Genomic DNA, 106,778 nt, shown 5'->3' on the forward strand with positions numbered 1-106,778 from the left:
CTGAACAGTATATGCCAGGCTTAAAGTTATCCAGTCCTTATTTGCCTTAGCTTATTTTTAAATTTTCTGGAAAGGAACATCAAAGTTTGAGGGAGATAATGAGTAGACCCACCAGACAACTGAGAAACTATAAAACGAGCATGGAAGTGTTAATTTGATGGTCTACTCTTTGTTTAACATTTATATGCCATTTGTTTTCATAGGACTGCTTGGCTTTGGTGATAGGTGGCGGATTGGTATCTAATTTTTTATTCTTTTGACACGGTTGTCAGAATAAACCAAAACAGGAGTGTGTACGAATACATACAATGACTCGACCAATCTTTAAAAAAGTAATTAGCAGTTAGCATATTATTATTATTATTAATTTCTTACATTTCATGTATTTACCCTCAATTTGAGTTATTAAATAAGATGAATTGCCAATTGAATGAGATTTTTTACTCTTATAATAAAATAATCATATAATATGCACTTGAAATAAGACAATGCAATTGTTTTTCTTCTCTTGTTTTTTCTTCTTCTAAGTGTAAATTGTTTTGTTCCATTGGCAACGTGTCTCACTTACCTCTTCAATTCAAGAAAAAATGCACTTAGTTTAAGAAAAAAAGACTTATTTAGATTTCTTTTTTTTTTTTTTTGCAATGAACTGGTCAAAGTCTGGACCTAAATCTAAGAGATTCTGGGAAACTACGTTGAACTCTGGAAAAACGATCTAGAAATAAGTAAAGATGTCTTAAATTTGTCATGATGGGTACACTGAAAGCGACCCAAGAATGCAGAACACCACTGACGGACACAAGGATGAAAGTTTAACAGTTTTATTTTGCACAAACACACTTAATATTCTGGTTCAGGTTCGGGGCCTGGATTCTGGTTCACCGGAGTCTGCGTGAGAGACAGGTCAGTTAGCGTTGCCAACAGAGGTTTGATTTCCAGAAGTCTACTGATTGTACCTTGAGGGTTCTTGAGGTTAGTTTTGGGAGAGTCACTGTTGGTTCTGGAGAAGAGTTCATCAGCAGAGTCCGTAGCTGCTTCAGCGTCTCACGTCTACTTAGAACAGACCTTGGCTTAGGGTTACCCAGCTCAAGTCCAGAGCTGCTTGGAGGTTCTCTGTGAATCTTCGGGTTTGGCTCAGAGGGTCGGCTCGACAGGTTAGCTCTTCCAGAGCTTTCACAGAGGAGGCACAGGTTTCCTGGAAAACAGACACAGGGGTTAGAATCCAAGCTGGATTCAAAAGTCATAGATTTACACTGAGGATCTAGGCTTAAGCGCTGACCAACTGGAACAACACTGCGGCGTTGAGGCAAGGTCTGAAGACAGCTTAAGTAGTGGATCCTCTGATGATCTAGACGAGCTGCAGCTGTGCAGGAGGCTCCCTCAGAGGATCCACGGCGGACTCTGCTGGAGAAAGGTGGAATTTCTCCAGCTTCCAACAAAATTAATCGTATTTACCCTTATCTTGAGTAGGTAAATGAGATGATTTACCAATGTAATGAGCATGTTTACTCTTAAAATAAGATATTTAGATAAAATGCAATTGAAATAAGAAAATGTAATTGTGTTTTCTTATTTCAAGTTTAAACTATCTTGTTCCATTGGCAAAATGTCTCTTTTACCTCGTCAATTCAAGAACAAATGCACTTATTTTAAGAAAAAATGACTAATCTAGATTTTGATTTTTTTTCCAGTGAATGAGCAGTCCATGATAAGAGAACCCTTCAAAGTTACTGAGGAAAAAGATTGTGCCAAAATGATTGAGCAGAACTCATGTCAAGTGGTATAAGAGATTCACTGTTGGTTGTCCAAATGCAGGAACTTCAATTTTTGTGTGTACTCTGTCTCTATTTATCTACAATGAGCATGTTTGATGATGTTTTAGAAATGCAGAAAGAAAGGGAATCTGTAAAGAGGTTAAAACACAGGAACAAAATTAAATTCATTCAAGCAGAAGTAGATAAATAACAGATTTTGAAATGATGATAAATAACAGAAACAGTTGGTGTATCTGGGCAGCTGCATTGATTTAACAGTAGCGAAGCTCCAGGCTCTTTTACCCACTGATAAAACATATGATCTCAGCATATACTGCAGATACTGAACCCTCTGTTGCAGATCTACGGGAATACGTTCACATACACCACAAGCATGTGGTTACCACAAAAGAGCCCTGTCACATGTTGAACAGATACATACCAACACACTGATGTCAGTTTGTTCATCTATTCATCAGAAACGCTGCAGCTGAAGGCCACAGGCAGCACAGTCAAGGCTTTTCTTCTACCAAATCATTTGTTTTCTGGATCTTCTGACGTCAGGAGAAGCTGTGTCAAAATGGCCACACATGAGGTTCTGAACATTCTGGATTGTTTTTCTTATACTTATGATTTCAGATGCTCTAAGGAGTCAGAGTGACTAAAGTCTTTGTCCTGAGACCTAAAAAAGATAAAGATCTATTCTCTTACGAGACAAAAAAACATGTTTTTTACATGGTTAAATATAAAAAATAAGCCAATTATCCAGCAGTCACTTTTTTGTAATCTTTTAGAAATATATTTCAATCTGAAAAAGTCACACGGAAAGTAAAATACAATTACAAGAATTTTATTAATACTATTATTTTAAATATTTGGCGCTCAGACCTCGGCAGGATACATTGGTGCTGAATTATTATTTAATATGCATAAACAGGTTTATGAGATACTAGTGATACTAGCGCTTCACTCAGGGACCTGGGAAGATGGAAGTCCAGCTTGGATAAACACAGGTTGCATGAACCTGTCCATGATGAGCAAGCATGAAGCGAGAGTGGAGAGGAAAAACTCCCCATTGGGAAGAAACATCTTGAGGATCCAGGCTCAACATGGCGGTCCTCTTCCGGACCAGCTGAGTTCTGGCGGGGGGGTGCAGTAAGAGTCCGGAAGGAATTATTCTCTGACAGGGACGAGTTTGAAGAGGCACCATGCAAAAGCAAGATGGAGCTTAGCTATGATGGTGGCTACGGGGATAGAGGTGGGTTGATTCAGGGGTCATCTGAGTCAAGATCAGACAACCACTGCTTGCGCTTGGCTTGGTAGCAGGCTGAGTCGTGGATTTGGAGACCTTTTAAGATGAACTCTGGAAGCTGATTGGGCTTCGTGGAGTTGCGGTTCAGGCTGATTGGTTAGCGTCAGAGGCAAGTGAGCCTCTGATGATGAGGAAAGTAACGTTGGGTCCACAGGGTGTCAACAGCTGTATTAGGGTTTCTTACCTTTTCCCTCCTCAGAAACTTCAACCCAGGCGAGCCTCCAGCTGGATCCAATTGGATGCAATCGGGGAGCAGTGTTTAGAGGAGAGGATTCTCTGGGACAAACGGCAGTCGGTTAAAATTCCATATAGCGGTAACCTACCTGCTAGCTGTCCTCCTGGATCCTTCCTCGAATGCTCTGCTGCCTGTCCACCCTCTGGAACTCTGGAGCCATAAGGCCATCTCTGCCTAACTCAATCCCATGGAGTAATGAACATTCTCCCCATCCTCTCCCCTCTCCAAGGAACTGTAAGAAATCAGCATCTTCACTTAAATTTCTCAGTTCCTCCTGGGAACGTCCTAACAAATCTCTCTTCCCGTGCAGTTCCAGTCTGAGTCTCTGTTCACTGAACTACCACGCCGGACCCAACCAGTCTCTCTGTACATCATTAAATAAACATCTTAAAGTGCTTTCTGACTCGAATTGTGTCTTCACCACAGTCCATCCTAGAATCATGTCAAGTAATTTAATTTCTTCAGTTGAACATCTGCCTAGGCTTCATTAAGTAGTCTGCAGGCCTCATGTAAGATCTTTAAAAGACCTTTCTGGATTTTTCAGTCCAGTTTATGTATCCTAAAATGCTTACAAATTGTAAAAATGTGATAATAAATTAAGGAATCGTCTTAAACGTCCTGTTTAAAGTTGCCTATTAGCTGAGCTAGCATCTACAGATGTGGATGAAATTGTTAAAACGCCTTGTTTAATTAAAGAAAAACCCACAATGATAACAGAAATAACCTGAATCTGACGAAAGTAATGAACAAGATTTAATAAAAATAAACAAATGAAAGTCAGACATTACTTTTTAACCATACAGAACTTGAAAAAATGAACTCATAAAACAGGCGAGGACAAACTTGATGGTACCAATAACATCCTTTTTTTTTGCACAACCTTTTCTGCCTGTCACTGCAATCAAGGGATTCCTGTATCTTTCAATGTGACTTCTGCACCTCTGAGCAGAACCACATGTAGAACCGTTATCTGCAAATAGAGAAAAACAAAGCAGTATTTGAGAACCATTTCAGGAGACTGACTACAAATATTACTCCAAGAATGTACTAATGATTCATCCAGAAGGATGTCTAAAACTATAATTTTTGACATGTGTGATTACCTTTTGAGGCAATGACTGCAATCAAACCTTTTGTGTAAATGTTACCTAGATGTCTGCTCCGCTCTGCAGGTATTTTGGTCCCCTCCTCATGACCAAATTGTTCCAAATGTCTCAGGTTTGAAGGCTTCCTGTTCCAAGCAGCATGTTCAGCTCCTTCCTAGGAGGCCTCTCCAATGTTTTCCTCTTAGCCTTTCTTGGCTGTTTTCAGCTGTGTGCTTTGAGTCACGATCCTGTTGATCTGCGATAGAGACCCAGCTTTCTGACACTGCACTGCAAAAAAAGTAGATCTAAATAAGTATAAAGAGACACTTTGCCAAAGTAATTTCCCTCTGGGATTATTAAAGTATGTCTGATTCTGAACGGAAAAAGACAATTTTCATTTATATATTAAATAAGAAAAAACAATTACATTGTCTTATTTCAGATGCATATTATCTAATTATCCTATTTTATGAGTAAAAAAATCTCGTTCTATTGGCAAATCATTTTATTAACCTTCTCAAATTAAGGGTAATTACACATAATTAAATTTTTTTGACTTACTTTTAGATCGTTTTTGCATTGTGGGCAACACGTATTTAATCCCTTGGTAGTCTTTAGAATTCATTGTACCCTGTAGAAATTTAAGACACCTTGTAACAGATGAAGCAAAGCAGTCCCAGAACATAACAGAGCCTCCTCCATGCTTTGCAGTAGGGACAGCATTCTTTACTTGATATGCTTCATTCTCCTATCTGTGAACTAGGACCTGATGAGCCTTGGCAAAAAGCTTTTTAGCTTGTCAACATGTAGTTTGGTAAACAATTGTGTCCTCTTTTGTCATCTCCTAATAAATCCACTTTAGCTCAAACAAGGATGGATGGTGCAATCTGACACTGTTGGTCCTTGAGCTTGAAGTTCACCTTTGATCTCTGTAGATGTTTTTCTGGACTCTTTTGTTATCATTCATCTCTTTGATTTTTCATAAATCTTCCTCCTGCAGCCACATTCAGGGAGGTTGGCTAATTTATTATTCCTCATTAATATGTGTATCTGCAGTCAAAGGAGCATCCAGCTGCTTGGAGATGGTCATATAATCTTTACCTTGATCACTTTGATACAATTTAATAATCTCCTTAAACAAGTATTTCTTTGCCTCCTCTGGTCCATGTTGAGTGCGGTATACACCATGTCAATAAACAGCACACTGACTGTCTGTACACTATATATATTGGCCCACTGACAGATTACAAGATTGTAGACCCTGTGATGCTAAATAGAGGACAATCCTGTATTTAACCTTTAGCCACATTATTTTCAGCCTTTTTAGGGGTCTCATCATCTGTCATCATTTCCCACCCTGTCTGCTTTATGAATACATTTTTTAAAGTCATTCTGTTGAAGCGTGGTTGTAAAACAATGTATGAGGACTGAGGATGTTTGTCGTTGTCTCCCTTTTATCTCTTCTTTCTTTCATCTTTTCTCCTTTTTTCTGTTTTTCTTTTCCTGTTTTACTTACATTACAGTGTCCAATGTACTCCCTGCGTAATTATAATAAAGCAATTTATATGCATAAAACAAGCGGAACACTATGGCGATAGCCGTACTGCTCCTCTTGTGAAAATAAAATCTGTTGGGCTCTTTTTGGCATCAAGACAATTATTCTTATTGCCACATTGCCAGACAGGAAACTGTAAAAAAAAAAAAAAGAAAAACAATGTCTGACTTTCATTTAACTTTCATACATTTTTTATTTCTTATTACTTTTGTCTGATTCAAGTTATTTTGATGACAATTGTGGGTTCATTAAAAGTGGGGTACCAACAATTTAGTCTACATCTTTATCCCATCCTATTAACTTATGTTCTGACTTGAAAAATCATCTATAGTGCAAACAAAAAAAAAAAAAACATTTCTATGAAATTAGACAGAAACAGGTCTGAAAATGGTGACAAAAACAGCCAAAGTCATTTATTTATTAAAAAAAAAAAAACTGCACACTCAACACATGCTCGCTCACTAAGGTCTGCACTGCTGTCTACTGTTTTCTATTCTTTCTAGTTAAGAGAGAACGTTTGACTGCAAGAGTAAAATGCAAAGATACTGAGATGATAGTGAGAGCTGCAACAATATATGGCTTGTTGGTGTCTCTAAGCCAAAATAAATATTATTTTATTATATAGAGCAATCACATTAAACATATCAAACTTGTTTATACATCCATTACATACAAAGCAATGTTTAAATACTTTGGGTTATAGCAACTGAAAGCATAACATTTTGTTTCCCAGAAATGATAGAATAACACATCAAACATAAGAAAGGTTATTTAAAACAAGCCTCTAGAAAGTATGATCACATTCTCCACAATATGTGGCCCCAACACTTGGTTGGACAATTGTTTGCATGAACTACTGGATCAGTGCTGATGTGATGTGGTGAGATGTTCTGGAAGCACAGGTTCCTTTATTTGTGGCATTTAAATCATTTGCACTGTTGATAATGTTTCTCTTTTCTTCCTCTTGACAATATCTCGTGTATTCTTAACACACCAGTACTGTTTACTAGCCAATTAAAGCCAGAGATTGCATGATCGGTATCCCCATAAAACAGAGGAAGAGCTCTGAAACTTCCTGCTATATAGCTGCGCTGGTTTTGATAGAATCACCACAATAAGCACCTTTGTTTCTTTTACACATTACGACATCCTATTAATTTCATCCATCCTATAAGGATTAGTGAGCAGCTTGCTGCACCTGGGGAGCATTGTGAGCATTTAGCTCACGGACCTACAGTCTGAGGGATTTTGAGCTTTCATCACTTCCTATTATTATCTCATAAAACAAAGTGATGCAACACCTGCAAGAGACATTACTCTCCAAACCTTTAAAGTCGTAGGGAAATCATATTTAAATGTCAAATCATTCTGGCTTAAACATGTATATAAATGTACTCTTTATCAGATATTGTCGCAAAAGTTAGAACATTTCTATATATAAAAAAAAAATCCTGTCTTAAAATCTGTGTTTGTTTGTTTTTTTCGCTATCTTATGCAGGCCGGTTAGTTATACGTCAGCCTGAACACCTACATTCGGCCAATCATATATCAACGATCATCTGTCAATCAAATTTTTTCAATCATAGCATCTTGATTCATATGTTGCAGTTAATATTCGCAACATTTGAAATAAGAAATAAGAACCATTTATTCTTTATTACTTTCCCATTGAGTTCCGTCCCAGTGTTCATGGGGATGGACGTCTGTGTCTTCTGCAGGCGTAGAGCTAACAGAACTGGCAGCATTGCGAGGCAAGGGCTCAAACATGTACGGCTGTAAGCCTTCTACACCAAACCAAGCGTCTGCTGCCCTGGCGTCCTGTTTGACAACAACTTCGTCCCCGCTTTCCTCCTCTAAATAAAAAAAATTATGATGGAGGAGACTCATCCATGACCTCCGACACAAAACTCTCCTCCTCCCACATGTTTCCAGATTGGAAAGTTCTGGTGGCTGCCTTATAGTCTGCACCTTTCCTCCTTCCACTCAACTTTCAGGTAACACGCCTAGACACACGTACACTTTTAACAGGCAGCTCCTTTAACTGTGACCTTTTGTTGCTATCCTCATTGTGGAGTCAGTGACTGTTTAACTGTCAAGTCATCATTTCTGTATTAATAGTCATTTTTTTGGTCTTACACAATAATCTAATAAAAAAAAACTACATGACTGTTTAAAACATTTTAATAAGAAACAGAATAACAAAATGGTTTTATGATTTAATATTAGCCAATACTAGGCAGCAGGGGGGGATTTACCATTAGGCAATACTAGGCAGTTGCCTAGGGCCCCAAGTTCCTAGGGGCCCCATAAAACTCTGTTTACATGTATGATGAATACAACAATTTCTTATTTGTGCACATTAATTATGTTTTTGATAAACATCCTTCTGCTAAAATGCCATCAGAAAGCTTATAATATTGTGTCTCAGCTCCCCCCTTCAGTGTCCACCATATTGGATCAGTCCATTTGCTGCACATGTTCAGAAAGGTCCAAACAGACAGCAGCAAACCATTTGAAGACAAACGATGCGAAGAGCAGTGTTGAGAAACTTAGTGCTTTTCTTGCTATATTCAGCGACTTTTCAGACCCCTCTAGAGCCTTTATTTTTATTCAGTCCAATTAAAACATTGCTAGCGCCAAATCTAGCAACTTTTTCCTGCTACTGGAGACTTTGGCGACAAGCAGCGAACTCTGCTCTCCAGAGCCAGTAGATTGGTAACCCCGCCTCCTGCTCTCCTCTATCTTGTTTGCTGTCATGATTCATGCAGCTATTATTTCAGAAAAATGTAAAATGGAGAACAGATAAGCAGATCATGGCTTGTCTACAGTGATAAGGACTCATATTGACTTTTGCAATTTCCTTTTTGGAAACACAGGAAGGAGCAACCCACTAAGTGTGCTTAGTGCTTGAGACAGCATGAAAAGTCAGCAGAGTACAAAACATAAAGAGGAAAACAACAAGAAAAGAGGAACAAAACGTAGAAAAAATAATGTATGTCTATTAAAATTCCTATATCTGTAAAAATGGGTCTGTTTTATGTGTTGTCTTCCCAGTTCAGAGGGCCCCCTGCCATTCTTTGCCTAGGGCCCCAAATTTTCTAAATCCGCCCCTGCTAGGCAGTTGCATAGGGCCCCAAGTTCCTGGGGGCCCCCATAAAACTCTGTTTACATGTATGGTTAATACAATTATTCATTATTTGTGCACATTATGTTTTTGATTAAAATTCTTTTGTTAAAATGCCATCAGAACTTTTATAATATTGTGTATCAGCGCCCCTTCAGTGTACCCATCATTGGTTCAGTCCATTTGCTGCACATGTTCAGAAAGGTCCAAGCAGACAGCAGCAAACCAATTGGAAACAAATGATGTGAAGAGCAGTGTTGCAAAATGAGCATTTATGTCACCATATAATTTCAAAAAAGTGCCTAGTGACAGATCTAGCGACTTTTCTGTTACTGGAGACTTTGGCGACGACATATAAAAGCAGCGAACTCTGCTCTCCAGAGCAAGCAGATTGGTAACCCCGCCTCCTGCTCTCCTCTATCTTGTCTGCTGTCATGATTCATGAAGCTATTATTTCATCCAAATGAAAAATGGAGAACAGATAAGCAGATCATGGCTTGTCTACAGTGAAAAGAAGGACTGGGTTATTTACTTTTGCTGTCATCTTTTTGGAAACACAGGAAGGAGAAATCAGCTAAGTGAGCTCAGTGCTCGGAAAAAATATTTCATTCCCTTTGAGACAGTCTTCTGTCTGTCTTCTCAATTCAGTGGGCCCCATGCCTGTCTTTGCCTAGGGCCCCAAATTTTCATAAATCCGCCCCTGGTCAAGATAGGCTGTGTGGGAACATTTTGTTGCATTTATTAAGCTGAAATCCCAACGATAAGCCCCAGAGAAACAAACAAGCAGGGAGAGACATAACACATCCTCAGACCGGAGTCTGAAGGTTCAGCAGAGGCATCAACATTGCTGTTCACACGCCACGCCCTCCCCTCAGGAACGCAGAGTGCCCTGCAGCTTTCTGCAGGGCACATCTCCAATCCCAGCTGAAGTCATCCTTTAAGAGGATCAGCTCTTCTATATATACACACACAGACAGGTAACCTCCCTCATGCACACCTAAAAGTAGATTAATGATTAAAAGAAAGTGGTTCTAGGAAACCAGAAACAGTAGGATAAAAATAACCATTTGTTGTCTTATATTCATCTTAATTAAATCCTTTAAAGATCTGTAATTCAATTTGGAGGCAGATTTTTCTAATATATCTAAGTGATAAACAACAGATGTGCTGAAGGTCAGAATGAGCTGGCTGGCTCCAGCCAACTGCTGGCCGGGCGTGTTTGTGTGCGTGATAGGAAGCCTTTGAGGTACGGGATGAATGGTGTCCCTTCCTGGAGCCAGCGTTGCAGGATGGGAGTGGAGCAGGAAGCTGGTCGTCAGAGGGATCACGGTGAACCTGGAAACGGGCTGCGTGCCGCTAAGGGGCTGATCCAGCCCGAACAGCTCAGTCACTTCACGCTTTGATAAAAACATCTATTCAATACTTTACAATTCAATCTCAACTGCTGGGTGAAGAGAGAAAAAAATAAAAGTTTCACTTTACAATGACGTCAGAGAAAACAGTTTTATTGTGATTTTAGGCATTCATACAGAAACACGTCAGATGAATCAGCCGAGGTAATAAAAATACAGAAAATAGAGTTTTAACCTTCTGATCATGTACGGACTTTATTTAAATACTTACAACCTCACTTAAAGAGTACAGTTAGAAAAACTCTCCGGATGATGTTAAAGATTTGGCTCAAATTTACAAGGTGAGGAAAGTAAAAATGTAAAAATTTACAAAAGAAAATCAAGACAAACAATAAATTGCCCTTCCTGGTGAGCTTCCACCACCTCAGCAGCTCTTCCCACCCTGTTAGAGAGCTCGAGTTTTTCAATCCTAATTTACATGGGGATTCAGTTCAGGAACAGGTGTGTTTAATTATGAGTGTATAAAACAAAGAAATAAATTAAAACCATTAATATTTCTACACAAACCATTGTTAGCAATGCTTAGAAGAACTCTACTGATCACTAACTGTGAAAATTGGTGAATTTTGAGCAAACAAAGGAAAAAGACCAGCCTTGTATGAGGAAGTGGAAGTGATGCTTTAGCAAAGTGTCCAGGTACATTTTCCTAATCCTGGAAAAAAAAGCCGATTTTAATCAGGAATTTTCTGTTTTTACAACCAGTGAGATTATCTACAAGGCAGATGGAGGCAAAGGTTTTAACAAATGTGTGAAAAAAAGAAGAGATAACAGCGGTGGCACAGAAAGAACCGAAAGTTAAGAGCTTAGATCGGACCTGGAAACGCGGAATTAGAATATAACAATTAACCTTCGGGCAACACAAGCTGACAGTGCCAAGAAGTATAAAAATAAATACTAGAAAATAAATCAAGCAGATTATAGATTTATATTTAGATAGTTGTGTCTCTTTCTCCAGAAAACATAAAAAAAGTTAAAATAATTCACTAAATGCGATTTTGGTGCTGAGAATCTGTTTTGTTCCCACAGAGCTGCAGACATGAAGACTGACAGTGCAGCAGAAAAAAAAAATCCTGAACAAAAAGAAAGAAGCTTTAAAGCTAAAATATTTGCTCTATAGAAACGTTTTCTGCTGATATGAGACAAGAGAACACATCTTTTTATACATCAATAAGTTTAAAATAGAAATCTGATTTTTCCCATCAACACAGAGTCCACAGCCTTAGCCGCAGTGCGGCTGCCCGGTCACAGACGTTTGTGTCTTTCAGGCGGTTTGTCAACGACCTCTTCGGCATCGAAATAAAGGTTCAAACTTGCGAGCCACCTGATTGGCCCTCTGTTTCTATGGTATCACTGACAGAAGGGCGAGGCTGTTGGATCGAAGCCTTTGAACACTTCCTTCAGCGAGCCGTTGTCCTGCTCGGCGGTTGTCTGTTCGGACTGCGCCGGGCTGCTTCCTCCAAACGGGCTGCTCGTCCCGCCTGGTTTGGCCGCCTGTTTCACCACCCCGAACAGGGAGGACACCGGTAGGTTGTGGACCCCTGCGGGCCCCTGTTCTCCAGGCCCTCCAGGGGCATTCTGAGCTCCAGTGGCAGCAGCAGGTGCCGTCTGGGCCGTGGAGTTAGGCGAGGGGGCCGGTTTGGGTCGGGGTCTGTTATAGCTGTTGTATCGATCAGTTCCTTGCTCTACAATTTTCTCTGGCTCCGGTTGGTCCAGAGCAGATTTCCTAACAAACAGCGGCTCCTTGGACTTGGGTTTACTCGCTGTGGCGTCACTGGGTTTGGATTCTGTGCTGGTTGAGTTGGGGGAGTTGCTGGAGCCACTGCTGGTACCAGGGCTACCTGGTTTGTTAGTCCTTGGGTCATACAGGCTGATGCTGCTCAGCACGCTGGCTCCCCCTGGTGCCCCTGCGCTCCCACTGCGGCCTGCCCCCCCTGATGAGAGCAGCCTGGGGTCGTAGGGGGCGATTGTTGGAGGGGGGGAACCTGAGGAAGCTGCTGGAGACGTAGCAGGAACTGGGACGGAGGGGACCGGTTCTGATGGTTGCTTCAGGGCTGACTTCTGCGGCTGCAGGCGGGGGTCGGACGGGGGTTTACGTAAGCGAGGGTCCACGGGTTTTTCTGCGGGTGAGGTAGTCGTGGGGGGCGGTTGACCGAGCAGCGATAAGACAGGAGGGGGAGTGGGCGCGTGAGGAGGGGAGGTGGTCTGGGACGGGATGGAGTTCACAGTCTTCAGGATTCGAGACAACAGCTCAAAGTCTGGAAGCGAGGAGGATGCAGGAGGGTCCAGGGAGGGAACGGGCTGAGCGTTGGGGGGCGGCGACGAGTGAAGCTGCTGCGGCTGCTGGGCTCTGGACAGGCGTGGACCCAAAGAGGGTACGGGAGGGATGCCTGGAGGGAGAGGCAGGGGGTCCTGCTTGGGAATGGGGAGAGGGAGGAGGTCCTCTGGTGACCAGGTGACGGTTTTAGAGAAGGCGGGCATGTGCAGAATGATGTCCTTCTTGATGTGACTGAACTGCTGCAGCTGAGAGCGAGGGTCTCTCAGAGCCATACCCATCAGCGGGTCCAAAGGAATCGGCACAGGCTTGTCCCGTAGAACCCGCTCCGTCTCCTCCTCCTCTGCGGCTGGAGCGGTGAGCGGGGGGGGCTTGTAGACCATGGCAGGTTCTGGTTTTGAAGCAGGGGGTGAATGTGAGGCGGAGGCAGCGAGCCTTGCTAGCCTAGGGTCCGTGGGCGGCCCCAGGGACGAAGAAGCCGAGGGCTGAGCGCTGTCGGCCGCGTGGGCTGACTCTGCAGCCCGGGCCAGGCGGGGGTCTCGCGCTAGGCGGGGGTCTGCCGGGCGAGCTGGAGGGTGGGAAGAAGGTGGCTTCGGCAGACGAGAGTCACCGGGAACGCCGTCCGTTTTCAGCGGAGCCTGGGTCTGCTGCCGGAGTGTCTTCAGGATGGAGGTCACGCTGCTGCCACCATCCTCATCCTCACTGGAGTACCAGTTCCCTGAGTCCCCTGGAGGAGGGAAAGAAACAGATCAGGTTATATGTGAATGATTAGGAATAAATTCTAAGTCAGATCGGAGCAGTGAGAGGGAATTTTCTTAACATACCTTCAACGGTTTTAGGATTTTCTGCCCCTCCCTCGGCCATCCTGCGTGCTCTCTCCTCTTCCTCCTGCTGTTTCTGCTGTATCCTCATGAACAGGACGCGCTGAGCGGGCGGCAGAAAGTCTGGAACAGAGATGCCCCCCTGACTGGCTGTGGACCCGTTAGAAGGACCTTCTCTGTTTCCAGTTCCTCCTCTGTCGTCCATGCCAGAAAAACTCTGAAACCTGTCATCTGAGGGGGATAAAAAAAAAAGGTTTCCGTTAGCGGATAATGTTTAATCAAAACATCTAAGTTAAATCCGGGATCCATCCTGACCTTCTTGCGCTCCCTCCATCTTCATCCCGTCCTGCTGATTGTAGAACTCGTTGTAGAAGTTCCCTCCACCCTGTGGAGGTCCTGTTCCTCCATGGGCGGGGCTGTCGTTAAATCCCCCCATCATGGGGGCTCCGGCGGGCCCCATGTTCTGTGATTCAGGGGACATCATGCCTGCAGGACCAGGGAAACGGGGTGGGGGAGCCCCAGGTGGGCCCTGGGGTCCAGGAGGTGCGGTCTGAGCCTGACCGCTACTGGGAGCCTGGCTTCTGATACAAAGAGGGAGGGTGTGATTTAGCAAATAGAAAGCAGCTTTTCTGATATAAATAATCAAAAGCCACAATGTTTGTCAATAAAAAAGCCAAATAAGAACTAGTGATGTCATAATCTGACCCCAACTGTGGATAGTAGTAGTTATAATAAAACCCATACTAAGCTTCAAATTAAGCCACCCCAACATCATTTTTGAAACATTTTTATCATCTCTATTTGTGTAAACAGATAAGCTAAATTATCAACAACTGAGGAGCAATCATGCTGATATTAGCATAGCACTTCAGCCAACTGAAAAAGCAGTGAGCAGGATTGGGCTGTTAAATGACCCGCATCAGAATCATGTTGACTAAAAATGTTTTAGATTGATTTTTGAGGCTTTAAAGGCAAAGGGTGAACTATCAAAGACCATGTCTACCAAATTACTGAAGACTTTTTCTTTTTAAATGTGTGGAAAACAAGATATTCTTGGTCAAATTTCACAATTTTTTGTTTTATTTAATATGTTTTATCCCATTTAGATCAGAGCATGTGAGCGGAGCGGAAGAAATATGGTGGAGCGAAGAGCGATTTTCAATTCAAAGGCTGGAGCGAGGATTTCACTCCGATGGGCTCACAACGTCAATTAAAAATGTTGGATTATAAAATTTGTAAAATAACATTTATTTGATTTAAGGCAGATTTTTTTTTACATGTTTTTAATTGAAAAACAGTCGCAGTTTTTAATCCTTAAAATTTCTACTAAAGTGATTGTTATGGTACATTTTTTTAAATGGATCGCATACAACTTTTTTAATGTAGTTTTTTAAAATAAATAATTAAATAGGAAACGCGGGTCAACATGAATGCAGCGAGGTGTTACGTTCACAGCTGGGAAACAGTGCAATAATTTAACAGCCAGTTAAAGAAGACTATACACATATAACGGTCACATCAGTAAATCAAACGCCGTGTGTCATAGTGCCCTGGAATAATTACATGAAGGAAAAATGTCTGAAAATAACTTCTCCTGAAAATCTAAGCGGGCATGAAGCGATTTCTCCAGAGCAGCAGGAAATGAAGGTGAGCGCGGAGCAGATTTTGAGCGGAGCGGCTTGGTGCAACTTCGAGCGGCGGAGCGAGTGAGCGAACATCCTCCTGATGGGGGAGCGGGAATTGCGCGGCGCTCCGTTCACATGCTCTGTTTAAAATTATTAAAGTGTTTGCTCTTCATTAATAAACAAGCTGGAAATTCTTCCTGTGGCTTTTCTGATCTCCTACCTGACGGCCAGTTTCTGAGCCAGTTGTCCTGTTGGCTGAACTTTAATCTCAAACAACGAAGGAATCTTCTTCCCCGCTGAGGCCGCTGCTACACCACCAGGCGGGGGAACCATGTGTGGAGGAGGGCAGTTGGGATTTGTGGGTGGTCCACCTTGGAAGGGGCTTTCATCCGGGCCGTGGACTGGACCGATGGGGGGGTTCGGTCCAGGGACAGGAGGTGGAATCGGTGGACCTTTGTGAGGAACCTGACTGGGTCCATGAGGACCCCCAAAGTCTCCACCTACAGGCCCACCAAAGTCCACAGCGCCCATGTTGGTGTCCATGGATACAGGGCGAGGGGGAGTGGGGAGGAGACCGACTCCAGGGGGCGGTTTAGGAAGGGGGTTGATCCCCTGCTTCTTCAGCTCCTCCACCTCCTTTTCATCCTCGGCTCCGGCCTCAGCATCCTCTGCTAGCATCTGAAACACGAATCCAAAAACATCCACAGCTCAGTCACTCCCATTTTTTCCAAACTATCAGCTGTAAAAGTTAATTCAATGAAGAAATAACAGAATATGTAACCGCATCGGAGGCTCCCACCTTGTTGAGCAGCTCCTGAGTGTCGTCATTGAGGGCTTCATGGGAGAACATGCACTCGTCTCCATTAACACAGTTTCCTGTGGTGTGAAACAGCTTGCATGGGAATTCCCGTGAAGAGGGAGTCAAGGAGAAACAAAGACGTCCAGTAAAAAGCACAAACGACTCAACAGAAGCAAAAGCATTTCAAAGATCTCAGTGAAGGATATCATGCATGTAGGGACAGTGGTCGCCACGGGCGCAGAAACCAGTGATGTAGAATTTACACAGCTCCTTCTTCTTGGGCAGCTCGATGTCATGGCTAAAGTTGCAGTGGTCCCCCTGGTGGTTAGAAACGGTCAACGTGGTTATTTATTTTTTTTAAAGAGAAGCGCTTCAGAAACCTCACAGCTCCGGTGAGAGTAAACACAGTGAATGGACGGCGTGGGGTCTTACCCAGGTGCATCTCCCCTCGATGTAATACTTGCAGAGGGCTTTTCCTTTCTTATCCTGGTGCTTTTCATGATGATGTCGCCTCCCTGCTCCTGGACCATCACCTCCATCCTGGTTTGCAAAAAATAATAAGAAACTCATTAGTGGAAACTGACTTTAAAGCATGCGCATGTTAGAGATCCGGCAAGGAAAGGTAGGAAAGGTACCCCGTTATCCATGTCCCCATTGTTGTTGTCGTCGTCGTTCCCCATGTCGCCTCTTCCTCTCCCTCTGCTTCGGCCTTTCAGTCCTCGGATCATGCCTCGCCCTCCTTTACCTCTGCCTCGTCCACGGCCTCCTTTAACACCTGGATGAGAGAAGCACAAAAGGAAGAAACCTTGGATCAAAACACACTTTATCACCTTTTAGTCTGTTATATAAGGCAGCAAAATGAAGCCACAAACCTCTGCCTCTGTCTTTAGACCTTTTGTACTGACTGAGTTCTTTAGAGTAGTCATCATAGTCATCCTCTCCCATGTTGTCATAGTCTTCCTCTCCATACTGCAAAGTTAAAGAAATCGACTCATGAGAAATTCAGCAGATCCAGTCCAGATTTTAAAGTATCCTTACTCATGAAACTTCAAGTTTTACAACTTCAGGTTTTTTAATGGGAATTTCATGTGAAAGACCAACACAAATTATTAAGTGAAGTTTTATAAAATAATCCTGAATGTGAACCGTTAATTCCATCCGATCCCCTTTACTCTGCTACAACTACTGTGAGATAAGTTCAAACTTCAAACAATGATCAGAAACCCACTGTGTTTAATTAAATCAGAGTATAAACCCAGCTGTTCCGTTTCTGGCCTCAGAGGTCTGTAGGAGAATGTCCACATAAAGCATTGTGAATAAAAAGGAGCACAGCTGATAGGTCAGGCAGAACGTTCCAGAGGCAGAGCTCTGTTCAACCGTCTATCTAAACATGGGGAGATAAAGAAGCAGCTGCTAAACCACAAAAATACAGGCGGGGAAGTCCAACCTAACTAGCAAGCCAACCCACACACACCCATTACTCTAGAACAGTGGTCACGGATTAGCGGACCGCGGTCTGGATCCGGTCCTACCTGCTGGCTAATCCAGACCCAACCTGATTTAAAACATTTAGAAATTACTGCCTGTTGTCGTATGACGGCGTCTAATTTCAGTTGCGCCACTTCTCCAGTTTGTACGGTAAAGCCCTCCAAAGCACCTGAGACCAGGCTACACATGATACAAATGATCCAATGAGCTGCTGTCAGTCAGAGCTGCTGCTGCTACTTTAAGACACAGCAGGCAAACCTGTGGCAAGCCGGGTGATGGGAAAGAAGGAGAAGATGATGAGAAAAAGTGAAATAAAGTGTGCACTACTGGAAGAACTGTAGTGAACTGGTGAAAGAAAAGTGAAATGGTGCTCAAAGTTGACCCTGCACATTTAGAGTACATGTGCTGGTCATAAAATTAGAATATCATGAAAAAGTAGATTGATTTCAGTAATTCCATTTAAAAAGTGAAACTTGTATATTATATTCATACATTACATACAAACTCATATATTTCAGATGTTTATTTTGTTTAATTTTGATGATTACAAATGACAACAAATGAAAATCTCAAATTCATCATATCAGAAAATTAGAATATTGTGAAAAGGTTCAAAATTGATGGCCCCTGGTGCCACACTCTAATCAGCTAATTAACTCAAACCACCTGCAAAAGCCTTTAAATGGTCTTTCAGTCTAGTTCTATAAGCTACACAATCATGGGGAAGACTGCTGACTTGACAGTTGTCCAAAAGACGACCATCGACACCTTGCACAAGGAGGGCAAGACACAAAAGGTCATTGCTAAAGAGGCTGGCTGTTCACAGAGCTCAGTGTCCAAGCACATTAATAGAGAGGCGAAGGGAAGGAAAAGATGTGGTCGAAAAAAGTGTACAAGCAAGAGAGATAACCGCACCCTGGAGAGGATTGTGAAACAAAACCCATTCAAAAATGTGGGGGAGATTCACAAAGAGTGGACTGCAGCTGGAGTGAGTGCTTCAAGAACCACCACACACAGACGTATGAAAGACATGGGTTTCTGCTGTCGCATTCCTTGTGTCAAGCCACTCTTGAACCACAGACAGCGTCAGAAGCGTCTTGCCTGGGCTAAAGAGAAACAGGACTGGACTGCTGGTGAGTGGTCCAAAGTCATGTTCTCTGATGAAAGTAAATTTTGCATTTCCTTTGGAAATCAAGGTCCCAGAGTCTGGAGGAAAAGAAGAGAGGCACTTCATCCACGTTGCTTGAAGTCCAGTGTAAAGTTTCCACAGTCAGTGATGGTTTGGGGTGCCATGTCATCTGCTGGTGTTGGTCCATTGTGTTTTCTGAGGTCCAGGGTCAACGCAGCCACATACCAGGAAGTTTTAGAGCACTTCATGCTTCCTGCAGCTGACCAACTTTTTGGAGATGCAGATTTCATTTTCCAACAGGACTTGGCACCTGCACACAGTGCCAAAGCTACCAGTACCTGGTTGAAGGACCATGGTATCCCTGTTCTTAATTGGCCAGCAAACTCTCCTGACCTTAACCCCATAGAAAATCTATGGGGTATTGTGAAGAAGAAGATGCAATACACCAGACCCAACAATTCAGAAGAGCTAAAAGCCACTATTAGAGCAACCTGGGCTATCATAACACCTGAGCAGTGCCACAGACTGATCGACTCCATGCCACGCCGCATTGCTGCAGTAATACAGGCCAAAGGAGGCCCAACTAAATACTGAGTGCTGTACATGCTCATACTTTTCATGTTCATACTTTTCAGTTGGCCAACATTTCTATAAATCCTTTGTTTTTATTGGTCTTTAGTAATATTCAAATTTTCTGATATGATGAATTTGAGATTTTCATTTGTTGTCATTTGTAATCATCAAAATTAAACAAAATAAACATCTGAAATATATGAGTTTGTATGTAATGTATGAATATAATATACAAGTTTCACTTTTTAAATGGAATTACTGAAATCAATCTACTTTTTCATGATATTCTAATTTTATGACCAGCACCTGTATGTTTGGCTCAACCTGCTGCTGTGAAGCAGGATTCTCCACCATGGACAGAATCAGAAATAATTATTGAAGCAGGCTCAAAATGAGCACCTTGATATGTGCTTTAGAATGGCTTTGTCTCCATTCAAACCCAGGTTTAAAGCCTTGCAGGGCAGCATAAAGCCCACTGCGAACATTAAGACGTAAAAAAGAAAAGAAATAACAAACGGTCAGTTCAGGTGTTTCATAAAATATGTGAATCAGGAAATTGTCTATATACCAAACTGAACGATTGTTGTTCTCTACTTCAAAAAACACTGTACATTTTAAAAAGGATTTTTTTTTCTATTTAAAAAGTCCTCAAAAAACTCATTTCTGTGTTAAATCCTGTTTAAAGTAACAGATTATAATTGAAAATGTCTCTGGACCTTTACTGTTTGTTGATTTTCTTTATTCGGACCCCACTAATTTCTAATTGGTGACTCCTGCTCTAGAAGGTGTGAAATTTACAGATCAGACTAAATCAGGTAAAAAACAAGCATTAGTCTTCTGAGCAACAGATCTGGCAGAAGAAAACTACTGTTGGACTGAGCTGTCCAGTTTGCTAGAAGCTGGGAGGAGGCACAGACAGCATGTATGTGCAGTAGAGATGGAAAATCCTCCACACCACCCTGAAACATGGTGGGGGAAGCATCATGCTATGGGGATGTGTGTGGGAAGGATGCATAGAGCAAAATTGGACTGGGATTTCACATTTTATTCTACCTTGCGTTGGTCTAATCACATGAGATGCTTATAAAACACCCTTTTTACAAATGTTTGGTTCAGATTTGATAAAGTGACAAAGTTTAAGGAGGAAGACTTTTACTTCTGCATGAAGCAAACATGACAGTTTCAAACCTCACCTCCATATCGTCTCCGTAGCCGTCCCCATCGTCGTCTCCCCCCATCCTTCCTCCTCGCCCCCCTCGCCCTCTGCTTCCTCCTCTCCCTCTTCTCCCTCCCCTCATTCCTCCGCGGCCTCTTAGGCTCTTCATGCGACCTCTGCCCCCTGCAGGTGAAAAAGAGAAGCCAGACAGCAGTTAGTAAAAACCAGGATGTCTACTTTCAAAACTAAAACAGAACTTCTCTGATCATTTCTTCATAAAAATAAAATAGTTGGATGGACAGACATCTGCATTTTGATCTAAAGAAAGAGCCAGAGCTCTTCAGTTCTCACCTCTCCCACCTCGGCCGCCCTCCTTGGCCTTTCTGTACTGGTTGAGCTCCTTTGCAAAGTCGTCATACTCCTCCTCTCCCATGTCTTCCTCCTCCTCTCCCTCATACATGTCATCTTCATAGTCGTCATAGCCCCCATAACCCTGTTTGTCCATCTTCATGTAGCTGCCTTTCTTTGGCCCACCGTAGCCACCGTGAGACTAAGGACACAAAGGATCCAAAGAAATTAGTGAATGAATGACATTTTCTCCCCTTAGTGACGCTACAGACATCATTAAAGTGTATAAATACTAACAGAGGATGTGTATTGTGGACTGTAATCTCTTTCTCTGTATTTTCTCTTCTCGCTTGGACTGTAGTCGGAGTCCTCACTGAAGTCAGAGTGGTCGTCGTCAGAAGATGCATGACGCTGGGAGGAAAAATAAACAATGATTAGAGAAACATCAAGGATGTTTCCAACAAAACGGACATTTAGCTCAGGATCTGAATCTCACTTTATGCTTTGATTTGCGCTTCTTTTTCGCCCTCTTCTTCTCTCTTTCGCGCTCCTTCTCTTTCTTCCGCTTCCTCTTGTGCCTGTGTGCTCTTTCATCGTCCGAAGCGCTGCTCGGGTGGCGGTCCCGGCTTCGCCGAGTTCTCTCCGCTGCTGCCGCTTCTCCCCCTTCATCACCTCCTCCTGCATCCTCGCCCTTATCTACACCTTGTCCAGCTGCAGCAGACACCTGGCCAGTTTCCTCCTCCTCCATCTCATCTGCATCATCTTCCAACTCTCCCTCCTCCAGTTCTCCATCTTCAGGCCTGCGCATGAGAAGCAATCAGACATTTACTCCTCTAGTTTGTCTCAGTTTAAGGTCTAAAAAACAAAACTTGAGCCCAAAAAAAGACACAACTGAACACAGAAATGTGTATCATCAAGTATGAACCCAAGATGTTCAGTTGAATAAGGTATTATTGAAAGACTCTGGTCATTTTGGTTATGTAAAGTGCTTTATAAATAAAGCTGGATAATATTTGAAGATTTTGACTAATAGCTGGACAATATTGACTTAATCAAATGTGATTCAGGAAAAAAAGAAAATGGAAACAGCATTAACTCTAATCTAATCTTTTGGAATCTGCATTAGCTAATTATAGAGCTATTTCACAATTTTGGTCAGGTTTATACCAAGTTTTTTTGGTTAAAAATGAGCCGTCTGCTACAGCAGTATGTGTCTTGGTTCTGCTAGTTTCTGTGAGGAAATGCAGGCCTTTAACTCCAAAACAATACCAAGAGGATGAGGGAAATGTTTGGTTAATCACATTATAGGTCATATCATCCAAAAAGAGCAGATGGCTTAAATAATTAAATGATAATGAAATAATAGTTGTTATTCTGAATCAACATTTTTTTATCGGGAGAAAGAAGCTTATTATGTATTAATTACAAACGAGAAAAAAGTGTGTTTTTAGAGTGCAAATGGAGAGAAGCTAAATGAGGATACAAACTAAGGGGTGAAAAAAGTTGAAGCCCATCTGGAAATCTGAACAAAGAGCATCAGCATTGGCCTTGAAACTCTCCTAAATCCCAGCCAAGACCCAAACCAACCTGTTTTTGTATTATATTGGCATTTGGGCTCTAACTGTAGCTATAAACATGATCAGCAACAGCTGCTTTAAAAACATTTACAAATAGGCTACTCTTTTTTTCTCTCTTGCAAGTTTTCACATATTTGTACAATCAAACTGACTTTCAGTTTTTCTGGTCCATATTTAAATGTTTTTTTTATTGATTTTTTTGAAGGGGAAGGGGGGGTCTGGATTATTAAGTTTACAGACTAACCATAAAACTCCTTAAGTTTTTATTCACATCAAAGACAAATTTCTATAACAAAGACGCAATTGAGTATAAACACTTTGCTATTTAATACCTTTCTAATTAACGTGCGATACAGACCAACACCACCGGCAGATTAAACATCCCTGTCTGATCACAACAAACTGAGAAATCTAGAGGTTCCTACGCTTGATCTACTTTGGGGCAAAACGTCACCCGCAGCTTGTGAGATCTCTGCAAAACGCACCACATCCTTCATATTCAGAGCACTCCTCTGCAGACGCATCACAGAACGCAGCTTGTTAGCAACTTTTACTCCCCTGGTGTAGATGAAAAAAAATAAACCAAATACATTCAAACAGAAAGTGCCACCTTATGATTGCAATGAGGTTTGTATAAATTGTGGGTGTTAATAATCAGAATCCGTACAACTAGATCAAATAATAATAAAAAAGGTAAACAAATCCATGTTGTTTTGGCAGGGCTTCCTAATTATAACTACTAGTTAACTATTACCCCTCAGATCAGGAATAACATCTCTGATTGCTCCAGCAGTGGGCTCTCTAACAGGACAGGGATTTAGCTGTATTATATGAGTGGGTGTGGAGTGGAGCTGGGACCAACTATGGACAGACAGCAGTGGTATCATTGACCAGAGATGTTATGCACACATCACCTGGCGCCAATCCAGTTAAAGGAAAACTGCGAATGTAAACAATGTCCATCCAGTCATCTCAAACCTCAGCTTGGAAACCTAACAAGTCATTGATGGATGCTGCAAAAGTAAAAACGCTTCACCTTAACCGACCCAGGCTTCTATAAACAAGAGCTGCAGAGAGGAAAAAGCTGATATTTACTTAATGAGTTATTTATTTGTTCCTATCCAAAAGAAGCAAATAAGTCAAGGAAGTTTTTCCACCAGGTTTCACTAAACAGTGCAATAAGCGTTATCCGCCTCACTCATTTTTTGCTTTTCTTGTTTCAAATCCTGATTACTGTTAGAATCTATTAAGTACAGTGAAGTACCAAAACCAGGTAAGAGTGCATACCTGAAGTAATCATCCAAGCAAACGGTCTTAATTAAAATGGGGATATACTTACTGCGACAGGTTTTTCTTCACAAAAACAACAGAGAAAAAGTTCGCCCTTCATTTTCTAAGGACTCTGCTCTGATAAGGGGGTGGGAAAGCTTTGTTAAGTTTGCACTTTTGGAAATGGGAACTATAGTGTTTGACTTCAAACACTTGGGATGCTTTGCAAACATTTTTTTGAGGGGAAACTTATGGGGATGATTTGGCACGATACATTTGGTGCACGACTGTGGATAAAAGGGACATGTTAGGCAAAAACACATCGCTGAAGTTGGCCTCTGATTAGGGTACTGATTTAACAAAGTCAACCCTCTGCTGTTAGTAGAACTAAAAAACTTTTGGTCATTTTAAAGTCACAATTGTAATAATTTAGACAACTTTTCATTCTACACTGATAAATAATTTAAGTCCACAGTTTGACAAAAAAAGAGGGCATTTGGTATTTTTCAGTATTTGACCACCTCAATCACGTTTTGGAGTATAAGTTTTCACATGAAAGATTATATTATAGAGTAGATTTATCCCGTGTTAATATTTCACAGTTTTAATTAGAGCAGATCAATCCCCTAAGACAACCAAAGAGCCCTTTGTACAAAGTCTAACTAAGAAGCCAACTTCGGAATCTTCACAAATGCCCAGAATGAATCTATTCATATCCAATGAAAGGGTGTAAAATATTTAGACCTTAAAAGGTTTAATAGCGCGAAAAATTTGATGGTTTAAATGGCCTAAATATCTTTCCTAACATTCCTAAGCGAGGATACATAGCTGGAAAAGAAGTGCGTAGTTTTTTTTATAGCGGCAGTTGGTTCCAAACCGCCGGAAAGTGTCATTTAATCCGATCTAATGTGTTATTTTAGGGCTCCCGTTGATCGAAAAAGGTCGAAATGTGAGGAAGTTTTTTTTTTTTTTTTTATAACGAAACGAGTAAATAACGCAGCGGAATTAAATGTGGACGATTTGCTAATTCTATTAGGATTAGCGGCTAACTTAGCATTTAGCAAGTATATGCTAAGCTAATGTTAGCTTAAAAACAACTTGCCAATTAGCGAACCCAACGGTCGGATTTGGATTTATTTTTGTCTGCGACGTCGAGTTTAACTCCGCAACAATTAAAAAAAATCCGACTTTATATTTTTAATCTTTTAAGCGAGATTATTATCCGAACTTGGCGATTAAGACTGTACCATGGGACGAAAGGAAAACTAATTTATCAGGTTTCGCGATCTTGTCTTTTTCCCATTTGACAAGTTCGCTTAAATCGGCTGATTATAACACTGTAGTAAAATAAAGGGAATAACGTTGGTCCAGTTTTTAGGCCTCCCAGAAAGCGACGTCGTGTCAACATGGCCGCTCGCTTTACCTCTGTACTCGTTTTCCAGAAAAGACGAGTTTAATCCCTTTGACAGAAAAAAAACAACAAAAAAGAACCCCTGGGCTTTTGTGTAAAAGCACAGGACAAATAAATGAATTCATTTAAATATGACTGTAGAATTACTCGACCTTTCGTCAGTCAGAAGACTGTTGTGTTCGTGGTTGGTAGTTGGGGAGTTTGGATGGACAGTCATGCTTTCCACAGCCATTTCCTCTAGCTACATTGAGGAGCAAAAAAATTACAACTCGACGCTGAACTACTGGCTTATGCGTCACTTCACAAGGATCTACTTGTTTTTGTTTTAGGAAGAGATTCAGTTCATAGTAGGCAATTCTCCACTACAGTTGTAAGAGAAATATGCTGAAATTGAATCCTGACGTTCTCCGTCCTACTGTAGCGATGTGAAATGACGACTGATACACTTAAAATGGCCGACCGTCTTCTCCAAAGAGAAAGGGGTGGGGTTTCCGAGAACAACGTAGGCAGTTTCACGGATGTTACCGAAAGACGTGTACAGCTAACCCCGAGTTTGACTCGCAGGCACTCATTGTTTTTGTTTTTTTTTTTTTTTAAGATATGTGATTGAATTAAATATAAAAAAAAAATTTTCACCCTAACACAAAGCTTGGACCGAATGCGTTTCTGTTTTTTTTTCTTTTGCTTGCTCAATTGCTTAATCAACCCACACACGAAAGCCTCAGAATCAACATAGAGAAAATTCTTACAAAGACAACTACTTGGAAAATATTTACTTTCTTTGTTTTTTTTTTTTTTTTCAAATCGTAATATATTAAAAAATATAAATGATGTGCTCTTACTTTGAATTTTATATATTTTTGTCTCTTTTCTGAGAACAGTATTTAGGAGAAGGAAAGGAAATAAACTAGTTTAATATGAGATGTTTAAATGGCTTATTTTCAAATACATCACGGTTCTTATGTGTATTTAGCTACAGCTCGCTGCTTCTGCAGTGAAACAGAGCAAATTGTTTTAAATAAAAACAGCTTTTCTGATTTTGGTTAGATTTGTATTATGTTCAAGTTTTTCAATTTATACTGTGTGATGTATGTTTTTATCAATAAACAACTTTTGTTATTTAATGAATGATTGACAAGGCCATTAGAAAACAACAGAGGTCGGTTTAGGATTATGGATGCACAATATTAGCCTTAAAACTCAGTATCTGACAGCAGCCATCCCAACAATATGACTTGATATAAAACACGCCGTTTATTGATACAAGGAAAGAAGAAAGTCGCATGCACCAAATTTATGCCTGAGTCTGCCACTCGAGTGTAGCTGAAGCAAAAATGTTTATTTGATGTTTAGTTTCAGAAAAAGGATAGCCTATCTGCTATTTTCGATGACTAGATGCATGTGGCTGAAAGTTGAGTTGCCAGGTGAGTATTAAAATATAGGCATGTCAGAAATTCATCAAAGCTGCAATATGAACACTCTTAATTTAGATATAATTTGCCCTGGTATGAACTAATGACGATTCCCACATTTCGGAGATCTGTAACATTTACACAAAAAAGCTGGAATGTTGCTTTATTATAAATATATAAATTTTATAAAAGTGAATTTTTAAGTATAGTGCATGCAGTTACTTGTGTAAACAATTAAAAATATGTTTTCCATTTTATCCTCTTTTTAATGACAATATTTTCCATAATTTTACTTCAGACAGCACCTAGGTGCTTAGTTTCTGTAAAGAAAATCATTGCAAACAGGAAGTTAAAGCTATATTAAACATATTTGTCATCAAAGTTATATAAAATCAACGATACACAAAAAATATTACACATTTTGCTCTATTTTGTCACTGACTTTATATGACATTAGAACAAAGACACAAGCCTGTTATTTGAGTCTTTCAGTCCTGTTACTAATCTTACTGAGACTCACGTCAGTTTCCTGAAAGACAAGACCGAGGAAAAAGATATCCCTATCAGTCCCGAAAAAGAATCAGTATCGAAGAATCCTAAAAGGCGATCTGGCTTTACCCACGAACAGTGGTAAATCATTACACTGATAATCTGTATTTTAATTAACAGTATCAATTAAATATTAAAGCAGATCACCGATTTATTCACAAAACAGCCATCATCACGAAAATCAAACCTTAAGCTTATAATAACTTCAAAGAAGTTATTTAAATCCACTGATTATAAATTAAGGTTTTTAAAAACGTTCCCATCAAGGAAGAAAATGGAAATAAATGAAGTATAAATATAAAATACTATTGTTTAAGTTTGGAGGGTGGCGCTGATGCTCTTTCAGGTTATTTACCAAACATGGGGGGAAAAAAGAAGAAGAGTGCTATTGTTTCTTTCTGCCGACGTCACAATTCAGCGTCCATTCAGCGGGACTACCGCAGCCTTTTGAACCGTTTGGCCGTGTTGCTACAGAAAGGAGAACACATTGCAACTTTATCAAAGCTTTTTTAGGCACCCCGAATTGCTGATATGATCGAAAAAGAGGACCCGATTATCAGTGAGGAGGAAGCGGCGCAGTATGACCGCCAGATCCGGTTGTGGGGGCTGGATGCCCAGAAAAGGTGAGCTAGCTCAGTTAGCTTCTTTGGCTAATCAAAGCAGCGGATGGTTTAGCTAGTTCTCTTCTTTCTGCTCCGGATCCAGACTAATGAGACTAATACCAGCATCGGTAGGGTTTAAATTCTAATCGAGTTGCGTTATTGATTAGATTTCAATCGATAGATTCAAAATACGTTTGATTTTATTTGATCTTTACAAGAAACAGCTGGAAAACTAGTCAGGTTGCACTTAATACAGCTTGCCTATGATGGAGCATTTTAATGAGTTGACTGAATCGCACTTCAATATTTGAATGTATAACTGGATTTATATCCATTTTTATTTCCATATCATTTCTTTGATTTCACTCTTCTTCGTTGTTATGTTCACCTTTATAAAGTGGGTTTTTTAAGTTATTACATTGGGTGTCAAATATAGAGAAATGGGTTATTGCACAGGGTATTAAATAGTAATTGCACATTATAAATTGCACGATTTATTGCCATTGTAGTGTTTCATTGTATAGCCTGGTTGCAGCAGGGATGAATAACCTTCGCTAGCGCTCCTTTTTGCAAACAGGGTGTAAAAGTCTTTTACTAAAGGAGCTGCTCGGCTCCTCCACAGTCCGGTGCAGAGGGTGGACGGTGTTTTCCATGATGGATGGAAGCTTGGACAGCACCCTCCTCTCAGGCACTTCCTCCACTGAGTCCAGTTTGCAGCCTAGGACAGAAGCAACCTTTCTCACCAGTTTGTTCAGTCTCTTTCTGTCCCACTCTGCGCTCCTAGGGGATCAGCAGACGACAACATAGAGAAGGGCTAATGCCACCACAGAGTCATAGGTTTTCAGCCGGGTCCTGCTCTCTCCAAAGGACCTCAGCCTCCTCAGGAGATGGAGGAGCCTCTGGCCCTTCTTATACAGGCCGTCAGTGTTATGAGTCCAGTCCAGTTTATTACTGATATGAACACCCAGGGATGGTTCTCTTAATTTATTTTCCAATTCTTTCTTAGTTAACATGTTTTAAGTTAACTTTTTTACATTTTCTAATGATTTTATGTAGTAAGATATTTTAAAATCTCGTTGTATTTTATCATCTCCATGTGGGTGACATTAGATAAACAGTGATTTCCTCTAGAGTTGTAGTGAAGAATAAAAAAAAAAAAAAAACAGAACCCAAAGATGATATGTTTGGTTTGTTGTCATAAAATACAGTGACTGTATATTTAAACTCTCTCCTAAAGCATTTAATGTATTGTATGTGTATTTTTCAATGTAAAAGGCTGCGAGGATCCCGGGTGCTACTGGCAGGTGTCGGAGGTCTTGGAGCTGAACTGGCTAAAAATCTGATCCTTGCTGGAGTGAAAGGACTCACTTTGCTGGATCATGAGCAGGTAAGTCAATTGTCCTCATGCAAACCCAGAGGTTAGATTTCAGTCATTGTTCATAACCTGCAGTATCATTTCTGTACACTAGATGGCCATAGTAGCAAAGTCATCATTAGCCAAAGTTTGTACTCACTACAAGAAACAGTTTACATCCAGATTCACAAAACTCCACTAAAACGTTTTAGTCTGAATTGACCTATAAAGGTGGTAGACACATGAGAGAAATATGCTAATATAATTTCTGCATGGTTTTGTACCTTCCAGGTCTCAGAGGAGTCATGTCGAGCCCAATTCCTGGTTCCAGTGTCAGCTAAAGGTCAGAATCGGGCTCAGGCCTCTCTGGAGCGAGCGCAGAACCTCAACCCCATGGTGGAAGTTCACGCTGACCCAGACAGAGTTGAAGACAAACCAGACGACTTCTTTCTACAGTTTGATGCGGTGAGTGAGAATCAAGGCTAGTGGGTCTTGACCTGTTTATTCCGAGTCTTGATCTTGTTTGATCAGAGCTCGATAAATTACACTCACCGGCCACATTATTAGGTACCCCATGCTAGTAACGGGTTGGACCCCCTTTTGCCTTCAGAACTGCCTCAATTCTTCGTGGCATAGATTCAACAAGGTGCTGGAAGCATTCCTCAGGGAGTTTGGTCCATATTGACATGATGGCATCACACAGTTGCCGCAGATTTGTCGGCTGCACATCCATGATGCGAATCTCCCGTTCCACCACATCCCAAAGATGCTCTATTGGATTGAGATCTGGTGACTGTGGAGGCCATTTGAGTACAGTGAACTCATTGTCATGTTCAAGAAACCAGTCTGAGATGATTCCAGCTTAATGACATGGCGCATTATCCTGCTGAAAGTAGCCATCAGACGTTGGGTACATTGTGGTCATAAAGGGATGGACATGGTCAGCAACAATACTCAGGTAGGCTGTGGCGTTGCAACGATGCTCAATTGGTACCAAGGGGCCCAAAGAGTGCCAAGAAAATATTCCCCACACCATGACACCACCACCACCAGCCTGAACCGTTGATACAAGGCAGGATGGATCCATGCTTTCATGTTGTAGACGCCAAATTCTGACCCTACCATCCGAATGTTGCATTAGAAATCGAGACTCATCAGACCAGGCAACGTTGTTTCAATCTTCTATTGTCCAATTTCGATGAGCTTGTGCAAATTGTAGCCTCAGTTTCCTGTTCTTAGCTGAAAGGAGTGGCACCCGGTGTGGTCTTCTGCTGCTGTAGCCCATCTGCCTCAAAGTCTGACGTACTGTGCGTTCAGAGATGCTCTTCTGCCCACCTTGGTTGTAATGGGTGGTTAATTGAGTCACTGTTGCCCTTCTATCAGCTCGAACCAGTCTGGCCATTCTCCTCTGGCATCAACAAGGCATTTCCGCCAACAGAACTGCCGCTCACTGGATGTTTTTTCTTTTTCGGACCATTCTCTGTAAACCCTAGAGATGGTTGTGCGTGAAAATCCCAGTAGATCAGCAGTTTCTGAAATACTCAGACCAGCCCTTCTGGCACCAACAATCATGCCACGTTCAAAGTCACTCAAATCACCTTTCTTCCCCATACTGATGCTCGGTTTGAACTGCAGGAGATTGTCTTGACCATGTCTACATGCCTAAATGCACTGAGTTGCCGCCATGTGATTGGCTGCTTAGAAATTAAGTGTTAACGAGCAGTTGGACAGGTGTACCTAATAAAGTGGCCGGTGAGTGTATATCAAGGCCGGTTCCAGATTTTCTAAATAAAATAACTAATAATAACATCAATTATAACCTTTGATCTTCACATGCAGACACACATCACTGCATGTGAATTAAAAGCATCAGTGATCAGAGCACCACTGGATCCCATCATCTCAGAGCAAAAACAATGTTATTTATGATGGGGACATCTCACTGTGAGGATGTTTGTAGAACCATGGCTTTTAGGTCTTTGATTATTAGAGATTTGGATCCATTGCTCTAAAAGCAAATGCTTTTATGAAGTTGTTTCACTAAGAACATTAAATGGTGGTTCTTTAAAAATAAAAACAAATTCCCTTTATCAGATAGTTATAGAAAATCTGCAGCCTTTGTTTTAAGGTTATGCTGTGTTTAGCTGGGCTGGAGTCAAACAGGACTATTTGGGATCAGGAAGGTCGCAGAATTTGATATAGGTTAATAATGTTTAAAATAATAAATGAACTGGTCCTGCAGTACCAGAGGTGACCACTAGAGTATGCTATCAGCCCATGTTTTCCATTAAAAGCTGTTCTGTGATTGTCCTTTTTGCCTTTAGCTTGATTTCCTCTGCTTAGCTTCACTCCACTTGATAGTGGATGTTTTTACATCTGTTTATTAGTCATTCGGATGTTTTTGCCCTCAATATATTTACATATACAGTAAATACACTCTAGTTTTATTAAACCATTATAAAATTGAATATGAGTATAATGGAAAATCCCTGTTTTGTCTCAAAATAGGAAAATTGTGGTGTTTACAGCAGCAAAAGGGTATAGTAGAAGTGGTCACACAATGTGCACCTTAAAAAAAGAGTATATAAATAACAGACAGGAAAATAAAACACATAGAGTACTGTACTGTATAGTGTTTTTAAAATAGAAATAATCTGCATCTGGATTATAGTTCTACTCCACTTCCTGAAGTGTTAGCTGTAAAGCTAAAATAAACAAAATCTCTGGGGTTGAAAAAAGCTCCATATAAGGAGCAAGTTCTTTTGCTCAGTTGAATCAAAAAAGAACGGAAAAGACAAGGAGAAAATGTTATTTTAAATTAATTCATACATTGTTTTCGATTTAACAGTAAGTTTTTGACACCTGTGGTTCAATTCAAGAATTAATTAATGGAAAATGCATAAAAACTGACCTCCAGGCGGCTTTTGTGGTTGTGTTTAAGAGCAGTAAAGAAAAACTTCACTTCCTGAGCAAATTCTAACTAAATAACTTATATTTTTTTGAGAAAACTGCAGGTGTTCTTAAGCTTAACAGCTTAAATGAGAATCAGTAAGAGGTTTGTTGCCGGTCCATAGATGACGGCTTTGTCTTTCCTTCATCAGTAGTGAGGCGTTTTGGAGGAAAACTAACCAAACATTCCACTTTATCCTCCTCCTGCTGAGCAGCACACTGACACCTTCATGAAGGCTGATAGAAGAGAGGAGCACAAACTGTCCCAAAGCTTTTATTGTTTTTCATACCCACTCTTCTCCTAAAGGAGAATCCAAACTTTGTTGTTGTATTTATAAAGTTCAGATTATATCAGATGATTTTCAGTCTTAAAAATTAGCTCTGAAGGATGAAAATACTTAATGATTATCAGGAATACTAAGTGCAGTTATGTCACAGCATCAAGAAAAAAACTACAACTTTAGATAATCAGAAAAGCAAGATGGAAGCTTTGAATCCCATTTTTTTCCACTTGTAACTTTGTTTTTTTTTGTTTAATAAATAATGACGCTGCTAATTCTATTGTGTGGGTTATGGATAAAAATGTAATGGTAAATTTTAGATGAAGTCTATAATGAATGAGGAGGAAAATCCTGCTAAACCACAGTAACCATCTGGGAACACCGGACCTTGACTGCCACCTGTCTGCTGACACATGGAGCTCTGATCCACACAACCAGCATCTCTTATCAGCTGTTTACAGTCACTCCTCAGCCCAGCCTCGTTGTATAATAGTACACTGTGTGACTGTGTTAGAACATCGTTATAATCTGCTGCTGACTGTTTTCCAGCTCAGCTTTTTTTTTATTTTTATTAAAACAGCAGTCATTTTATTATCCCTTTGATTAGTTTTTAAATCCATTATAACTTTGAATAATTAAGCCTGAAGGACATTTTTAGATCTGACTTTTAAACATTAAGTCTTTATGTTATTTTGCCTGTAAACGTATTTCAGGGTGGAGTAACTAACAGTTGACAAGGATCTCATTTTTTTTTCAACCTTATTTTTGGACTTTGCAGTTTGAAAAAGCAGAAAATTATTCATTCTAGGTTGAAATAATAAAATGCACAGTAGAGGTGTAACAGTACATACATCAGGAATGATTAAATGATCACCGATCTAATTACATCCATGCAAAATGAGAAAATGGGTCCAGGTTGTCATCTTTCTATTTTAAAACTCACAAGGCGTCAGTTTGTTTTAAAGAGAAAAATGCTGTTTTTGATTTAAATGTTTAAAAGCTTAGAAATAAAATGGCTAAATCATATGTTTTTGTTTTGTTTAGTATATTTAACTGATATCAATGTAGATCAGGGGTCACCAACGCGGTGCCCGCGGGCACCAAGGGGCCCTCAAGGACCACATGGGGTGCCCTCTTCGTCTTCTGAAAACAGAAGAACCCACTCAGTGGGTTAAGTTTAATTTTTTTTTTATTCAGTTGCTCTTCTTTTTAATCATTTATGTATTATTTCATCATGAAATCATCAGAAATGAATAAAAGAATAAAATAAGAATAAAAATTCGTTTTTATGGATGAGATTTACTGTAGATGAACACTGATCCCTCCAGTTCATAGGTCAGTATTGGTAGCCCTTCCTATGACTTGGTAGCCATGAAGTAGCCCTCAGCCTTAAAAAGGTTGGTGACCCCTGATGTAGATAATAGGGCTGGGCAGTACAGCTTAAAAATATCATCTCATGTTTTATTCCTACCAAATCGAATTGATTGTTTCTTTATTCATATTAAAAATGACAATTCTCATATATTGCTATAAAAAACGTATCATCCCTCTGGGAGGTGACCTTAATTTAAAGAGCTGTGATGCATGATTGTAAAATTATTATGTTTCACAAACAATAAAGAAAATATAGCACGGTTATTAGGAGACGTCTAAGAACAAAAAGTCATGAACGAATGTCACCCTGTGCCATGGAAACCCTAAATCAAATCTTCATAAAAAAAAAGATCTATATTTAATCACCTAGCCTTTGTACATGAATTTTATAGATCGGCTGCAGGTGTTTACTGAATATTAAACTGTATTATGGTGATGATACCATGCTGCATTGATGAATCATAGTTGTAAATTGAATTGAAAGCGTTTTTTCACAGACTCTGGGATGTCTGTGAGCATCGTGCTGACGTTGATGATTTCCACTCCCACTCTAGTGGGTGTGGACCTGCTGAAAAGCTCCTGCTTTTGGCAACTTTCCCCTTTGTGTAAATGAGGCCTGTTTAGGCCCGGTGTGTCATCGGGCTAAATGGCTCCTCTGGTTCTGTTGCCTGATTTCTCTCCCATCAGCCACCTGCTCTAATCCGCTGCGTTCTGTGTCGCCCTCAGGTGTGTCTGACAGGATGCTCCAGAGACCTGATGGTGCGCATCGACCAACTCTGCTCTCAGCACAACATCAAGGTCTTCTGTGGTGACGTCTACGGTTACTATGGTTACATGTTCTGTAACCTTGGACGGGAGCACAACTATGTGGAGTGAGTGTGTGTGTGTGTGGGGTGGTCCTTTGACCTGAGCTCACCTCGGTTGCTATAATTTTGAGGGGCTCTCTGGGTTAAAAATGAGTTCAGATCCCTGCATTAACCCTGCACTCTGGATAATCTCACCTTTATTTACTGAGTTGCTCGGATGAGCTTGGAAAATGTCACTAAAATCAAACCCCGTTGAATCTCAGGTGTACGGAAGAGGATTAGGGCCACTGAAAAAATTATAAAAGTTAAAGAGATTTTTAAATTTTATTTCAGTATAAAATGAAAAAAGGTTAGAATTCTGACTTTTTTCCTCAGAATTCTGATGGAATTCTGACAGCTAACAAACATTTTAGCTCAGAACGGGTTATATTTAGGGCTGGGCAATGACTTGCTTTTGCAATATAAACAAAATGTAACCCTAATCTAACCCAAATTACATTTAACAAGAGTAGGACGCTAAATGTCTCCCTCCAGCCCTTTAGGTGGCATTACTGCGCTTAAACTGTTTGATGACACACAGAAGGGAAGAGAGAGAGTGTCACCTAGTACAGAGACCCAGGCATGCAAATAGAAGTAAGTACTTTTAGTGCAAAGGTTACAGTAAAGTCCTGCAATAATGAACTCTGGACAGTCAAGGTTTTAAGATTAAGAAAGAGCTGAAACCCTGTATTGAAACCCACTATTTCCTGAACTTAAGGCAGCTGTTTTGTTTCCTGTCTTTGGCTGCGTCCAAAAATGTCCGCCCTAATCACTATTTTAAATGAGTGTCTGAACGTCTGGTGGATGAAAAAGTAGTGGACTCAAAATTTCCCACATTGCACCTTGAAAAGTAATGATCATCCATGGTCACTGGACGAGCAGATATAATTGTTGTCACAGCGATAAATAAAGATGGCACAGGCGACATGGTGGGGGGAGTCGGAGTCACGTGACCAACGGGGAGCAAAAAGCAGTGATCATCTGTCCAAACAGTCAGTTAACTGAGTTCACTATAAAGTAGAGGTGGGCGATACCGGGATTTTTTAATCGATCCGATACCAAGTAAATACTGGGTCAGTATCGCCGATATCGATACCGATACCGATACTTTTTACATTTAAGCTGCACTTGCCTGTTGCTTTTTTTCTATAAAGTTCTCAATCGTGGAATAAATAAGAGATTATCTAATGTTAGCTTATTTTAGCTAACAATTTTTAATGGGATAAATGTACTGGGTTTTTTCAAGGTCTTAACTACACTTTCTGAGTAATATATGATGTATAATGAAGTGCTGCAGACGATGACCACTGTTATCTACCTGGATATTCTCTGGAGGACTGAAACGCTTGGGTCAAAGATGTCTGTCTGAGGCTGGAGGCGGGTCTTTGGTCTCTCTCTCCATCCAAGTCTGAGTGAGCACTCACCCAGCAACCGGCAGCGCGGTTGTCTGTGTGACGTAGTGCTGAGTGGGCAGGCCAAGCTAAGCCTGCGCGCTGATTGGCTGGCGCCGCTGAGCCATGTGACTGTAGGAGAGGGGAGGGGGAGCAAAGTGCTGTTACACATATGGGGAAACTGGTGACTCCGCAGCAGTCAGCGCGCGCGAGAGAGGATAAAAAGTATCGATCTTGTTAAACGAATATTGTTCAATATAAATACCAGCGTTGGTATCGATAGTATCGATCCTGGGATCGATCCGCCCACCTCTACTATAAAGTCCACTATATATTCCCCATTCTATATAGAGATTGAGGGATTTAGAGGTTAGGGCGGACGTTTGGACACAGCTTTTTACTACTGGATGAACTGATGAATCCAGGTGTGCCTGATCTCAGTAACGATGGACTGAAACACCTGGATTAATCGGTTCATCCAGGAATGAAAGACGGGAAACAAGAGCGTTGCCTTAAGTTCAGGAAGTTGTGGAGTTTTTCAAAGAGCCCATTTAGATTTTTTTTTTTTTTTTAAACTTGGAGCCTTTGTTTAATCGGCTTACAGTATATGAGTGTTTACTGTAGGTCTCATATTCTATCTGCATCCTGGCTGGTTCTAAACTTAAAAACCTTGGTGGAATTTCGCTTTTATTTTAAAAGATTGGGGTTGTTTAAATAAAAAAGAATCTGGTTTTATTTCCCCCAAGATTGGTTTTTCAGTCGGTGCGTCTAAACCCGCGGTTCTCAAAGTGTGTGGCGCGACCCACTGGTGGGGAATTGAGACGTGACAGGTGGGGCGCGCCAAGTTCCGGTGTGTGTGTGTGTGTGTGTGTGTGTGTGTGTGTGTGTGTGTGTGTGTGTGTGTGTGTGTGTGTGTGTTGTGTGAAATGTAGAACGTGTGAGAGCAAACTGTCCTTATAGCTGTATGTTGCCGCTTTTTAGACCAATCAAACCCACAAAGTAATCATTACTAGCCTACATGCAGTCTAATTAAAAGAACATTAGATATGAGAAACATTTCACCTGGAACTGAAGTGCCAAAATAATGACTGACGTGACGTCGGCATATTATTTGTAATAATGTTGTGTGTTGCCAACTCAGTGACTTTGTCGCTATATTTCAGACCCCTCCAGCGACTCTTTTTCAAAAAAGCGACTAGCGACAAATCTAGCGACTTTTGGAGACTCTTACGTGAAAGCACGTATCATTCCTTTTCTTGTCCTCCAGCGGCAGGTGCTGCTGTGGGGCGCCTCCCCCATCCCCACCCCGTTCTCCCCCGCTATCGCAGGAGTCCCTCTCAGCGCTGCAGTCAGAGACACAGCATGTTTACCCTCAGCGTCCAGACTGCAAATAAAGCGCACATGCGCCGGGATTGACAGCGCAGGTTGATCATAAATAACTGAATTTGAAATATTTTATCTTAAATAAATAACGGCGTTTGATTCACACAGCAGCATGTTAATGTTGTACCGTGATTTGTAGGCTCCTTGGTGGACCACAAGGGAAAAAAAGAAAACGTTTAAAAAAGTTTAAAAAAAATTGTAACTCCGCCATAGTGTCTCTTTATGGTTCATTTTGCCGGTCACAAACCGGGTAAAGGAGGAGGGTTAGTATTGTAATAAATTAAACATTAATAAAACAATAATAATAATAATAAACATTAATGGACAGAAAAAAGTAGCTCTATATTATTTGGGTGTTTTTACTCACTTTTTGTCTCTCTCTAACAACGTTATTTCTCCCACTCCCATCTCAGCTGAACATTGAGCATGACTTGAGAGTGGCAGTATCAAGCCTGCAACCCCGTTTTGAGAAACTGTGCAATGCAAAACAGGCTCATTGCAGCCACTAATGCAGGGATAAATAGACCTGTCTTGCCAGATGGATTTCATTTCTTTTCTTTTATTAACAGATTGCAGAGTGGCACTGAAATTTTTTCTATCTTTGAGCTTGATACAAATTTTGACACAGCTGCATTTTTATTTTCTTTATTTTTGAGCTTGCTGTTATTTGATGTAGATAGTTTGTATTTAGATACTACTTGTTACTTCAATAAAATTGGAACATTTTAAGATTGTTGCATATTTCATTAGTATTGTGTTGGGGCGATGGGGACAGGCGGGGCTTGAAAATTCCCCCTTGTCCAAAGTGGGGAATGACAGAAAAAGTTTGAGAACCACTGCTCTAAACATAGAACCACTTTGGCCAAACTGATTCATATGGTCTCCGGCAAACGCAGGTTTGACTTAAGAGCTCATAATTAAAGGCACAAAAAGACACTTTTCCTGAATTAGCCTTTTCTCTAATACAGTATTTAATAATTATATTAATAATAATATAGTTGATATTAATATGAAAGATTTTCTATGTACATTTTTAATGATAGGATGTTAAATCTGTTTATGTTAACCGAATTACCAATGTTTATATTTTATTGTGGCGCGATACCCTTTAGCTTATTTGTTAAATTTTCATTAGATTTATTATTTTTGCTTTTTGATGATAGTCCGTGTTTTAAGTGATGTTGATGAAATGCCAACAGAGTATCTGAAACGATCGCAGATCTTATTGTAATTTCTACGTCTTTGTGGTTTTTCTGCATCTTTATTTCAATAGCTCAGCATGTTTGCTACTTGTTGATTTCCTTTCTCAGTTTTGTTTTGTTTCTTTGTTCTTTAGGGAGAAACCCAAAGTGGTAAAACCCTCTTCTGATTCCAGCGATGGTCCAGAGGCAAAGAAGGCCAAAATCGACCCTACTGAGACCACCATGGTGAAAAAGGTAGGATCCCTTCACCTTGTTTCTCTGTCTGTTTAACTCTGACTGTGCTTCAACTTTGGTTTGTTTTTTTTCCCCAATCTGCATTATTTTTTCTTCTGAATCATGTTTTTACTGTTTTAAAATATAAAACTGTAAATACCTTTAATGCTTTTTAATGTAAAAAATGAGTTTTCTTTCTTTCTTTAAGACAAAAAAACCTTAATTGGATTTGTTTGACAATAAACATCCAGACACTTATCTTTTCTAATTAAATGTTTCCCCTTTACTAGAATGAAAAATATATTTATTTATGACTTATTCCGAATAAAGAATAAAATCAGTGGTTCAGAGGTAGATATGTGAGCAGAGGACAGTTTCATGTCACAATAAGGGTAAACTCAGCCCTTTTTTTAACCTAAAACCTGTCGATCTTTAAAGATGAGAGCATTCACCTCAACTGTTTTACTTCTTAAACAACTCTTTGATGAAATGTTGAATATCTTTGAGTTATTTTCGCTAAATTAAAAGCATACTTGGGCAGATAAGTAGTTCAGATTCAGATTGTTATTCTATGCTCATGTTGGAGGATCCATATTAACAAAGATATTTTCTGACCTATTCTAAGTGCATCCAGTGACACTGCTGCACTTTTTTTCCTGTTCAATTTTGTTACAGCTTTTTATTTTCATTATTATTGTTTTTAACTACTCAAAAAACCCAATCATGACTATTGTGGAGAGAAAAAAAACCTATTTAATAGTTGTCAGATGCTCCAAATGGCCTTATAATAAGGAATCTGCTAATAAGGAGTCTTTCCATCTATCAGACGGCCAGTTTCTGCACCCTGAAGGAGGCGCTGGAGGTGGAATGGAGCAGTGAGAAAGCCAAAGCCAGCCTGAAACGAACACCAGTGGACTACTTCCTGCTTCACGGTATGCATGAGAAGACATTACTTCTATTTATGACAATTTAACCCAGAAACCTGATGTGTTCTTCCAACACAATATGAATGGGATCCACATGTAAAAGCTCCGGCAAGCTTCAGATTTGATCTGCGGTCAGGGGTCTGAACTGGAATATATCATGAGTTAGATTAATGAATTTCATATTTAAAAGAAATCATTCAGTGTCTGAGGCTTTTTTTGGTTCGTCTTGTTAAAGTTAGGCTCTGTGGTTACACCTTAAAGCTTTCTCTCTCCGCTTCCTTTTTCCTGAAAAGAGATCACTCAGGACAAACTCCTTCAAGTTGTAGGGAAATCATATTTAAATGTCAAATTATTCTGGCATAAACATTTATATAAATGTCCTCTTTAACAGATGATATTGTCCCAAAATTTAAAAAAATTTCTATAAAAAAAAAAAAATCCTGTCTGAAAATCTGGGGGTCTTTTTTCGTCATCTTATGCAGGCCAATTAGTTATGTCAGCTTGTGCACCTAAATTCAGCTAATCATATATCAGCGGTCATCTGTCAATCAAATTTTTTCGGTCACAGCATCCTGATTCATAGGTCGCAGCTAATATACGCAACGGTTGAAACAAGAAATAAGAATCATTTCCTTTCCCATTGCTTTCCATCCCAGTGTTCACAGGGATGGAAGTCTGCGTCTTCAGCAGGCGTAGAGCTAACGGAACTGGCAGCGTTGCGAGGCAAGGGCTCAAACATGTACGGCTGTAAGCCTTCTACACCAAACCAAGCTTCTGCCGCCCTGGCGTCCTCTTCCACAACAACTTCGCCCGCTTTCCTCCTCTAAATAAAAAATGTATTACGGAGGAGACTCATCCATGACCTCCGTTACCTCCTCCTGCATGTTTCTGCTGTCCATAGCGTTCCTTGCTAAATGCTACTTGGTCCCAAAGTCATTTCCCATTGGGAACCAACTAACGCCAAGTTGCTAACTGGTTAGCAAGATGCTTCCGACAAACTGTCCACAACAAAACTTGCTTTAGAACCTTCAGCCACAACAATCCCGCCCCCTTGATAATCGTCCAATCACATTCACTCGCTAAAGTCGGGCACCACTAGGGAGAATTCGGAAATGCAATGGTTGGAACGGCTGATTCCCTACAACTTTAAGTAACACCACAGTATCTGTATTAAATAACCATGAGACATTATAACAGATTTTAACGGAAATTATAATTTCTGTTAAAATAATTATAATCTTCCTCAGATCAGAGAAGTTGCTTAGGGATACAGAAGGCAGCTGATACCAACCGGGCTCACCTCTCAGGAAGTGGCCCTGATCAACAGTTAAAGAAGCATTTTATAAAAAATAAAAAAACTATTACATTTTGTTCTTAGCTAAAGGACACCACTCTCTTTCTACTCCCAAATATTTACTACGTACAGAATGAAGAAGATTATAACTGTTTATCCGGACAGAGGAACTGTCGTTAATTAGATAAACTACTGCGGAAAAGATCAGTTTTGACACGCAACAGGAAGCTAATATTAAGGCGTAATAAGCTTCATAAATCATCAATGATAATTATCTGCCTTTTAGCCAAAATGTCACAAAGGCTCATGAGAGGGTCTAAAGAAAGTCCTGGAAACTGAAACTGAAAATGTGGCTGATTCTCCAGCAACAATGAAACCTGAACCAAGATGCTCAAATCTTAGTTCCACTCTAACTGCAGATAACCACGCGTGGAAAATCATATCCAGAAAGTTTACTGATTGTCATCCAAGCATGAAGAGGAAAAGATCGCCTTTCATCCGAGTTCGAAGCAGTTTAGCGTTTTGTAATTTTGAATCGGTATTCCTCAGGGGAAAGGCTGATGTTCTAATAAAGAAGCACATGTGGGTCATTTCTGTGGCTTTTTGACCAAGTTGTGCGTTTCACCTTCCTGTTTTTCTCGTTTCTGTCCCTCCTGTCACCTGGCACTTCCGACGTCCCCATGAACCACTCAGTAGTTTCCATCACAGGCTGTCCATGGCCAGTCATGTGCACTGAGCGTAGAGCTGAAAGCAGCCCGACACCCACACTGCATGACAACAGCAGGAAATAACCTGAAGAAGCTTCAGCTTTGGGAAGATTTCATTTCTTTTCACATCTGCAAGGAATAAAAAATAAATAAAATTCCCAGGCGAATTTATGAGAAATGCTAATAATAATTAAAGAAACTAATGAGAAAACCATTTCTCCATATTTTGAGGCTTTATAAATGAATGTGCTGTTCTCTTTTTCCTATTGCAATTGATAAGGACTCAGAAATATTCAAACCCCTCTAATATTTGATCAAATCATTGCGTTGCATCCATTATTTAGCATTCTGGTCTAAATGTCTTAGGTAATTTTACCACTCTGCTTATTAAAGGAAGGAATTGGTTGGTTTTGTGGAACGGACCCGACTTTGAAGCATATTCCACAACATATCAGTAGGATTGATGTTGGGTTTTATGGACGCCATTTGTCAGGTGTTAATAGTCGCCCTTTTGTTGCCTTTAAATTACACACCCTAAACATGATCGAAATTGACGCCCAAATGGGTCAGAGTGTCATCGTTTGGCTCAGAGTGTCCTTCTGGAGGCAAAACGGATCCACAGCGTAGTGGATATATGTAAATATATATATATATATATATATATATATATATGAATTAGTTTTGAGGAGTTATAGCTGTTTTTATTTCCTTTTATATATGTTTTTTTCCATTGTAGAATGCTTACTGTTGTGTTTTTTTTAGGTAGACAATTTTAAGATCTGTCCAGGGACAACAGATGAAAATAGCTTTTTGGCTACTATTGGTGCATTTGCAGGAATGCGTTTTAATGTACACTGTCCCTGTCAAATAAATCAATAAATTAAATTGAAGTGCTGCCATCACCGTGATCGTTAGTTGTTTAAATCATGACTATTTTAGTTGTCCAGGAATATCAGACTCTTAAAAGACACCATTTGCTAAAAAAAAAAAACAAAAAAAAAAAAAAAAAAAACAATCAAATAAGCTAAGGCTATACAAATTTTCAAACACTTTTCATTTAAAATGAAAAAACATTTGTCTGTAGTTATGCTCTAAGGACTTAATGGGTCAATTGAGGAAAAAATTGTCAACTAATTAAACAATTAACTAAGTAGTTGCAATGCTATATGCTGCAGTTTTAGGATAAAATCCAGGAATTAAAGTATTCCAGCCCGATTGCCCATGGGTAAAAAAAAAAAAAAATCACTCGAAAATAAATTGATGGTAAATAAATTTAAAAAAGACAATTGAAATCCCTCTTACATTTGTCAGCCAATGGTAGCAAAGGAGCGCTCTGAAACCAACAATATTAGCCAATCAGAAGAAGAAGGGGGCGGGTCTTAGGAAAGCGTGTTCCTCCTCCTCTTGTTTTTTGCTCAAGTCGCCAGATAGATTGTAGTACAGTTCTGAAGTTCTACACGGAAAGTCACCTTGCACCGTTTACGGCTCCATTCAACTAAGAGAGATGTTTTAAAAGTAACAAAATAAATAAATGAAACTTTTTGTTTGGAGAGAACGGAATCGCATGGAGCGTGCACAATGCAGTTCATGAACTCCTGGGAGGATATCACGACCATAGAGAAAGGTCTCAAGAATAAATGGCGCTGGGCATGGCTGGAGGAGACAGGGCGGGATGGCGAGCCATTTAGCAGCTGGTGCAGGAAGTTAGGGAACCAGGCGATTGCTTCTGCATGCTGTGCTCCAGGAAGCTTATTTACACATCCAGCAGCAAAAAGGTGAAACGCAAACATGATTTAGACCCTGGTCATCAAGCTGCTGTTCGTGCGGTCGCGCACACTAAAAGATTGGCGGAAGCTACGACAACAGCTAATGTACCAGCCAGTTAAAAATAAGGGTTTGTGCTTTCCTCGACGAACACAACCTCTCATTTTACACTAGATATAGATGCACTTTTGTCATCTTCTGGCCGTTTTTGGTATTGGATTTTCAAAAGTCTAATTTAATCTTCAATCATTCATGCAATCTCTGATCCCATGCCCCCAAACCCCCCTGGCATGGCTTGAATACACGCACACATGCTCGCATATGGGTTTCTTGCCTGTGTCGAAAAAGTTCAGGCTCAGTATTTATTTTTCTTCTTTAATCCCTGAAAATGTCTAACCATATCTTGAATCTTTTGAGCAAACCTTCTCCTGGTTGACATCTGTGGTGGTCATGTGGTTGAAGATGCTGGTGTTTCACCAGTTCTTAGGTCAAGGCAGGGCAGAGATCTTAGAGGTACATGCTAGACACTCAAGTTTAGAGTTGGTATAGTGGGATTGGTACGCTAATGCAGAAAAGGGGGCGTGATAGAAATGCAGTAATATCACTATCCCCTAATTTCGGTCATTTCCTAACACATCGATCCAATAAGCAGAACTATTGAAAACTGCTGTTTATCCATCTTGTTGTTAGGGTTGGTCAGTGGGAAATGTTTGGTTATATAATGATGAAACGGTTCAGGATTGGAGGGGATGTTCAACTGAAGCAGAGGACTAATGTGAGCAGTGTGGTCGTGTTTTCACTCTGCCTGACGGGTGGAGAAATATTCATATTTATATAAAGTAGAATTTAATGTAGGATTTTCTTATTGGTCCCAATTTTCATGCGATCACTAAAGCAGATATTTGGCCAAAGTGAAAATTATTCATGTGGATTAATCAAAGTTAGCCTTAAAATTCTCTTTCCTTTGTCAGGTATGGTGGTGGTATCGTTATGATGTGGGGTTGCTCTGATGCAGCAGAGGTTACTCAAAATGAAAGAATAATTTAAAAAAACTCTGAATTGCCCCTAAACATCTAATGGTGTTATTTCTATGATTCCCGCCAAGAAAGAAATCACTTCCGAACACTGAATTTGATTGTAAGTCCCCCCCTTCCATGAATATTCAGATTTTTAGTCCTTTGATGATGTCAGTACTTATTATTAAGATGGATATCTTACAGACATTTGTTTTGTGGTTTACTACTGGAAGCAAAGGTGTTTTATACCATTACCACAGAGACGGTGTGTTTCCTCACCCTTAGTCAGCAACCCACAGCCAGGCCAATCGCTGCCATCACCTTTCCACACCTGCAGGCCCTTTGAAACTTATAATCGCCTCCTAAAGCAAAAGCTTCAAACTGAAAAACTTCAATACATTTCAAAATATAATTCCCCCTCGCCTAATAGTTGTTTTAGGGTCGATAAACCACAAAGTGCGACATTAATTCTAATATTTGTTGCATTATTTATCAGCATTTAAACACAGTTTTGGCTTTCAAGGAAACAAACTGGGTTTTAAAGCATTTGACCAATCCAGTTCAGAAAGATCCAGTCGGGTAATCATAATCATTATTTTTTTATTTTTTTTTTGGTCTGGTGAACTTTTGGTTAAATTTAGGTTTGTACCTAAGTCTGATGAAACCCACCTAAATCTACAACCTCGCCCCGTTTTCACCTCACTGCTCTTAAAGGCGAGTTTTCAGCAGTGGAAACATTAGTTGTTGTTATTTAGTGAAGATGAGACAGGAAGCGCTGTTATTATTCCTTCTCTGTTTCTATAATTGGAGCGAGCAGTTGTTGTTTTTGGGCGACCAATGAGGAAGTGGCTCTTCCTCTGTTGTAACTGTTTCCTGTCTCACTAGGAACAGTCGGCTGATCTGAACCACAGGCTGGGTGTGCGCGTCTGTTTTTGGCCTTGTTATTTTTTAATGGAGTCTACGATATATATATATATATATATATATATATATATATATATATATATATATATATATATATATATATATATATATATATATATATATATATAAATTTTTTTTTCTTTTCTCTGTGTCTGATCATCTGCAGACCAGCAGATGAAAACTGAATTCAAAATAACTTTTTAAAAATTTGTTAAATAACTTCCTAATGTTAGCATAGGTTGCATAAAAATAAATGTTTCTCTTTTGGGGTCCTTTAAATCGCCCAAAAGTAATTATAATTGCACAATGCCAAAACCAGGTTAAGAATAATATTGTAAATATTTGGTAGAACTGCTCTATCAAGTGTCTTACTTTTGTCAAACATTTTAGTTTCTCTCCACAAATCTGACTGTCGTTTATTTTGGACAAATGTATCACAACACAAGCTTTTCATATCAGCCAAATTATTTATTTATTTATTGTGGTTTTATATATTTGAAAATAGGACCAAGGGATAAAAACACTGAATTTAAAATATAACCCTATTTAAATATCAACCTGACCTACATGACTAAACAAATACCACATGATCAATCCCTCTTGAAACATAAACGGAAACTAAATGGACATAAATATCAGTTGTTAATGTTATTCCAGTTTCTGTATCAGATCGAGACCGATATCCTTTAATAATAACCAATATTGGCTCATTCTGATAAACCCTGCACCCCTAGTCTGGATGATCTTTTCAGGCTGACTTTATGTCCACGTTTAGGTTGTAGTTTCATTAGACGGCACAACATGTCTCCCAAACCTCCCTTATTCTCTGAGAGCTTTTGTAATCTGTAAACTGGCTTTTTATGTTGCTGTTAGAGTAATAACATGTTCTTTGCTTTTTGAAACCTTTTGAAGACTGAAGTCATTTAGGTGTGAACAATAAGATTCTCTCACCAGGTTTAGCATCTTAACAAAGATTTAGATTCTCTCACTAAAAGTCATTAATCTCTAGAAACATGTCTCCTTTTTGAACAGAAATGGCAGCTTACAGATCAAATATTTAGCTTTTTTATGTCTTCCAAAGACAACTGTTGGCAGTTCTGCATATGATGAAATATTACCTTTAGCACCAAAGTAGTATGATCAAAAAGCTTTGTCCCAAATGTCGCACTGACACTTTTATTAACAAACAACTGGAGATATACATGAAAAATGATTCAATATTAACATCCTGGCAAGTATTTAAAGAAATCCTCGAAATTAAAAGGTGTTTAGAGAAAGAGGGAAGGAGGGCGATGGGAAGTTCAGCAAAGACAAATAGGGAAGAAGGGAAAGTAGCCGGGGGATAGAAAGTATAGTTATAAACTGATGATTTTCCCATGATGTCACTTAGGGAAATGTTACGTTACAGTGGAGCCTAAAAGTATGTAGTCAGCCACTGATCGTGCAAGTTCTCCTGCTTAGAATAATGAGAGAGGTCTGTAATTTTCTTCATAGGTACACTTCAACTATGAGAGACGAAATAAGAAAAAAGAGACCCAGGGAATCAAAATATTAGGATTTGTAAACTTTGGTGGAAAATAAGTATTTGGTCACCCACAAACCAACAAGGTTTCTGGCTCTCACAGACCTGTAACTACTTCTTTAAGAAGCTCTTCAGTCCTCCACTCATTACTGTATTATTGGTGCCTGTTTGAACCCGTTATATGTATAAAAGACACCTGTCCACAGCCTCAAACAGTCAGACTCCAAACTCAACCATGGCCAAGACCAAAGAGCTGTTGAAGGACACCAGGAAGCAAACTGTAGACCTGCACCCGGCTGGGAAGAGTGAATCTGCAATAGGCAAGCAGCTTGGTGTGAAAAAATCAACTGTGGGAGCAATTCTAAGAAAATGAAAGACAAAGAAGACCACTGATAATCTCACTCGATCTGGGGCTCCACACAAGATATCATCCCGTGGGGTCAAAATGATCATGAGAACGATGAGCAAAAATCCCAGAACAGCACTGAGGGACCTGATGAATGACCTGCAGAGAGCTGGAAACAAAGCAACAAAGGCTATTTTATGTAACACATTACACAGAGAGGGACTCAAATCCTGCAGTGCCAGACGTGTCCCTCTGCTCAAGCCAGTGCATGTCCAGGCCCGCCTGAAGTTTGCCAGAGAGCATATGAATGATCCAGAAGAGGATTAGGAGAATATCATGTGGTCAGATGAAACTTTTTGCTAAAAACCCAACTCGTTGTGTTTGGAGGAAGAAGAATCAAGAGTTGCGTCCCAAGAACACCATACCTACTGTGAAGCATGGGGGAGGAAACATCATGCTTTGGGGCTGTTTTTCTACAAAGTGGACAGGAAACCTGATCCATGTTGAGTAGGGGTGGAACGGTTCACAAAATCCACGGTTCGGTTCGATTCACGGTTTCGTGGTCACGGTTTTCGGTTCAGTTCGATTCGGTATATGTTGATTTTTACACCGAAAGCCCATAAAAATGTATGAAATTAATGAAAAAATACCCCCAAAAATAATGGATTGTAATTATTTTAAATGATCCGCGGAAACCCTGGATCATTTCCGTATGTTCTGCTGCTTTGAATTTAATCATCTCGCGCATGCTCTCTACCATCTCCAAGGGACTCAGAGCGGAGCGGACGGGAGCCACAGTGGAGGCTGCAGGCTTTGCTTTGAGCAGCCGGTCTGGAGCGCAGCAGGGCGGAGCGGGGGTTGCTGACGGAGTATGAGGGATTTCGGGGTTAGCATGACATGTTGGTCATGTTGCTGTTAGCATAAACAAAACGTGTTGCACAATGCACGCACACTGTTGCACTTTTATCCACAACTTTCTTTGCGCCGTCATCGTAGGTCACTCTAAATGCAAAGTGGTCCCATACAGCAGACCTATAAAGTGCTGCTGGCGCGTCTTCCAACTCCTGTTCTTTCCCACTCGCTAGTCCGACACAATTCTCCACAACAACTGATTTTTTCCCCTGCTACATCCAGCTACGCTGCGCGCTTCTTCTTCTTCTTGTTTACTACTGGTGGTTGGCTTTGGTTGCAGTACCGCCACCTTCTGCTCTGGAGTGTAAACGCTTTGCCTATGAGAAAAAGGAGCAGCGCATGAACCGAACGAAACACACGCGAAACCGAACCAAGACAGTCGAACCGAACGGTTTGGACGGTTTTCATAAATCGTCCCATCCCTAATGTTGAGGGAAGAATAAACAGGGCCATGTATCGTGAGATTTTAAGCCAAAACATTCCATCAGTGAGAGCCTTGAAGATGAAACGTGGCTGTATCTTCCAGCATCACAATGATCCCAAACACACCACCCGGGCAACGAAGGAGTGGCTCAGTAAGAAGATTTTCAAGGTCCTGGAGTGGCCTAGGCAGTCTCCAGGGGTGTTGAAAGTCCATGTTGCCCAGCAACAGCCCCAAAACATCACTGCTCTAGAGGAGATCTGCATGGAGGAATGGGCCAAAATACCAGCTACAGTGTGTGCAAACCTGGGGAAGATGGGAAATGTTTGACCTCTGTCATTGCCAACAAAGATTATGCTACAAAGTATTGAGTTAAACTTCAGTTATTGACTAAATGCTTATTTTCCAGCATAGTTTACAAATAAATTCTTTAAAATTCCTACAATGTGATTTCCTGGAGCTTTTTTCTTTTCTTATTTCGTCTCTCATATTTGAAGTGTGCCTATGATGAAAATTACAGACGTCTCTCATTATTCTAAGTAGGAGAACTTGCACGATCAGTGGTTGACTAAATACTTTTTGGCCCCATTTTATATAAATGGTCTAAAAAATAAATTAAAAAACCTGCACAGGTTCGCCTCAATTTAACTGTGCTGTTTTAAAATAACCCCAAAAGTTTATTGACCCATATATTGGAAGCTTGGACCGTATAAACTTCTAAATTCCAAGAATGGAAGAAAACAAATTAGTCCTCATTCTAATTGTCAGTAAATATTTTATAATTTTAGTAATCCTAGTTGACCAAATGTTAGTTTATCCTAATTGATGTTTTTTATACAGCATAGTGAATAAGCATCTGATATTCGCTGTAAATAATAAAGGTGTCCATTGTTTTTTTAATCTAATTTTTGACTTCAGATCCCATCAAACTGTCACTGCTACTCGTGTGGGTTGAGAGATACTATCATATTTCCATTTATGCTGCTGATATTATATTGTTATGAAATTGTGTTTGATTTCCTGTCAAACCTCAGTGTGATGCCATTTGTGCCAGGCTTTTAACTTTCTTCTTGAAAAAAAAAAAGTTGCCATAAAAGGGCAGAGCTGAGGTGTGAAATGATTCATTGCCATCACCAGTGTGTGTGTCTGTGTGTGTGTTGCACACTATGCTGGTGGAAATGGCCGTGGGAGGACTCCACTTCCTTATGTGGTTGAACTTAATGGACGAGCAGGAAACATGTGGGCGAGGTGTTGATGTTTGTGCACACCAAGAAGTCTGATATATTGCTCATGACCAAATAAAGTGCTCAATTCAGATTTTCATTTTATTTTTTTATTTTTTTTGAGTCCGTCACAGGATGAAATAAAGCTTCCTTCCTGAATTCAAGTGGGGGGTTATGTTTGTTAGTTGGAGCCAAAAGGAGCACGCTCTTAATGTGATATGGAGGAAACGTAGGCCAAAACGGATGAAATGGTTGATGGTGCAACCGCAGTTAGATTTTTATCCTGTTTCAAAGAGAGTGACAGTCGAGGCTACGTCTTTCCACGCCGCGATAAATCAGAGTGGAAGTCTGATGAAATTACAAACGGCAATAATGCAAGAGATTTTTTTGGAAAATCTTGCTTTAGCTGGATGGTTGAAGCTTATTTTCCAGCCTGTGACCCGTCACCTCCTTCCTCCTATTTTCATTTGTTTTTATTTGTTCTCCACATCCGCAGTTCTGTTGAAGTTTCGCACAGACAAAGGCCGCGACCCCGACCCCGAGTCGTGTGCCAACGACAGCCAGCTGCTGAGACAGATCAGAGACGACGTCCTCGAAGCCATAGGGCTGAGCAGTGACCACCTTAGTGACGACTTCATCAGGTGACTCTGGTTTCACAAACAAATCCAGAACTGCAGATTTAGCAAACCAACAAAACATCACCTTTAAATGTCCATCCTACAAAAATAAACTCTGAATGTATTGTGGTTTTCCCTAATTTTCCTTTTTTTGATGAAATATTTTTTTTTTTTTTTTTTTGAAAAAACAACATGAACCAGATTTACTTTAGTCTTGATCAAACTAGGAGGAATCATCTTTTAAAGCCAACTAATTTAATCTATGCAGAGAAAACTATCAAACCGTAGACCATAAAGATTTAGAGGAAGATAAACCAGGTTTGGGCCATTTGGACCTGAAGCTTTGCTACGGTGTTTATTTTGGTTCAAAAATAGCGAAGCATTGTCTGTTTCACCAGTTGATCGCTTTGACTTTCAATGGTAACATAAAACTCTGCTGCTGATAATAATGTAAAGAATCAGGCAACTTAGACACGTTGCATTTAGCAGCGCTGCTAAAATGTGCAAAATTGCTACACTTAATATCAGTCATTTGTTTATGAAAATATGTCAATTTAAACTATAGACTTGTCCAAAACATGAGGATATTATTAAAAGTGAAAAACATTAAGTACTTGATTTAAACACAGGTAGATGTGTCTAAACATTTGTTTCTGTTAATTATTTTATTTTTTTTTTTTCTTATTTTAGACAGATTTTATTTTGTCATTTTGTAAATTTCGTTTTAGTACCGCTCTCTAGACTCTTTCATTTCTTTTTTAAGTGCAGTTAAAAAAAAACACTGTGATGAAGAAAAGTGATTTAAACATACAACCGTATAGTTACAGTTACAACTTTTTTTTTTAGAACCCATTTTATATAACAATTAACATACAACTAAGCATGCTTGTAGCAACAGTGGAGAGGAAAAACTCCCTTTTAACAGGAAGAAACCTCCAGCAGAACCAGGCTCAGTGTGAGCGGCCATCTGCTGAGGCCGACTGGGGTTGAAGGAGACAGAACTGCATATTGACTAACTGAACTTCGACCTTTATCCTGTTCTGTTTGTCCTCAGCTACTGCTTCTCAGAAATGTCTCCGGTTTGCGCCGTTGTGGGTGGAGTTCTCGGGCAGGAGGTGGTCAAGGTGAGCTTCTACACATCAGCTGAGCTATTTTAGCAGATTAGAAATATGAACTCTGTCAAAACGAGGTTGAAACTGATGAAGATGGTGGATCAGCTGACATGTGGCCTCTCGACTGGTTACTGGGTAAGATCCAGGAATACACCAGCTATTTTATTCTGCATGGAAGAGATCGTCGGTGCAAAGATGTAGCGACTGCGTGTGAAATAAGTCAAGCTGCTCTGATGCTTCCACACATAAAGCTTTTTATCAGTATAAAGCAACACAAACTGGCATTTTTCAGCTTTGGTCCTTCAGAAATCATGTTCTTTAGGGTTTTTTAATGTTTCTCTCTTTTTAGAAAGATGTAATGTTCTTATTTTGGTGCTGATTGCACAGCAGTATGAAGCTGGCGCGATCAGAGAGGTTCATGTCTGGGTTAGAGGGAGCAGACGTTTCAGGGTCGGACTGTTGAAGTGGTGATGAAACTCTCTGCAACCTGCGGCCAATGCAGCTCCTCACACTAAACCAAAAATCTATAATACCTCTGAAGTACTGAGAGGGCCGATCAAAGTTTTCAGCTGCTCTAAATGTCTTTCTTCAAAGAATCCAGACCTTCCATGTGTATAATTTCCTTTATAGTATTGTTTTTCAGTTTTTCTTTTGATTGTAGCTGTCAGACCAAATTAATCGTCGTCTTTCTCTTCAGGCTCTCTCCCAACGCGACGCTCCACATCGTAACTTCTTTTTCTTTGACGGCCGTAAAGGTAACGGAGTGGTTGACTACTTCGGACCAAACTGATGATGAGGACCAGAATCTGACCTGAGGACGGTTTAGGACACAAAGATGGCTTCTCTTTTTTCCATCAGATTAGTCATCAACAGAATTCAAACACAAACGAAGTCTGTTGACTTTTACTCTCTTGTCACAGATGTTGTAGGATGCCGTGTGTTGTTGTTTTTTTTACACATGTTAATAAAATTATGTAAACAGATTCTCTTTGACTCTTCTTTTGTGACTCTTCTTTTAAATATGACTTCATAGATTTAGGCCTTAGAAATTCCATAAAACGTGTTTTGTTTTGCTCTGTCAATAAAATGAGTTAAGACAGTTCAGACATCCGCATGACCTTAGAAGTGCTGCACCAATCTGGAAAGGATTATATACGTCTATTATACGGATATAAATACAACTACTTCCAAACTGTATTAAGTTTTTAATTATGAAGTTGGGTTTATAACAGAAACATCACAGCTCTCCAGAAAAGTGTTGGCCTGTTAGTTTCAGGCCAAACTGGAAAAGGTTGAACAATAATGGCTTATTAAAAGGGGTTAAAGAAGCAATCATTAAATTACTATAAAAATAAAACGGCAGAATGGTTCTTAAAAACAATGTTGAATCTGGATCAATCCCAAACAAATTGGTTTTACTTCAGAAACTGCATCTTTAATATCAGCGTACATATTTTAAATCCGATTAATGATCTGGGATTGTGCCGAGCGATTCCTAACTTTAATTCTATTAAAATTAAAGTCTTGATTAATTCTGGAATCAAGACGATGCTCCGTTGCTGGTGTGTTTGGGGTGATCTGCTTAGGTCACACTTTGCAACAGCACTTCCTCTTCAGCTTAAGGCAGCATCTCTTCAAGTGTTATAAGTGTTATAGACCCAACACCACAGTGAGAGAAACCTCTGAATCATGGCGCTTTAACCATGTTTCACAGTCTAAGTTGCCTCTCTCAGCCGTCCTCTTAATACCATTAACATTGAGTCCCCTGGAGCTGATGATGGGGTTAGTGTCTGCTGTTCTGGCTTTTCTTGAATCCATATGAATGGTATTTATTTATTTCTGGGTTTGCTTTGAATTCAAAACACTGGAGATAATTTTAGCTGATTTGTTTCTTTTTCTCAATGTCAAAGCACACTGTTGCTCTAAACAACAGAGACAATTTTATCAGATATTCAGAGAAAATTGCATTTATATGTTAAAGGTACACTATGCAACCGGTGTTGATTTTCCAGCGAGGCTCCCCCCAGAGGGCGAAAGTAAAAGTGCACTGTCGTAAATATGCTCAGCTGTTTTCCTGGTTTCTCCGTCAAGCCAGGCGTGGTTGTTTTGAGCTTAGCAGACAGGCGAACGCAACGAATCACCATGTCTACTGCGGTAGAGAGCCCTTTTCCTCTTTCTTGCCTGCTCCGACATGGCATTTCGCTGTTTTCTTGCTGGTTCCGCCATGATAACTGCACAATTATCGCCAGCAACGAGCAGGCCTTTTACTGGGGGTGTGTAGCAGTTCTCGCCATAAAGCAAAACCGACTCTCGCGATGCACGAGACTTCTGAGCCTGTGGGTGCGGGCCGAGGGCTCCTGCAATTGCAAGTACGGTATTTCCCCTACAGACCACCAGGGTGGCCGAGAAAACCTTTGTTCGACTTGAAATGACTCATTTAGTCATCCAAAACGTTATGGAACACATTAATTAACTGAAAAATGTTGCATAGTATGTCTTTAAGCTGGCTTTATTCTTAATGCTCTTTGTGATACCGTTTAATGAAATGAATGACGTTTTCAAATTAACTCCATACTATTGTCACACTACTAAAAAAATAAAGGGAACACTCAAATAACATCCTAGATCTGAATGAGCGAAATGTTCTCAATTAATACTTTCTGTACAAAGATGAATTTGCTGACAATAAAATCAAACTAAAATCTTCAATGGAAATCAAATTTATCCACCAATGGAGGCCTGGATTTGGAGTCAAAACACTGTGGAAAAATGATGTAATTTGATGTAATGTCCTTAAAATGAGGCTCAGTATTCTGTTTGGCCTCCACGGGCCTGTATGACCTCCCTACAATGCCTGAGCATGCTCCTAATGAGGTGGCAGATTGTCTCCTGAGTGATCTCCTTTCAGACCTGGTCTAAAACATCCAACTCCTGGACAGTTTGTGGCGCTACAGGATGTTGTTAAATGATCGAGACACAATGTCCCATTAGTGCTTAATCGGATTCTGGTCTGGGGAACGGACAGGCCAGTCCATAGCTTCAATGCCTTCATCTTGCAGGAACTGCTGACAAACTCCAGCCTCATGAGGTCTAGCCTTGTCCTGCATTAGGAGGAAGCCAGGGCCAACCGCACCAGTGTGTGGTTTAAAATGGGTCCAAGGATCTCATCTCAGTACCTCATGGAAGTCATGCTACCTCTGGCAAGCTCATAGAGGGTTTTGCGACCTTCCAAAGAAACACCACCCCAAACCATTACTAAGCCACTGCCAAACCCTTCAGGCTGAAGGATGTTTCAGGCCACAGATCACTCTCCACGGAGTCTCCAGACTGTTACGTCTGTCACATATGCTCAGATCGAATCTGGTTCCATCTGTGAAGAACACAGGGTGCCAGTCTTGGTGTTCTCTGGCAAATGCCAAATGTCCTTCACAATGTCATGCTGTGAGCACAACTCCCTTCTAAGGGAGGCCAATGTAGCGGTCCTGCTGCTGGATTGTTACCCTTGTACAGCCTCCTCGATATCTCCTGGTGTACTGGCCTGTCTCCTGGTAGCACCTCCAGTCTTTGGACACTACGCTGACAGACACAACAAACCTTGCCACAGCTCGCATTGATGCGCCACCCTGGATGAGCTGTACTACCTGAGCCACTTATGTGGGTTATAGAGTTTGTCTCATGCCACAATGATGTAAAAGCTCCACCAACATTTAAAAGCGACCTAAACATCTGGCAGAAAGCATAGGTACTGAGAAGTGGTCTGTGGTCCCCGCTTGCAGAACCACTCCTTTAATGAGTGTGTCTTGCTAATTGGCAAAATTTTCAACCTGTTGTCTATTCCCCTTACAGAACTCATGTGAAATTAATTGTCAATCAGTGTTGCTTCTCAAGTGGACAGTTTGATTTGATGGAGTTATTGTGTTGCCAATGTGTTCACTATTCTTTTTTGAGCAGTGTACTTTGAGCACTGGAATGGATGAATGGAAGGCAGCAGCAGAGTCCTCAGCATGTGTCTAATGAATGTTGGTTCTATTAGTTTTCTATGACTCCACTACATCTACTTGTACACGTTTCACCATGTGGTGGTATGTTTTTTTTTCCATTAAATCAGAGATTGATCTGTATTGTCTAGTTCAGGGATCTGCAATCTGTGTAATCCAAAGAGCCATTTTTATATTCAGTCCAGCTAACAGAACTTGTTTAGAGCTGCAAACATGAGACCTTTTTTTTAAAGAGAAAAAGATAACTTATAAAAAAGAATTCCTATGGGTTGCTGAAATTTTTGGAAACTTCCACAAAACAAAAATAAAATCTCAAAAATTTGATTGTTATATTCAGAGTTGATTTATTTGGAAGATGCCACTCAATTAGGCAACTTAGAAAATGCCAATTAGCACACTACTATGTCTAATATATTTATTTTTTTAAAGTATACGTGGCTCTTCATCAATTTTTCGCCAAAGTGATGAAGACCCAATGCACCAGATATGCTGTGCACCTTTAATCTTAAATCATTCATTTTTCATTTTCATTTTTGATTAAACTTATAGTAAAAGTCGAAATATTCTGGTTGAGTTAAAACATATGTACACTCAACAAAAATATAAACGCAACACTTTTGGTTTTGCGCCCATTAAAACTATAAAAAAATTTTCCACATACACAATATAACCATTTCCTTCAAATATTGTTCCCAGACTGTTTTTATCTGTGATAATGATCACTTCTTTGCTGGGATAATCCATCCCACCTCCCAGGTGTGACATATTAAGATGCAGATTAGACACCATGATTAGTGCACAGGTGTGCCTTAAACTGCCCACAATAAAAGACCGCTCTGAAAGGTGCATTTTATCACACAGCAAAATGCCACAGATTTCGCAAGATTTGAGGGAGCGTTCAATTGGCACGCTGACAGCAGGAATGTCAAACCCAGCTGTTGTTCGTGTGTTGAATGTTCATTTCTCTACCATAAGCCATCTCCAAAGACATTTCAGAGAATTTGGCAGTACATCCAACCAGCCTCAGAACTGCAGACCATGTGTAACCACACAGGGCAAGGACCTTCACATCCAGCATGTTTAGCTCCAAGATCATCTAAGACCAGCTGCTGAGACAGCTTCTAAAACAATTGGTTTACATAACCAAAGAACTTTACCACAAACAGAGAAGCTCATGTGCATGCTCGTCGCCCTCATTGAGGTCTCTACCTGACTTCATTTTGTCGTTGTAACCAACTTCAGTGGGCAAATGCTCACATTTGCTGGTGTCTGGCATGTTGGAGAGGTGTTCTCTTCATTGATGAATCCCTGTTTACACTGTTAGGGGCAAATGGCAGACAGCAAGTGTGGTGTTGTGTGGTTGAGCGGATTTCTGCTGTAAATGTTGTGGATCAAGTGGTGTTATGGTATGGGAAGGCATCTGTTATGGATGAAGAACACAGGTGCATTTCTATTGATGGAATTTTGAAAAACACAGAGATACAGTGACGAGATCCGGAGGCCCATTTTTGTACCATACATCCCAGAACATCACCTCATGTTGCAGCAGGATAATGATAGGCCCCATGTTGCAAGGATCTGTACCTACGTCGTGGAAGCTGAACACATTCCAGTTCTTGCATGGCCAGCATACCCACCGGACATGCCACCCATTGAGCATGGTTGGGATGCTCTGGATCGGCGTATACAACAGCATGTACCATCCATCAATCCATTTTCAGACATGCTTAATCCCAAGTGGGGTCGTGAGGGGTGCTGGTGCCTATCTCCAGCTGTCTACGGGCGAGAGACAGGTTGCCAGTCCATAGCAGCAGCATTTACCAGTTCCTGCAAATATCCTGCAACCTCGCACAGCCATTGAAGAGGAGTGAAACAACATTTCACAGGCCACAATTGATAACCTGATGAACTCTGTGAAGATGATGTGTTGCATTGTGTGAGGCAAATGGTGGTCACACCAGATACTGACTGGTTTTCTTAGAGCATCTAGGTTTCCGGACGTAATTGTCACAGTTGGGTTGAAGTTTCGAGGACCCAGATGCAGAGGTGAGGAGGTAGAGGTGAGTTCTTGAAGATTTAATGAAATAAAAGTACAAAATATAAGCAACCAAAAACCAGATTATTTCAGGGGGAAATTCATGTGGGGAGCCAGGAAAAGATGAGAAACCAGCATTGAGGAACTCCACAGGCAGAGTATATATGGGAGACTGAACAAAGACTGGACTAAGGAGCTGATTGGGAGCAGATGTGAACAGATGATTCTAGAAAGGAGCAAGGGAAAAAGAGACCAACAGAAGAGGGCAACAGAGGGCAATCAACAAATACCTAAGAACTCAAGTACATCCAGAAAACACAACAAAATAGGAATTGAGTCAATAAAACCAGAAAACAAAGAAAAACATCAATCCGAGTCAAACTGGAAACTCTAAAGAAAACTTAAACAGAAACAAGACCATGGCAGTAATTACATGATGCTTTCCTAGCTTACCTGTTTTACTGCTAGCACTATTCAGAATGCACATTCTCTGGCAACTGCTAACACACTTTAGCTTTGACTTAAGAGCCTTATCAAGTTGATTTATTCAGATCAAGCCCCTCACTGCATGCTAGTGAGCAAGCTAAGCCATTATGCAGGCGGCACATCTAAAGGTCACAGAAGAGGTTGATACTAGGGTTGCCAACCATCCCTTGAAAAACGGAATCGTTACGTATTTAGAAATAGAACTACCTGTCCCATATATAGTGTAAAAGGAATTCACTTTGTCCCGTATCACATTGAGAGTAAAACAATAGTCAGTAAAAAGTTAATGAAAAATGAAGAAAATAGGCACGTTAGATATAAAACTTACAGTAAACTTGTTCCTGGGCCGAGTCCTGCCTGATGACCAATGATCTATGTAACGATCCAGAATACCCTCATCCCATTCCAAGTGTGGCTCACGGAGAAGATAGCGGTAGACAACAGAGCAGTATGAGGGACGAATGGAGTAATTTAAATGCTGACTTAGTGGGAAAAGGAATCCTAGCAGTCCAAAGGAGCAGCAGAGAGGTGGATGGAGGATCTTCAGGCAGCTGACCTTCCCAATATCCAAGCTGCTGTGTCCTTTGTCCTCAGCATCCCATCTTCCACCGGTTTTGTGGAGAGGATTTTCTCCTTAATGAAAAACAAATGGACTGATGTGCTGAACAAATGTTCCACTGAATTGATTAAAGCTGAGCTCATTGTCAGCCTTAGTTATGAACTATCTTGCTCAGTTTTATTCTGCAGCACTCAAAGACAAACAGGTCACTGCTGCAAGAGCTCAGAGGAAATACAAGTGGAAAATGTAGGCTTTTGCCACATTATGTGGCATTGAGCTAATGATTATTTTCTGTTTTACAACTGTAGCCTATAGTCATTGCATTTAAAGCACAAATATGTTTTCAAGTTTGCTGTTGCACCAGAAATGTGCACTATTTATTTATTGTTTTATTTTCATTTTTACAGTTTGAAGATAAGCAGGACAGGCTTATGTTTAAAATAGTTATTTTATTCAGCAAAGTTTGTTAGGTTGTATTAAAGTGAAATGATAGATAATAATTTGTTTTCCAGGTGTTCATGTCACTTACAAATATGCATCTAATTTAATTCAGATTTGAGTCAAATAGTAAAAAAAAAACCTTTTTACACACAAAGGGGGGCAGAAAAAAAATCACCACGCCGGGAGAGGTAAAGGCAATCGGGTCAGCTGGCAAGCACATGAGGAGTCCCTTTTTTTAAGGGAGTTGGCAACCCTAGTTGTTACCCCTAATTTATAAAAATGCATGTTCAGTATACAACATGCAATCAAGCTGGACAGTAAACAATGCATGTACATACCTGTTCCAACTATCTGAGTTCTATATAGCTTTTATGAAAGCCTGTGGGGAAGTTGATGGTTGACATGTTGCTCAGTTCAGTTCTGATTAGAATCTCTGGTTTGCACTGTGCTTCTAAAAATATTCACTTTATGCACAAAACAGATGTATTGGATGATATTTGTTCATACTTACAAAAACATCTGAAAACCTGTTGACATATGTACTTATATAAACCATTTACATAGTTTTCACATTGTTCTTGTGAAATTAATTCAATTTTATGAAATAAATGCAAAAGCGGCCACTTTCAAGAGTAAATCATATAGACCTAATATGTGGTGCCATGTATATAATATAATGTAAGAAAAAAAGCTTTATGTTTTTCCTGTATTTTTCCATATGGAAAACTTATTTTTCTGAATCTCATATTGTTCGTCAGAATGTTTTAACTTCTGGTTTCCTGATAAGAGCAGAATCAATGGGATATCATGGAGAGTTACTATGTTTAGACTTTTCCTTTTGACATTTGTTGTCAAATGTGCAACAAATAAAACGGCTAACCTGAGGAAGAAAAGAAAATGTTTGCTTAAGATTGTGAATAAAAGGCTAGATAGCTTTTTTATTTCCATGCCAGCTTTATCTGATTGGCTCATAGCTTTGCTCTTAGGAAAGTTTTGTCATTAACTTTCCACCACAGACGTTCATCTGTTTGACTGTCACCTGTGGTTGATGAAAGCCGAAGGTTATCTGTGTTAAAACGAGGACAGAGTTTATCTTCTCTACTTTTTTCCACTTCAGTCACTCAAATACAACTATCAGCAGGTAATATTTTGCCTGAAGATTAACTCATTATCACTTTTTTACATTCATATAAAATAAATCCATATAGGGTTCAACCTTGCAAGACAACAGTAACATTTTTAACTATTAAACTCAAAAGTGTGACATTTATTCATATTGCTGTTAAATTCCCTTTAATGAATCTGATGGTTTTAATGGATATTCGTTCATTAATATTGAGAAAGAGAAGCTTTATTTCCTAATTGTTACAGGTTGTTAAGCAGTTTTTATGTAATGAAACCATTTTCGCTGATCTTCAAACTAATTCATCCGCTGATCCTCTGTTATTGAGTCATCAGGAAGCTCTGGGAGCCGGTATCCTCCCTTAAATGTCAGAATGAACCAATCACACGGCACACAGAGAGCAGCGTTCGCGACTTGATTGGCTACAGCAAGAGATTGTTTTTGGTGTTCTTGCTGCTAAGAGGAGGGAGAGAGAGTGATCACACAGCAGGGGTTTCTGATTGGATTAAAATAAGAACAGGAGAAAAAAGGAAAATATTGGAGAATCTGGGGACCTAAAGTAATACTTTGGGTTGGCAAAACAAAACAAAAAAAGAAAAAAAAATAGAAGTTTGTATCATCCAGTATTTTGTTGAGTGCCTGAAGCAAGGGAGGAGTTTTTCTCTTGACTGATAAGAGTTAAGGTTTAATTAAGGAGGCAGAATGAGCTTAAAGGGGCATATTGTAATTAATCTCCTTTCCTAATCCCTGAAAAGAGCAGTGGCTCCCTGGGCTAACTAATCAGTACACTACCATAGTTTTATTCTGTCTTGTTTTGCAGTAGTAAACATGAAACCAACCAAAACAAAAAATTCCACCAGATTTGGGTTTTTCATTTCCCATTTGTCTGTCTGTTTTAAAGGTAAATAGCAGTAAATCCACATGAATGTTTTCTAATTAGATCCATTTGTCCATCATTTAGCCCTTTTCTTACAGATGGCTTAGTTAAAGGGCCCCAGGAGGAAAAAAACTGACATCACTCTGCCCGGCAACAATCAACTCATCTTCAGGGCGTCCCAAACCCAAAATAAATCCAAAGGTGCGTATACTGTAAGAGCATCCCAGTCAGATGCCAGAACCATGATGCTGAGGAGCATCAGAGAAAACTTTACTCTAACCTCCTTCCAACTGACAGATCTCCCACCTCTATTATCAGCTGCTTTTATCCACAATCTGTTTTTATGGTCATTATCCACACCTCAGTCAGAAGGTTTATTGACCATTAAATCCAAAGCTTTAATTTTTGTTTTTCAGCCTATTATCCACCACACTAAACCTGAGCAGTCCCTAGATTATTGCATTGGAATCATTTATCTGTTAATCTCTAGTAAACTAAAATCTGAAACTCCTGTTTTTTTCCCCCAGTAGAGAACCCTGTCATCTTGGACTTAAAAGGAGCTGACCCTCATCCCAGCCTGTCCAGATGAGACTGTCATGACCTTGGCACTGATGACTGGCTTAGTTGTAAATTTAATTCACCTGCCTATCTCTGCCCAGTTTCTCATTACCACTTATCCAATCCACCTGTTCGAACTTCTATCTAAACTGCTTGCTCTCGGTCTTCAGTGCCAGATTATCCTTGAGTCTTTGGTGTGAGAGTATTGTAGCTTTACTGATTGTGTTCTGATTGCCTGATCCTGACCCATTTTGCTGTTGGACCTCTGAGCCTGCCTGTTCCTGTTCTGATCTGTTTGCCTGCCCTTTCTTCGGACTTGGTTACGTGTGGACTGCACCTGGATCTGCCTCCTGACTTTGCTCTCTGGATTATCCTGCCTTTCGTCGTCTGCTTGGATCAGACATCCTGTCAATTCTGTAACTTTCAAGGCTTTGTTGTTTGGCACTCTCTGTGCGGCAACCCCGGCGTCTGGTCAGCTAACCATTTGGTATCAATCTCGTTCTCTGGGCACGGACTGTACTCTAAACCAGGTTAGTGACTTGCGCGTTTATTTCATCCTCCGTCAGGTTATTGTGGTCACTAACCTGTGTTTCCTCTCTCCAGAATTTCCTTAATTTTAATGATCGCCTTTGAGTAATCCCGCTGTCTGTCTTGCCTGAATACTGCGTCCTGTGTTCTGAGTCTTGACAGAGACCCTTTCCATAAACACCACAAACAGGATCATGGACCAATTGTGCTAAAAAAAAAAGGTGATTCTAGGAGCTGGTGTATGATAGGGTGTCCTTATCTAAAGAGACAGATGCTTCTATTGTGATTTGTCAATAGGTGATAGATGAACAAGATAGGTGTTACGCCCTTATAAAAAAAAAAACAAGGTTTACTTTCTTTCTTTGGAAATAGATACAATCCTGCATGATGTGGACCACCTGTATAAAAGCTTATATGTGGCACTTTTTTTTTTTTTTTAATCTTTTTTGTTTTGGTGGTTACAATTAGCTCAGCTTTTTGGTTGGTATTGGGAACCATTTAAATATTTTTACAAATCTTAATAATTCCTCCTGAAATGATCAGTGATATTGAAAATAAAACTCAAAACAAGATCTGATTTTCTTATCTTTACTTTTATTGTATAAACAAAAAAGTACAAAATTCATGTAGAAATCTTACAATTGAAAAAAGCTGAAAATCCACAAAATTATGGCTCCGCTGTTCAGGAACGGCAAGGTATTCAACAACTGACCAAGAATGAGAGAACAGCTTTTGTGAAGTTGGAGTTTTCTGATTTAAAAAGTATTTACTCCGACAAACATGAACCCAAAGTATTTTACAGTGCATACATTAACCCTTTTTATAACCTCAGTACCGCAAGGTCCAAATTACAGCGAAACCTGATTTTTCAGTCATTTTGCAAGTTGTTGAGGGATGTTTCTTTAGTGCCAGATTTCTACTTCATTGTTTTTTTTTTCTTTTTAGCTTTGAGAATCTGAGAACTTTCTGTCTTATCTGCAGCACACATCAAAGCTGGAACACCCCTTTCATTTTGTTCTGAGCTGCACCGTGATCTAAGCTCTTTTTCTTTTTTTCTTTCATGCAACAAATTTAAAAAGATTTATTTCCTCCTTTCAGAGTGTGTGCAACGGCATGTCTTTTATTGTATACAAATTTAGTACAACTTAAGTCTTAGTTAATACAAAAATAAATACATCGTCATTGAAAACAAGGAACAAAAATAAAAAAAAGAGCATCAGGTTTCTTTTTTCAAAATAAATTGCGCTCCTCTAATGAGCAATTAATATTTTCTCTTCAACTTCTTAAATCATCAGAAAATAGAAAAAAAAGGGACGAGAATGAAACGTTTTTTCTGCTGCTCGATGAATACCTTTTTCAAATCCACTGGATTTAAATTCCAACTGTTACCAAGGAACGCTCGGGAATAGAAACGTAAAACCAGAAAAAAAAGTCACAGAACTGCTTTTAATGCGCACTGATTTCATAAGTGAACCCAAATTCATGTTTTAAAAAAAGACTATTTACAGTCGATGGTGGAGCTGTGAACACTGTAAACAACCTGCCAGTCAAAACGGAGGGAGGAAATCCGTCTTCTCCACATTTGAATTGAACGCAAATTGCTTTTTCAATTTTCTGACTGCAAAAATGAAGCACTTTGAGTGAATGTGTGCGCCGCTGATTGTCACCATGTTGGAGGTGAAGCCTCAGGTAGGAAGGCACGTTTAAGTGGTGAAGCAAAGTAGTTCCAGATCAGCGGGACGGCCCGCTCAATCTGCTCTTTGCGCGATAGTAGATTTGCACCCAGAAATTCCCTGCAAATGTAACCTCAGCGTCTCATTTCACAGTTTCAAATAAAAGGGAACGGGGCACGGGTTGCAGAGTAGAAAAAACACAACCCGCACATTAGACGAGGGTCAAATCAGGTCTGTGGGGAAAGAGAGGAGCTCTAATTTGTAGTTAAAGGGGAACGTAAAGATAGCTGATTTCACAGCTAAATGTTCTCAGTCACACAAACCAAAGTTTGACCCACATCTTTAACAAATCCTCACACAGACTCACACCTGCTACACAGAGAACTGACCCCCAAGACAGGACAAAAACAAAAAAATATATATATATATATTTTACAAAATGAACAAAAAGTCCATCCGTCCGTCAGCTGCAGTCTGATCCAGCACACTGACTGACAGAGAGGGTCAGCTTCTAATAGCTGATTCCTTTCTTTCCTCTTACACAGGATGAGATGATCATTATCCCAGCGACGCCTTAGCAACAGTACATCGTGCCCAAAATGTAGAATAAAGGTCCAGAAAGGAGGCCTATGTCAGCCTGTACAGGGCGCTGAACATTTGGGCCATAAAGTTGAAGAGACCTCTGTAGATGTCTCTCCAGTCCTGCCACTGGGGGGCGACGTGCTGCAAGACAGAGGGAGATCAAAATCAGAAATAAACATAACATAAAACCTCATAGGAAAACCATCAGGCTGTGAAACATTCAAGCAACAAAAAAAGACATAATGGCAGTAATATTTCATGCAACCAGAGAACGGTTTGCTGCTGCAACTTTTATCCCGACGCAGCTCTCATGCTTTTGCTGGATTCCTTTTTTTTCTCTGTCCAGATATGATGAAAGTCGAATGTGCTATTTCTACATGACCTGCTTCTGATTCCTAAAAGGCAGCTTACGAACTGTTTCGATCTTTAGCTGGTGGATTGTGGGCAATGAGGTCAGAGCAGATTTCTTTAAAAAAAAAAAACGCACACAGAAAAAATTATTCTTTTCACTGACAGACAGTGAGAGAGGAGCTCTGAGCCCTGCTGAGCTTGTCTGTGTCCTGGTGAAGCAAGAGGCGAGTGCGGCTGACGTCATCTTTGTTTATGTGCACAAGCGGGATAGTGAGGGAGGAGGTGGTGGGGGGAGGAGGTCTAGTGCCACCTCCTCACGCGATCAAGAGCACGGGAGGGAGGGGAGAGAGATAAGGAAATAACAAAGGAGACGAGCAGCAGGAGGGGAAAGTACTGACATGTTCCAATGGATTTCTGACTCATTTCTTTTTTTCCTGCAATAATAAAACTTATTTTTCGCTTTTTTTTAGGGTGAATAAAGTTTGTGAAAATGATGCCAATAAAGGAAAAAAAGGGAAAAGATCTAAAACAAGCATTTTGTAAAGGAAGTTTAGGAGTCAGCAAATTTAAATGTCAATATTACTATAAATAAGTGATAAAAAATACAGACTTAGCAAACAGACGTCATTGATTCCCTCCTACAAATATTGATCTGTCTCCACAGCAGCCAACTAATGTGTTTAGCCACACAGACCCAAACCGGTCTGATAAGATAGATGTTGTGTGCTTGCATGGGAAGAAGAAGAATCAGTGCAGCTGTGGAGCGTTCAAGAGTAGAACACACATTTTACGCTCTCATTCTCAAACCAACCTCAGACCTCAGTACAACTCTTATTTTCTTACCGCTCTGTGGACAATCCTGGCGTTGAATTCGTCTCCGATCACCCTAAGCTGACTGGCCACTCTCAGCACATCCAGCTGCTGGACCGCCTCACCCCCGGGGCGTCGCTGGTGGGGCGGCGAAGCCCGGGATGATATCTCATTCTGGGAAAGCAGGTCAGGCAGAGGACCCGAAGGACTGGAGTTCTGGCGTTCTTCCCTATTGGAATCTGCAGCAGAAAGTAGTGAGATGGAAATTTAAGAGGAGAGCCACTGATTTACACACACTCTCATTAATCATGACTTTCTGTTTCACAACTCTTCCACAAGAGGAAATGTTGATGTAAAATCCTGTATTGGTCTCTTTAAAGAAAAAACCTGAAACCCTGTTTCTGTTCGGTCCATGATTCTCACCCACAGAGAATGTTTTATGGTCAGATAATGGAAAGGAAACAGAATTTGTGAGTGTATTAAGTCCTGTCACATCTTTGAAACCTTTCCTGTTTGGAATAGTGCAGATCCATCTGGATCAAAGGTGTGGAGATCAACGCCTTCATTCTGACCCTCGTCTTGGAGTATTTTGGTCTCCCTTTTTAAGGATGATCCGACAAGTCAGCAGTAAACATTTTAGAGTTAAATAAATTTCCCTGAGTATTTGGTTATAAGTCGTGGCGAAGCGGCTGTTCCATTAGTTGTAGTTCCGAATTCTCCCGAGTGGTGCCCGACTTTACACGAGTGAATAAAGTGAATGTGATTGGTCGATTATCAAGAGGGCGGAAGGTTTGCAAGTAAGTTTGGTTGTGGCGGGTTTGTCAGAAGCATCTTGCTAACCAGTTAGCAACTTAGTGTTAGTGCTAGTAGGTTCCCATTGGGACCAAGTAGCACTAAATTGGTGACTTAGAAACGACTTTGTCAAGGAACGCTATGGACAGAGGAAACATGCAAGAGGAGGAGAGTTTTGTGTCGGAGGTCGTGCATGAGTCTCTTCCATCATACGTTTTTTTATTTAGAGGAGGAAAGCGGGGATGAAGATGTTGTGGAAGAAGACGCCAGGGCGGCAGAAGCTTGGTTTGGTGTAGAAGGCTTCCAGCCGTACATGTTTGAGCCCTTGCCTCGCAACGCTGCCAGTTCTTTTAGCTCTACGCCTGCTGAAGACAGACGTCCATCCCCATGAACACTGGGACGGAACTCAATGGGAAAGTAAATGATTCTTATTTCAACCGTTGCGTATATTAGCTGCGACATATGAATCAAGATGCTATGACCGAAAAAATTTAAATTGACAGATGGCCGTTGATATATGATTGGCCGAATTTAGGTGTTCAGGCTGACGTATAACTAACTGGCCCGCATAAGATAACCAGAAAAATAAAACACAGATTTTAAGACAGGAGTATTTTTTTTAATTATAAATTTTCTAACTTTGGGGACAATATTGTCTGATAAAGAGTACATTTATATACATCTTTAAGCCAGGTGGATTTGAAATTTAAATGTGACTTTAAAAATCCCTGCGACTTTAAAAGCCAAAGCAGTCAGAAAGAAGGTCATGCTGCCAGATTCCCTTCCTGTCTCATCTTAGTAGGGTGCATCACTGTACTGTTGAGGGTTTTTGCGTTTGGTTAATTTACGGTATAACTATTTTATCGTTGCAGTTGCAGTGCTTGTGTATCATTTGCTGATTGCCTGACATGTGAGAACTAAGATTTGGTTAAAAACTGTAGCAGTCTGGGCAATCTGAACATCCCATTTTGTATGTTACAGAGTCAAAGGTGATGAATGGTGATGTTAGAGTGTTGTTTTATATACATATATTATACATACACATATATATAATAGTGTGATGGCTCACTGACTGATCTGAGTTATGTTTATTTCTTCGGAGGTTATTTAGTTCTCACAAATCCACAAACTGTTCTTAAGGAGCCTGGCGGTGACTTATTTTCTTCTTAATGGAATTTGGGGGCATAATCTTTTAATCTTCTTAATAAGTCTGGTAGGTTAACTTCTGTTATTTGTGTGTTTTTGTTTTGTTTGTCTGTTTTCTTATATTTAACAGGTTACTGAACCCTTTTCCTTGCTGCATTTACCTCTTAGAGGAATTCAAGTAGCTTAAAGAGCTTATGTAAGAGGAAATATAATCTGTGTGAAGCTTTAGGAATGACCTCTGTATGAAATAGTCTTGGTTGTTTTGGAAATCTTCCTTGTTTGAATTGTTTGAATAAATCAGTGTCTTCTTCTTTTTCATTTCACATGTGGACCCCAAACATGGAATTTTATTTCTTTTTCTAAGAGTTCATTTTTCCAGTAAGTTTTTCCTCATCTCTGCACCTCCTTCTCTAAAATCCCACAGTTTTTGACAAGAAGACGCTGCACTCTACATTCTGTTTGATCCCCACGTTAATTTTTTCCAAACATCCAACCGTTGCTATATTTTCAGTAAAAAAAGACATGAATCTGCCTCGCCAGGAGGATTACAGACGATCTTTTTAAGGTGCAGGTGGCCAGACGGGATGACAGAGAAGGGGAAAAAGAGAGAGCAGTGGCAAATACCCCAAACAAACAGAAAAACCCTGACTTGTTGCCAAGGTAACTCTGACACATGGAGATGTCCAGCAGTGATTGGAAGAGAGTGGAGGGGGGCTGAGATGTGATAGGATGAAGTAGAGGGAAGGAGGTGGGGATTAGGAGGACTGCTTGACAGCGTGACAAGAGGACATAGAGACCAGTCAGATCAGAGATGCCTCAGCCGTGGGATGGCTTTAGGGTGCGGCTTATTGACAAAAAAAACCCTCAAAATAATACTGATTATAAAAAAGGAAATAGATTTGGTATTAATTGTTAGAAATGTCATGGAAACAATGTTTATAGTTACAAAATAATTTGATTAATCTAACATCAATAAAAATAGACCAGAATATTGACTCAGATTAGACGCAATAAACAGCTTCTTTTTCCAATAACAAGTAAAAAAAAAAAATCCTATTAAAATATTCTACCTTCGTAATGTGATCATTTAAGATGTTTATATCCCACTCTGGTAGGGGTGGTAAATATTTTATTTGATCAGGTATTATTCAGACTGTCATATATTGGTTGGTGTTGCGCCGATGCCATTTTTTGGCCCCGATTCCTGGCTGTGCAGTATCGGCCGATACCGATACCATCTGTTTGAAATTGATGTGTGTATATATGAAGAACTGCATACTACTTGGATGTAATTGCCATCATGGCTTTATCAAGCTGCTGCCTACCTTTGTGAAGCAGGAAAAAGACTAATACAAAGTGAATCCAGTAGAACTTTTTATTGCCTACCAGGAATTGGTGACAATTTAATGTTGCGCCGATGCCATTTTTTGGCCCCGATACCGATACCCGATACCTGGCTGTGCAGTATCGGCCGATACCGATACCATAATAATGTAAAACAATTGCCATCATGGCTTTGTCAAGCTGCTGCCTACCTTTGTGAAGCAGGAAAAAATCTAATACAAAGTGAATCCAGTAGAACTTTTTATTGCCTACCTGGAATGGGTGACAATAGTTGAATAAACTTAGGCTCTCAAAATGGTATCGGTGCCCTATTTGTTGGTACTCGCCGATACCGATACCACCATTTTAGGGCGGTATCGGGGCCCCGTCCGATACTGGTATCGGTATCGGTCCAACACATAGTGACAATAGCTGAATAAACTTTTGGCTCTCAAAATGGTATCGGTGCCCTATTTGTTGGTATTCTCCAATTCTAATAACACCATTTTAGTGCTGGATCGGGGCCCCGCCCAACACCGGTATCGATGCAACAGTAATATTGGTTATGAACAAACACCTTATTGGCTGATGAAATTAAAGAATCGAGCTCAAATCATGGTCAAACAGATAATTCTGCACATACATGGAAAACATTCACTACAACTTCCATTCAAAATATAAGATTTTATTAATAAAAATCATTCAGCTCCAAGTCAAACTTATTTCAGTTAGGGACTCTTAACTAAAAACCAGTGAAATTCAACTTAACTAAACTAATATGTACAAAGAGGAAGGGAAAATATGATTGAAAACCACATTACAGTTTAAGATGGATTTTCTGTCTGAAAACCAAAGCTTATCTTTTGGAATGTGATTAAATGAGCTTTTCACTAATTGAGAGCGACTGGAATGTTTAAAACTAATTCTCGATGTAAATCCATGAGGCAATCATTAAGGTACACCTCTGTGGGAGGGGTCCTGTGGAGCCAGTTAGCTGGGAGGGGTGGCCGAGCAGATAACTGAGGTCTCACAGCTGTTTTATGAGGAAAACTGCAAACTCTCCAGTAAACATGTTAAGATGAAAAGTGGAAATTGGTCCTCAATGTCCAAAACTTTATGATGTTTATGTCCCAACAGTAATATGGACAGTAGAGTTTATGGTGCATAATGTGGGCGTCAGTCAGTGTGTGCAGCCCACTGCTTCATAGAGGAGGGGTCAAACGAAGAGGATACATTTCCCCACCGTTTGAAAAGGGTATGGAGAACTTTAACGATCACTTGGCATCCCTGATCATGACCCTTGACCCCAAAAGCTCCCTATGTGCCACTTAATGTTTGCGATCCAGGGAATTAGCTAAATTCTGAAGACATATTTCCTCTATGGTGTGATGATAAACAGACCCTGGAGTGTTCAAATATTATTACTAATATAAACTTTAATATTACTATTAAAGTTTTACCTCTTCATGTCCCTTTTTCAGACAATTTACATTAATCAATGTCACTTCTTTGGCTGTATATACAGGTGCTGGTCATAAAATTAGAATATCATGAAAAAGTAGATTGATTTCAGTAATTCCATTTAAAAAGTGAAACTTGTATATTATATTCATACATTACATACAAACTCATATATTTCAGATGTTTATTTTGTTTAATTTTGATGATTACAAATGACAACAAATGAAAATCTCAAATTCATCATATCAGAAAATTAGAATATTGTGAAAAGGTTCAAAATTGATGGCCCCTGGTGCCACACTCTAATCAGCTAATTAACTCAAACCACCTGCAAAAGCCTTTAAATGGTCTTTCAGTCTAGTTCTATAGGCTACACAATCATGGGGAAGACTGCTGACTTGACAGTTGTCCAAAAGACGACCATCGACACCTTGCACAAGGAGGGCAAGACACAAAAGGTCATCGCTAAAGAGGCTGGCTGTTCACAGAGCTCAGTGTCCAAGCACATTAATAGAGAGGCGAAGGGAAGGAAAAGATGTGGTCGAAAAAAGTGTACAAGCAAGAGAGATAACCGCACCCTGGAGAGGATTGTGAAACAAAACCCATTCAAAAATGTGGGGGAGATTCACAAAGAGTGGACTGCAGCTGGAGTGAGTGCTTCAAGAACCACCACACACAGACGTATGAAAGACATGGGTTTCTGCTGTCGCATTCCTTGTGTCAAGCCACTCTTGAACCACAGACAGCGTCAGAAGCGTCTTGCCTGGGCTAAAGAGAAACAGGACTGGACTGCTGGTGAGTGGTCCAAAGTCATGTTCTCTGATGAAAGTAAATTTTGCATTTCCTTTGGAAATCAAGGTCCCAGAGTCTGGAGGAAAAGAAGAGAGGCACTTCATCCACGTTGCTTGAAGTCCAGTGTAAAGTTTCCACAGTCAGTGATGGTTTGGGGTGCCATGTCATCTGCTGGTGTTGGTCCATTGTGTTTTCTGAGGTCCAGGGTCAACGCAGCCACATACCAGGAAGTTTTAGAGCACTTCATGCTTCCTGCAGCTGACCAACTTTTTGGAGATGCAGATTTCATTTTCCAACAGGACTTGGCACCTGCACACAGTGCCAAAGCTACCAGTACCTGGTTGAAGGACCATGGTATCCCTGTTCTTAATTGGCCAGCAAACTCTCCTGACCTTAACCCCATAGAAAATCTATGGGGTATTGTGAAGAAGAAGATGCAATACACCAGACCCAACAATTCAGAAGAGCTAAAAGCCACTATTAGAGCAACCTGGGCTATCATAACACCTGAGCAGTGCCACAGACTGATCGACTCCATGCCACGCCGCATTGCTGCAGTAATACAGGACAAAGGAGGCCCAACTAAATACTGAGTGCTGTACATGCTCATACTTTTCATGTTCATACTTTTCAGTTGGCCAACATTTCTATAAATCCTTTGTTTTTATTGGTCTTCAGTAATATTCTAATTTTCTGATATGATGAATTTGAGATTTTCATTTGTTGTCATTTGTAATCATCAAAATTAAACAAAATAAACATCTGAAATATATGAGTTTGTATGTAATGTATGAATATAATATACAAGTTTCACTTTTTAAATGGAATTACTGAAATCAATCTACTTTTTCATGATATTCTAATTTTATGACCAGCACCTGTATATTGACAGGTTTATTTGGTGGATGGTTTTATTTCTATTTATGTTCAGGGGAATTTAGTCAGTTTGGAAATTGGTGTTTGGTTTTATGTTAACCAGTGTGTTTGTGTGTATTTAGTTGATTCATTTATTGTTGTTTGTCAAATTGTCTGAAATACATTCCTATTCATTCATTAATAATTCAGTCATTCATTCATTCAATATTAGGTACTGGCCTCTTGAAAAGCTTTGAGGTACACTATATTGCCAAAAGTATTTGCTCACCTGCCTTGACTCACATATGAGCTTAAGTGACATCCCGTTCCTAATCCATAGGGTTCAATATGACGTCGGTCCACCCTTTGCAGCTAGAACAGCTTCAACTCTTCTGGGAAGGCTGTCCACAAGGTTTAGGAGTGTGTTTATGGGAATTTTTGACCATTCTTCCAGAAGCGCATTTGTGAGGTTGCACACTGATGTTGGACGAGAAGGCCTGGCTCTCAGTCTCCGCTCTAATTCATCCCAAAGGTGTTCTATCGGGTTGAGGTCAGGACTCTGTGCAGGCCAGTCAAGTTCATCCACACCAGACTCTGTCATCCATGTCTTTATGGACCTTGCTTTGTGCACTGGTGCACAGTCATGTTGGAAGAGGAAGGGGCCAGCTCCAAACTGTTCCCACAAAGTTGGGAGCATGGAATTGTCCAAAATGTCTTGGGATGCTGAAGCATTCAGAGTTCCTTTCACTGGAACTAAGGGGCCAAGCCCAGCTCCTGAAAAACAACCCCACACCATAATCCCCCCTCCAACAAACTTTACACTTGGCACAATGCAGTCAGACAAGTACCGTTCTCCTGGCAACCGCCAAACCCAGACCCGTCCATCAGATTGCCAGATGGAGAAGCGCGATTCGTCACTCCAGAGAACGCGTCTCCACTGCTCTAGAGTCCAGTGGCGGCGTGCTTTACACCACCGCATCCGACGCTTTGCATTGCACTTGGTGATGTATGGCTTGGATGCAGCTGCTCGACCATGGAAACCCATTCCATGAAGCTCTCTGCGCACTGTTCTTGAGCTAATCTGAAGGCCACATGAAGTTTGGAGGTCTGTAGTGATTGACTCTGCAGAAAGTTGGCGACCTCTTCGCACTATGCGCGTCAGCATCCGCTGACCCCGCTCCGTCAGTTTACGTGGCCTACCACTTCGTGGCTGAGTTGCTGTCGTTCCCAAACACTTCCATTTTCTTATAATACAGCTGACAGTTGACTGTGGAATATTTAGGAGCGAGGAAATTTCACGACTGGATTTGTTGCACAGGTGGCATCCTATCACAGTTCCACGCTGGAATTCACTGAGCTCCTGAGAGCGACCCATTCTTTCACAAATGTTTGTAAAAACAGTCTGCATGCCTAGGTGCTTGAATTTATACACCTGTGGCCATGGAAGTGATTGGAACACCTGATTCCAATAATTTGGATGGGTGAGCAAATACTTTTGGCAATATAGTGTATCTTTTACCAATGGCTGTTTTAAAGTTCTTTATTTATGCAGAAATAAGACATTTTCAAAAAGTATAAAAATGTCCTATGATGATAAGCATTGATATGCAGACTTTAGCATGTTATTCTTATTTGAATTGAAGTTATTAATCAGTCTGAGTCCTCTTTAGTTGATTCAAGGCTACTAGAAGTAGTTATTTAGTGATTAAAATAATTTCTTAAAATAATAAAAATAGTAGACTGCAGACATTGTATTTATTAGAGATGTATGGTTTTTATTGTGTTGATTTCTTTAATGTATTTAAATAGCTATTTTTAAGCCAAAATCCTCATCCCTTTGGTAGTGAGGAAAATAAAGTGTTTCCAGATTGTAGCCAGCTAGTTTTTTAATTAGCAGTTGTTTATAAATTTATTTTGTCTAATTTGCATCACTGTTGATCTATTTGCCAGATTTCCAGAATCAGTCTTACCCTTTATAATTTCAGTAATAACAGACAGTCTTCATTTACTCAAAAATGTGTCAAAGTCAATGCATTTTTTTTAAAGTGGGCTAAATTTGCGCACACAGAAAACAAACCCAGTTGCTTATAGCATCTGTTTGATTTGTGTATTTTATAGCTATTTGTAGTCTAACCATTAAGAAATATGCAGTCTGACTGGATGAATCGCTGATGCTCTGCAGAGGAGGAAATGCTGCAGTCTTTCCTCCTGTCAGCTTGCAGAGGACAAGTCTGAACATGCCTCTCAGCACAGCTGACCAACAGCTGAGGGAGGGGGGTGAGGCGTGCATGGTGTCTGTTTATGTTAGCTAAAACTCGGTCCCAGAATTGCCGTTCCGTGCAAAGTGATCTCCAGCAGCTCTTTTCCCACCACCACCCGTCAAATAAGATTTTCCCTTGAGATTAATGCTATTTAGATTAACAATTAAACACATATGAGTAATCCCTCTTTAAATGTATGCTGTCTTGCAAACAAAACCAGTCTGGGCAGTTTTGTGTTTAGTTTCATGACAGCTGTCCATTCGGCAACGAGGGGGGGAGGTCCCGCGTTTATCTTTGGACAACTGGAGTACATTTCATCCTCATCCAGTCAGACTACCCAAACAAACCCCGACCACAGAAATTAAGCCTTGAGTGTAACTCCCATATAACCGATACTGTCCTGCTAACAGATAACGTTTGTTTTTACTTTAGGGTGGAGGTCCAAAATGCAAACTGATCTCTGGGCTTGAGTCACATCTGATATTTCCCACTGTTTATAACAGTCACTCCTCCTCACTGAGGGATGTGTAAAGTGGACCTTGCACTGCCAGCGTTTAGTCTGTTGCTGATATACTTACAGGAGTAGTTGTTTGGGTTTTTCTTTCCAGCAAGTGGAGTCTAACTCGATGGATATCAAAATCTAGTGATAGTTTAGAGAATCGGGGACAAACCTTTTAGGGAAGGAGGGGGGTTCAAGTGAATGATCATTCAAAAGTTGAATGACTCAACATCTGAAATGGCTCAAACCAAGAGTGTATCTAGTTAGACACTAAACTTTTCATGGGATAGTTGTTTAATATGCTGGTGAAGAGTCATTAAGGTCATAGTCATTCCAAAAAAAAAAGAAAGTTAAAAACAATCCACTGGACTTTTCTTCCAAGTTTGAAGGCGTTTCGCTTCCCATCCACTAAGCTTTTTCAATTCAAAATATCAGGAAAAGTGCTGAGTTTGGAATTTTATACAGTTGCCCATCAAAACCTTGCTTTTGTTTTAAAAAAACATGAAAATGTTTGCATGTTTTCAAAACAAAAGCAAAAGCAAGTTCTGAGTTTCTACTGTATAAAACCTCAAACTCAACACTATTCCTGATATTTTGAATTGAAAAGGCTTCCTGGATGGGAAGTGAAACATCTTCAAACTTGGAAGCAAAGTCCAGTGGATTGTTTTTAACTTTCTTTTTTTGGAATAGTTGTTTAAAATTCTAAGTCGAGGGCGCAAAGGTGGGGCAGCGGTTGGCGCGCACGACCCATGTACGGAGGCTTTAGTCCATGACGTCGCCAACCCGGGTTCGAATCCGACCTTTCCTGCATGTCTCTTCCCCTCTCTCATTCCCCCTTTCCTGTCAGCCTACTGTTAAAAACGCAAGCCACCAGTGCAGCAAATAAATAAAAAAATTCTTAGTCAAACTCTGCTTTTATTAATACACCATTTGCTACTAAATTAAATTCATTTAAAACACTAATTTAAGAATCATCTGTCAGTCAGAGATTATGAACTGCATGCGCTTTGAGCTCAACTAAATCAAATGCTTTTTATGAAAAGAGAATAATTGAATAATCCCTTACTCTATCACATTTTTCCCTTTTTTGTGTGACAGTTTAAAAAAAAAAAAAAAAAAAAAAAACCTTAAATTAAAACAAACATATTTAAGAAGACAAAGAAACTTAAAGAAGACAACATATCAGCATCAGTCTGATTGTTGCATCTCTAAGGCTAATCCCAAACAACACCTGTAAACACTAAAAGGTCATTTCTAGGTATTAATAATGTCCATGAATAAATCTGACTTCACTTGTCAAATTGCCACAAAGCAGACTGATTTAAAGACACTTATGCATCATATATCAGGGGTATTTTATTCCTGTATTTGAGGTTTGATGTTTCTCTATTTCCACATTATAATTAAATGGCTGAGTTCCTGCTTCGGATTGCAGTCGGGTTCTCCAGAGCGCTGCGATGACCTGATTATCTAACTCAGTTGTGTTGACTTTGAGGACAGGAGTTGAAACACTCTGACGAGTATTATGACACATTAACACTGGCAACCTTTACGGGAGCTCTGACCTTAGTAGATCTTAATTACCAACATCACCTTGGTATTTACATATAAAATCAGAAATATTCTAATGATGAAAGGCAATGCCTTCAGCCATGTCTCTGTGAATCTCTTTTTCAGCTCCCCTCTGAATTATAGAACATGTTTGTGCCTAGCTTGCCTTGTCCATCAAGTCTCGGTTTGAGGTTTCCTGTTTTCCCTGTTTGTCAGAACTAGACCACATACCTCAGACATGATGACAGGTTATAACTCAATTATAAGTACTTTCCTTGGTTTCTGTCAACCTTGTTGTACAGTTTCTTTACAACTCCCCCTAAAGAAAAACATGGAGTAATTGCCAGGTTCCTACCTGTTTGTTCTCCTGATAGATTGTCGGATGAAGCTGTTCGCCGACTACGTTCGTCCCTGACCAGACAGCAAGAGGGTTCTGATGATGGCGATAACGCAGGTGACTGCTGGTGGGTCTGGGCCTCATCTTGGCCTGCCTGATGGGGGTGAGATGGCGGATTTGACACAGAGAGGGTCTGCTCCACATGATGGGGACTGCTTTGGAGGTTGGGGGCAGTGACTCTGCTGCCACCTCTGGGGGCCCTGGTAATAAACGAGCCTGAGTAGGTATGGAGGGGTGGTGGTAACTCCATGCGGCAGGTGTTGTGACAAAGCAGCACATTTTCTCCGACAGTCTCGATGGTCTCTGCTCTGGCCATCTCAGCAGGAGCCTGAATCGTACAGAACAAAAAGACAAATATAAAACACAAACAGATATATTAATATTATATACAGATTTATTAACCAGTATTCAATGAATTTTATAACACAAAGTCATTAGCAAATTAATTAAACCAGACTGCCATTTATCTGGCCTATACTGATTTAGTAGAAGTACTTCAATTTAGTTTTGTAGATTTGCTCATTAGCCGTTGTAACCATTAAACTGTTACTGTTACAGTCTTACAGGCAAAACAGCTTTACACACATATTTATTAATGTAGGATTCTTTAATGTATGTGTATTATTAAGCACGTCAAAGTTATTAGAGCAAATATTTCAGGCACCGTTTCCATAACAACAAGAGGGGATTAGCGATTATTATAAGATATTATAAGTATTGACTTTTAGTAATTGATTTTGAAGGTATTTTTTTTAATTCCTTTCATTATAAGCCTAAAAATGTAAAAATTAGATCCTCAGACTTAAATCTATAACTGATAATCCATGCAATATGCCCATATTATCAAATGAAAATTTACCCATATAGACAAAAATGTATTTTACAAGCAAATAAGTGTATTTTTAATTACAAACAAAGTCCATTTCTAAAAGTCTTTAGAAAATAATAACAATGATCAAATTAATCTAATTATAGATTAAGAGTAACACAACTCTTAATTTTATGAAATACAAATTAAAAGATTTAAATACAAATAACAAATTAAAATCTAAGCAAAAAGTGAAAGCAAAGCAATAAAAACTCATAAGCCAGCTGATCTATTTTTAGACCAACTTGTTTTCCCCAGTTTCACCTGCTAACCTCAATTCAAGCAATTTACCGCCAGGGGGCAGCAGACGTTCCCCTCCCTAAGCACGAGACTTGTGTTTATAAACAAATTCGTGCACGAGGATGCACGCACGCGACGACAAGTGAGTAATATAAGAAGTGCGCGTCATTCTGTAAAATCTAAACAGTTATTTTGTTTATTCCTGAAGCTAAATGTCCCTACTGTGTGGAAGTTAGCCATCTCTCATTAAATCCGCTTATTTCTCAAAGATTTTCTTAAATGAAATATGGTGATTTTTTGTGTTTAGATCATTAAAAACAAAGTTTTAACCACTTTTACTTGCAATTTAGTAACGATTATTAAATTTGAGTGGGGTAGGTGTATAATTGATTTTCTATTCCGGATCAAACAAGTCTGGGCATGTCTTTGACAAAGCGATGGCACGAGCGCGCTGACCTGCTGCAAACCTGCTGTAAAAACTGTTTAATCGGTGCTGTGAACAGAATGGGATGAAAAATCTAAATAGAACAAGATAAATATGAAATCAGTTCAAACTGACAGCTCGTTTTAATTTGACCACAGCTGAGAGATGATGCAACCTTGCGCTGTCAGCTTTACAACAGCATCCATCCATCCATCCATCCATCCATCCATCCATCCATCCATCCATCCATCCATCCATCCATCCATCCATCCATCCATCCATCCATCCATCCATCTACCTGATGGGAATGGAGATCCGTGTGTGTGATGTCTGAGGATGTTGCTGTGCAGAAAAGGTGGACATCCGAGAGAACTAAATGTCCCAGAAAATCCAACCGAGGATTGGCTCAAAACATGGATATAAAGTCCTTTCTGCTGGCGGGAGCCTAACCGAGGCGTCATTCCATGTCAGGAGTTCCGGGATGTATCGTGTTTAATTGTCAGCTGACCCATCCAAACCTCACCGGTGTGATGCGCTGCCTGCACTGAGCTGGTCTGATGCTGGCCGGGGTAGCGGAGCTCTTTTTCTTACAGTGAAACCGTCAAAATAAAAGTAAGGCTGTAAGCAGAGCGTGTTCCACTTCCGCTTAAACCCTTCAAAATAAAAACCTTCCTGTCCGTCCGAAGATTGGAATGGATTAGAGGCAGACGAAAGCTCATATATATATATATATATATATATATATATATATATATATATATATATATATATATATATATATATATATATATATATATATATATATATATATATATATATATATATATATATATATATATATATATATAGAATTTTGAGGTTATTTGTAAAGGTATCATTTTGTGATTTGAGGCTTATTCTCAAGTCAATAATTTATCTACCTACAACATGTAAAATTCTCAAGGAAAAAGCAGTTAATACTACTGACTGCACTTTTAGTACTTTTAGTAGATAGCATAAGCATTTCATATTTGTTTTGGCTGACAACAGGATATATACTAAATTATACATAGACAGAGAGAGAGAGAGAGAGAGAGTTTTTGTATTGGTTTCTTTTAAATCACTGTTGATTGATTTGTAAATGGAAAAGGAAATGCAGTTTTTTTCAAATAGCAAACTCCTTATTTCTTTATGGATTCAGTTATTTACTGATGTGTTTGTTGGTCTAAGTGTTTATTTAATTTATTAATTGTTTACTGATCTCCAGGAGTCAATGGGACACACATTGGAGAAGTTTCTAATCAATCATAATGCTATTTCTGTTTTTATTTGTTGTTGGTTTTAATTAAAATGTGTTTTTCTGACTTGTTACTTGTTTCTTTGAAAATAAAGAATGGGATCTGGATTTTTTTTTTTTTTTTTGCATTGGTTTCTTTCAAATCGTTGTTGATTGATTTGTAAATGGAAAGGAAAATGCAATTTGTTTCAAATAGCCTTTTTAAAGTTGCAACTGGTAAATAAACTTTTTGTTCTTCATTGTCGCATAGGTTGCCTTAACTTCTTATTGCTTTATTTATTCAATTATTCAGTAATGTGTTTGTTTGTTTGTTTGTTTAGGTGTTTAATGTATTAATTGTTTACTGATCTCCAGGAGTCAACGAGGAGAGACATTGGACAAGTTTCTAATCAATTATGATGCCATTTATGTTTTTATTTATTGTTGCTTTTAATTTAAATGTGTTTTTTTTCTGACTCTTTACATGTCTCTTTGAAAATAAAGAATGGGATTTTACATTGTTAAGAAACAAAGTCCTGACTGATCTGGATTTTCTTTTTTTTTGCCATAATTGATTATTTGTCTCCTTGTAACTTTTTTTCTTATTTTGTTTTCAATAGTGTTCTATCAGTTAACCAATATGTGTTTTTTTTTTTTGTTTTGTTTTTTTTAAGAATAATCGATAAAAAGGACATTTGAAGGGAACTTTGATTTGGCAAAAATACATTTTAAAGCAGTTATGAGTGAATTTAAGTAATTATTGGCTGAACATAACAGAAAAAGATCTTACATCTCACATGTTTGTCTGACAGGTTTTTTTAAATACATGCTTTCCTAATTTCTAAATGGTCTCTAACACAAAAAAATCTGGATCTGAAAATATATGGACACAAACCTTAAAAAAAATACACAATTTTGTTATTCTCACACATAAAAATCAACGAGGACCCAGATTTGCAGGAATATCCAAATTCCTAAGTAAAGATTGTTTTTCTGTTTTGATTTCAAATGCTTTTATTTTGAAGGCGGTGCTTCATTGAAGTCAATAATCTTCCTTTCTCCTTTATAACAAGTGCTGACATGCTCCCTCACTGGGATGCTGCCTCCTCTCTATGCCCTTTACCTTTTCTCTCCCCTCAAAGCTGACAGAAAACTCAGGATTTCCATCATCTCCTCCCCTCTTGGAGCTCAGCAGCTTGTCAGCAGCCCCTATAAAGTTAACCCTAAATGAACTCCCACCCCCACTGTTGATTTCCCCCTCTTCTTCTTCTTTAACAGAGCAAAGTTTTGGGTAATTTCCTCAGACACACACACCACCCACACCTCTGTCAAAATAACCCCCCCACCCATCTTCCACCAGGCTTCCCCTTCAGTTTTTATGGACATTTCAAGCAGCTGTAAACCCTCACTAGTGTCTTGTTATGTGAGGTTATAACAAAAAAACACCTTAATTTGATCTCATCTGTTCAAATGACATTTCTCCCAAGATATTTTGCCTCATTTAGATGCAGCTTTTTAAACTTGGTGTGATGCAATGTTGTTTTGGGAGAGACAAGGCTTTCTTCTTCAGCCCTAACAAATAAAAAACAATAACATTGTGTTAATTTATCAGTTTTTTTTTCCTACTTGAACTTAAACATTTAAAATCCAAAGTGAGTGAGAGATTAAATGCTTTAATCTTTTAAATTTCTTTTTTAAAGCATTTTTAAGTGTCAAGCTGCGGATATTTGCAGGAGTTTCTCCTCCTTTGACTGACAAAAATTAAGTAAAACTTATAAATAGCTATTTAAAACAAATTTCTAGGTTGTTTGGAACAGCAGTTTGTGCTGTATATATACATACATATATATATATATATATATATATATATATATATATATATATATATATATATATATACATATATATACATATATATATATATATGTATATATATACAGCACAAACTGCTGTTCCAAACAACCTATGTATGTATATATATATATATATATATACATACAATATGTATGTATATATATATATATGTGTATATATATATATATATATGTGTGTGTATATATATATATATGTGTGTATATACACTCACCGGCCACTTTATTAGGTACACCTGTCCAACTGCTCGTTAACACTTAATTTCTAAGCAGCCAATCACAAGGCGGCAACTCAGTGCATTTAGGCATGTAGACATGGTCAAGACAATCTCCTGCAGTTCAAACCGAGCATCAGTATGGGGAAGAAAGGTGATTTGAGTGACTTTGAACGTGGCATGATTGTTGGTGCCAGAAGGGCTGGTCTGAGTATTTCAGAAACTGCTGATCTACTGGGATTTTCACGCACAACCATCTCTAGGGTTTACAGAGAGTGGTCCGAAAAAGAAAAACATCCAATGAGCGGCAGTTCTGTGGGCGGAAATGCCTTGTTGATGCCAGAGGTCAGAGGAGAATGGCCAGACTGGTTCGAGCTGATAGAAGGGCAACAGTGACTCAAATAACCACCCGTTACAACCAAGGTGGGCAGAAGAGCATCTCTGAACGCACAGTACGTCAGACTTTGAGGCAGATGGGCTACAGCAGCAGAAGACCACACCGGGTGCCACTCCTTTCAGCTAAGAACAGGAAACTGAGGCTACAATTTGCACAAGCTCATCGAAATTGGACAATAGAAGATTGGAAAAACGTTGCCTGGTCTGATGAGTCTCGATTTCTGCTGCGACATTCGGATGGTAGGGTCAGAATTTGGCGTCTACAACATGAAAGCATGGATCCATCCTGCCTTGTATCAACGGTTCAGGCTGGTGGTGGTGGTGTCATGGTGTGGGGAATATTTTCTTGGCACTCTTTGGGCCCCTTGGTACCAATTGAGCATTGTTGCAATGCCACAGCCTACCTGAGTATTGTTGCTGACCATGTCCATCCCTTTATGACCACAATGTACCCAACGTCTGATGGCTACTTTCAGCAGGATAATGCACCATGTCATAAAGCTGGAATCATCTCAGACTGGTTTCTTGAACATGACAATGAGTTCACTGTACTCAAATGGCCTCCACAGTCACCAGATCTCAATCCAATAGAGCATCTTTGGGATGTGGTGAAACGGGAGATTCGCATCATGGATGTGCAACCGACAAATCTGCGGCAACTGTGTGATGCCATCATGTCAATAATATGGACCAAACTCCCTGAGGAATGCTTCCAGCACCTTGTTGAATCTATGCCACGAAGAATTTAGGCAGTTCTGAAGGCAAAAGGGGGTCCAACCCGTTACTAGCATGGGGTACCTAATAAAGTGGCCGGTGAGTGTATATATATATATATATACATCTTTCTTTTATCAATCTGTGTATTTAGGGAGTTTCTGTTGGATTTCTCCCCCTTGTTGATCATATTCCCTCTCTTGCTTAGTTTCTGGTCTTATTCTCCTCATTGCTCAATATTTCCATAATTCCGTTCACCTGTTCATGCCAGAGCCACTGTTGCCTTCAGGCTCTGCTAAGCTGCATGATTTAGATGAGTCTCTGCTCTAGCTCACCTGATTTAGAGGATTGCATGACTTTTCAGCTGCTCCAGGCTGCAGCGGCCTGATAATAACTCACTTATTTACATCAGGTGTGGTACACCGGGGTTAAAGACTCATGAATTTTATCTTCACTCTCTCCCGTTTTGGTTGTTACTGTTTCTATCTGCCTCTTGGTGTGCTCCTAGTTTATCCATCACTCTGCCTATGTTTCTGTTGGTTTTTCCAGGCATTCCTCTTTTTCTTTATCAAAAAGCTTCATCTAGCCAAGACTGCACTCTGCATGGGTTTCTTATTCTGCCACGGGGGACAATCAGATAAAGATAAAGAACATTTAAGATGCCGATTGATCCTTATATCTCCTCTGATTGCTTAGAAATTTGAATCCTTAAAATCCATTCTTGATCTGAATGAATTCTTTGTTTTTAGTTTCCTGTTCTGCCTGTCTGTCAGAACTTAACCTTATACATCAGAAATGACAGCAGGTAATTACTTAATTATAACTACTGCCGTTGGTTTCTGTCAACCTTGTTTTATGATTTCTAGCTTCCGTACCAGCAAAAAATAAAAACAACCATTAACAACCAGTTTCCTATATCTCTATCTCCTGGTAAACCATTGGATCCTAAGTTTGGGTTGTTTTTTTTTGTTTTTTTTTAAGAAACTTTTTTATTATTTGCTGATAGATATTTTTTGTCCTCAAGCTATCTGGAAGGTTAAGTCCAGCCTCCCTCCGGCGAAAGTTAAGCTCATTAGCTTTGGCATGTTCAAAGTTGGTCTTTGAGGGCCGCTAATATATGGTGATAAAAATACAGTCAGTGATTAAATAAATCATACACACACACATATATATATATATATATTTCTTTTTTATTTATATTTATCACTTTCATGTTTATTATGTCAATTTATTTTCAAAAGTTGTTTTCACTTTTAATTCTGGCACATCAGAGGTTAATCTTATCGAAGTAAGTAGAAAAGTTGCGGGTCACAGCAGCAGTCTAATTATTGCAGTTTTTGCCTGCTGCAGTCTGAGAACCATGCATAAAATTAGCATCCTAAACAACCCAAGTAACCCCCCTCCATCCTGACCTCTGACCCTCATCTCATTGTCCTGAAGAAGCGCCCCTCAGCTGCAGGGCCTGAGACAGAGGCCTGCAGAGCTGCAGGTCGGAGGCTGTTCAATCAGCTGGAAAAAGCAAGCCCCCCCCCAGCAGCTTGGCATACACCCCCCTGTTTGTTTGGGTGTCAGGGGGTGGATCCTCTCCCAGGTACATGCCGAGGCAAATATCCTCCGCCAGCTTTCACTTCCGCAAGTTCAGTGTCGTGTTAGCAGAAGATATGTTATATAAACCAGAATGTTAGTCTGAAATAGAAATGTTATGATTAATATGACTGTTTGCATCTTTTTTCTTTTAAAGAGATGCAGTTGCTTGAACAGCATAGATCACCCTGTTAATAATTTAATAATAATAATTTGTAAAAAGAAAAAACAACTTCAACAGGCCAAGAGAATTTTATTCATAAGGTAATCTCCATACGAAAGACAGTTAGAAGTGCTTTAAAATCCAAGGAAGAAACAGAAAGCAAAAGCTGTGTGTGCAAAACACCTAAACTTTAAACTAAAATAAGCAAGTATTCAATCCAAATGTAATCTTCATTCACTACATAAAATCCCTCTGTGAACCAGGAAATATTTCATTGGTCAGATTAATTCTGAGTCTGAACTTAGACTTAGACAAAGCTAGTTTTGTACAGCTGAAAGTTGTTTTGTACAGTTTTAAGACAGTGAATGAGCAGCAGCTTAGCAGTGAAATGAAGATTTTCTTTCCTTAAAGTGCAGCAGTGATCAAATATAAACAGTGTGGGCCAAAAAAACATGGTGCAAAAATACAGTGATATGGAAGTTCAGAGCATTTCAAACCAAATATATATGGTGCAAATATGTAGTATTTTTGATGGTGTCATCAGTGTGATGCAGAGTCTGTGACATGATTTAGAGTTTATCCAACAGATCAGCTGTCTGATTGCGGTTGGGAAGAAGCTGTTGCAGAATATACTGGACCTATATTGAATGCTGCGAACAGTCCATGGTGGGGGTGTTACATGCTCCGGACATTTAAAACTTAGAACTGAGACCAAGGCTCCTTGAATGCTTTGTGTTGCTTTAAAAAGTATGGTGTTTATTACTTGAAAGGATTAGATAGTATATTTCTTATAAAATATATAAAAACAAACACATAACTAACAATAGCTGAGATAATAGCTGGGTTAATCCTCCCTAAAAAAAAAAAAAATAGAGAGCAAAAAACACATCTTGACTAAAAGATCTACGATTACAGCTACTACATCAGAGCATATTTAAAGGAATAGCACACCCAAAACATGATTAGCCTTCATTTTCTACTCACCCCCATGCTGAACAACACTCTGGAGTACTTTTTTGATATCTCAAATGCATCTGGAGATCTGGGAGGCTTCTTGCTGTCTGCTGACATTCAAATAATGGAGGTCTACGGTGCCCGAGGCAGAAAGGTCCATAAAAGTCCACAAAAAACGTGTCAATATTCCTCCATACTGCTCGTCCAATGTATTCCAAGTGTCCTGAGTGGGTAGCATCCAGAATTTACTCGAAACGAAGTCATTTAGAATGTTTTTAGAGCATAAACAGTAGTGTATAGGATTTCCTGAAAGCGTGCGCCTGCGCGTTCACGACGCTACGGAAACCGCGGCAGACCAAGCCAGATGAAAGTGCGCATTCAGTGTCTGCTCTGCCTATAATGCAAGCGTAGAAGAAGAAATGTGCTGTTTACCTGTGCAAAGAAAGAAACAACGAAAGAAAAATGTCTGAGGACTTCAGTGTTGAGGAAGAGCATGAGTTCTTTGCCGAGCTGAATGCGCACTTTCGTCTGGTTTGGTCTGCCGCGGTTTCCGTAGGCTCGTGAACGCGCTTTTAGGAAATCCTATACACTACTGTTTATGCTCTAAAAACATTCTAAATGACTTCGTTTCGAGTAAATTATGGACGCTACCCACTCAGGACACTTGGAATACATTGGACGAGCAGTATGGAGGAATATTGACACGTTTTTTGTGGACTTTTATGGACCTTTCTGCCTCGGGCGCCATAGACCTCCATTATTTGAATGTCAGCAGACAGCAAGAAGCCTCCCAGATCTCCAGATGCATTTGAGATATCAAAAAAGTACTCCAGAGTGTTGTTCAGCATGGGGGTGAGTAGAAAATGAAGGCTAATCATGTTTTGGGTGTACTATTCCTTTAAGGAACTTTTAAAGGAGAAGTACGGTCAGCGAGAAATAATCAATGGGTCATTACCTATATCTGAAACTAATACGTTTGCAGTGATTTAATTAATTTAGCATTAATCAGTAAAAAATAAAAACAATCATTTTAATCACTAAGTCTGGGAGCGGCCATTTTTGCCCAAATATTGCAACACCTCACTCCTGACATTTTCCGGCAATGACGTCACGGTGTGGTAAGCCTTGTTCCCGCTTCACAAGCAAAATCAATCGGAACTACTAGACACATCTGCGATCAACAACAATTATTTAAGATTTCGGGAGGACTTCACCCGTAAAAAATTCACCAGAGCTATAGTTATACTAACAACGCCCATGTGCATGACAGTTGGAGGTTGTAATATATCAGGTAAAAGTGAAAAGAAGTTAGTTATTTCCGCTTTCTGATTTGATGATCCACCACTGACTGGTTCCTCGTTGGATTGCCAAGTTGAAGAGGGAGGATTTGCCATCAAACTCGTTATTAATCTGTTACTCTCAGCTTCACATAGTGCACAGGTCGTCACCATCATGAATAATAGCTCGTTGTGCCAAACACCAGATACATCACCGGGACTTGCTCAACATCCGATACTGCACCGTGACATCACAACCCGGTAGGTGGCAGTAGTGTTCTTTGACAAATATGGATGCTTCCAGTAAAGCACATTCAAATGAAATTAATCTTAATTAAAAACACAGTATGTAATCATTTTATATGTAAAGTACTTTTAGCAGTTTTAATTCTGGAGGCGTGCTTTGGTGGCGCAGCGGTTAGCGCACACGACCCATGTACCGAGGCCTTAGTCCTCAATGTGGGTGACCCGGGTTTGGATCCGGTCTGTGGTCCTTTCCAGCATGTTTCTCTCCCTCTCTCATACCCCTTTCCTGTCAGCCTACTGTCCATAAAAACGAGCCACTAGGGCTGTAAAAAAACCACACAAAAAAACTACTTTTAATTTTGAATATGACCGAACTTGCCCTTTAAAGTCCTGGAGACATGAACCTTTTAAGACTCTTATCTTCGTCATAGTTAAGAAGTAAAAGATTTGTTATACCTGTATTTTAATGTACCACACAAACCAGCAGCCATATTCGATATCTTTTGTACTTAACCACTTTAATCCCTGATGTTCTTTGTTGAACAGATTGCTACAGCAGATCCGTGTCACCGAGCAGCCAGAACACCTGCTGGTGCCACTCCACGACCGATGCCACCTGGGTTAAAGTTACCTGCTCAGGTTTGGTTCCAATAAGCATGAGTCAGTATTGTTTATTGTCCTCTAAGGTGTGTGATTGGATTTAGAGAGTAGTCATTGTAACTTGAGTGCAGTCATGCTGCAGAGAGACAGTATGACGGCACCAGATAAGGTCTTTAATACCACACACCCACCGACAGGTAATCCATACCTGTGGAGTAGTGATAACGATGTAAATGAGATCCGCTACTGCGGGTCTCATTTCTGCACTGGCACCAGTCTTTTCTCTTTATTTTTTCTCTGCGTCTTTAAATTTCACAATTGGACTTTACTTTCAACACCTTTGAGTTCACTAAATGTGTTGGGTATTCAGGAGCAAAGCAAAACAAGCTGGCCAATTTAAGTCAACCAGATGTTTATTTAGTGGCTGATTAAAACCACACTAAGAATGCTTGTCATTGCCGGGATGGAACATTTGGTTTGTATTTTCCAATCACATGATATTCACTCCCTAAATCAGCCTATGATACATCTATATGGGATATACACCTTAGAAATAGAGCATCATACAGCCTATATAAACGGTCTTTGTAAAGTTTTTGGGAAGTCTATGAAGAAGCTGAAATGCTTTTCCATTGAACATATCCAACTGGTTTCCATGTTGCTTATTTCATGTATACATAATTTTATATCCGCTTGCGATAGACTGGCGACCTTTCCAGGTTAAACCTTTTACCCATAGACAGCTGGAGACACCAGCTGCACTGTAATTGTGACAGACAGGTAAGAAAAGATGGATGGATTAATATATGTGTTTTATGCCATTATTAATATATATATATATATATATATATATATATATATATATATATATATATACAGCACAAACTGCTGTTCCAAACAACCTAGAAACATGTCCCACATAAAAAATTCTAATTTATAGCAAAAAAATAAATAAATTCATCATGATTTACATACTTACAAAGTTAAATCTAAAGAATTTTATATACCTATCGGATTTTTAGAATAAACTTTTTTATCTTTTTGGGGAAAATTTGTTTAAATATGTTTTCTTTGGTTAGGATGTCCATGTTATTTTACTTGTCCTCAGCAATAGGTCACAATATTAGCCATCCCAAAAAACTTAAAAATGCTCTAAAATTGTGAAAACAGAAATATCAAATAAAAAATAAGGGGTATAAATATAAAAAACAACACATGAAGTCAACATTAAACTGTATTTTCCATAAAAATCTGCCTATTAAAGTTGTGTCCTCAGTTTCTGTCAACTCCGTCAGATTTTTTCATAAAGCTCTTTAAATCAGGCAATAGCAAGGTCAGCTATATCTCTGAGGACCCCTCTTTATCTCCCTGTCTGTGGTGAATGCAACACTACCACACATGATCTGGTATGTTTTCATTTTTTTTATATTTGAGACAAAGAACGTCAATATTCCTATGGTCACAGCTGCACATTGTCAATACTGTCTTTCAGTTGAGATACTTTTTTTTAAACCACAGTGGATTGAATTTAAGCATTTTAGTGAGGTTATTGAAACAGCTAGCAACTGAGGAAAAAGTATCTAGCTGCAGTGTACAATACATGTTTTGGAGGGAAAATACATGCCCTTACGTCAACTCCGTCAGACGTCAACTCCGTCAGACGTCAACTCCGTCAGGTTCTATGTCTGACGGAGTTGACCTGTAAGCTGACGGAGTTGACAAAACCACCAATGACCTCTTAATGTGCAAATATAATATTATTTGTGAATATAGTGAAAGGTTAAACTGATATTTCAAGGTTTTATTTACACATAAACGCACATTCATAGCATGCATTACATTATTTAACCATATGCATCTGACTTGTAGAGAATGGGCAGGCAGTTGTCTGCTTATTATTGTGTTACGTGTAACTTTGCCAGCACTTTCATATGTGTATATATATTTATATATGTAGAGACAGAGAAAGGGAAATGAGAGGCCAATGTGTAGATTATCACAACATCTGGTTATGAAAACTACATACTGCACCTAGTGGATTTTAGATCTATCCATTCATCCATCAGTCAATCATCATATCATGTAAATAAAAATCTGATTCTATAGTCTTATTCAAGTAAATTTTTCTTTATTTCAATTTGTATTGTAGGAAAAAATGGCTAGACAGAAATTGTCAGTTGAGGAGAAAAGAAGAAGAAATAGAGAGTACCAACGAAAGAGAAGAGAAAAATTAAACAATGACCAAGAGAGCAAGCATGCTATGCAAGAGAAGGAAAGACAAAGGTGGAAGAAGAGAGTTAAAGACAGAAAAGTAATACAAATAGACGATATGGGAGACAGGGCAAAGAGGAATTGTAGGAAGTATTGGAGAGAGGCACAGAAAAGGTCCAGAGAGAAAAGATACAATGAAGATGCAGTGCTGAAGGCACACACCCCACCAGATAGTCCGCAACATCAGGATATTCAAGAATACAACGCCAGACACAGCAGACAGTCACTCAGACAGAAAAGGGAGAGAAATAAAACAAGAAAAAGGCATTCGAGAGAAATAAAAACTTTGAAAGAGAAGCTTAAGAAGGTAACAAAGCAAAGAAACAGATTTATTTAAGATCACACCCAGTATAAAGTAGGCAGTACAAACACACACACACACAACACACACAAACACCACTTCAAAGTAAATGGCTACTTACAAAGGAGGAAAGGAAGAGAAGAACAGGTGGATGAGAAGATGAAGAGAAGAAAGTGATATAGGGGAGGCAGATGAAAATAGAGGGGAAGGAGGGCCCCTTGTTTTCCTTTTTTTTTTTTTTTGATGGTTGGAAACGGTGAAATTTATAATAGTTAGAAACGTTGTATGTGCAATATGTTTATTATAGTTTGTTTTACAGTAAGTTAAATTCTCTATTAACAAGGGGTAGTTTTAGTAGTAGTGGTCAAAGAGCAAATCTGTTCATTCAATCAGCAATGCACGCATTTTTTGTCAACACCATCAGATCTTCGTCAAGAGAGTTGGATGTATGTTTTTGTAAATTTTTGGGGAGAAAAAATATTCTTCCTTCAGTTTATGTTGTTTTTGTAATAAAGGACCATCTGATCTACATCCTCTTATGTTTTATTTATTTAAGGAACTTGTTTTTACAACATTGAAATTAAAATCAAAGTTTGAAAATGCTAATATTTAGAAATCTGAGTTTTTAAAATAGTGTGAAATCACAACTTAAGTTTATACATTATGTTTTTTTTTTACATATAGTACTTAAACATTATTACAGTATACTTCAGAACTTTAGATTCTTGTATGATTGGAAGAATAAAAATTGTATACTTTTTAGTGTGTCTGACGGAGTTGACACAAATCCAGCTCTGAAGGGAAACATGTTTATTTGTTAAAAATGTGTTTTTATGTAGAACCTGTTCGTTTACATAGTTAAATAACTAAGACCATTCTCTGCAGAAACATATCACTCTAATTGATATAGTGTGTATTTTTGAAAAAAAAAATTTAAAACGTGTTTTGTCCTGACTCTCAAGAATCAGTGATATATATATATAAACTAAATCCTTTCACAGGAAGAGCTGTCACTGCATGTTGTAGATTTTGGATTTCTTGATAGTTTTCTTAAATATTAGAAGCCTACATGTTGTAACGATTCTGTGTTTTAGTTCTGCATGGGTCCATATGGTTATGTGTATTGTGTTCCTTAATTTTATGTGGTTGTGTGTTCCAGTTTTACTGTTAGAGGTGTGAGCTGCAGCCTCAGGAATAGCAGGTCGTATTCATTTTAATAAACCCTGTTGGCGGGACTATCCCATCATTGTTGGAGTCATTATAATAAAAAATATATGTAGGTGAACAGCCTTGCATGCTAGCAACCAGCCTCTCCAAAGCTAAGGCTAAGTGAATATTTTGGAGATGGCACATAAAAGCCACAGTTTAAAACAGAGGCCTTTAAATCCAGTGCTTGAGCTTTACTGCCCTGCAAATTTCTGTTCCATTCCTGCTTAAATCAACTGATTATCTCTAAGGCATGCTATGAGGTTTGGCGAATGCTTAATGTCACTATTTTGAAGGAAGTTTGCTGGAGTAGGGATGCATCTATAAATTGAAGGACAGTAGTTCTTGATGACTGGATTTGGAGACCCCTGGTTAAAAGTACAAATTTTTGGAGGACTGTTCCCAGCCAGAAAAGTGAATATGACAGAGAACCTGTGGGGAGAAGTAAAATTTAGCATCACTTCCACCAGGTTGTGGACTGGTTTGTTGGGGCCTTCTCTGATCGCAGGGTGTGACTACCAGGCCAATCAGGAGGAACATAGAGGGGGATGGGTCCCCTAAGCTAACCTGCCAAATGACCAACATGCTGAACAAATGTAATTAACAAGCATCAGATAGAAAAACAAACACAAGCAAAAAAAGATAAAAGACATATGATCCTTACAGAGAAAAATCTGCGGGTGGAACAGGAGGGGTATTCGTTGCAAAACCTCAGCGAGGTAGGGCAGGGCCAAACCATTTAAAGATTTAAAAGACTCTGAAAGCAAACCCTAAACTGCAATGAGTTGCATGTTGTGGTCAGTAAACCTCCGTAACCACCATCAGATGCCAACTGGTTGTTTGGAAGGCTTTGCAAGAAAATTAAAAGTACCATCACAAGCAAAAATGTGCGGAGTAGGCCAAACGGTACTATGCCTTCAACTTGAACCATGTGGTTTGGTCAGGTGAGAATGATGTTAAGTGTTTTTAGTAACAAATATCCCACAAAAATCTGGATGAAGAAAAACCATCATACGAACATGTACAGTATGTATCGTGGAGGATCTGTGATGCTGTGGGCCTACCCTGCTCATTAGGGTAAAAGGTGTCAGAAATCTCTGGTTGTTCCTTCAGAACACACGGCCAGGTGGCATGTTTATTGCAACTTCAGATGAGGTCCAAGCCGCAGTACTGACACCAACTACAACATTGCATCACTTCCTGTATCCCACTGTTGCTCTTGGTGATCGATTTGTTAAAATTATATGGAAACAGATTTGTTTGAATATTTTTACTTTTTTGGTGATACATAAACTGCAATTAAATATGAATTTGATTTAGGGCTGTGACATCATCACCAGACTAGCCAGTGACTGAAAACTGTGCTTTAAAACTATTAATGTTTTCCTGTTTCTACAATTAAAATCACTAAATAACAGAGTTCCAGACATTAATTACTGATATAAAGTCCCTATCTCCACTTCTACATTTCAAGTATGTCTTATTGTGCCTTTTAAACTCTAACCTTGAACTCGTTAAGTTGGCCCTCTATCACTGTGAGACACGATGAGTCTGCCGGCCCTGAGGAATCCCTGCCGTGTGTGTTTAGCTGCTGTTTGTCTTGCAGTAACCAAAGCAGATCGCCTCAGTGTTTGTCACCTCAGCTGAAAGCTGAGCCACTGTTTGGGTTGCAACAATGACCTCATGTTGTCACGCTCACCACCTCCCCTCTGCATCAGGTCCCTTCCACCTTCAACCAATGACGCCGTTCCGTGCAGCTGTAATCTTTTATAAAGAAAAACTGAGCATTATACTAAATATAAACTTAGGACTCATCATCTCATTGATCTAATTCAGGTCACAAGACAAATATTTGACTGATAGTGATAAATGGTTTCTTTGTATGAATGTCTGCGGTAACAGTTTTGCATGTCGCACTTCATCATAGGCAGATAAGCATTCAAATATTACATTGAAAAACATTGTTTAGTTAAAATGTCATGAATATCTACATTTAAAAATATATTGAAGTTTATCATATCTACCCTGCAACTTTTAGCTGTAGATCTGCTCCAACAGACCATCAGCCTGAAGTTCAGATCTGCTAATTAGCACTTCATGCGATTTACAGCTGTGCTCATATGTTTTCATACCCGAGCAGAATTTTTTACGTAGTCGATTTTCTTTAGAGAATATGAAAGACCATTTTTTTTGGTTCACTCATGGTTAAACTAGAAAAATATTTAAGCTTTTAACAAACATTTCACTTGATACTGTTTATGTGGGAATAATGCAACATTATTTGCACTTGTTTGTGTTTTCTATAAAAATCTGTCCAAAAGAGTGGAAATATTGTTTTATCTATCTTATTTTACCCTAACTGCATTTTAAACTGGTTTAGAATATCCCTCTGATTCCAGACCAGTGTTATTTTTCTAATAGATTACAGAAAAGGAACAAAGGAGACAATAGAGATACGGTGAAAACAAACCACCCTGTGGGAATAAACTGATAGACAGTTTATGTGAGGAGAGAGAAAAGGCATCAGCCCTCTGAAGAGCAGCAGCGTTACCTCATCCATCTCGCCCCAAACAGAGATGGACAGATGGACCTGGTGTGTTTGTCCATGGATGTGTGTGTGAGCCAACCAACCAAATCCCTGTTATGATAGGTCGGGTCAACACAGTGTGGAGGAATGTGCATCTGTAGCGTATCATGTCCGTTTACACAAGGATTCATTTTTAGGGTTAGATTTTAACATGAAATATTGTTCCCAGGTCCAGACAGCTTGGATCATATCTATGTCCCCATTATAAACACTTTGAAAGACTTACTTTGATCTCATTAACTAGAGGCCAACGATTGCATTTCCACTGCAATATTCCAAAAACAAGTAGATCTAGTTTATAGCACTCAAGCTTCTGCAGTAAACTGTTAATAATATTAGGATCATCTTTCATTTCTTTTTTTAAGGGAAGGATTATAAAAAAAGCCACAAAAAAAAAACAAAAAAAAACCTCATAGCCACTGTTGATATTGAACAGCCTATTAGCAGAGGGAATAAAGGATTTGGAAGTGTGAGTTCTGCAGCAACACATAATCCTGAAGGGAATAATATAAATTCTCCTAATAGATGTGGTCAGGCCCAATAGATGCGATTGTGTTTGCTTGTCCTGTTTTTTCTTAAGACTGCTCAATTCCTTCTTCTGGTCTTTTAAATATTCTCAGTGCTAGTAAGGCGGTTTGTCATTAATAACAGCTCATTGAACCAATAAACATGGGGAAAGGTTAAAGTAATAAAAATGAGAAATTGATCAGTAACAATCAAAACTGTCTTGCAAACACTATAGGAGTTGAGCCTCTATGGTATATAGATTCTCTGATGTACCCTGTTGACAGTCAATGGGCAGTCTAACAGTTCAATTCAGCTTATTTCTATAGCTCCAATTCACAACACATGTCATCTCAACGCACTTTACAGTTCACCAGATCATACAGTCAAATTGATTCAAAGTTTTCTATTTAAGAAAAACCAGTTGATTGCATCGACTTATTGACTCGAATGCACTAAGCATGCTTGTAGCAACAGTGGAGAGGAAAAACTCCCTTTTAACAGGAAGAAACCTCCATCAGAACCAGGCTCATTGTGAGCGGCCATCTGCCGAGGTCGACTGGGGCTCAAGGAGACAGAAGCAGAGATACAAAAAGCAGCTGTAAAAGGCGGCCCCGTCCAGGAAACACACAGCCAGGCAGATGAGCTCCGAGCCAGCTCCCATGTTAGAGGATCAAGAGAGCACATCCAGCCAGAAAAACAGGCCGATCTCTAATCTAGAGTTGATCTCTACCGTTGATATTTCTCTCCAAGATGGTATAACAGCCAAACAGGAGAGAGCTAACAAAGGAACTAGCAAAGGGTTAGGAAGCAAATCCTAACTTTTTTTTTTTATCAGGAATGCTGCTTTCTCCTCGAACTCTCTGACTATCTAAAATCAAGACTGGTTTATATTTGGAATGCTGTATTCCTGACGCGATTTCTATGAATTTTACTTTGATAACTGAGCACTTAATTTTGCATCTGGTCTGCTTGCATTTGGGATAATTACACAATACTTAGAAATATATATGTAGTGCTGAAGGTCCTATTTAAGGAGCTTCAGACCAATTAATCATGGGTAGTCGTCATGTCTGCAACATAAAAGCGATTTGGAAGACAGTCTACACTGGAGTGACCAATGCTTAGGTCAATGGGAACAAAGACATTTGGTGAAGGTCTAAGATAAGAAAACTGTGGATTTGGGAAAAAAGGGAAATATTAATTGAACTTTATTGATCTCAAATTGGAGAAATTTACCTCTGCATTTAACCCATCCCCTTGGGGACCAGTGGGCTACCATCGTGCAACGCCCAGGAAGCAGTGTGGGGTTAAGGGACTTGCTCAGAGACCCAGAGTGGCAGCCTGTGGGAGTGGGGCTCGAACTCAGAACCTCATGATTCCAAGCTCTACGCACCAACCACTAGGCCACCACTCCCATTGAAGCATGTGCCCATAAAGAAAACTCTTGCAGGAGTTCAGCTGGAGCTTAGAAAACAATAAAACACTGTAACAAAACAAATATCAAGCATCGCTGTGGCAGCGATATGTTATTGGGCCTGCTTCACTGCCTGTTGTACTCCTACATTATAAAGTGGATGGGGACAGTAGGAAAAATTCACTTCATCAATTTTAAATTAAATCCACATCTAAATGGCTGAAAGTTGACTCGACTTAACGGAACAAAAGTTCCACAAACTCACCAGATCTAGATTGAGGATTTTCTTTTCCAAAGTCTGGACCTCAGCCCTGAATTAATCAACCATCCTTGAAAGCTGCATATTTTCCAGAGGACCACCAAGTACAATGAAACCTGGACAAATATTCAACAAGAACACATTTGGATGTCTATGATAATAATAATGTGAGTTAATTTGTATATTTATGGCTGTATTTCTAGTCTGTACGGATAAGAGAAAAAACGCCATTGTTCACCATGCCCCCATTTTTAACAATCTTTGTAGGTATATGTTGTTAAATTATTTCACCCTGGAAAATGAATCTGTCATGATCTCGGCGCTGATGGTTTGGTTTTTTCCTTTGCTCCTTGCTTTTCTCTCTAATTGGTTCTGCGGCTGATTATTGCCGATCATTTCCACCTGGTTCCTCTACTATTTAAGTTGTGTGTTTGCCTCCCATCAGCGCCGGGTTATTCTTGTGTTTTTGAGATACGTTCCCTAGCAATCTGTAGTCTGCCTGTTTCCCTGATCTTGACCAGTTTCTGCCCTGAGTATTTCGAGTTTTTTGCCTTGCCCCTGTCTGCTCTGTTTGTCCTGTCTGATCCTGGATTCTACCGGCTTCTGAACCTGGAACTGTCGTCTGACTTCGGCCTTGGATTTCCCCTCTGGACTCTGTTGCTGCTCGGCGTATGCTGCGTGCTCTCTAGGAACTCTGGGGGCGTCTCCCGCCGCAACTGCGGTCAAAGCTCCGCAAACGGACTGAACTTTGAATCAGGTCAGTGACTTTGCTCCAAGTCGTGTTAAGCTCCATATCCAGTCACTGATCTGTATTCTCCCATTTCTGCAGAGAGCCGCCCCGCAGCAGACGAGCAGCCCCGCGCACCTGTTTTTGTTAAATAAACGCTTTGAACTTTCCCACTGCCTGTCTCGCCTCGAATTCTGGGTCCTACATTCTGAGATCATTACAGAATCGCTCGTTTCATGACTAAAAGCTAAAGAATAACAATAATATGTTGAGTGATATAATTATAACAGTTTGTTGAAAGACATGCAATAATCAATGGATCATTATCTAGACCTAAAACTAATACATTTGATTTAATGAATTTAGCTTTAATCAGTAAAAAAGAAAAAAAAAAATTTTTTTCGTCGCGATCACTGAGTCTGGGAGCGGCCATTTTTGCCCAAATATAGTAACACCTCATTCCTGGCATCTTCCGGCAGTGACGTCACAGTGCGGTAAGCCTAGCGCCATTCTCCCCGCTTTAAAAGCAAAATCAATGGGAACTACTAGACACATCTGCAATCAACAACAATTATTTAAGATTTCAAGAGGACTTCACTATTGAAATTCCCAAGAACCATACTTAAACTGACAATGCCCACATGCATGGCAGTTGGATGTTGTAATACACTGGGTAAAAAAAAAATAAAAATAGTTATTTCACCTTTCCGATCATGATCCACCACAGACTGGTTCCTTGTTGGATTGCCAAGTTGAAGAGGGAGGATTTGCCATTGAACATCTGGCCAGAGAAAAAACACGTCATATGTAGCCAACATTTCGAAGAAGAATGTTTTCATGATGATTTGGATAATAGTGCGTTGTGACAGACACCAGATACAGCACTGGGACTTGATCAACAGCCGATACCGCAAAATACCAATACCGGTCACAAACCTGTAGGTGGCAGTAGTGTTCTTTGCAGAACATTGATGCCTCCAGTAAAGCACGTTCAAATGAACACTACCCTTAATTAAAAACACTTATCATTTATTGAACAGTATGTAATAATTTCATATTGAAATTACTTTCAGAAGTTTTAATTCTGAATATGACCGGACTTTTCCTTTAGCAGTTTGAAACATTCCGTGTGATCAACGTCTAAGTAATAGATATTAAAACATATTACAACAGTAATTATATTTGTCATGATGGGTTTACTGAGAGGCCCAAGATGCAGAACACAACGGACTCAGGGGAAAAGTTAACAAGTTTATTGTTACACAAGCACGTAGTAAATGTACAGTTTGCTGGTTCAGGCCTGGGGACTGGTTCACTGGAGTCTGTGAGGGAGACAGTTCAGTTAGCGTTGGCTTGGTTGGAATTGATCTTGAGAGATTCTGGTTTGTACCTTGAGATGCGTAGAAGAGACTGGGAGAGGAACTGTTGGGTCCGGAGATGGTTTGGTTCAGCAGAGTCCGATAACTGTTTCAGCGTCTTACTTCTAGTGAGGGTGTTGACCTTGGTTTGAGTTCCCAGCTCTAAATCCAGAGCTGCTTGGAAATCCAGAAGAGAGTCTTCAGGTTTGGCTCAGAGGGCAGGCTCGGCAGGTTAAGCTCTTCCAGAGCTTCACAGGAGAAAAACAGGTAACCTGGAAGCAGAGACAAAAAGGTTAGAATCCAAACTGGACTCAGAGATAGCAAAGTTCTCTGGGGGTTCTAGGCTTAGGTGCTAACCAAACTGATTAAACACTGCGGCGTCGAGGCAAGGTCTGAAGACAGCTTAAGTACTGTGGTCCTCCTGATGAGATGATCAGTCACAGGTGTGCAGGCAGCTCAGCTCAGGAGGATCCACGGCGGACTCTGCTGGAGGAAGGTGGAACTTCTCCAGCTCCCAACAGTACCCCCCCCCCCTCAACGACCGCCTCTTGGCGGTGCGGAAGAGGTAGATGGGAGGGAGCGCTCGTACTCCTCGATCAAGGAAGGGTCGAGGATGTAGGAACCAGGAACCCACTGGCGGTCCTCCGGACCGTAGCCCTCCCAATCGACGAGGTACTGCCAGCCACGACCTCGCCGACGAGAGTCCACGATCCGGCGGACGGTGAAGGCAGGATGTCCATCGACTTCCAGGGCGGGTGGAGGGGAGTCGGATGGAGGGCAAAGAGGACTTGAGATGACAGGTTTTACTTGGGAGACGTGGAACGCGGGATGGATGCGTAGGGTCGGAGGAAGTTGTAAACGTATGGCAGATGGATTGATTACCTGGACAATCTTGTATGGACCGATGAACTTGGGCGAGAGTTTACGAGACATCCCCTTGAGGGGAATGTCCCGTGTGGACAGCCATACCTCCTGTCCGACCGAGTACTCAGGGGCAGGACGTCTCTTGGTGTCGGCGAATCGTTTGGTCGTCTCAGAGGAACGATTGAGAGAGGTGATGGTATCCCTCCAGATGCGCTGGCAACGGCGGATGTGATGATTGACGGATTGGACCGATATCTCTCTCTCGTCTGCGGGGAAAAGAGGAGGTTGATAGCCAAGACTGACCTGAAAAGGCGATTGACCGGTGGAAACTGACTTGAGAGAGTTATGGGCGTATTCGATCCAGGTGATGTACTGACTCCAATCGGTGGGGTTATTGGAAGTAAGGCATCTGAGGGTTGACTCGAGGTGTTGGTTCATCCTCTCGGTTTGGCCGTTGGACTGCGGGTGATAGCCAGAGGTTAGTGATGACTTACAGTTTATTGCGGAACAGAATGCCTTCCAAACCTGGGAAATGAATTGGGGTCCACGATTAGAGAGAATGTCCTGTGGGATTCCATGGAGACGAAAAACGTGTTTGATCAAAAGCTGAGCAGTTTGAAAGGCCGTAGGAAGTTTTCTGAGAGGGATCAGGTGACAGGACTTGGAAAATCGATCAACTATGGTGAATATTGTAGACATACCTCGAGAGATTGGGAGACCAGTGACGAAATCGATTGCGATGTGGGACCATGGGCGCGTGGGCACTGGGAGAGGCTGTAGCAAACCTGAGGGTGGTTGGTGTGAAGCCTTATTTCTGGCACAAGTAGAGCAAGCCAACACATACTCTTTAACATCCCTGTGAAGAGTAGGCCACCAAAAACGTCTTGAAATCAGAGAGACGGTCCTGCTCACCCCCGGATGAGCGGAAAATTTGGCAGAATGCATCCATTGTATCAGGCGAGATCTGACAGACGAGGGAACATAAGTTCGGTTAGGAGGACCATTACCTGGGTCAGGTTCCGAGGCCAGGGCAGAGTTGATTAAATCGGTGATTTCCCAGGTGACAACTCCTACAGCACAAGAAGCAGGGAGGACAGGTTGAGGTGACTCGGATTGATCCACGGCGTAGAGACGAGAGAGAGAATCGGGCATGACGTTCTTTGATCTAGGTCTGTAAGAGATAATGAGGTTGAATCGAGAGAAGAATATGGACCACCTTGACTGACGAGGATTGGCTTGTTTTGCGGACTGGATGTAGGTGAGATTCTTGTGATCTGTCCATACAAGAACTGGGTGCTCAGCTCCCTCCAGCCAGTGTCTCCATTCCTCCAAGGCTAATTTGATGGCCAAGAGCTCTCGGTCTCCAACGTCATAGTTCTGCTCTGCGGGAGAAAGTCTACGGGAGAAGAATGCACATGGATGAATTTTTGATCCGTGTCGAGTCTTTGGGATAGGACTGCCCCCACGCCTGAATCTGAAGCGTCAACCTCCAGGATGAATTGTTTGGACGGATCGGGTTGGATCAGCACTGGAGCTCTGGAAAACAAAGTTTTAAGTTTATCAAATGTAGATTGAGCCTCGGGGGTCCATTGGAAGGTTCTCTTGGAAGATGTTAAGGAGGTTAGTGGGAGAGCGGTTTGGCTGTAGTTTCTGATGAATCGTCGGTAGAAATTAGCAAAACCCAAAAATCTCTGCAGTTGTTTACGGTTCTCTGGAACCGGCCACTCCAAAACTGCTTTTATTTTCTCTTCTGAAGGCTTAACCTGCCCGCCCTCGAGCACAAACCCCAAAAAGGTTAATGAAGACTGATGAAACTCACATTTCTCGGCTTTGACGAACAGTTTGTTTTCCAGCAGTCTCTGAAGAACCAGGCGGACATGTCTCTTTTGCTCTGAAAGATCCTTGGAATAGATTAGAATGTCATCTATGTAGACAAACACGAACACATTTAGGAAGTCTCTGAGAACATCATTCACTAAGGCCTGAAAGCATGCAGGGGCATTAGTTAGTCCAAAGGGCATCACCAAGTATTCAAACTGGACCAAGGGAGTCTTAAATGCTGTTTTCCACTCATCCCCCTCTCGTATTCTGAGGAGGTGATAGGCATTCCTCAGATCTAGCTTGGTGAAAACGGTTGCCTCTTGGACAGGTTCAAAAGCAGAAGCGAGCAATGGGAGAGGGTACTTATTTTTGATTGTTATCTGGTTCAAGCCTCTATAATCGATACAGGGTCTTAGTGAACCATCCTTCTTTCCAACGAAAAAGAAACCCGCGCCCAAAGGAGACGAAGAGGGGCGAATTATTCCAGCGGCTAAGGACTCATTTATGTATTTCTCCATGGTTTCTCTTTCTGGTTTGGAGATGTTGTAAAGTCTACTGCTGGGCAGCGGGGCTCCGGGTAATAGCTCGATAGCACAGTCGTATGAACTGTGTGGTGGAAGGGACGTAGCACTGACCTTACTAAAGACAGGAGCCAGATCATGGTAGTCGGGAGGTACTGAAGAAAGGTCAGGGACGTCCATCTCCCCCCCACCTCTAGGGGACCCCACAGCGGGAGCTGCCGAACGGAGGCATGTTTCATGACATCGAGTGGACCAGGACTCCACATGACGATCAGTCCAGTTAATATTGGGATTATGTTTCTCCAGCCATTCGAAAACCCAGCACCAGAGGGGAACATGCGGAGGGAAAAACATAGAAAGTTATGGTTTCTCGATGATTACCTGAGATCAGAAGCTCAAGGGGTTGGGTTTGATGGGTTACTTGGTGAAGTCTTCCCATCGATTGCTGAGACACTAAGAGGCTGGGTTAAAGGAACTGTTTCAATTTGCAGCTGTTGGACAAGATTGGAATCAATTAAATTTCGCTCACAACCAGAATCAATGAAAGCAGAGAATGAGAGGCTCTGGTCCAAGAAAAATAAAGTGGCTGGAAGCATAAGGCGAGGAGATTTTTCAGAGTTATCATGGCCCGCCAGACTCCTCAGAACCTCTGACGGGCCCCGGCTTTTGATTTCGCTGGGCATGAAGCGATGAAATGACTACTCTCACCGCAATAGATGCAAAGCTTGCCCAAAAATCATCTTTGCCTTTCTTCAGGAGTCAGCCTAGTGTGTCCAACCTGCATGGGTTCGATCTCCGTCTCTCCAATATGTACAGGTGCTGGTCATAAAATTAGAATATCATGAAAAAGTAGATTGATTTCAGTAATTCCATTTAAAAAGTGAAACTTGTATATTATATTCATACATTACATACAAACTCATATATTTCAGATGTTTATTTTGTTTAATTTTGATGATTACAAATGACAACAAATGAAAATCTCAAATTCATCATACCAGAAAATTAGAATATTACTGAAGACCAATAAAAACAAAGGATTTATAGAAATGTTGGCCAACTGAAAAGTATGAACATGAAAAGTATGAGCATGTACAGCACTCAGTATTTAGTTGGGCCTCCTTTGGCCTGTATTACTGCAGCAATGCGGCGTGGCATGGAGTCGATCAGTCTGTGGCACTGCTCAGGTGTTATGATAGCCCAGGTTGCTCTAATAGTGGCTTTTAGCTCTTCTGAATTGTTGGGTCTGGTGTATTGCATCTTCTTCTTCACAATACCCCATAGATTTTCTATGGGGTTAAGGTCAGGAGAGTTTGCTGGCCAATTAAGAACAGGGATACCATGGTCCTTCAACCAGGTACTGGTAGCTTTGGCACTGTGTGCAGGTGCCAAGTCCTGTTGGAAAATGAAATCTGCATCTCCAAAAAGTTGGTCAGCTGCAGGAAGCATGAAGTGCTCTAAAACTTCCTGGTATGTGGCTGCGTTGACCCTGGACCTCAGAAAACACAATGGACCAACACCAGCAGATGACATGGCACCCCAAACCATCACTGACTGTGGAAACTTTACACTGGACTTCAAGCAACGTGGATGAAGTGCCTCTCTTCTTTTCCTCCAGACTCTGGGACCTTGATTTCCAAAGGAAATGCAAAATTTACTTTCATCAGAGAACATGACTTTGGACCACTCACCAGCAGTCCAGTCCTGTTTCTCTTTAGCCCAGGCAAGACGCTTCTGACGCTGTCTGTGGTTCAAGAGTGGCTTGACACAAGGAATGCGACAGCAGAAACCCATGTCTTTCATACGTCTGTGTGTGGTGGTTCTTGAAGCACTCACTCCAGCTGCAGTCCACTCTTTGTGAATCTCCCCCACATTTTTGAAGGGGTTTTGTTTCACAATCCTCTCCAGGGTGCGGTTATCTTTCTTGCTTGTACACTTTTTTCGACCACATCTTTTCCTTCCCTTCGCCTCTCTATTAATGTGCTTGGACACTGAGCTCTGTGAACAGCCAGCCTCTTTAGCGATGACCTTTTGTGTCTTGCCCTCCTTGTGCAAGGTGTCGATGGTCGTCTTTTGGACAACTGTCAAGTCAGCAGTCTTCCCCATGATTGTGTAGCCTATAGAACTAGACTGAAAGACCATTTAAAGGCTTTTGCAGGTGGTTTGAGTTAATTAGCTGATTAGAGTGTGGCACCAGGGGCCATCAATTTTGAACCTTTTCACAATATTCTAATTTTCTGATATGATGAATTTGAGATTTTCATTTGTTGTCATTTGTAATCATCAAAATTAAACAAAATAAACATCTGAAATATATGAGTTTGTATGTAATGTATGAATATAATATACAAGTTTCACTTTTTAAATGGAATTACTGAAATCAATCTACTTTTTCATGATATTCTAATTTTATGACCAGCACCTGTATAGCCTGAACAGGCAAAGGGAGAGGCTGGATCTTAGGCTATGTTCACACTGCAGCCTGAAGTGACCCAATTCCGATTTTTTTGCCCATATGTGACCTGTATCTGATCTTTTTATGACAGTCTGAACGACACAGATCAGATTTTTTCAAATGCGACCCAGGCCACTTGGATATGTGGTCCTGAATCCGATACGTATCTGATCTTTTCAAATGCGACCTGTGTCTGTACGGCCAGGTCGCATTCATCCGACCTACACGTCATTGATACTTGACAAATGTTACTAATCTGCATCCTACTAAGCGGAGGCGGGAAAAACTAACAACCATGGCGGAAGATAACACAGAGAGCAGTCAATGGAGAGAAAGTGAGGTTGCTGACTTAATTTATATTTGGAAAGATAGCTCGATTCAGACCAAACTCGAAGGGTCTTACCGGAACCGGGGGAGGGTCTTTTTTTGATCTTCTTAAAAAGATTTCGTTCGTAATGTGCCTGCTCCTGTTGGAGAATAACTTAAAGAACGCAATATACGCTGCGGTATTACGAGTCATGTTTACTTCCGCAAACACTGAGCACGCTTGCTACATGTGACGTCATCGCGTCCTTGAGTGCGCATGCGGGATACTTCGGTTGAACGCTTTCAGTTCACACAGTAGATCACATACAAGTCGCATATACTTGGAAGTGTGAACGGACACGCAAAAAAAATCCGATTTCACAAAAAATCGGAATTGAGCATTAAGGCCTGCAGTGTGAACGTAGCCTTAGGCTTCGGGCTGGATAACTGTTCTGTAGGAGCAGAAACAACAGTCACATTATTTGAGGCGGGGGCATAGGAAGACCACCCCTGATTCCTGTATTTGAGGCTGTTTCTAGCTCGGATCCGGTTATCCAGCTTAATTGTCAAATGGATAAGTTCCTCGAGAGTAGCAGGTTCATCGAGGGTAGCCAGTTCATCCTTTATATTTTCATTTAATGCCTCAAAATAGGCGCCCTTTAGAGCACTTTGGTTCCATCCGGAAGCTGCAGCCTTAACCCGGAAATTAATAGAGAACTCTGCCACTGACGAATTCCCCTGTTTGAGATGAAAAAGAGCACGAGAGTCAAGGGTTTGATCGGTCTCCTGGTTGAAAACTTGAGAAAACTCAAAAATAAAGTCTGAGTATTGACAATCTAGGCTTTCATCAGAGGCAAACCTGGCTTGAGCCCAGGCCAGGGCTCTTCCTGTCAATTGAGATAAAATGAAAGTTATTTTCTTGTGGTCCGTGGGAAAACTGCCAGGAGAGTTCTGAAAAATTAGACGGCATTGAAATAAAAATCCCTTGCAGTCTTTTACATTACCGGAGAATTTCTCAGGTAGACTTGGACGGAACTCGGATGACGTCACTGCCGGTGACCTCGGAGGTGGAACTGGACCCGGAAATGGTTGCGGCGCCGGCGTGGCGTTAGCGCTGTTCATGTAGTTAGCATAGCTCTGAAGCATTTGGTTCTGCATTTCAATATGGGTATTTAACTCACAAAGAGCCAGAGCGTGTCCATGGATTTGAGCCTCCTGCTCTTCCAATCGACGGCGGAGGTGATCTGCTGGACCTTGTGTTTGGCCGCAGTGTTCTGTTATGATGGGTTTACTGAGAGGCCCAAGATGCAGAACACAACGGACTCAGGGGAAAAGTTAACAAGTTTATTGTTACACAAGCACGTAGTAAATGTACAGTTTGCTGGTTCAGGCCTGGGGACTGGTTCACTGGAGTCTGTGAGGGAGACAGTTCAGTTAGCGTTGGCTTGGTTGGAATTGATCTTGAGAGATTCTGGTTTTTACCTTGAGATGCGTAGAAGAGACTTTGGGAGAGGAACTGTTGGGTCCGGAGATGGTTTGGTTCAGCAGAGTCCGATAACTGTTTCAGCGTGTTACTTCTAGTGAGGGTGTTGACCTTGGTTTGAATTCCCAGCTCTAAATCCAGAGCTGCTTGGAAATCCAGAAGAGAGTCTTCAGGTTTGGCTCAGAGGGCAGGCTCGGCAGGTTAACCCATTTAGGCCGGGAAAGCATTACCGCATTTCTACCATTCAAGCCGGGGGTGCTGTTGCGTCATTCTACCATTGACGCCGGGAGAGCATATAAGTCAAGCAAGAAGAAAGAAGTTTTTTTCAAGCAAACATGGAGGAGTTTGACAGAGAAGAGTTGTCGGAAGGCAGTGATTTTGAGGAGTGTGTCGGCTTTGATGACGGTATAGATGAAATGATGACTTTGAACGCGCTGAACCAATCGAACTACCACCGCAATGCACGGAGTGTTTTCAACCGCACACCTGGAGTGAAAGTTGATTTGCCTGCAGACGCCACACCGCTGCAGGCATTTGAGCATATTTTTAATGAAGAACTTTGGATGCATCTAGTTACCGAGACGAATAGGTACAGTGACCAAACAAACCAAACTCCAACAAGAGCAAAGATGGCAAAGTGGTCACCCGTGACTGTGACGGAGATGAAGACATTTATTGGGCTGTGTATGTAAACCTCTCTTCAGGACGCAGTTCCCCCAAAATATGTCCCGGGACAGATTTGTGGCCATCTGGAGGTAGGTTGTATGCAATTTATAACACAGACATATGCATTATTATGCATAATAATACTGTTAATAAGTAATCATCAGATAGTTATTTATGTAATGTTTGTTCTTTATTTTGAAAACGTTTTATATTGCACATTCTCAATGAAGACATGATCACATATGGAAAAAATAAAAGGTTGAATTTTTTTTTTTTTGATTACTGCTTTTCACTTTTTTTTTTTGGAAGAATTTCAAAGATAAAATATATTTTGAGTTCTATCTGCTACAGAAGCTGAGATATCAATAATTAAGGCGTTGACACAGTTGCTGAATTTACAGAAAAACTTCAGGTTTTAGGGGTATTTTTTAAAATCGGCCATAGGTTTTTAAGGTGTTTTTTCCAGGCGTTTTAGGCCTAAATGGGTTAAGCTCTTCCAGAGCTTCACAGGAGAAAAACAGGTAACCTGGAAGCAGAGACAAAAAGGTTAGAATCCAAACTGGACTCAGAGATAGCAAAGTTCTCTGGGGGTTCTAGGCTTAGGTGCTAACCAAACTGATTAAACACTGCGGCGTCGAGGGAAGGTCTGAAGACAGCTTAAGTACTGTGGTCCTCCTGATGAGATGATCAGTCACAGGTGTGCAGGCAGCTCAGCTCAGGAGGATCCACGGTGGACTCTGCTGGAGGAAGGTGGAACTTCTCCAGCTCCCAACAATATTGTTCAGCTCCAAAGCTTTGAATGGAAAACAAAAAAGATAATAATTCATGTTTCTGTTTTCTTCT

General features: G+C 40.2%; 3 protein-coding genes and 1 long non-coding RNA gene across 5 annotated transcripts; 1 reads left to right on the plus strand and 3 right to left on the minus strand.

The window, feature by feature from the left end:
* Positions 1 to 10,554: 10,554 nt before the first annotated feature.
* Positions 10,555 to 25,411, minus strand: zc3h4 (zinc finger CCCH-type containing 4). 2 transcript variants are annotated; one of them, XM_038305274.1, is made up of 14 exons: positions 25,098 to 25,411; positions 21,185 to 21,488; positions 20,986 to 21,099; positions 20,692 to 20,890; positions 20,378 to 20,523; positions 16,867 to 16,963; positions 16,630 to 16,769; positions 16,427 to 16,534; positions 16,201 to 16,312; positions 15,995 to 16,104; positions 15,416 to 15,873; positions 13,886 to 14,148; positions 13,574 to 13,801; positions 10,555 to 13,476 (listed from the first exon to the last, which is right to left on the minus strand). In XM_038305274.1, the coding sequence occupies exons 1-14, from the start codon at positions 25,175 to 25,177 to the stop codon at positions 11,825 to 11,827; spliced, it is 4,011 nt and encodes a 1,336-aa protein (XP_038161202.1). In that variant the 5' UTR covers positions 25,178 to 25,411; the 3' UTR covers positions 10,555 to 11,824. The 2 variants fall into 2 exon arrangements, with proteins under 2 accessions (XP_038161202.1, XP_038161201.1); XM_038305273.1 differs by having other exon boundaries at positions 13,886 to 14,151.
* Positions 25,412 to 27,314: 1,903 nt separating this feature from the next.
* sae1 (SUMO1 activating enzyme subunit 1) lies at positions 27,315 to 52,268 on the plus strand. Its single transcript, XM_038305306.1, has 9 exons — positions 27,315 to 27,529; positions 28,784 to 28,895; positions 29,154 to 29,327; positions 34,193 to 34,338; positions 38,422 to 38,521; positions 39,327 to 39,432; positions 50,052 to 50,196; positions 51,227 to 51,296; positions 51,982 to 52,268. The coding sequence occupies exons 1-9, from the start codon at positions 27,438 to 27,440 to the stop codon at positions 52,072 to 52,074; spliced, it is 1,038 nt and encodes a 345-aa protein (XP_038161234.1). The 5' UTR covers positions 27,315 to 27,437; the 3' UTR covers positions 52,075 to 52,268.
* A 10,512-nt stretch (positions 52,269 to 62,780) lies between these two features.
* bbc3 (BCL2 binding component 3) lies at positions 62,781 to 78,501 on the minus strand. Its single transcript, XM_038305298.1, has 4 exons — positions 78,213 to 78,501; positions 76,341 to 76,710; positions 65,339 to 65,544; positions 62,781 to 64,285 (listed from the first exon to the last, which is right to left on the minus strand). Exons 2-4 carry the CDS (start codon positions 76,696 to 76,698, stop codon positions 64,190 to 64,192), a joined length of 660 nt encoding a protein of 219 aa, XP_038161226.1. The 5' UTR covers positions 76,699 to 76,710; positions 78,213 to 78,501; the 3' UTR covers positions 62,781 to 64,189.
* Positions 78,502 to 105,116: 26,615 nt separating this feature from the next.
* LOC119796640 lies at positions 105,117 to 105,385 on the minus strand. Its single transcript, XR_005282499.1, has 2 exons — positions 105,269 to 105,385; positions 105,117 to 105,200 (listed from the first exon to the last, which is right to left on the minus strand). It is a non-coding gene; the product is annotated as an uncharacterized LOC119796640 (long non-coding RNA).
* Between the last annotated feature and the right edge of the window lie 1,393 nt (positions 105,386 to 106,778).

This window comes from Cyprinodon tularosa, unplaced genomic scaffold, assembly GCF_016077235.1.
Source record: "Cyprinodon tularosa strain WSP-4 unplaced genomic scaffold, ASM1607723v1 ctg554, whole genome shotgun sequence".
In the NCBI taxonomy this organism is placed as follows: domain Eukaryota; kingdom Metazoa; phylum Chordata; class Actinopteri; order Cyprinodontiformes; family Cyprinodontidae; genus Cyprinodon; species Cyprinodon tularosa.

Excerpts from the sequence above, each read along its gene's own strand:
- zc3h4 (XM_038305273.1), bottom strand. The coding sequence starts at position 25,177 with ATGGCTGTGGAAAGCATGACTGTCCATCCAAACTCCCCAACTACCAAC. Across the intron at positions 20,524-20,691 it reads GGGCGGCCGAGGTGGGAGAG|GGGGCAGAGGTCGCATGAAG; the intron begins GTGAGAACTGAA and ends TTTCACCTGCAG. Across the intron at positions 13,802-13,885 it reads GATGGAGGGAGCGCAAGAAG|ATGACAGGTTTCAGAGTTTT; the intron begins GTCAGGATGGAT and ends TATCCCCCTCAG.
- sae1 (XM_038305306.1), top strand. The coding sequence starts at position 27,438 with ATGATCGAAAAAGAGGACCCGATTATCAGTGAGGAGGAAGCGGCGCAG. Across the intron at positions 27,530-28,783 it reads GGGCTGGATGCCCAGAAAAG|GCTGCGAGGATCCCGGGTGC; the intron begins GTGAGCTAGCTC and ends TCAATGTAAAAG. Across the intron at positions 39,433-50,051 it reads GGACTACTTCCTGCTTCACG|TTCTGTTGAAGTTTCGCACA; the intron begins GTATGCATGAGA and ends CCACATCCGCAG.
- bbc3 (XM_038305298.1), bottom strand. The coding sequence starts at position 76,698 with ATGGCCAGAGCAGAGACCATCGAGACTGTCGGAGAAAATGTGCTGCTT. Across the intron at positions 65,545-76,340 it reads TCTATCAGGAGAACAAACAG|ATTCCAATAGGGAAGAACGC; the intron begins GTAGGAACCTGG and ends TTTCTGCTGCAG. Across the intron at positions 64,286-65,338 it reads CCAGGATTGTCCACAGAGCG|CACGTCGCCCCCCAGTGGCA; the intron begins GTAAGAAAATAA and ends TCTGTCTTGCAG.